The 103,264-nt window shown below is 41.2% G+C and overlaps 1 protein-coding gene across 4 annotated transcripts; it reads left to right on the forward strand.

Moving 5' to 3' along the window:
- Window positions 1-29,417: 29,417 nt before the first annotated feature.
- phldb1b (pleckstrin homology-like domain, family B, member 1b) lies at window positions 29,418-101,911 on the forward strand. 4 transcript variants are annotated; one of them, XM_062418995.1, is made up of 22 exons: window positions 29,418-29,682; window positions 49,848-49,973; window positions 56,412-57,904; window positions 74,008-74,325; window positions 75,533-75,670; window positions 75,776-75,913; window positions 77,705-77,833; window positions 80,354-80,509; window positions 80,764-80,874; window positions 81,314-81,403; window positions 81,770-81,907; window positions 82,578-82,700; window positions 84,401-84,595; window positions 86,082-86,222; window positions 87,071-87,187; window positions 87,333-87,435; window positions 92,573-92,897; window positions 94,966-95,056; window positions 95,579-95,725; window positions 96,037-96,256; window positions 98,277-98,362; window positions 100,653-101,911. In XM_062418995.1, the coding sequence occupies exons 2-22, from the start codon at window positions 49,853-49,855 to the stop codon at window positions 100,791-100,793; spliced, it is 4,521 nt and encodes a 1,506-aa protein (XP_062274979.1). In that variant the 5' UTR covers window positions 29,418-29,682; window positions 49,848-49,852; the 3' UTR covers window positions 100,794-101,911. The 4 variants fall into 4 exon arrangements, with proteins under 4 accessions (XP_062274979.1, XP_062274976.1, XP_062274977.1 ...); XM_062418992.1 differs by lacking the exons at window positions 81,770-81,907; window positions 82,578-82,700; window positions 84,401-84,595; window positions 86,082-86,222 and having other exon boundaries at window positions 87,330-87,435; XM_062418993.1 differs by lacking the exons at window positions 77,705-77,833; window positions 81,770-81,907; window positions 82,578-82,700; window positions 84,401-84,595; window positions 86,082-86,222 and having other exon boundaries at window positions 87,330-87,435.
- The last annotated feature ends 1,353 nt before the right edge of the window (window positions 101,912-103,264 follow it).

A 103,264-nucleotide genomic window follows, 5' to 3' on the forward strand; every position in this document is an offset into this window, starting at 1 on the left:
AGCAGGTAAACATGTGCTAACTAGCGCTAAACACAACTGATGCTAATATGAGAGTTTTAATATAAACTTCAGGTTAGTTAAAAATTATTTGGAAGAAAAAACAAAAGGGAACAGTAGAATGACTTCCCAAACTTTCAATTGAATGCATCTACAGTTTATAGATAGACTTCCTGCTTCAACTTTGACCAACCATAGTCGTGCTAGCACACACACAGTTCACTGAAGCACTTTGTAAATGGATCAAATGACTGAAAGGTGATGTCCATAATGCTAACCCACGTAATTATCTCCTACATTTAAGTTCCTTTCCCTTCCATTTGACAGAGTTTTAGCAGCAAAGCATTTTGGTTTTACAGCTAGCAACTTTACTGTTTCAAAAATCCTAATAAATCCACTGTTTGCGTGCCTAGCTTGAAATAGCATACAGCTACAGTTAGCAACTAGCTGGTGAACATAGAGTAGCAGTTAGCAGGAGAACAAAACAGAGCTAAAGGGAAAGATTCACTCTGAACCAATGTTGGCAGATTGCAGGTTGAATGTTTTACTGAATTTACAGTTTATGTATCATGAAAATCATCCTGTAAATGATTGATATATGACTTTATAAGTTTAACGAGACATAAAGACAGAAATGAAGACAGAATAGTAAGCAACTTTAAAAGGCAAAACTATGTTAGTGTTGCGTTTATATCTTAAAGTGTGTTATCTTGAGGGCAATGTTATTATTGTCATACAGTTATTAATGTTATTATAATGTGGACATGATGACAAACTACAGAAATAACACCCAAGTTTGTATAAATCACAATATTGTAGCTGATTTGGATTAAATTTAGAAGGATGATGGACTGAGTAGTGGGATGAGCTCCTGGTCAGGACAGCAGAGGTTACTGGAGGTCAGATTAGGATTGCAACCTGTCGTGACATACTGCTCAGTCCACTTTGTTATTCAAACAAACAGCTGTACAATCCACTGTCGGCCGTCTCTCCAACAGCTGCAGCATGTGCAGCGCAAGTCACGCACGCACACACAGACACACACACACACAGTCAGAATGCATGTCATCTGCAGCCTGGGATGTGACCTCTGTAGATTTAATTTCTCAGTCTTTCTTTTTACTCCCCCCATCATTTCCTGCCTTCATTGTCTTTGTCTTCTAGCTCCAGCGTGCCTTGTGGCCAGCAATTCATCCCGAAACAAAGACATAATCATTCTCAGACTGCTCTCCCCCACTTCACTTCACCTTCTCCTCTCTCACTCTCGCTCTCACACTCACACACACTCACACACACACACACACACACACACACACACACACACACACACACACACACACACACACACACACACACACACACAGTCACACACAGTCACACTCACACATTAAGACTCTCACACCTTGTTGACTTATAGTATGACAATTTACAACATCTAACCAAGGAATATGCTGCAGTCGCGCACACACACACACACACACACACACACACACACACACACACACACACACACACACACACACACACACACACACACACACACACACACTTGCTCACTTGCACACACACATACATGCATCACGGTGTTTTCCCAGAGGGGTTGCCATGGTAACAAAGGATTTGGCAGGGGCTGCAGTCTGGTAAAAAGATGATCTCATGGTGTTTGGCTGCAGCTCCCTATCTTCACCTGGCCTATTTGGAATCACACACACACACACACACACACACACACACACACACACACACACACACACACACACACACACACACACACACACACACACACACACGCACGCATACTCTATCTCTTTGTCTGGCTGTTGGGATGGAAAATCTGTGAGCACACTGATGTACTATGATGTTGGCGGGTGTGTCATAAAGTAGGGGAAATTTCAATGATATTGTGAAATATAGTGAGAATAAATAGCAATATATCATTTTTTTGGTAAAATGGAATAAAAAGGCACAATTCTGTTATTACTATTTGAGAAAAATGTTTTTAAAAACCTTCCCGTCACATTTTCTTTTCCTTTATTTGTGCGATTAAAAGATGACACGAGACAAAAAGACACTGAAACAAGACAAAGCAAGATAGTTACGTGATGTTAAGACATTAAAACAAAAGGAATATACAAAACCAGTCAAAAGTTTGGACACACTTTCTCATTGATGTGAATGGGAAAGTGTGTCCAAACGTTTGACTGGTACTGTATATATATATATAAATGGTACATGAATAATCAAATATGCCATAGAATCAAATATGCAAAACAGAACGTTACTAATTAATAGGGGAAATGTCCATCAGAAGTAAAAGAATGTCTTGTTAACATGGCAGAAAGTGGTCAGAATACAGAATGTGTGTATGTGTGTGTGCGTATGTTTTCCACTGACCATCCTATAAGGAAGTATACAGTAAGTGTTTCCAGTGGCAGCTGAATGTCCTCTCAGTGTTAATGACAGGACAATACACACAGGGCTGTTTGGCTGTTTGGTCGCCTATGAGCAAGTCTGCTCCTTGGATCAGTTTCCATGACTCAAAGGGATATCCCACGCTGCCTCCAGCCCCCCCCCCATTCACCCCTCCCCTCCACCAGTCACTCCCTTCTCTCATACTTCCACTAACAATGTTCAGTCCTACACCCATCTAAGCCGGGTGGACTTTGGGCGTATTAAGTATGAACACCAGATGGATATTTTGAAAACTAACTTCTTGAATGAGCTGAAAGTTGTGAAGAAGAGCATCGAACTGAAGAGGGTGAGTGAGGCTGTATGTGACTGTAATTTATAATGTAATGTAAGTGTGTGTAAAATGTTTTGAATGTGTATCATGATAAAGTTAAAGCTCCACCTTCAGTCTGGAAGCATGCTGTTGTGTTTGTTTTGGTAACAAACCGGACACTGTTGGCTCATTAATGACCCTGTTCTACCTAGATTTAGAGAGGAGTGTCTGTGCTGAACTGATGTGGACACTCAAATCAACTTTATTTACTACATATACATGGACAAGGACTAAAGAGTGCGGGTCAAACGTATATGTTGGTTAGCTGATGTGAGGATATATTAGCCTTTTAGTAATGCTGTTAAAGTCAGTACAGGCATGTTGTTTAAAACTGTCCAATTTAAAGATACTGAACATTATATGACATTACCATCAGCACTATATTCCCTCAGACATGCAGTTGTGTTGAATTCACACAATCATATCAATAGAACCGGAGCAGCATCACATCTAAACTCTGCACTCTTACATGCCAGGCTTCCCTGTTTCTGTCTCTTTCTGTCAGTGTAAGTGAGAGTCAGGTAGTCAACCAGCAGAGTGCATCAAATAGTCAAGTTGATTTAATTGACAATCAACAGTGAAACTTACTAAAAACGTAGATATATGGACAGCAGGCTACACAGTGAGACAGCCAGCTCTCAACCTTTTTGGCTCATGACCAATTAATGAAACAATGTACACTTTGTTGCGAGCGTGCGGACGCTCTTCACATGCACGACATGATGTGTGAGCGGTTCGGTGGAAGACACGCCGTCTCATCTGAAGAACATTTAAAGGCTTTACATGCACACATGGAATATTTTTCACCTATGTCCTCATGTACCACATTAAATTAAATTAAATTAAATTAAAAAAATAATGAAATTAAATAAATTAAATTCCATTTTTATGGCTTATGAGACTTTAATACTTTACTTTAATACCAAATTTTAAATTTGTTCTTTGATATTAAGAAAATAAAAAATCAGCTATCTAACCATAGCAACCATAACTGAACAGATGAAGAAAGGAGCATCATGCACCTTCAGAAACTCTCAAAACTTTTGAACGTTTTATTATTATTATTATTTTTTATGCAAGAAATATTAATATATATATTCTAAAATATGACTCTACGCAAATGGAAAAAACAGCTGGATGTAAATGTCACATTAGAATCAGTTCATCTCATCAACAATGAATGACTGTAAAATAAACATATTCAAACTGTGTCTTGCACAGTGCTACCATCTCAGATATGACACTCTGATATCCACTGTTTAATATTACACACACACACACACACACACACACACACACACACACACACACACACACACAGGGTCCTACTGTCCCCATGTGTTGTGGTCGCGCAGTGTGTGAACTTCAGTGTGGGTCATGTAGTCCAGTATGCAGCAGCAGGCCAGCAGCGTTCCCACTCCTCCTCCAGAGGATTACTGCTGTTGAAAGAGACTCTTTGTCCCCACAAGGCTGGAATGCCAGTCCAGCTCCACGTCTTTGGGCAACACTGAGCCAAAAGTCAACGGAACCCCTGAGCAATGGAATAGCACTGGAATACCACATTCCCAGTCGTTCACTCCCACTGGTCTCACTGTATAGTCCTTCAGCTCAAGATGTGAAAGCGACACGTGACATTTACTGTGACTACAGTCGTCCAGCTGTTTTTGTCTTTATTACTTTATGATGGCTGAATGAAAGAACTGTAGAGGTTCTGGATGACAGACATAACTTCTGTAATATCAAACATGTCTAACAAGATGCTTGGAAGCCTTGTTAGAGCTGAGAAACCAGCAAGCAAACTAACTACAACAGCTGAGCGGGAAAGGCTGAGACACCTGTCAATCAAGCATGCAGACCCCAAAACATGCTTATGTTCATGCTGTAATATCTGTCTAAAACAATGTTAATCCTTGAAACTGGATCCAGGAAACACCAGAAAGTATTTAATGAACTAATGAGTAATGAATGCATTTATCTCATTTGATCGCTTGGGGGTAGAACAAATGTGAAAAGTTAACAAGCTAACATGTTAGCAAACAGTTGCCTGGTTACACATCCATCAGACACAGAGAAACATAAGCATTTGTTTGAAGGTGTGTTTCAGGTCACAGTCACTCTTCTCGTAGTTCTGTTGTGGTGTCCTCGAACTCCTGAGAACATTACACGGCCCTTTCTCTCATTAATAATTCCATTACTCTAGTTGCTCTACAGTCTCAGGTGTAGGATGTTTGGCGCTGGGTAGGTAGTGAATAGCCGGTCCATCACAGCTGTTCCAACTGAGCTGAGAATGATGAGAGCGGTGAGACTGAACCAAAAGAGTTAAGGCCTGTCTATAATGATAATGATAACTATAAATACATAGTTTTAAAAAATGGTTCTAACTCCAGTGGATGGTGGAGTCCACACCACAATTATAAAGACAATGACAGTGATGATTGATTTCGTTGGATCACTTTCAGAACAATAAAAACACTGACAGCCAATCAAAATCCTTCCACTAAATCATACAGCACTAAAATCTGCATCCAGCATGACATTTACAGTGCAACTTCAAAACCTGCAAATATCATCTTAATTTTGGAATGTCTTGGCTGTCTTCGTACAGCATACAGCAGTAACAGCTCATCAATAATACATTTTCATCAGCTGCAGACACAGCTGGAACGTCCAGCCCGTACTTGACCACTGTTTACAGGACGTTATAGTTCATACGCGTGGATGCACACATTGTTATTTTTATAGTTACTGTTATAGTTATCGTTCTTAGTGTGGACAGCCCTCTAAGTTATAAGCTACACCAAAACAAGCTGAGAGGAAAACACTGAGATGGGTGATGATTCTTTGTGGGCTGATCAAAAGTTATGACATAGCAATGCATCCAACAGTGCAGAGATATTTCAGTCTGGACCAAAGTGGTAGACCAACCAACTGACAGATCACCATTACCATCCATAGACCTGTAAACGTGGCTACAATACTACAGTAAATTGTATTTCAAGAGAGACCTTCATCCTCTCCGTAGGGACTTGTGTATCATCAGTTTTCTTGGATGCAACATCTTGTAGCTATTAAAGGAACATCTGAACATTGGCTTTACACTTCAGTTTTTTTGATTTAGGAGTCCTGGACCTAAATAGCAGGAGTGCAATCAATCAATCTTCAATCTCTTGTTTCTTAGTAAAGGCAAACGGCCTGAATTCAGATCTGTCTTTTAGTGTAACATTTTGGCAGATTAAGGAAAGTGTTCATGCAGATGAAATAATAATACATACACACTGTGTCACGGATCCTGTTTTAAAGCTGGTCTTCATCACCTTCATCCTTATCGGAGTGTCTAAGGTATTCATCTTTGGCTCTGAGCTTTGTCATGCCTACACACTCACAATGATTGTTAGTGTTGGACTGGATTCAGGGCTTGTTTCAGTACATTCAGCGCAGTGGAATTTAAGGAACACGGCACCCGATCGTCAGATAGGTGATAAATGAAGGGAACACAGGTCACACTGCAAGCCCACAGGGACCCTCCAAAAAGACATAATTACAATGGAATATTCCTTTAACAGCAATGCAGCAACCAAAGGTCAGAGTAGGGTTACAATAAATCAAAAAATTAAAAAAATAAAACAGAGGCGTCTATTTCAATATGTCAAAAAATGGTATTTTACAACTGTTTCCACTCCTTCTCTTGAGTCCAGAGGCAGCCAGAGAAAAACTGAGTCATCTCTGCCTGTGGCTCCAGCTCTGTGTCTTAGTCAAACTTACCATTTTACTGCGCTGGATAAACAGCGGTTTGGACAACAACAACAAGTAAAGTCTCTCATGGAGGCTTTGAGGTGTAATTTCAACTGTCACTGGAGACAATAATCTAATAATAACAGGTCCTCTGATCCACCGAACTGCCGCGCTGCAGATTCACACATCTCTGCTCGCCATAGTCATTTCACAGCTTCAATGAAAAAGCAGGCAAAAAACACACACACACTACAACTCCCAGCCTCTCATGTTGAGCTATTTGCTCTGTTTACCTATGTATTTATACTGGATACATCTGAGGGAAGTCAGAGGAGATATTTTTTCCAGGCCAGTACAACAGAAGTCTACTCATGTCTTGCTCAAGAACCTCTCAACATCAATCATAGAGGACGACTGCGAGGTTATTTATTCACTTTCCTCACCTATATTCTTCAGATTCAGTCTTTGGATTCAAGCAGCATCTCTGTTACCTCTCATGCAATGTGTGTGTGTGTGTGTGTGTGTGTGTGTGTGTGTGTGTGTGTGTGTGTGTGTGTGTGTGTGTGTGTGTGTGTGTGTGTGTGTGTGTGTGTGTGTGTGTGTGTGTGTGTGTGTGTGTGTGTGTGTGTGTGTGTGTGTGTATGCCACAAAAAATAGTGTGTGTGCCACAAAAAATAGCCAGAGTAATGAATCTGTGTTTACTCATGCTATCAGGCTACGAGGGGCTACAGCACTATCTCGCTGAGCATACATGTGCATTTGAATGTGTGCTGGTTAGGCTTAAGTCTTATCTGTGGAGAAATACTATACTGTGCAGAAACAGTCATTCAGAACAAAATGTGATTCATGATTCAAACCGAATGAATAACATATTTAAAGGAATTGTTCTGAACGTGTAACGCGTTTGTTTTCGAGTGTGTTTTATTTGGAACCTCGGAGCATCCGTCTCCCGTTTTGATGTCAGTACATAATTCATTGATTGGAACGGGAGCATGCTGACAGGCTGGTTTGTCAGTGTGCTTCCAAACCAAATCTCATTTATAAACAGAGCATATCCCAAAATAAATCCCTTCCTGCACCCAAATTTGTGACCGATGCATTGACTGCCGCCAAGGAGCTTTTGTTGTCAGATGGGCTTTGCTTAAAAACTCAAACCCTTCATAAATACAGTGAAACAGCAGCTGGTAGCCTAATTTAAATTTTAAAGCTGCATCAGTTTGTTTGGGGACATAAAGTCGTTCTGGGTAACATGTTAGCAAACGTTCACGTATTTACACATTTATCTAGCAGACATGGAGCTACTTTAGTATTCATTTACCACCAAGTCTAACATTTACTTCTAGCTCTAGTTTGGTCTCCACCAGTTCCTGAGAACAATATCTGGCTCTTTAGCTGCTGAATGCTCCAGTGTGCTAGCTAGTAGTAGCTAACCTCGTCTATCTGTAGTTTGATGTTCCACAGGTACAGTAGTGTACAATGACAAGACTGGATTAGCACTGAAGCTCATGCCCCCCGTAATGAACTTATGTTCTTTAATATATTGTTTTTTGGACTTTTTTGCCTTTTATTGGACAGTTGGTGGCAGAGAGGCCAACAGGAAACAAGGGTTGAAAGAGAAATGGGTATGACATGCAACAAAGGTCTCTTGCCAGACTCGAATCAGGGATGTTGTGGGTATATGGCATGTACTGTAACCAATCAGCTACAAGGGTGCTCCTCTTCTTCATTTTTAGCCTTTTTAAAAAAACGACCTATTTGCTGGATATTTTTTATTGCGGCTGCTTCTTTCTCTTCCTTTTCCTTTTCTTTTTTCTTTATTTGGCAGCTCCTCTGGGCTTTTGGTTACCAATACGCTGTCTGTTTTCCGCTAGTTGGTGATTTTTCTGACACATTCATTGATACAACCTAACCACAGTGTACTGTGCCCTACCAACAGACACTTGCCCAGCTGTCAAATCTACAAATAAAACGCAGTCAATCATGAGACTTAACTCTCTTGGAAATGTTCATTTTATAATGCTGCTGATAGGTGGAAACATTGTAACTTGGACATACTTGGTTTTCGTCAGCGACCGTAGTTATTAAGATCGAGAAAATGGGTCAAGCCTTATGTCGTATTTCTGTGCAGCCTGGCAATATTGAAAAAAAGAAAGAAAAAAAGTGCATACATTTTTTTTCATGTTAAATGAATAAATAACAGAATTCAGAAACAGGACATAGTCATTCCCACATCCTAAAACCAGTTAGAACCTTCATGAGAAAATATATGTGTATTACATTAAACTACTAACACTGACTGTACTTTAAAGGTAAGAGGAAAGCTATAATTACCAACTGGAGGTCTTTTTTTTTTTTTGCCTCCACTTCCACCACCTGCTGCAGTCATACCTCAAAGAGAAAAACTGCACTTTAGACATCAGAGCAGATGTGATGATAACAGACATCAGTGGTGTTCAGAGCCGAGGTCAGTCCTCTCTCACAGCAGAGGATGAACCCTGACCTCGTCGCTGTGTCGCTAACAGGAAACGTTCCCTGGCACGGCTCTCCGTACAGGAAGTCTACATATAGTGGCACTCAGACGGCTGGATGAAGCCTCTCTCCGTTTGTCATCTTCTTCCTCTGTCTGTCACACACCTCATCCTGTTGCTCACATACTCTTTTTTTTATTTTTGTCCTTTGCTGTTTGTCTGGACTGACTGACTTTACTAACCCTAACTCTAGCCCTAACCCTAACCCTAACCCTAACCCTAACCCTAACCCTAACTTTACTTTTCATCTCACATTCCTCGAAACATCGATCAAAATGACAACTTTAACTGACTCATTATTTGATGTACTTGCAACACGATAAGCCGTCAAATCTCATAAAAGGGAACGTAGATGTTGTTATGAGAGTCGCTTTAAAAACTTCATAAACCGTGACGCCACAACTGAAGTACTCCACAAACCCAAAGCTATTCGGGATCGTCTCGTAAAGCTGCTAAATGCTATGTTTAAGGCGTGGGTTTTGTAAGCCGCCTCCGGAGCAGTGGCGGTGACGTCTGCGCAGTCTGCTTTAAGTGAAGTTGTAAGTAAATAGTTGAGAAAAATGAGTGTAGACAGATGTGATTATGTGTTTCCTGTGTGTACCGCTGAAATGTTGCAAGTGTAAGAATCCACAAGACTACAGAGACTTTTAAACAGCTAAATGTGTCTAAAAAGTTAATTTTTTCCTTTTGGTTTATTCCTAGATGTCCCTAATCTGGATATATCTTTAAAACATTGCATGAAATTCCAGAAATTCCTTGACCCATGTGAACAGTCAGAGGTCAGGCATGGTCCAGCAAGATGAATCGGAGGTCAGCCAATGACAGACTAGAGACAGATGTAGAGATACAGATGTCACCTGATAGCATTTCTGGGTGAGGTTTTCTTTATTGAGTCCATACATGAAGCTATATGACATCTAAAATGATCTTTTTTTAGGGTTAACTTTGTATGAAGGAGACTTTATGTGTGTTGAAAGATCAGATGAAGCAGATGAATGCTGCCTGCTGGGTGTTGTCAGACTGTGGTTTCATACACAGTGTGTTGTGTATGAGCCGCTCAGCCTCCTCCTCACCACCATAAATTTCACTCTTTAGTTCGAAGCCAAATGCCTGGCTGCCGGCGCGTCCCATAAAGGCAGACTTATATAATTTATGATGTGGTTTTCACTAAGTTTAACTATCTTGTCATTGTTGTTATGATGTTGCATCGAAATCAGTTAGCTCATCTCATCGCATTAGTTTAAAACGCCCACATGAGCCGTGTAAATACATCTGAATAAGCCACTTATCTAGTGGAATTATACAGCTGGAATGCAGCGATATAAAAAAGTAGTATAATTGTGCCATCTATAGCAACATTTCTAACTTATCTCTTATATATGATTTGGGGATGTATATACAGCAGTGTCTGGAACCTATATTGTGGATCCACCCTTCTTCCCACGGCACAAGTTAACTGCATTCCTGTGGTTTGTTTCTAAAAACAGAATGTGTCATTTGGTCACATCCAGCAGAGAAAAACAAAGTGACAGTGCAGCATGCAAGGACTCCTTCAAATGGAAACACTTTATCTTCCTCTGTCAGTTTCCTCAGCACTTTGTGCAATTTTCCACACATGAACCTGAATTGTAGCTGCACAGCTTCACTAAAAAAAATATGTTTACTGAAGAAAAAACTTGTGACATTGTGAAGACGTTTTTGTCAAGGAGCAGTTTAAAGGTTAACACATGGTAGTCATGTTATGGTTGGAATTGTTTTCAGGTTCAGTTTAGGGTAAGGGGTTGGGGTTACGGCCCGACCCATACTGGATTCTTGGGGACGATGATGATACAGATATTAGGGAGTGAAAAAAATATCAATATATAGGTATATAGATATATAGATATATATATCGGCTGATATATTGTTCATATACAGAATATTTACATAAACTGGTAATTTAACAATTATAAGTACATATAAATAAATAACACATACAGTACCAGTCAAATGTTTGGACAAACCTTCCCATTCTTTTGAATGAGAAAGTGTGTCCAAACTTTTGACTGGTACTGTATGTATGTATGTATGTATATATTCAACCTGAATTAATAAAAAGGACCACATATGGTGCATATCAGACAGACAACATTTACAGATATCAATATATCTGTCACAGAGCGATATCAGCTGATAATATCGTGTGACCACTATATCGGCTGACTGATATATCGGTCAAGGGTTATTGAATGCATTACCTCAAATGGGGGTCCTCGCAAGTCTACAAGTACAACTCTGTGTGTGTGTGTGTGTGTGTGTGTTTGTGTGTGTGTGTGTGTGTGTGTGTGTGTGTGTGTGTGTCTGTGTTAATAGAAACTTCAAGGTCAGAAAGAATGCAGTCAGAGATGGATAGAGGGCGTTTTTACATGATAAGAAGGAAGAATTATGAAGAGAGAGACTAACAAAGCGAGATAGACAGACAGAGAGAAATGTAGTGAGATATTCCTGCAGAGGGAGGATTATCCAACAGACGGCACTATCAGCAGAGCAGAGCTGTGTGGCCGCAGCTGGCCGAACAAGATAGAACCAGGAGAGAAAGTATCTGCCTTCTTTTCCTCCTTCATCATCCTGCTCTCAGCTGTCAGGGATGCTACCACACATCAACACTTGTTGTAAAGGCATACTGCATTGAGGCTCCTACTGAGGGTTTAAAGGACAGTTACAAAGTTTTCTAAGTCTCTAATAATATTAATTTCCCAATATGTACACTGAGAGAGTTTTTGCTTGCTGTAATTGTTCTTTTTGTCCAAACTGTGGCTGGAAAGAGATTCTGTGAGGCCTGAACAGTCTGAGTGAGACAAATCAAGTAGTTCTTTTTCAAAATGAAAGTTAAAAAAAATTAACTTTACTTATTTTGTTTCGCCAGACAGTGTTTTCTCACTGAGACTGAGTGGAGGGACAGTTCATTTTAATGTGACATTCCTGTGGATGTTACCTGTACTAGAGGCAATAATGTACGATAAACTATATCAGATGAAGTTGTAGTTTTTTAAAGGGTCACAGGGGGGGGCTGGAGCCAATCTCAGCTGTCATTGGACGAGAGGCGGGGTAACACCCTGCACAGGTCTCCAGTGTATCTCAGGCCTAGCATATAGTAAACAAACAACCATTCACACACACACGGTGCAATTTAGAATCACCAATTAACCTTAATTGCATGTTTTTGGTCTGTGGGAGGAAGCTGAAGAACCCGGAGAGAACACGAGGAAAACATGCAAACTCCACCTAGAAGGGGCCTCAGCAGTCGGTGGTTCAAACCTCAGAACTCTCTTACTGTGAATGGGGACAGTGTTAACCGTTATGCTCTAATTTAAACATTATCATCACTCATTTTACACCAAACAGCACTTAACAAAGTAAGTAAAAGGTATGACATAAACATGCACAAAACAATGAAAACTTGAGATGTTTTTATGGAAACAACAAAACCAACTAACAGTCTTTTATTAGCACCTTAGAATCACTGTTGTGCCTTTATTGACATTTTTCCAGCACTTTTGGTCAACTCTGGTTGTTTCTAAATGTGCTATATAAATAATCCTGACACGACTTTGCAGACAAAAACAGTTGAATTTTGAGGTTAGATTATAAAAAAGGCTGCCTCTAACAAACAGACAGCTCAGTGTTTGCCTCATCGAGCTAAAGAGAAGACTTTACTTTGCTTTTATTTGCACACAAACCATTGTCGGTGGACTTGTGTAAAGCAGCCAGGTGTGTTTGCTCAGAATTTTGTAATACTCCTAAGAGGACTTAATGCTTCCTTCCTCTCCATTCATTTCCATCCTTATCGCTGTTTCCATCACTTCAGTGTCTCCTTCAGCAGCATCTTGCCTGTGGCTGTAGACTGTATATAAGGCAGAGTTTATTTGAGCACATGATCAAACTCGCAAAGTCTGTAACAGGATGGTTATAGTGTTTGTGAAATGACATCAAATTTAGAATTAAGTTTTTGCACCTTGAATTTGACTGACAGCTCAATCAGTCAGGTAGAAACGTGTCCATTTCAATCTTAGGTAAACTTCACTTTAATTATAAAGCGAGAGAGAGAGAGAGAGAGAGAGAGAGAGAGAGAGAGAGAGAGAGAGAGAGAGAGAGAGAGAGGAGAGAGAGAGAGAGAGAGAGAAGAGAGAGGAGAGAGAGAGAGAGAGAGAGAGAGAGAGAGAGAGAGAGAGAGAGAGAGAGAGAGAGAGAGAGAGAGAGAGAGAGAGAGAGAGAGAGAGAGAGAGAGAGAGAGAGAGAGAGAGAGAGAGAGAGAGAGAGAGGAGGGGAAAGGATGAAACTTTGAAGATCTCTGTAAGGAAACTCAGTAAATTATGATAGAATATAACATAAATAGATAAGAAAAAAGAAAGCAGGTTATAGATAGGAACGGATAAAGTTATTTTAAAGAATATCATAGCAAATACTGTAATAAGAGTGAGCCATTGTATATAATGTGCTGTACATTGTGTTTTTTCAGGATGTGTGAACTGTGAAAAAACAGTTCCTTTACATAGCCAGAAGTGCAGGGTATCAGGCTGACTACAAAGAAGTGGTAGACAGAGTCTTTCCTCAGGCACAACTGCTTCTTCTATAACTATAAAATGATGCATCCTTTCTTTTCCTGTCTTCACATTCCTGATTCTCCCCACATTCACTGAGATGGGTTCCATCCTGTTTAAAATGACCAGTTTGTTTGTCCCAGAGGACGGACTGCTGCTGGACTACAGTACATAACTAAACTCCTCTAGACACTGTAGACAGACCCACACATACACTTTACACCCTAGATTTTCCCTTTTCTTGTTCTTTCCTGTTCTATGCTGTCATCAAATCAGACTAATGTGTTTAATAAGGTCACTCTGTGTTCTTATTAGACACAGTAACAGTGATTGAGCATCGTCATGAACATGGAATAACCTCCTATTGGAGGTTATACACAGTGAGCACCAAATCAAGATTTCACACACTAACTAACTGTCATAATGATGTGTCATCACCATCAGCTGTAGACTCACATGCATTGCATTGTGGGATTGTTAGCAGAACATAGTGTACATGTCATGGACACTACTTTTTTTGTTCTATGGTGGAATATTTGAGGGCATATTTACACACTGAGCATTCAGACTCTTGGTGCAGGGTAAATGTAGAGCACTGTATAGTAAATACAATTGTTTTAACCTTCTGTACGTCCTTGATCCAGGCTTTAGCCCAGATCTCAAGAACTAGGCTAGATTTCCATAAATAGCTGCTGTGGATATTCATGATCCCCAGAGGATGAACACTTTTCATTTTGATTCTTCCTCTAGTACAGCCATCAAGACAAAATGTCTAGTCTGCTTATAAGATATGAGATCATTTAGAAACATTACCATAAAGAATGCTGAGTAAATTCATGTTCCCAAGAAGATAAACCAGTTTAATCGTTATCACTTCATGGTCTTTAAATGTAACTGTAATCTGTTACAGTTACTGAGAATTTGTTTTCATTTTTTAATATTTAACATGTTACTGAATACATATATTGCTGTTTTTAATTCTCTGAAATCAATATTTTTTATATTTTGTAAATAAATTATGACGTGGGCTTATTTGGAGCACAAATGGGCTTAAATGATGTCACAGTACCAATTAAGCTTCATGCCAGACTTTTGACTTTTTTCATCAAATATCTTTATTTTATATTCCAAAATCTACATGAACTAATGAATACATTTTCAAATGAGAGATAAATGTTGTTTTATAAGAAATTATCTCCCTTATAAATCATGTCAGTATCCATGAAAAACACCTGAACTTAGATTTTGGTGCTTAATGGGAACATTTACCCTAAAAGCTGGAAACATTGGTGAGAAAAGTAGAAAAGTCATCAAAAAGTAATCAAGATTATTACATTTTAAATAGAGTAACTAGTAATCTGTTAGTAACCTTCCCAACCCTGGGTAAGGGTGGTCAATATGGATAATGTCAAATCTTACATTTACCCTACTACTTATATTACAAACATTACAATATAATGATATACAGTATGTTGTGATATAACAACTTTTTGGAAATTCAACTTGAGATTTTAGTTCAACTAAATACTAAACTATAACCCAATAATAAATAACAAAGCTGGTGATATTAAAAAACAAACTTTTGTAAACAAGCAGCCTGCAGCACCTTCTTTCACCTCTCTATCATCATCGCTGCCCATCCGAGCTACAGTTTAATCCTCCATCCAGTTGGCAGGCCTCCTCCTTCCCTCCCTGCTTCTACATTTTTGCATTCCAACTAAATGGTGAGCCACCCTCCCTCCCTCCCTCCCTCGCTTTCATAACCCCCGTCAAAAAAAAAAAAAAAAGATTCCCTCATGTGTGAGGAGAGATCCATGCCTGCTCAACAGGAAACAATGCCAGCCTTTCTGCCCTGGCATGAGAGAGGGAAGAGAGGGAGATAGAGGGGAGGGAAAGAAATAGAGAGATTGAGAGTTCTTTGTGTGTCCGGTGAGAGTTTCTGGATCTGAGAGAAAGAAAAGCTGCTGATGCCCCCCACCCACCCCACCCACCCCACATACTGAGAGAAATGGCCTTTGATGTGGTGGGAACAAACACCCATCCTCAGAGAAGTATGACCATTTATATTCTAATATAAATTATATATACTTACTGTGGCTAATTTAAGGTTGAAAGGCTGTTAACTAACACTGATGTTCAGTTTAAATATATTTAATATGGACTAATATGTTTCTTAATCATCTTTATCTGAGAACTGATGATCCTGCTGATAAGTTGTGTGTGTGTGTGTGTGTGTGTGTGTGTGTGTGTGTGTGTGTGTGTGTGTGTGTGTGTGTGTGTGTGTGTGTGTGTGTGTGTGTGTGTGTGTGTGTGTGTGTGTGTGTGTGTGTGTGTGTGTGTGTGTGTGTGTGTGTGTGTGTCCTTGTTGTCCAGAAATATTAAAAAAACATCAATGACACATTACTCCATATGAACCCAGGTTACTGTTTGGTTTACTTGACTGGTTGAGTGGCCTCGGCCTCGGGTCACATAATGAGTCTGAGGGGTGACGAGATGTTTAACAAGATAACAAAGAAGAGGAAAAGTGTCGTTCTGCTCCATAAAACTGAGACAATATATCGTCCAACAAAAGTAGTTATCATGACAGTGTTGTAACTGCAAATGAAGTCACTTTATGACAGCTTCTGGTACACAACCAAACCTCTGATGCACATGCAAAGGGGATATGACATCATTGACAAATGAAACCTTGATTAAAATGACATTTTGGGCGGCTGTGGCTCAGGAGGTAGAGCGGTCGTCCTCCAATTGGAAGATTGGCGGTTCGATTCCCGGCTCCTCCAGTCTACATGTCGATGTGTCCTTGGGCAAGACACTTAACCCCTAATTGCTCCCGTTGCTGTGCCAACAGTGTATGAATGTGAGTGAATGGTTAGCTTCCTCCTGATGTGCAGGTTGGCACCCTGCGTGGTAGCTGCCTGCCATCAGTGTATGAATGTGTGTGAATGAGGTGAATGCGTTGTAGTGTAAAGCGCTTTGAGTGGTCGAAAAGACTAGAAAGGCGCTTTATAAGTACAGTCCATTTACCATTTCTCTGGGTGTGAATGTTGTATTTGGGATGCTGTAGGACTAATAAATACAGAGCTTATAATCATGTACAACAATGCACCTTTCCACATATGCTTTATATCATATTATTTAAAATCTCATGGTTTATTCATGACGGCTTTATCAGTCACGCATTGTTTCACATTTGGATATAATCACACAGCTCCTGCTTTAACATGTCCTCCACTTTACTTCATATTCTTATTGAATCAAATACTTTCACCCATCACTCTCTTTCTCCCTTCTTTTCTCAGCTTTCTACTCTTTTTTTTTTTGTGTCTTTTGATCACTGCTCACACACACACACAGACAGACACACACACACACACACACATGTGCACACACACACATGTCTCTGTGTTATCTAGGTCTTTTGGTGCTGCCAGTCAGGAATGTAGGTCTTAGTTTAGTGGAGCAAGCAGCAACAGGTCCTCCTGAATGAGAGTTTGCAGAGGATAGCGCTGCAACCGGCAGAGCTTGAGACAAAAGATCAAGCAGAACCGAGACAAAGACACAATTTGCGCTTCATGGAAAGGAACAGCGTTGATGATCTTGTACTGAATTCATCCACACACTGTGGGCTCTTTAAAGAAGGGGGTCCTGCTCAATCAAGCTGATATAGGACTGGGTCAGGAGCAGCAGCTTTGCTATGGAGGCTATACATTTGGACAACTGGAGGAAGGTAATGATCACATTCAGAGGGGCTGACGGTGAAAAAGTCGGGTGAAATTCCTCAGAAAGAGAGATTGCGTGAAACCTGAGGGGGGGGGGGGGGACACTTTCTTCTCCTCCTCTGGCTCAGATGAGTGTTACTTATTGCATGAAAGAGTTTTTGAAGATGGAATTTTTAAACATTTATTTTTATTTTCTGGCTGTTTTGTGATTTACTGTTTGAGGCTTGCCCGAGGGCCGATTCCTCTGAATATCATTTTATTGTGGGTTCTGTCAGTAGAGCAAATATGATGATATTGCAGCAGTGTTTTTGTTATCCTGAGGGCACGAGTACATCACAACCATATTTTCCATTGCTTGCCGCACAACATTTTAGACATGCAAACGACTCCGGGTACGCTCTGATTCCCTGTGATTGCTGTAATTACGTGTTTTCCAAAACCTTTCCCCCCCCTCTGTTCCTTCACTCCTGCGAGCTTCTCACATCTCACATAATGACTGTGTGTTTTCACACATAAATTCACCCCTGATACTGAATCTGTATCAGAAACATGTGTACTGTTATAGATACGGGATTTTATTTATAGCCACTTCTTCAGTGCTGACTGGATGGAAATTCCCAAAAATGACTGAATAAGAAGAGAGGAATTTGTGGGATTTGGGCACAGTGTGTGTGTGTGTGTGTGTGTGTGTGTGTGTGTGTGTGTGTGTGTGTGTGTGTGTGTGTGTGTGTGTGTGTGTGTGTGTGTGTGTGTGTGTGTGTGTGTGTTTTTTTATAGAGAGCAGCCAAAGGGGGGCAGGTTTCCAGCAAATGTGTCAAGTATCAAGAGATTTAAATATGTGTGCAAATATGCCTGTGTGCGTGTGTGTGTGTGTTACTTTCTCAGAGGCCAGAAGAGTGTGTTGTTAAATGCTGCTACCATCTGTTGTGCGTGTGTGTTTGTGTGTGCGTTTGTATGCCGACAGTATGAATCACACCTTGACACATTAGCGTCAAAGCAGAGTGAGGAGGGGGGGGGGAATCCCAGAGAATATGAATATAATAAGATATGTTTAAGTTGTAAGGTGGGGAAAGTGTGAGACATATTACAAACTGTTCCTCTTTATTCAGATGCGACAGCGAGAACACCAAAAGCAACATTTCGACACTGTAACTCACCGTCGTCCTGCCGAAGAGATGAAGTCATCCTCGTCACCCTCATTTTCGGATTAGTAACGCCGTTCTCATTTCCTCCCTCAGGATCTTCATGTGTCACAGGGAGCCGTGGACAACTCGGTGGACATGGACCGCTTAAACAGGAACGTGCCTCAGAGTGGACGGCAAACCCACCAGGTGTTACAGGTGTGTGTGTGGCTCAGTGACAAATAAGGGTCGGCAAGATGAGCAGTTCAAAAAATATCTTTAAAACTAGTTTTAAAATGTCAAATGGTGTAACCACAAAAGAATGATACATATTCACTGTTTTATCTACCTACAGTGTATTTAACCCTTAAACAGGTCATGTGCACCAGGAGATAGACTCTTTAATACCCTGTTAGGATGGTTAAGGTGGTTCTTCTATTGTATATGCCTTGAATTGGTACAACTGGATTGGTAGAATTGAAGCTTGTGGTAGGTCTATACTTTGACAGAAATGATCAAAATCAGTGTAGAAACTAGTATGTTTGATATTAATTAATGAATATTAATATTTTCACATTTTAAACCCTTTAAATTTGACTAAACCACATGGACACAAGAAAAAACTCTTTGACCTGTGTATGCGTGTGTGTGTGTTTTGGGGATGTGGGGGATTGGATAAAAATGAAGGCAGCTCAGAGGGAAAGAAAACAGAGTGAAGGAATGAGACGGAGGCGTCAGATCAGAACTTCATTGTTACAAAACTTGGCAACCCTTACAGAAAAACATATGTCATATGTCATCAGGGTGTCAGGGTGTTTCCACTCGTTCACACACTGAGCTCTCTTTTCTCCTCTCATAAGTGCATCCATTGACGTTAAATGTCACAGACAAGAATTTGGGGTTTTTTGAAGCGGGAGACCATAACTCGTGATGTGTTACTGAGGAACGAGGCAGCAGGTCGGGCGGCTCAGCTTCGGACGCGTCCTGACACCATATGTCAGTAAGTTGTAAAAGGAGGAATCTTCAAGCAGAGCCAGTAATTAGACAGACCCGGAAACTGGAAGTCTCGTTTCCCACCTGCTGGGTCACACAATCCTATCAGGCATTAGTGGAGCTGAGAGTGGTGGAGGAGGAGGAGGAGGGATGGGATGTGGGTTTATATTTGTGTGTGTGTGTGTGTGTGTGTGTGTGTGTGTGAGGAGTAGAGGGGTGCAGTTTCTTTTTGTTTTTTTGGTGAATGTGCGTGAGAGAGAGAGAGAGAGAGAGAGAGGGAGAGAGAGAGGGAGGGAGGGAGAAACGCAAGATAAAACAAGATGAGATTAAACTTTAATGACTCCTGCGGGGGGAAAACTGGGAAGACGCTGTAGACGGTGTAATGAAAACATGCATATAAATAAGAATATAACAAATTGAAGGCATTTAGATTTAATTTAACCCACCGTTTCAACAGAGGAGCGCACATTTAAAACGGCAAAGAATGAAAGAAGTAGAAATATGTGGAAAAAAAGACTTAAAATACAAAAATCAAATCAGCATGGTGGTGATTTAACAGGAAATATATGATGAATATTGTAGAATTTTACAATATATTCATGATCATTTAGCACGTGCATACTGTAGATGTATGGAAACACTTGTATTGTAGAAAATAACCTACAGAAATATATCTAATTTACTAATATAGATCCTATAGTAAAGTTACAATGCTTATAATAGTGTATGTGTCCATTACATTACACTGCTCTGTATAAGCAGCCTGTGCATAGACACACTGAGGCTGTTACAGAGTGCACCACATGGGAGCAGCAGCACACTGCAGATGAAGCATTGACTCCTGCAGCGTTGCCCCCGCTGGCACCTCCCTTCTCTTCCCATCACTCCCAGTAACCCCCCCCCCAAGTGTCTTCCAAACCAGCCAGCCAGCCAGCCAGCCAGCCAGCCAGCCTCTATCTCTGCAATCCTCTTAGGTTTGACCCCACTCCACCGCCGGCACCACCACAATCAGATAATCCTATTAGGGCACACACACACGGCCCAGCTAACGGTCCGAGAGGCTGAGTCAATGATCGAGCAGAGGTTGTAAATAAGAAAATGTGAAAGGGACTCACGAGTGGCACAAAGAGAACTGAAATCCATCCCAGCGAGCAGATCCACACCCACCGGAGTTCATTTAGCAGTTGAGCTGGCAGGCTCAGAGTCTTATCTGCACCTGAACAAACAATTCTGTCGTCAGTTCAAAGTGAATGTGGCAGAAAAATGAATATGCTGCGATGTGAGACTAATTTGCTTATTAGTGAAATGATCAGCACACACCTCACTGACTTAAAGACATGCTGGATTCACCGCGATGCTGAATTAGAAAAGCTGCAGCTCCGAGCGTCACGTCATTACAGTCTCTCAACTTGGGGGTCGTGACCCTATATGAGGTCACTTGATGAATAGGCAGAGTCCTGTGAGACGTAATCTGTATACATACATCATTCCGATGCTTTTTTTTTTTTTATCAATTAAGAAGCTTTTGACATTATTGTTAAGTTCTTTTTCACAGAAGACAGTTAAACATGTCACAGTAGGAAAAGTTCAGGTGTAAATAAGAACTAATATGATTAAATTCCATGAACTGCTTCAGTTTCAGGCAGGGGCGGCGTAAATTAGGACGATTCTAAAGGCGCCATGACTTATTCATTGTTCATTCATATTAAGAGGATTTTCCATTTAAGAATGTTACCATTAAGATTACATTTAAAGCATGCACAGGTAGAGGTGTGGTTACAGTAATTGTGCGCGGTTGGCATGACTTGTGCCTGGTGGTGGGGCCCAATGTGATATCGTTTAAGGGGGGCCCAAAATCCCTGGCAGCACCCCCCCGGTATCAGGGTCCTGGTATTATGCATGCTGACTTACTGTCACACTGTCATGGTTTACTGGGACACTTGAATGTCATTAATATTATGAATAGATTGTGGTTTTTCCTCAAGCCAGGGTGACAAAATCCTTGAATTTAATCACTTAGTAATTTTCCATCACTTTGAATAATACATGTAGAAAATGTGCACATACAGCGTCACTACCTAGGTTACAGTGTTTTTTTTTGTACCAGCCGGATAAAGTACTGATAGGGAACAAGATGTGAAGTTAGGGGATAAGTAGGTAACCATCTGGGACTTAAAAAGATAATTGAAGTAATGGGTTTGTTGTTCTAACATTAGGGATGTACAGTATGTTTTACCTACTGAGCAACAATCTGGCATGTAGGAGGAACTTCAAGAGAATTAACAGTGTCAGCATTTTTAACCACCAAGCTTTTATTCTATTATTAGTACAGTTGGGCAATTACTGAGACATAAAGCTGGATGTCTGAGGGAAGATGGAGAAATGAGTAGTGTAGTACTTCCTAAATGTGAGTACAGTAAGTAGAAATGTGATTTTATGATGAGGTTTCTACAGTAAATATAGCTGGACTGAAAATGTTAATTCCCAGATTTTTACCGCCTTATTTCCACATTCTCTTGATCCCATGAAGCTACATGCATATATGGAGGTGTGCATTAATGTTACACTGTTAGTACAAAAAAAAATGACACTGTGAAAATGGGAATATCTGGGAAAATCTAAAGCATTACCCAAACTTCTCATCCTTCCTTCACGGCTCAGCAAGAAAACACATCTGTGGAAGCAAAAAGAGAGAAAATCACACCAAAAATCCTGTAACTGTACAACATATGTATGTGATTTAGCTGAATGAGACAGCTGAAGCCTCATGTTATCTTCACCTGAGCTTTTGAGATACAGTTTTGTCCACAATGAGTATGGTGGATCATTTACCAAAGGAATCAGGCCAGAAAGGGATTTCTTTACAGCCAGTAATAATAGAAGCAACTATAACAACCACTACAACTGTTTCAGTGCATGTAACCGATGTTTTAAGATTGACTTCATTGTTATTATGAAACCAATCAGGACACTTTTCTAGCAGCTGGAAGGGAACTCTGTGCAGTCCTCATGGGAATTTACATCAAAATCATCCCTTCTCAATAGATGTCAATTCATTATGCCAAACCCTGTGAGGTAAAACTATAGAGACAGAGAGAAAAAAAAATCACACCACATCCCAGCCAAACCTCGACTGTGTCTCTGTGTGGGGGGTAATTTAGCAATAAGATGACTAAAAAGCAGAATTGTCTTTTTTTATTCAGGCATCGCTGTGCTGAAAAGTGCTCATCACAAGTTATCTCGTCGAACACCCTCAAGGAGCTTCGTGTTTGGTAATTTGCGCTGTTGCCATGGCGACGTCCCTTCCCCCTTTGCTGAGCCGAGAGCACATGGTGGTGCTTCGGGCAGAGGGGGGCAGAGAGAGAGAGAGAGAGAGAGAGGGAGAGAGAGAGGGAGAGAGAGAGGGAGAGGAGAGGGGGAGGAGAGGGGGACACACATGTACACACACACACACACACATGCACACACACGCACATGCACGCACACTTCCCTCAGTGTGTAGAGGAGTATATAAACAACCAGAGCAGCCAGCGATGGAAATGGCCTCCCACAGTGAAGACATTTATTCAGACACCCCCCCCCCCCCCCCCCCCCCCCCCCCCTAATACTACATATTCACATTTTCTCTGTCACGCAGAACCAATTAGTTCAGCTAATGGACAGGAAATGATGACTGATTAAAGTTCCATTCAGCGAGAGCCATTTATAGTCCAGACATAACTGTGCAGATATGAGACAGAGGATGCTACCTCTTTAGGTTCAGAGGTGGAGATAGTGTGACTGCTATATCAGATGACCACAAGTATGTTGTGATGTCTGCAGAGCTGTAAATGACACTTTGTGTCTCATATTAAAACTGGCATAAATGGAAAAATATCAACACTAAATGGCACGTTAATGGAAATAATAACCCCCCTTTCAGACCAGTCATTTAAAAATCTCATCCTCATATTGCAGGAAAGATTCTTTTCTTTTTTTTTTTGACAAAAGAAAGAAAAAAAAGGCCTGAATCACTCAAGCTGAATGCTGAATTCATCACAAAACCAATGTAAAAAGTCTAATCTTTAATGTTAATCTCTTTCATGTTTGACCTTTGACCCCTTCCTCTACAGAGCACTGCCTTGGATCTAAAAGAAACCGGAAAGGGGCTGAAGTTCCAAGCTGAGAATCCCCATCTGGTCAGCCTGGGTAGTGGACGCCTGAGCACCGCTATCACCCTGCTGCCCCTGCCTGAGGGTGAGACAGCAACAGCTGATGCCAGTGATAGAAAATAACAACATATATTTTACATTTATAGAGATTTACAGACACTTATCTCTGGTGACCTGACCCTGTTATCACCTCCATATCTGCTGTTCTTCCTGTCTGTCTCTTTGAACAGGCGGGTTTCTTCATGTTTGTCTCCTGACTTTTTGACCTCTTGTGTTTGTACGTTGCCTTTCTGTCAGTCTGTCTGTACTTGTGTGTCTGCAGCCCTTCCTGTGAGTGTGTGTCTCTTCAGGCTAGTATGCAGGGTGTGTGTTTGTTTTCTACATGCCTCTGACAGTCTGTCTTTCAAGGCTCAGCGCAGTTCAAGTGTGTGTTTGTGTCTCTTTCCCCCCAAAAAATAGCAGTAAAGTCAGTCAGTCATGTGTGTTTTTGTCTTTGTGTGTGATTGATGTGAAATCTCTCTTTTCTAACCTGAGGGCAGGAGGTCCTAACCTGTACTACTGTTCCTACACACACACATAACACACACTTACGCCAAAAAAGTCAAAGCTCCAGCAACACTTGTACATTTCAGCTTGCAGCCTTCATCAGGGTCATTTTAAAATGCATTACAAACAGTATTTAAATAGTGTAGCTAAAAAGCAGGGGGGAAAAAATAAAAAAAATAAAACCAATTATGTGCATCCAGATATGTAAGGCAAGGCAAGGCAACTTCATGTATATAGCACATTTGATATACAGCGGCAACTCAATGTGCTTTACATAAAAAATAAATATTAAACAGTAAAAATTGGAAACATTAAAACATACAATTAAAAACAAGAAAACTCATATATGATAAAAAGGAAACAGTACTGAAAAATAGAAAGAGAGAAAGAAAAAGAAAAAGCTATCAGCTAATGGTTTATCTACCCAGGAAGGTTGAGTATAGGGTCATGTGACCTCAGACTAATCATTATCCCAGACAGGCATGGAAGCAAGAGGAGTATCCAATAAATAACATTGGTGACATCATATTTGGTCCAAAAATGCAACCAAAGGGTTACCCTGATGAAGGCAAGTGTTACTGCAGCTTTGCCTCTTTTTGGACTTTTTCCCCCTTCTCCATGCACCTTGGGAGTAGGTGAAGTTGTGCCAGAAACCTCCACCCTGCTTCTACTACATACAATTAAGCAAAATATATCTAAAATTGAACTCAACTCTCAGGATTCAGTCTGACCCGTCTGTCTTCCCCCCCCCCAGGTCGGACCACTTTGGGTCATGGCCCCGCTGACATCAGCATCCAGGGCCCTGGGGTGGCGGCCCAGCACTCCTACATAGAGAACAGGTCAGGGGTCATCACGCTGCACCCCTGTGGGAACCTCTGTGCTATAGATGGGCTACAGGTGAAGCAGCCCGTACGCCTGTCGCAAGGTAGGAATCAGCTCAAACACGCGTCCCATAATGCATTCTGCTCCGTCGGACGTTTGCATTTGTGGTAATGCAGTGTACCTGATCATCCGTGCTGCCTGTAGCTTGTATTGATTTCCATGCTCTACACATTACAGAAGAGCAATGAGTAGAGGTTAAAGGATCTATGCTTTCTGTTGAACTCAGCTGTAATATCACCTGTCTCCCTTTAAGTGTATGATCCCAGTTACTGTTGAATCCATCAGCTCTCTGCCTGCTCAATAGAAACGCAGCACAAGAGCCAGCAGGTCTGTTCAATAAAAATGCACAGTCTGCGTTTTTTCAATAGCTAGCATCGATTTTAAAGAACAGCCTGAGGTAACCTGTGCTAATGAGTTAACAGAGAGAGCTCAGGAACGCAGGTACCCGAGAGCTGGATTGATTTTCGACCGGCCACATCAGGGGTAGATCTTAGATTGGACACTGTGGAGAACTTTACTAAAATGATCCCCTGGGATCGGTGTTTTAAATGGTAGAAAGTAAAGGAATTTTCTCCTGAAAGGCAAGGGCTGCTGGGAAAGAGGAGTCAAAGGGTGAGAGATGCAGACTCATTGGTCTAACAGTAACACAATGTCACAAAGAAGAAAGGGTTGAGATGATCTCTGAAGTCAGGTGATATGTGTGTGTATAACTTTATAACCATGCCGAATGGATTCTTTAACATCACCATCACTTTTCTTGCACCAGAATGAGATTAGCGGCTTTCAGTAGCAGCTGGGGAAGAACTTGGAATGTTTAATGCTTCTTCTGACAGGAGCTGAAAGACAAAAGTTAGGCTGGAGTCACTTAACAATAACAAAAAAAAAAAGCCCCTCTTTCTCAAGAAAATGTAACAGAAATAACAATATGCATCTGTCCATGTCTGTTTCCTCCTCACTCACACCCACACCCGGCTGGCCAGGCAAAGATAAACTATGTAAGATGCACGTTTAAAACCAACACATTGCTTAATAGTTGAGTTAGTAGTTTTGGCTACCATTATTATGGGTTATAATAACATTTTACTCCCTAATTTCAATGCTCTGCCAGTGTGGATACAACTTTAAAACAGAATCCACTAGTCTGTAAAAAAAAATGTCAGTTTGGGGTTACCCTGGTAACAGATAGGGATAAAATGTGTCCAGGCCCACCGAGGTGAATTTGTCGTTCAAATCTGAATCACATTGCAAGTCAGTTATCTCAAGTTTGATATTCTTAACTGTTAATGGTGAGTGAAAATAAGTGAGAATAGTATTAAAGGTGCATTTCATTAAAAAAATTGCAAAAAGTAAAGTTATCCAGTGGGCCAGATTGGACCCCTATGTGTGACACCCCTGTATTAGACAGTTTAGTTGTTCCAAGTATCTCCACACTTAACTAAATATAATGTTATCATAAATTGATGGCCTGAACTATGAAAACAGGTTGTAAGAAAACATAAGTGTCCTGTCTTTAGAGGAAATCTTTTATAAATCCATTCAAATTAAACAAGTCACACTCAACTCAGGGATTTCCTGACACCAGCAGTGTACCAGTTATGTGGGTGGGATCAAAGTCTGTTATACAGCGCTTCCTAGTAATTTAATTCATGGGTGTATTTTTGCGTAATAATCTGGCTCAGTGCTGATTAGACAAAACTCGGGAAGGGAGTAAAGCTGTAAAGTGTGTAACTGTTTCACAGACATTCATAGGAGTTTGCATCAGAGGCTCAGAGGGAGCTCGGCGGGTTAGAGGGACGCTGTTCATCATGAGTCACGGCGCTAACAGGATGTGATCTTCCCTTTATGCTTCTATAGATCACACATGAAGAAGAAAATGCATGTCGTCTGTCTTTTGCTATTTCAACCAGGTCTCTCTGGTTGGGTAACCTGAGTGGGGACACGGTGCTATTTATACTGCCCCCTCTGCCCCAGACAGATCCCACTTTAGCTTATGGGGGGGTTTCAGGTTGAAGTGTGTGTGTGTGTGTGGGTAAACCAGAGTTCACCATCGGGGTCCTGGAAGCGTTGGAAGCTAATGAACAGTGGCAAGAGCCGAAATCATGAAAGGAAATATCTAAGGTTGTGGACGAGGCGGTATCACTTCCTTTATGTTTAACAGTGTAAACTGATACTCAGGAAGTAGATTAGACTTTTAGCGGTTATGAACGGTAAATGAGTAATAAATGTTGAAGTGTAGCAGCGTGCAGAGGATGCATCATAGTAAGCTAAGACTAGACGCTGATGTGTGTCACAGGTGATCTAATCCTGCCTCCGTTCTGTATTTTTTTCACTTGGAAAATAAATAGTCCATGTCCTGCGATGGCTTTGACTCGTCAGCAATTCAATTTATAGAAAATCAAGCAGCAACAAGTGTGTATTGTTACAAAAGGAAAATGTGCTCAACAAGCGTTCAGTGGTAATCCTGTCGGATTTACAATATAAATCAGAGGAGCCGGTGGAGGGAAATCCCAGCAATAAAAGGGCGTGTAAAAACAAAGCCAGCTTGTTCAAAGAGCGATGAGTTGATGTTTTAAAGGGATAAAGGACGGTCTGCTTGATTCAGCCTATAAGGATTATTAAGGCAAAAGGTTGCGAAGAAGAGGTTAACTCCTGCTTATTTCTGTCTGCCCAAGCACCCAAACTCATTTACAGTGTAAGCAGGCTGATAATTGACAGGACTGGTCAAAACACTAAAAGATCCAGTACAGTGTTGGTAGAAGTGTCTCAAAGTGAAGAGATTAGAAAAAAGACAATCTGTGAACTCGGCTGTGTCATTTCGGAGGAAATATCTCTGATGATGTCATAGTGATGTCATCAGGGTTATTGCAGCTTGGAGCTTGGGACTGGAGGCTACCATTTTTTAAGCAGAAAAAAAGTTTTAGGCGTGTATGTCTGCCCCCTCCTCCACACACACACACACACACACACACACACACGCACACACACGCACACACACACACGCACATAACCTAAATCTAATGTGTACCAGGCACAAAGGGTGCATTATAGAAAGTTTATCTGGCGATTTTGGAGCTTGACCTATATAAGGCGAATTTGACCTCCTTTTAAATTTTTTTAATTCTAACTCTTCCCAGTTTCCTCCAACTTTATAGAAATATAATTCTAAATGCCTGTAGTGGCAGGTCATACATTTTATTATTTATTGGCTGTGCTATGGTTCTGCCTAACCATATAGTTACTTCTTGTAGTATGTACAGTACAAACAATAATCTTCTGATACTGGGCCCTCAATATCACTTTAAGCACAACTTTGATGTAGCTGTACTTTAAAATGTGACATTTTACACAATATTTTACACTTATTTCTCATTCCATTGATCTAACAGCTGTAGTTACCACCTACTTCTCATATTAATATTTCACATTTAAAACAAAACAATTTTCCTGCATATTTTATGGAGTGTAAAAGATCTGAATACTTCTTCCACTGTCGACCTCATCACCTTATGTCATATCCCTGCAGGTGAGTTTACTGTAGGTAATGTTCTTCAGTTGACTTTTTATGTAATGCATGAGACGGACAGAGTAGAACAGGCAAGCAAATAATCAGATGCCACAGGCGGTATGATACCATTTACTGCAGAGGCTAATACGTCTGCAGGGAGCACTTATCCTGAATGCTCCCTTTAATATGTATTTTTTATGGCTTTCAAATAAATGCCTGGCAATATGCTGGGCTTCACCTTTGTGCTTTTATACTGCGATAAAGGCAGGATATGAGAGAGAGAGAGAGTGGAGAGTGAGAGAGAGCCACACCTTGCCATTCCTCCAAGATATCAGTGCTCTGTCACTCTGACTCCAATTAAAATCTTTTTTATTACCTGACAGGCTGTCAAAACAAGAAATGGTTGGGCTCAGTTCTGTTGTGATCATAATCTATAAATAAAGAAATAATATTGATCCGTTGAATCTATTGTGGAATAAGATGTGTGTGTGCCTCAGTGGTGGCTGATGCTCCACTCCTGTGGTCTATTGAGGACCCCCCCCCCTCCTCCTTCCCCTCTCTTTCTCTCTCCTCTTCATGCCTTTCTCTCTCTCTCTCTCTCTCTCTCTCTCTCTCTCTCTCATTACACAGCTCTGAGTCAGGATCCCCACCTTCTTTTCTTCCTCCTGCTCCTCCTCTCTGGTTACCCTCCCTGCTCTTTGACAGTCTTGGCTCTCTCTGCGGGTTGAGAGATGTGTGAGAGCCAGCTGTTTCTCTCAGGAGTCCCTTGGCACTATGAAATAGCGTCTTCTCCTTCTTCTACGTTCGTGAATAGAGCACAAGGACAAAGAGCATTATTATACCGCAAAATCCCGCACTGGTTTGAATGAAGTGGAATATACCAACACGTCAGTGGATGAACTCGTGTTTTAACAAGTGGGCAAGCAGACAGCTCCCATTGTTAACATTCAAATATCTGCAGAATATATTAAGAGTCTATGGGCTTCTTTTTAGGATTATCATAACAAAAGCGCGTTGGGACAAAACCCTATAAACGCTCCTGTTGTTCCTCACGCACGGAGACAAACACGTGGGTTTTATTTAAAGGAGCAGAGGCGATGAAAACAGCGGAGGGAGAGAGGAGTTTCATTCATTGGAGTTAAAGTAAGTTGGTTTCTCTTAACTATGTGCTTGTTTGAAGGCTTTCTGCGGTTTAAAGTCGGTGTCTGTGGCTTTTGATTAGTCGTAGCCCGGTGGATGATGTCATTGAGTTCAACCTGACGTTGCTTCTTCTTCCAGGCTGCTTACTAATGTGGCAAAACACATACTTATCCTTTTTCGAACTCTTTTCAGTCAATACGCACACTTTCGCCAAACTCCGCTCAAAAATAGGACAAGTGTAACAATGTCGTATTAATACACTGCACATGTAGTGACATGACTTGAGGGGTTTCCAGGCTTTAATGGGATATTTTTAAACAATTCGGCTTCTTTTATTAGCTTTTATTAGCTCATGTTGTCGCCCTTTACTCTCAGTTTGCTCGTCCATCAAAGTTCACGCCGGTTGGCGGAAGCTAGCCGTGTTAGCAGATGATAACAGTTTAGTTATATGGCTTAGTGTAGCACTAGCTGTACATATACATAAAGAGTTTCTAAGCAGGACTTCTGTGATGAATTTACCAGAAGAACACACTGACATTAATAAGATGTTCAAGTCAGAGTCCAGCACCGACATCTCTTTTTTTTCTTCTAGCATAATAGCTGGAAAGTGCCAGATTTCTAATGGAGTTTGGTCTGTCACTACATACAGTAGAGGCAACATGAACACCTGCTCTAATGTTGCTGTCTCCAGACACTCACTTCCCACTGCTCTTAAAGATATGACATGTATTAAGACATATAGAAACCCAGTTTTAACAATAATGAGTGTCCAGAAAGAAGAGTATAATTCAGACTTTAAAATACTTAAAATGACATCTACTTCTTCCTCCTCCATTAAAAAAAAAGAATCAGTTAATATGTAAATATGTTTCATGCGATGAGTTTAACTGCTGGACACAACATGTCTTCTTCACTGTAAAGTTCATTCTCAGTGTTTGTGCACTAGATGCTTTTCTGTTTCTACATCACACTTGTGTAAGTTGAATTTTGAAAATTGGACCACGATTGGCTTCAGAAAATAGTTGTGATGTCACAAATCATGCTTGGAGTCCCCCCAACTTTAAAATCTGAGCAACTTTCCACTTTCAGCAGATGAATGTGAAAACAAACTCTGCACTGTGAAGCTCAAACATCCAACTGTAGGAACAAGAAGAAAAAACACATGTTTGAGTGGAAGGAGACTTTAAGTCTTAGCTTCCCCCCCTTGCATCCATGTGAGTTCTGTTAATAGATTACAAACATACACAGGTCTACCGGATCTGCAGATACCCCCCCACCCAGCCTGGCATGACCAGACCTCACTTTGTCTGTCTACTGTTACACTGCTATTCCTGGCTGCCAATGTGACCTAACCAGAGCTGCTAACTGGAATAGAATAGAGCTTCCCTTTCATGCATTCTGCTTATTCAGAGGCCTCTGGGTTCACAACTTCTGCTCATATTTGACGGATTCGTGGAATATCGTGGAACCTGAGCTTTTTCGATTTTTACTGATAGTTTGCAGTTTAGCTCCTCGCTGAGCTATTGTGTCTCACCGCACTTCCCTACAAGCGTGGTCATTCTCTCTCTCCTCCACCGCACCTCCTCAACATCTGTCATCTTTGACACATTGTCTTGACCCCCTTTTGTGAGGAAAGGATGCGAGTGAGTCGGAGAGAAGCCCCCTCTGCAAACAGTCATCAGGCTGCTGTGAAAGTGATGTTGGCTCCCGACGGGCCCAGAGCACAGGTCAGACATGTGTGAGGGATGACAGAGGGCATCGCAGCAGAGAGAGAGAGAGAGGGAGAGAGAGAGAGAGAGAGGGAAAAGAAGCTGGCAACAGCTGGTGTACATACGCTGGGTCAGTGTGTGTGTGTGTGTTCCTGCGTGTTGTTGTTGACACAGTCTTTGACCGCACATCCTCTGACTACACCGGGGTCGAGGCAGTTTGTCCAAATGAGACGCCGGTGAGATCTTACAATATACCAGAGCCTTCAGTAGACCAGGGTTGTGCTCACGCTTCAAGCCGTGCTGAATTTTAAGCTGTTTTTTCACTTCACATTTTTCTAGATGACTACAATGTGTTCATTAATGAAAAGAAGCTCGTGTGTGTGGAGAACACGGAGCAAAAGGGTCACATCTTGTTTTGTATCAACTTCTCTTTTCATTAGTTTAAAGTATGTGGCCTTGAGTTTTACAGAAATAAGATTCCTCCTGAACTAACCCCCTAACATATAGCATTTCTAATCCGTTATTTCAGAGCATTGTCGGAGGTGAATGGTGTGTGAGTTACTGTCACAGACTTGCTGACAATTTTTTATACAACTCACATGATCGTATGCTTCAAAATCAGATTTGGTTCCACTGATTTATGTTTTTTTTTAAATGGCAAATTAAGATTTGACCAAAGAACACTGGCACATTTACCAGTGATGGTGATTAATGTGATGTTTCCCTCTAAAATGATAGAAATAAAGTCCAAGTGTGTGGTTGCACATTGTTAGTTTTAGAATTTTACGCTCAATTTGACCATTGATGTATCGTTATTATTATTCACCCAACTGCGGAAAATGTAATTGACGGACACCCCCTCATCTATCTATCCTAACCAAAGAAAAGTAGTCCTTTCTAATCATTTATAATCAGGTTTCTTTTTAAATAACAATACAACTATAAGTAAAACATTTGTGAAGTAGTGACATATAACCAGACATTTGATTGGCCAGAGCTGCCGGTCTAAATGCAATGTATTAGTATTGCACCTGATGATAGTTTGATTAACTTTAGAAGCCGTGGTCACTACTTGTTGCTTAGTTACACTTGTTATTTCAAAGTGATTTCTTAAACCTGGACATGTTGTGACAGGTTTTACAGGTAGCATTTTGCTCATTTTGCAACAGGATGTTGAGAAATGAATGCTAATATCGGTGTCATAAATGTGCAAGTATGTGGCAAAGAAACAGAATTTAGTCACAGTGTGCCGCAGTGGTAGCACGGCCCACCTCGGGGGCCACATGTAGCTGGTTTGATCATTTATAATTTATTGATCCTGAGGCTTGCAGCCATCTGCCTCTGGGAGCAGTTTAACAGCAGGGGGGGGACTGGCTTTTAGTTGTTCTGACAAAAGGAGAAGCAGGGAGGTGGAGGTGGTGAGGAGGAGGAGGAGGAGGAGGAGAAGGAGGAGGGGAACGGGGAAGATCTGTTCGGACAAGCGGTAACCAGCCTCCTACAAGTTATTGTGATGAGCGTCCACTAGAGACAGCAGCTGTCAGCCTGCTGGATGCTGCACCTGATCTGCAGGATCATGTGGAGGCGGTGAGCAGTGTGATCAGATTTGGAAAGGAAAAAAAAGTGTTTTTAAAGGGGCAGTCCGCCTATTTTATGCATGAGGTAACTGAAAATGAATATTTTGATTCATTAGCTCTGGAGGAACTTTTAATATTTTCCACAAAAAAAAAGTACTCATGTCCTCAGGGTCTAGTGAAACATACTATCCAGTTGCATTTTGTGAAATGTATGCGGCTCATGCTAGGAGCTAAAAATCAGGATATCTCACTTTTACCCACTGTTTTAAAAATGTGTTTCTTATGAGCCCCCCAGCTACAGCAAAGCAATACTAAACCACTGGAAACATCTGTCTGAAAATCTGATTCTGAACCAGATTTCTTCGACCTCCTCCATCACATTTGTCACATGCATTCATGTTAAGTGCATTCACACCACATGCGTGTTAATGTCTTTGTAGCACTGTTAACAGTTCAGGCTTCATTGTAATGAATGACATCAGACTTTTCAGTAGAAAAGTTCCAGCTCTCTCAGCTCGCTCTGTGGTAAACGTGACCTCAGGCTTTGCCGATAGACTTAATTTAATTTAAATTCAATTTTAAGAAATTCAGAATCGAGGGATTATTTACAAACCACCGCGGCAAATTTGCGATATCTGCATTCCGCGTGTCACGTCATGGTCACAGTGTTGTAACTCGCCACGGTAGGACACAACCTTATTTATTAGATTTTTGTGTGTGACCCACATTCTAATTGAATTTGCTGCACAACATAAACTCAGAAGCATGTGTGCCCGAGCAGCTGCCCAGGAGCAACCGCCGTCTGCAGATATCTTCCATCGTGGCAATCTCGCTGGCGTCAGACTGGTTCGAACATGTGATCACTTCTTCCAAACCGTTTCTTTCCAACCTTTTTTTTTTTTGTTTGGATGGTTATTCCCACATGATGGGAATGCAGGGTTAGACCATCCCTCCTCCTCCTCTTCCTCCTCCTCTGTACTCCTTTCAAAACCAGTCCTGTATCTTCCTCTGGTATTTGAGTGTGTGTGTGTGTGTGTGCGTGTGTGTATGGCCTCTGGCTCGGCAAAAGGCAGTCATTGATTAACTGGTGGGTTTGACTCACTGGCCTTTGCTTAGGCTGTAAACCATCAGCTTTCCATAGCAACCGTCAGCCGTAGTTTTGGGCATCCCTTTGTCTGCAGCTCCTGTGCCACTTTAGTGACGTCCCACACTGGTGGTTTAGTGGCGACACCTTTGTTTGTTGCGCACAACAGTAAAAAAAAATTACAAAAGTTGTTTCTTTTATAGTTCACTAAGAATGAGTAAAAAGTTACAGTTACTAGAGACTGCTTTTTAGCTGACGGAATGAGTGTATAGTATGTGTGTAAGTATAGTGAAGCGAAGCTCCATAAATATAAAGCCTCAGGATGTTTTGGTAATATTCTGCTGTTTGAATCACAGTCAGGAGTTAGAGAGGCAGATTTCTTCAGTTGCTGCTAAAGCCAACTTTTTAAGATTTTCTTCAAGCTTTTGTAAAGAGCAGACTGACATGTTGTAAATAGCTCCTGTTAGCTGTGACAGGATTTGACTTTAAAGCCAGACTAACTTAAAAATGTTTTTAAAAAAAATGTACAGCCTTCCTCTTACATATAAAAAAATTAATTCATAAGCAAGAAACACACCTTCAGTAAAGTAATTCAAAGGTTTTAGTGCTGCAGCCTTTTTGGTCTGGTATGACTCGTAGCTTATTGGGGCTAATGTTGGCTAACGTTGTTTGCTGTGCTAACGACTCTGCTTGTGCTACTGCTACACTATCTTAGTACCTCACAGATAAATGTATTTCAGTAAAGTGAAATAAGAATAACACTGTACACGTACAGGAAGCTGTTTGTTGTTTCCTCATTTGACTAAGACATGTGTAGCATGCTCAATGTGGTATCAAGTTCCAAACTGCACCTTTTTAAGATTTTCTTCAAGCTTTTGAAAGAGCGGACTAATATGTTGTCAGTAGCTCCTGTTAGGCTAACTTAAAAAAAAAAAGAAAAGTTACAATCTTCCTCTTACAAATAAAAAAAAGTTTAATTTATAAGCAAGAAAACACACATTCAGTCAGAAGTTTTGCTGCTCAAGTCTTACTTGGTCTAGTGTGACTGGTAGCTTATTGAGGCTATTGTTAGCTAATGTTGAGCTGAGCAAATGACTCTGCTTGTGCTACTGTTACACTATCTTAGCATGTCACAGAAAAACCTCTCAGTAAAGTAAAATAAGAACACTGAACACCTCCAGGAGGCTGTTTGTCATCACATTTCACTTAGAAGTAGTAAGATTTTAAAGACATTAAAGATTTCGTTGTCACATTCAGCAATTTAAACAGGCCTGTTGTTCAACCCATTGATGACTTTTTCTGTCAACTAGAAATAATTGATTAGTCTAAGGGTTGAGGCGAGAACAGGGACGGCATCGTCTCAAAGAGCAACTAATACAGCTGTCTCTGTCTACTGAAAATGACATCGGTAGAACAGATTTATGACTCGGTAGAGGGTCGTTGTCAGGTTGAAGAAACAAAATATAATGGAAATACAGTCAGATCAGATTTGCTAGCTATACACTAACAATAATGTATGACAGATCACTGCGCTGTAATGAAACAATGATTCTGTCCTTAACCACTTGGCTCCTCAGAGCTCTCAGAAGCTGATTGGTCTTCAATGGAAAAAATCTCTGTATTACACAGAAATTCTGATGCATTTCATGACTATGGTTTGTTAAACAGATGGACTGAGTACTTGATACAAGAGGTGACATCATAGTTGAACAAACATCATTTACTGAAACCTCATAAATGAAAAAAACAGCAACAAAAAAGCTACTGCATATCAGCCCCAAATACCAGTAGTTTTCCCTTTTTCTTTCCCATCTGTACTTTGTCCCTCTGGTGTTTGGATGTCAGGAATCCTGTGAACATGCTTGCATCAGGCGGAGAGCGAATCACGCGACAGCAGGGATCAGCTGGATTTGAAAGCCACATCCATGATGTGCTGAGCCATACTAGCCTTCAGTCATTAGCATGTATTTATGTACCAGCATTTCTCTGTAATATCATGATAAGAGTTAGTAAGACGTTCTCATAAACTCTCCTGACTCTACATGAACTCATTCTAGTAGAATGTGAAGCGTTTTCACTCTGACCACCTCTGGATCCTCTGATCTAATCTTCTGGGAAAATGTACTTGAGGCTAAGCCGACGCACTGGAAAGATTTAATGTGGTCATACCAGAGAGAAGAAAAAAAAACACTGGGAGATGTTATTAGAGAAATGATGGAATATTTGGTGCACAGACACATTGCAGATAGGTTCAACAGACCAGCGCTGCTAACCATCTCTTAATCTTTTAATGCCACAATACCCTTGAGGCACAATGTGACATTAACACTGATTGGCCCAAGTGGTCCCAAAGGAATATCCCAACGGTTTTCTACTGATTACTCTAGTCAGCGCTGGTATTAACTACGTACTTTTTTAAATGGATGTTCTCTGAGTTCATATGAAAGGTTGCACCTTTGTCAGCCTTCATTCATTTTCTGCTTTATAGAGGGTTAAAAAATGTCTTTATGTGTTTAAAAGAAAATGAATTCATTTATTGAGTTCATTTAACATGTTAGATCCTCCACAGCTAGAGCTGTCACAATACTGGACCCTGATTGGCTGACAACAGCATCCTCTTTAATTGAAATGATTTAAACCTGCTGAGTGGAGGATTTCCACTTCAAATACCTCACATTGCACTGATTGGATAGATTTCAGTCATTCTGTGTCTATATGTTCATTCTATCAGTTATTTCTATTTCTACACAGATATGGATACAATCCCTAGTGTTTTTTTAATGGCATCTTACTGTGTATAAAGTATGAAATTAACAAAATCATACTTAAAATTGGAGATTATCTAATCAAAAAAAAAGTTTCCCACACAAACTGTTCAGTAATTGATAGTAAAACAGAGTTCATCATGAGCTCATTAGTCTTCAGTGCTGAATAGTAATTAAGCAGAAATACCAAACATTTTGTGTTCATAGCTTCTCATATGAGAATTTGTTGTTAAATTATTGTAATCTGAATATGTTTGAGTTTTGGATTGTTGGCTGGAAAATAAATTAACCAACAAATACACAAGCAACTTGTGAAGCAAAAGTTGTGACGTTTACTATTTTCTGACATTTTATTAACAAAATTGAAAAATAATAAACTTTACAGCCTGTTAAAATGCTTGATACTAAAAATGAAGCGAACTTTCATACCTAGTCATAGTTGCAAAGAGTTTGAATACCCAAAATTTCCAGGTTCAAGCTTCTCTTATGTCAAGATTTATAGTTATATCATTTAGAATTAAATATGATTGGATTTTGGACTATTGGTCAGACAAAACAAACTATTTTTGATAGGTATTTTATATAAAATATTTAAAAATAATCGCTCCTCTGGCTGTTAAAAAGCTGACTCTTCACTAAAACAAAAGCTTTAAAAAAAACATTTTTTGCACTACAGATCCTCCATACTGTAGAAGAGATTTGGCTCACCTTAAAGAATAAGATGTTGCTTTATTTATCACAGAAATGGGCCCTTGTTTGTTTTTTTTTTTTAATTTTGCTGACTGGCATGTTCTAAATATAGACGTTCACCTTGACTCAATCTGTATCACTCCTTGTTTGCATTATGGTCTGTATAATCCACTTAAGTGTTGCTGCAGTTTTATTAGAGTGGGGTTATGTTGTCCTTGTGGGAAGGTAGTGATGGTGTTTATGCATCCTCCTCGGTGCTGAAAGCCTTACAGAAAGCTCCGTGAAGTACTGTAACACACGACAAACCCCTCAAATTCTTTAATGATGGAGCACTTTTCAGAATGGATTTATGTTTATGCGCGTGTGGCTGAGTCTGGGTTCTTGGTTGGAAAGATGCTGTTCTCGCAGTAATACTCCGAGTGCACTCAAGCTGATGAAGGTGATTAGACGAATCCTTCCTGCAGTGCTGAGGGAGAAACTGCTCTCTCACACACACACACACACATACACACACACACACACACACACACACACACCGGTCAGGGAATCAATCTAACTGATTAACTTCACACACACATATACCAATACCTCCAATCATCCTCCCCTCCACGAACCCAATCCCAACATCGCCCGTCCTTTTTTTCCCCCCGATACGACTCTGCGCTTTGTAATTATGAAAATGGCAATGTTTCATATTTCCCCGTTTGGAAAGTGTTGGAAGAGCGGCGGCTGATTAAAACACATCTCAGTTTCTACCGCAGTTTGTTTCGCTGAGCTCAGCGCTGGAGAAAAAAAAACCCGGTAATCCTGAGATGTTTGCGAACCGCTGCTTCTTGGAAGAATCCTCACATGTTTATGAAGAGCAGGGGGAAAAGAAAGAGGAGAACAGATATTTTACTGCTGCCCATGAAGCCAAATGACTGCTCATGAGCTGTTGCTGATTGGTTGATAGAGGTGAATGAAGTTTGTTATTTTAAGCTGGAAATGGTTTAGTGATTTACATCCTTTGCTCTTTAGGGCCCAATTCAGTAGTGTAGAGCTGATTTTTACAGGCCAGCCCCTATCAAAATAATAGGACTTCAAATCATCTGCATCCTTCCTTTCTTACACAGTGGAAATTGTGTGTGAAATATGTGCGGAACAGCAATTGTTTCCCGATTAGGAACATTAAGTTGCAAGTCACCTAAATTAGGTTGAGACATGCTGCCTAAGTAGCATAAAATCACCAGTTAAATGGTATTTTTAGAGTATTTGCCTCCTTATGTGAAGTATTTAGTATAACAGGGTAGGCGTTATCGTGTGGGGGCCATTTAGAGGTGAAAATTAGGTCTCACGTGCCTGGAGAAACACTGTTTGAATTGGTTGCAAGTGAAGAATTTCTTAAAAGTCTGTGACGCTTTTATCGGTTGAGTTTTTATAAATGCCTCCGAGCACGCCATGTGGGACCCATCAGACTAAAAAACACATTTTCGGCTCTTCGAACAGTAAAAGTAATGAGACGGTGACGTACAGCTCATTTTTGTACATTCTTTTGTGTTTATTGAGTCGCACGCATTCACATACCACCAGAAAAAGCAGCTAATAAAGTGACAAGGAGGAATGTGTCATTTCATTGGGACTTTAAACCTCAATGAATGTGTAAATAGTGCAGTCAAGTGTGTGTGTGTGTACTGTTGTGTAAGAGCTGGAGTTTCTATGAGGCTGCCAGCAGTCATATAGTAATCAGGTTTTGAAGCAATTAGCTATATAGTAGAAGATTAGCATTGACTTGTTTTTTTTAAAGCTGCACCAATTGACAAAAATAATATTTAAAAAAAAAACAATAAATGGGTCAAATTACTACTTATAATAAACAGGTTTGCTTATAGTGATGAATACAGAGAATAATCACTTGAATCTGCAGTTCTACTGAGCACTTTAGCATTTAGAGCTAATAGTTGCTAGCTGTTTAGGTTCTATGTTCTGCTCCTGTTTTAATTCAGTCTCACCGCTCCATTCAATCTTATTTCCAGTTGTAGTACAGCAGGCAGTCGTTTTCAACCACAAAACTCAGATACACCCACTATATGCTACTAGCAAACAGCAGCCAATTTACATTAGCAGCAAGCTGGTGAACATGGCGAGCGTTTAGCCGCTAATGAACCACATAGTTCTCTCTGGAGTTCGCGGACACTAAAAGAGAGCTAAGGGAAATAAATGTTGGACTTAGATTCACCAGTTGGACATAAACTCGACTCCAAATGAATGATAATGTTGCTCTGTGTCTGCTGGTAGTGTAATTAAGGAGCTGTTCAACTTTATGAAGTGATAATATGTCAGTGTTTTGTTTACTTCTTGTTCTGCTGGCCAAAAAGTATGTAACAGCAAGCCTCAGCAGGAAACACACAAAAAACTACATCCATGTTTTTTTAAATTTTCCATTACACAGATGGGGAAGGAGAAAGAATACTTTCAGTGAGTATGTGTGACTCAAACAGTCACTTTCAGCATGAGACAGTTGAATAGAAAGAGTTTGAACATGCAGATCTTAATCTGAAGAAAACCCATTCAGTGGTTTTTTATCTCAGTTAGTCCTAGACCACACGTTTCAAAATTTCTCCTTCATTTACCCCCAAAAGTTCATCAGTGAAACCAGCATTTACAGTAAGTTTTGATACTTAATTTCTAAATGTGACAGGGACCACCCTCCTTGCTGTGGGGAAAGTTGAGAGCTCGACCGCTGTCACCCCAGGGTTCCCCTTTCCTGTCTCCCCAGCTGATTGGCTCCTACAATGACTGATCACTGTAGAGAGCGTGACCCCTGAAGAAGAGGCCTCTCAAGATTTAAACTCGGGCTACCTTGGGTGACATGTGGTTGACAGGGTATCTCAAGTTAGTTCGTGAAGTGAGCTGAAGGCATTTTTTTCAGAAAGAAATACCACTAATGTACCATGACTCACTGCTAGGGGTTGTCTGGACAACTGGACCTGGACGTGGAGGAATTTAACTGTAGCTGTCAGGAAGATTAAGTCATAAAAGTGTTGAGTGACATTGAGACATGACAGAAAAATGGACTCATCCCAAACATCTTTCACTTCATTCTCTTCCAGTCTAAATAAAGGACTTTGTGGTTTGAGGCAAATTTTTCTCTGCGCGGTAAGAGTCTGTTTGGCATCTCTCTGGTCTCATTAACCGCCACGCCCAGTAGCCTGTTTAATATGGCAACGGCACGTCTGCAGCAGATTTGCTCTGTGCTTGAGATAAGGGGGTATAAAAAAATAACAAACCCCCCCCCCCCCGTTGTTTGGGTGGAGGCTGGTGTGTTAGAGCAGAAACAGACACTCTCTCTAAAAAGTTCAGATAAACTATTGACAAGCACATGTCCTCTCTGCTCCTTCTAGAACATGTCATTTAGTGATCTTAAAAGTGCAATATGTAAGATTTGCTGAATTCATGATCCACACTCCAAACCAACAGGGGGCAGCGCATCACCAGAAAGCTGGGGGGACTGTTACATTTAGCTATGCTATGTTAGCACTGAATAAATAGTTTAGTTTATTTTGCACAAGTTACAATTTACAGTCAAAATAACAAAGAATGGATAATATAGAGTGCAGGGAGAGGCAGAAAACCTGATTGTTATAAACCAAATAGTGCATTATCAGTGCTGTGGCTGTTAGCTAGCATCTAACTAGGACTCTGACGAAGTATGATAGCGACATCAATTCAATTTTCTTGTCTTCCTATGCTCTGTGAAGCACTTTCTAACAACTGTTTTGGAAGGTGCTATATAAAGTTATCATCATTATTATTATTTATTATGCTAATATTGAGCTTAGTTTGCTTGATTAAAGCTAATCTAGAAGTGGAAGTGCTCCTCTCAATGTTGAACTGAGGAAAGACTGGACACTACAGTGACTCACTGTCGCCTCTTAAGGTACAAAGTGGTATGCGAGACAGGAAGGGCCTGGGCTAGCTGGTTAGCATGCTAACTTCTGTAGATATCTCTGCAACACAATACATAACGTCAAAACTGTTATATCCTCTTATTGAGTTGATAACTTTTGGTACATTTTTGATGTTTTAAACCGAAATTTGTACCCAAGTGTTACATATTGCACCGTTAAATGTTGTCTGAGTTGGACATGTGTCAGCAGACCTCCCAGTTCATTGACTTCACACCCGACGCTTCTATTAAATGACCTTTCATTCTTGTAATTGCAAAATGAAGCGCCGCAGTTTCTCTGTGTCAACACTGCACGCATGCTCTCTAATGAATAACTGTATGATTTATGATTCCGACCTCCTGCTTTGAATATGATACATGGCCCATTTAGAGCATCTCCATATCCACAACCGTTTCCACCGACCTGGATAAATCTCTGCGTCTCACGGGACCATAAATCTCCAGTTATTTTGTAGAGATGTGTTGTCTGTCGCTCACTGAAGTGTGTCTCCTGGCTGCGGCTGAATCTATCATGATAAGTAGCTGCGCTGCGTTGTAATGGCTGGATTGATTGAGTGCTAATTGGCATCAGGAGACTGCCAGTAATGGACTTCATCGGCAGCGTCTCGCTGAAAGCTTAAAGCAGATGGATTGATAAGGAAGTTATCACGTGTTGGGCTGCAGTCCATGTATTGATGATAATGACTTCCGCTTTGCTTTGCAATCACAAATCAGCATTTTATTGAAACCTTCAAAGGTCTGTTTTCCTGTTTTATTGACTTTTCATCTCGAAAATGTCAAACATCCTTAATTAAAAGTGTGCAGTGATGTTATAAAGTGTCAGTTAATGAGACACTATATGAGAGAATGTTGAATGCTGAGATATATTTAGGATAGAAAAGAAAAGAATAGGAGATATATACAGGAAATAGAGTGGAACTGTCCTGCAAAGCTAATGAATGTCTAAAATAGTAAATGGAACGCTACTGTGTTACACTAATGTTTTTTTGGGCTAATTCCTTACAGAATCCATTTTACAATTTCATCTTTAATCTCCTGACCTTTAGTGTGTACAATGTTAGTGTGCATTGGTGCATCTAGAATGCCTTGTTTATCATAAACATCCTATTTCAGACAGAGGTGTCCTTTTGAGTTATAAATGTGCTGGTATACTGTTTTTGCTGTATACATTGCTAGCAGTACTGCCAATCATTTCCATTACCACGATTATCTCTGTTTTCAGAGGATACCCTGAACACAACACAGCTCTACTGTCTTTATGAGCAGTTTTATTTGGATAAACCACAAGAAAACATATTACCAGACCAGACTCCGTCCAACTCTAAAGCTATTCTGGTCATGACTTGTTACTCTACTTGGCTGGTCGACATGCTGACAGAACAAGTGACTGACTGAATTTTTTGGTTCTTTCACAACTATTAACACCCAGTACAAATCAGAACATGAAAGAACATGAAATGAATCTATGAGGAAGAGACACTGAGCTGCATTTAAAGTCCTAAACCCTAAACTACCAACCTCCTTTTGTTTGTGGTTTTTGTTCATTTGCAGTTTTCAGTTGTTCAGTTTGATTTGTGTTAAGTAGTTTTACAATATAGTTGTTTTTCAGAAAAGCTTGATAATCGTAGCAAGAAAATGTAATACCAGCACATCTCAACTTTAGATGGCATTTGAAAATGTGCGTCTTGTTGGCTGTGTCAGACTGTTTGCTCATTTGTCACTTTAGTATGCCTACTTAATATAATTAAATGCAGTCTAAGTAATAAACCCGACCTTCATAAAGGTTACAATGTACAGATTGTTTGTTGAACCATTAAAGAGGTGTTGATTCAACTTTATGGTCATCCAAGAGGCTGTAGTTGGTGGTGCCGTTGAAATATAATGTAAAAGGCATTTGTAATATGTAGTCTGCTATAGGGTTGGGTACCTTTCACATTTGAACCGATACCAGTACCAGTACAGGTATCCAGTCACATCATTTCAGTACTTTACTCTAAATCTGTAACTCCTGAAGTATCAACCCAAAAAAATCCCCAAATTCTTACTTTAAAGTTTTTTTTCCTATTTATATTAACATATTAACAACATATATAACAAGCGCAAAAATATAGATAAAAATATATCCACATGGGTTATTTAGCCTATATTAACCATATTTCTTCTAAACAGATTTATTCATATGTGTTTCTGTTGTTAGCACTGTTTTCCCACAATGCATCTGTGTAGCTGTAGCGCTATTATAGAGTTACACATGGTAACACTATGACTGAGTTTAGTAGGTGTAATGATGTTTATGAGATTTCTCGACAAATGGTCTCCGCTGGCTACCGGCGGTATTGCACCCATGAGCATGTCACAAATAACTGTCAAACAGAGACATAATATTCCGCTCTGATATATGTATCTCGCTCAAGGACGATTAACCCTGATGTACCGAAATTTGGCACAGTTTGATTTGACGTGAATCTATACTTGGTAGTACCGACTTAGTTCGGTCGGACTATTAAAAGTACCGACCTCGCTACCCAACCTTAGCTATTATTGATATAAATAGAAATAAAAACAGATATTTATTGAGGTGAGTGACAGAAAGATTTAGAGGATTAGACTCCATCGATGTGAAGCATCTTTATGAAGACAGGATTCCCCCTGAGTCAAAACACTGCTGGTGGTGGTGTATAGTGCACTCTCTGATTTGCAGACTCATCATTGTGCTAAGCCCTGGTGGCCTCTCTCCTGACAGCGACCACACACACACACACACACACACACACACACACACACACACACACACACACGAAGAGGTTGTTATACTCACACACACACTTAGAGCATGTGTGCAGTTTGTCCTGTCTTTTACCTTTAACTGAGGCAATAACACAATACACAGTATATAAGGGTCAATGACGTGATGCAACCCAGTGTTAGTGGGTGTAAGCAGTATTTTTTCATAAAAATGAGTTTATATACAGGAAAATAAATGTGAACTAAAATGTGGAAAAAAATATTATCCACTTTTAGTGACGCAACACTGTTTTTAAACAAAATTTACATCATTTGTTACAAATTATCTCGAAAAAATGGTTGTTTTTAGGATACGTCCTGCTCAATATTGACAAAATGCTTTAAAATTTAAATGACACATTTTTCCTTTTCATTTGATGTTTAAAATGAAGTCATTATTTGTATAAGCACACTTAAATACACTGTAGCTGGATGAAATATTGAATATTTATCATTCTTTTGTGGTTACACCATTTGACATTTTCAGGAGCATTCAGTCTTTTGGTAAAAAATGGTGCAAATGTCATTTCAAATGACATAAAATCAACAAAAATACAAATATACATTTTAATAAGCCTGATGCTGCTTATAAAACTATTTTTTGACATATTTTTGAATTGCTCATCTTGCCGACCCTTATTTGTCACTGACCCTTTTACAGTATAGTAGATGAAGCCATCACTCACTGGCTGAAATATAATCAATATTCGGTCAGAACAAAAGTGATTAACTCGTCGTCATGGTTCTTCTTCAACCTCTAACATCACTGTGTGAAAGAACCGCTGAGTAAAAATGAGGCAGGGTGCAACAGAGCTGTCACTAACCCTCCCGCCCCCGCGCCAGCTCCCAGAGAGAGAGAGGAGTTTGTGATGACAGTGTCAGATACACGCTGCTCCAAGTTCTTTTAAGCATCATTTTAGTTGGAAGTGACTAAATTGAGAGGGGGAGATCATGTTAGAGCAAGTCAGAAGAAGCAGTGTGTTCTGTGAGTCAGAGAGGCTGGGGTGGGGGGGGGCTGCAGGATTCAGAGGAAACAGGAGCTATAGGTGAAGCGTTAGCATGAAGACACGGTGGCTGAGCTGACGTGGCTCCTCAGACCACGGCCCTATTCAGCATCTTTCTTTCTTTTTTTTTGTTTTTCCTCTCGTAACCCCTAACTGATAGTCTGCGCTCATTTTCCCCCCCGCCGATGAGACTTCCAAATATCGACAGGAACATTCAACAATATTGGATTGTGGAAAAATACCCGACCAAAATTATGTCTAGCGAACGTGTGTCGTGACCACTGCTGACGGAAATTTAAAAGACAGGGCTCTGCCACCGCCTCACATACTAGATACAGAGGGAGAAAAAAAGCAACGCTAATGCAAATAAGCACAAATCTAATTTGAACTATCAATTTAAATGGTATTTAGCACCACCGCTTTTGACGTGTCAGCAGTTCTTCACAACGCTTAAAGGCCCAGAATACACAGTGAGTGCACAGGATATGTGAGTTCAGGTTGCATATAGAAGAATGTAAATGGCTGCAAAATCTTATGAAGACTTTGGCTCAGCTTCTTGTTATATTATATTTGTATTTTCTAAAGCCATTACTGTTACTGACACTGCTGAGTTTAAGTACTATAATGATATTTTTTGCTGATAGTCATTAAAAAAAAAACCTCATAAAGACATAACCTTCATAAATATTCCTTAGATTAGATTTTTTTTTTATTCTTTAATTGTATATAATAAGCAGCATATTTTAGTATCAAAATAAACAACACACATCACTAAATATGTAAAGTGATGTTTTCTAAATGAAGTAATGATTGATAATGATACAGGTTTATCCGTTTAGCTCTACTTAGGTGTCTCTTTTAAGCAATGACATCTCATTTTCAAACTTTTTGGCAAAATCTCAAAATAGCAACTACAGCATGGTTAAGTTTAGAAGATGAAAACTGAATGAATGAAAAAGGAAAGCTGGATATTCTAGATCTGTGACCGGAGATTAAAATCCAGTCTCTTCTTTTGAAAGTCAGATGTGCTGCACGCTCATCCACAACACCAGTGAGGTTTAGAACTGTCTGATATGTCCAGAGTACCCAGCCTCTGAGATAGGCTCCAGCTTCCTGCCATGCCGTGGTACACAGATACCGGATGAATAGATTGGTGGACATGCTAAATAAGCCGAGCACACTCTTAAATAAATGATATATGTGATAAAATAAATGACGGTAAAAGAACGTTCTTGTTAGACTGCTCATTTGTTCGTAAGCAGCAGTGACGTCTTATTTTCTTCCAGCTGCCACCTCCAGGTTACACATAACAGCACCTGTGAAAACTGAGCAAACACACATTTTCCGTCGTCGTCCCTCGGTCCTTGTCCTCGCCCACAGCTTTGTGATGTAATCAGCTGTTTTTTTTTTCTCTAGCTGTCGGTGTGTGTGTCTGTTCAGAATAAAAAGGGCATCTGGCTTTGTCGCACATCACTGCAGCCTCCCACGTATGTGATGGAGAACTTTCCATCTTCACCTCGGGCCTCGTGTCCTCCGCTGACGACAGGCAGGGGGATCTTATCTCTGCTCCGTCCGGAAAAGACCTTTACCTCGTCATCGCGGCGAGACAATGGGGCCATATTGAGAAAGCAATAAAAACATGTGATTGCTTATCCGTTATCGAGCTCGTGGCACATGAAGGGGCTGAATTAGTTATGTGCGTTGTGTGTTTTGACATTTCAGACTGGGATGGTGAGTAGAGGCGACTGCTATTACCATAGAGACTGAGCCTGCCCTGTGGATGCAGGTCTGATCTCTATGAGGATCAGTCCTGTCTGTCTGTGACTAATGGCTGTTGGGATTTATTCACCTGCTGCTTCACATTGAGGACACCTATAATCAAAAACAGCATATTTTAGCATATTTTATCCTTTTGTTTTTGACATTGAGTACACAGGGGAGGACATATACTCAGTGGTGAATCATGGGAAGATTTGTGAGTGTTTTTAAAGTACAAAAGTTCAAAGCAGCGCTGGGCAACTTAAACTTATAAAAACTGATTTTTGGTGATTTGGAGGCAGCAGAAACAAGCTATTTACAAATCACTGGGATACTATTGGGTGAAGTTAAGTTTATATGGCTAATGATGCGTTCCATTTGTACTCAGAAGTCGGAATTTCAACTGAAATGTCCCTTGAATTTGGATTTCCGTCTTGGAAGGTCGGACAAACCTCACCTCACCTCACCTCAGCCCCGAGCTCTAAATCCAAGATGGTAGCCCTGTGCATCAACAGTGTGAAAGTTGTAGTAATATCCTGTTTATTAGCAGTTTTGTCTTATTTGTGTCTCATTAAATCAGTTGTACACACAGCACTGTCCAACTTCTATATGTGGACATTTTGCTATGGCGTTTGTATGCGCAAAAAACAGCGAGATGCGTTTTATAACTACCAATGACTAACCTGGCTAGAACTGGTTTTCTGACCTCTTGAACTGGAACGATTCAAACTCAGGTGTTACATCATTCCCACCTCCGATTTCCAAATTCTGAGGTAAATGGAACGCAGCATGTTAGCCAACGGCTGCTAATTTACACACTCAGCATATACGAAGCAACGTTAGCATTCACATGGAGTCAAGTCCAATATTCGCTCTCTTTTAGCTCTCCTTTGTTCTATACTAACTCAACGGAGAAATATCTGGCTCTTTATCTGCTAAATGCTCCACTGTGTTCACCAGCTGGTCGCTAACTGTCTGCTGTTTGGTGCTACCTAAGAAGGGTTTTTAGAGCGTTTTCTGGCTGTGGCTGGAAATGAAGTTGATGAGAGCCTTGAGAGTGAATCAAATAATTAAAGGTACAAGCCAGAAAACTAAAACAATAAGCTGAAAGACACTAGAATGCTCATTTGAACTGAAGGAAACCGCTCTGTCATGTAATCATTTTCTGAGGGATAAATGATTAATTGACTATCTACAAATGACATTACAGTCATTTGATATATTATTATTATTATACAAATATAGATTATGGCCTCTCTAAAGAGTTCAAAACAATAGCATTACAAGCACTAGTAGCTGTATTGGAATACTGTAGCACTTTTTGAAAGACTGAAAATACAATTTCTAACCTTAATGTATGTGACAGTGTTGTGATGATGCTCTGAAATGAGCCATAGGCTGTATGAATCGATATATTTGCTACAGCTACTGAACATCTGACATATTAAATATATTATTTCTCCACCTGACCTTAAATGAAAGCATCAGCCTGTCACCACTTAGATTTACTGTGAGTTTACATATCTGCTGAGGCAGCGTTTCTCGACCATCTTATCTGCTTAATTGGATGCATTTCCTGTAGGGGCAGGATGTTGGGGCAAGGCAGGCACACCAGATAGCTCCACTGTGTAAACCGATGGGATTTCATCCAGGGAGAGATGACAGATTAATGTGATAGCCTGGAGGATGTTTGGGGTGTTTCATTAATTACAGATTTCATTAGCGCTTTTGATGTAGCGTCCTTGTTTTCCAAGAATGATTAAAAATGATTTTGACAAACAGACACAAGCCCAAACTTCTATTCTACTTTTCTCTCTCTTTGCTCTTCGTGTCCCACTCTGTCTTGTACAATGGCTTTATTTGTTTCTTTTATACGTTTATCTGCTCAAAGTGTCTTCAGTCATTACATAGTGATACGGGACTATGTGCCCTCATGCTTTGTGTTTTTTTGGTGTGTTTGTGTTGATGGTGGTGAACACAGTGTCGTGTGAGTCAGCACAGCCTGAGACAGCACTGCTATTGGTGTCTGTTTTAGCACTCTACCCTACTTTCCCCCCCGTTGCTGTCAGAATAATAGACATTAGTCTGTTAATCACCTCATTTAGCTGTCTGTTTGCTGAAATGACTGTAATTTGTGTCTATTTTAAGCCTGAATGCTGTTATAACTCAAACACAGCTTTTTGTTCCTTTGGTAAACTTGTAGAAAAAAATTGGGAAATGCTTTTATTTGCTTTCTGTCCAATAGTTAGAAGACACCAATGTCATGTCTGTATGTTAAATATGAAGCTACATCCAGCAGGAAATTAGCTTAACGTAGCCTCTTCGCTCTCTCCAATGGTAAAAAGAAAAGTGCTTACCGATACCCGTAAACGTTTTTAATCATTCAAAACAGAAATATAAAAACACAAGTTCTTGTTTTATGAGGAGTCATGTTCTATAAATCTTTTAATCAGCAAAATGTTGGTGATTTTTTTTACCTTCAGACAGAGCAGGCTAGCAGTTTTCCCCTGCTAACAGCCTGTATGCTAGGCTAAGCTCATGGCCTGCTAGCTCTAGCTTTCATATTGAGTGTACAAACTTGAGAGTGGTATCAATTGTCTTGTTTTACTGGAAGCATGTTTAACAGTTTAACAACATGTCCAACTCTTTCATTATTTAATGGTGACAGTATACTGTAGACACCAAATCATCCCTTCGCACAGGAGAATGCTAGTGTGCCTTGCTAACGCTTTAGCATATGTCACTTTTTACTTGAAATAAAAAGACCAAAACCAAAACCTCATGGGTTCTTTTAAACTGCTCTTTTTTGCTTCTGTGAAACTAAATGAATCCCAATGTATGTGCTTTTTTCCAGGCTGTATGCTGTGTTTTGGCCAGTCGGCCTTCTTCCGCTTCAACCACCCTGAAGAAGCCTTTAGGATGAAGAGCATGATGCCACAGGGAGGCAGCGTCTCCACCGGGGACTACAGATTATGTGCAGGTACTGTGTAGCACTCACAGCAAAAAACATAACAACAACATAATGATTTCTTTGGGCATTATCTAGCAAACAGGCTATGGCTTCCCTAAATGTACTGCTGTTTATTGAGCACCCTACACTACACCATACTGGCAAAGTTAAAATAATGAATGAAAACGCAACAGGTCAGTGGTCAGCAACATGTTACGTAGCCTGGAAATCAACGACAACCTGACCAGGCTCACTTAAGGTGGACGGACCTTTTTAAGGTGGAGCAGCTCCCTCAGCATGACATTCTAGCCCCGCTCACGCATGCTCATATTACACCCATTCACTAAGATGTTTCACTGTATTTTCAGCCTGTTTTCACTCAGAGGTGCCACCCTGAACATCATGTCACGTCAGGGTTTCCTTCTACAAACACGGGCCCAGTGTGAATAAAACACACTGACCTTTTGTCACATGAATAATAAAAACCTAAAAAAAGAGCATTTCCCCTCCTGAAGTTCTAGTTTCAATTTGACCCATATTAATGAATAGGCCTGCTTGTTTCAGAGCCCAGCGGCCTGGTGGTGAGGTGGAGCAGCAGCGTCACATATTTTACAGGTGGCCGTTTGCACAGCAGTAAAACGTCTGGCATTTTTCCTTTTTATAGACTGGTGAGGATGGAGGAAATGAGCTATACAATACTGGGCTTATATAAGGCTGCCTGTTATAGCAATGTCATTTTATTTATTTCTTGCAGATTCTTTTTTTTTCATTGTAATTATTTGTAAATGATTTTGTGAATGAGTTTTTGCTTTAAAGACAACAAAAGAAGTATTTCTGTGATAAATTAGCCCTGTAGTTAAATGAAACTGGTCTGTTATGGGTGTTTGTGGCTCTGTTACAAGAATGTTGTTGACAGTATCAGCTTTTAAAAATGCAGTTCCCGTTGAACCCTGCAGCCTGAATGGTGCCCAGCTGGGACCCGGTGCCTGGAGTTCACACCATACATGTTTTATGAGCATCTCATTCCTCTGCGTCTCCAGGCAAAGTTTTCAGCCCTGTGTGTGTGTATGCGTATGAGTGTGTGTGTGTGTTTCGAACGCTCCTCCTGGCATCTGAGTAAGTCGTACCTTTTCTTGGCCAGCTCTACTACCTCGGATCTATCACAGCATCTTGTTATTTCTCTGCTTTTACTCCTTGACGCCACCTGCCACTAGGAAGGGGGGGGTTGAGTATAGCACACATTCATACTGGCTTGTGTGGACTTCCGCATCCAGTTAATGAAAGGCTTCCGTTGTTTAGAAACATACCATTTACCTCAATTACATTCCTGAGTTGCATTGGGATGAATCCTGCTTACACCACTCCCATGATAATCTGGATATATCTATCTGCAAAGACTTCCAAATTACACTTGTTATCTATGTGTGTGAATTCAAAGGCCAGAGCTATTATGGAGGGCAAACCCAGCAAACCCCTTATTTTATCAGCGGATTCAGAATATAAATGACCCGGGTTTCCTGGTTGAAATAAAACAGTAGTTTACTAACCGCTGCAGGTATATTACGGTCAGTTTGTGTAGTGGGTAACCCTAACCCTAACCCTTTTTCTCCCATTTTTGTATTGCCATTCTCTTCCTGCACTGCAGTCATTGTTGATGGCTGGCCTAGGGACAGTGTAGACACAAGGAGATGGTGGAGACAAGTCAAGCAGCAAGAGTCACTAGTGCAGCAACAATGACCTGATCCCTCACCAGCTTCCCACCGACACTGACAGCTGTGCTCTACAGCATGTCAGAATTTAGACTCAGGACTCTGCCTTTGATGTCGTGGTTCATCATTTTTCACGTCTGTCCTAAAAGATCAGTCAGGAGCCCAAATAAACACTGAAACCTATTTTTCTTGCTGTAATATAAATTAAAGTAAATTAATATACTAAAGATGAGGTACCCTGGTGGAAAATCACTGTCCAAAACAATGAAGAAGTGCTTTGTACTGCATCTTTTTAATGGATCAAAAGGGACACATATCCTCTCATGAGGGCCCACTGTGCACCTGCTCTAGTACATTTTAGCAGAAAGTCTCTTTGTATGCATTCCACCTGTGTTCAGGCCTGTCTGTCCAGCTGTAGCTTTGTGATACCAGTCACATACACCTGTCCGTTGTTTAGTTTCGGAGAGCTTCGTCAGGTCAGTGACGGTCCACTGACCTGCTGTCTTCATATTTCAGCCAGCCACCTCTCCACTGATTGGACATTTCCTGTGCCTCTCTGCCAGGCCAGCAGGCGGCTTTGTGGCACCGAGCTGCTTACTTAAAGTGGCCGGCGGGCTGGGGTTACAGTATCTTTTTCACAGACTATTTATAAACCTCCAGCTCCATTCTACTGTCTGTCATCCTTCCACTCTCCAACCTCCCTCCCCGGGTTCCCCCCCTCTCAGTCCCTTCCTGCGCCCACCCACCCACCCTCCTTCTGTGTGTTAGCCTGGCTTTTCAATAAAAGGCCTTTATCTCGCTGTGATTTGGCTGCTGTATCTCTCACTGACTGCTTGACAGTCTGCGCTGAAGGTTTGTGGCTCAGTCCTGGTTGCAGTATGGCACCACCACATGTTGAATCTCTCATATTCAAATGTTTGTCTAATTATGCAGGGAAAACAAGTTGCCGTAGGAGCGGCAACTTGTTAGAATAATAGGAGCGGACAATTTTGGACAACAAATTAAAATCTATTTACCGTTTAGCGCTTCATTCCAGCCTCCCTTATTTTCCAGTTCCAAACCAGTCCAAATACACATTTCCATCCCTGAAGAAATCCTTCTTTTTCCTTCATATTCACCATATTGGATCAATGAGGTCTGTAGTTAGTATTTTGTGTGAGTTCGGCCAAAAGGCATAATAATTACAATTTCTCTTTAACTCCAACCATCTAAACCAGATCTGTGTTTTGAAATGAGTGGTGATGATACATTTTGATACAGCAAAGGCTTTCTTCGTGGTCAGAATGAATTTTTGTGAGAGTTATGGTCAAATAAAATGTGTTTGAAGCTTCAGCTGTAACTGTATACATGCATACTGGCCATCGAAAACTCTGCTCTCTAGACAGTTTTATCTCAGAACATTGGAGGATGTGCATAATGTGTTGTTTCTGGAGATCATATCTAACTTTACAAAGCTACGGCGCGGCCTGTCATTGCCATTTGATGTGAACAAGCACAACTGGTCTGTATCTATTTTATGACCCTCTCCAGTATCAACCCAGTTAATCCAGAAAGTCATTTTTTTCTGCACCAGTGAAACGTCATTATTAGTAATAGCAGCTGTATTGTAGCAGAAAGCATACATTGCTTGTGCTTTCCCGCCTGTCTCATCTTAAATTAACAAAAGCTATGTGACAGACACAATAACAGTGACAGGCCATAAAATCCACTGCTGTGACTCCATAAAACCGCGCTATAAATCTCGCAGTGGTTCACATCACCCTGGACAGGAAGAGATCGGTTAAGTTAGCCGCGCTTTGTTATAAGGATAACGGAAACAAGGCGTTTGCCTTCAAAGTAAAAATGCAATATCGAATTTGAGAATAACATTTAGGAGGGCTGTCCATCAGAGTTGTTTGGTCTGATCGTTTCATCGTTTATTATATAAGCTACTGCATGCTGCATTAAGGTGGACATGTTGCAGTGTGGCTGTATTACCTCAGTGTGAAATTACATCAACATGTGGGTTACATTGAGGAAAACATCATAATGCATCTTGTGAGATACATTATCTGTCTGTTACATATACATACACACACACATATGTACATCTGAGTGTCTGAAACTGAGGTGACGGCACATGTAGTGTTTTTAATGTGGAAATACAGTAAAACGGGGTTTACTTTGAAGGTTGTGACCGGAAAAGCTATGTTACGTATGACGTAACTTGACGGCAGTGGTACCGTACGTAGCGCCGGTGCCGAGCAGCCCTACCCCGATGGAAATCTCACCCCGGTGATCTCCCTCGGTGTGTGTGGAGCCAGGCAGGCTCCGTCACAGCCGGTCTGGTACCGGTGTCCGGAGGATGTCAGCCTCAGTGTGTGTGTGTCCTATAGCAGGTGAACCGTACTGAACCTGACCGGGTCGCAGTATTATTCCTTCATGTGAGTAACCTACTGCTTCATGCCTGCGCTTTGGGCGAGGAAAGTGATAGGAGCCGGTCATACGCCAAACTCCATTAAAAATCCATCGGTTTAATGTTCAGTTGCTTTTCTGTAAAGATGCACACAAAGTATGTTGTCAATGGATACTTTTGACGATTGTGTGAAATGATCTTCTCTGTTCAGCACACATGTGATTCATGAATATGTCCATTATTTGGGATAACAAATCGGATTTTATGTCGGGGTCACAATATAACAACAGTGTATTCTGATGAGATACATTTAGGGATTGTAAGAATTACACAGCGTATGTTTATTGCAACTAGCGCTAATTGATAGATACATTGATGCCGAATTGTAGAGGGCTTCATATGTCATAAAATGTCATAAGTCACAAGTGTATTAAACACGCAGTTTCACCGGTAATTAAGCTAAAGTTAAATTGCCTGATTTTCAAATGAAGTTTGGCACGGTGTTCTCAAGGCGATAGTCTGTATCCCATGACATCATTGCACGGGCTTTCCCTCAGCAAACGGTTACATTTATTTTTGTCATCCCCCCCCTCCCCATTTTTGGACTGTGTACATAGGAAACTATCCGGTTTGTTGTCTTTGAGACACGACGTGACATTGACATAAACACGCAGCTCAACCAATGAAACGCATTGAAGAGGCAGCCTGCAGACCGTAATGCTGTATCATTTCCATCTCAATGTATTCATAGTGGTCAGGCTGTCAAAAAGGCAGAGCTTCATTGTATCTCAGAGTCATTACAGGGGAGCAGGCAGGAAGCTACTCTCATCCCTGTTGGACAAAAACAGCTAATGCATTATTTGTGAAGCTTCTATATTTTAGAGCAGTTTTGCTATTGGGACATAGCGCTCTGACATCATGGCAAGAGACAGATTGACTATTGACTGTTTTATTCTACCGTGGTCTGCTCTGCACTCATCATTTGCTCAATTCCACAGGCCTTTTTATGATTTCCAATGTTATTACATCACCATGTGACATGACATTACCTCTCAGTGTTTCTACTGATGACCTCATGCTGCAGTTATCCTTATGTTTCCATTCAGGCAACAAGTCCATTTAAACAGATTTCATTTAGCATTGATAAAAACCTGATCTGCGCTCTGATCCCTTCCTCAGGGCCATGCTGGTGGGACTCCCACGTGGCCGTGCGTTTCTGTTGTAATAATCTACTATGCTGACATTAGAGGGAGACAGTTAAGATTAGATTTACCCAGCCTGTGTCCTACGCTGCTTTCGGGCCGTACAGTAATTGGGTTATGTAGGCACATTTTCTCCTGATCCCTATCCAACGTACAGGCCTGTCTGTCTGTTCATCTCCTCGTCTGTGTCCTTCCCTTCCTCTAATCCCTCCTCCGCCCTTCATCCTTACCTGTCTTGCAGAGCTTCTACGTTGGGTTGGAAAACATGGATTTTGAATATCTCTCAAATATTAAGATCAAGGTTAAGACTGGGCATGTGGGTTTGAAATAAATGGAAGTTTAGGGTATTTGTATGACATTTATTTCACAAACTAATTAAACCAAGAAGGAAATAACATTTAGTTGTCATGAAATCATCCCGAATTAGTAATGGAAAGTTATAAATAAAGTAATCAAGGCTACAGTGTCCACTCTATTGTTGCTCAGAGAAAGACAGGTAAGGTAAGGTCATCCAGCAGATTTGCATTAGACCTCATTATACATACATAATGGGTAATCCATAGATATTGCAGTGCTACATTCTTATGTTTAGAGTAGGAGTCATCGAAGGTACTTGTGTTAAGAGCTCAGGTCAGTCATAAATGAAGAATATGCAGAAATAGCTCTTAATTCTGATGAAAGATGTTAAGGTTGCATGTTGGTATGGCATCAGTTCTACAGGTACAGGTGAGACAATGAAATGTGGTCTAGGAGGACCAGTGAGTAATAATTAGTTTGAATTCTTATTATGAGAATGAAGTTCAAGTCAATCATATTCTTGGAAGTGGAATAATCAACTTTTTTTTTTTTGTCCTCAGTGCAGTGCCTCCTCCACTGGTCATGTGCCCTGTTGAAATGAATGATCAAGGCTGTGGGCTTTGTTTTTTGACACCCCACTATTATCAGCCCTTTATTTATTCAAGACAAGACTATTCCAACATATTGCTGTACACATTCCCACTGCATGACATTTAATGACGTTGTAACACTGAGTAAAAAGCTATGTGATGTTTTCAGGGTGGTAAATAATTTAGATTCCAAGAGTTTAAACATAACTTTTGTATTTCTTGTTTCATAACACAAAGGCAGTGTAACAGTTCTTCTTTGTCTTGTCCCCCTTTAGATACGGAGAGCTTCGTCAATGGGAATCATCAGGCCAGTCCAGTCCAGTCTCCCCCAGCTCCTGGAGAAAGAGTCCAGTCTGAGCACAGTGCAATTGTCAGCTCTATTGAGAAGGACCTCCAGGACATCATGGACTCTCTAGTCATGGATGACCCTCAGCCTTCCTCCTCAGACGCCAAAAAGCCTCCTGGAGGCCAACCCATTCCCCACTCACCCCTGTCGCCCATGGTCAATGGAGGGGGCCGGTATCTGCTGTCCCCTCCTACTAGCCCAGGGGCCATGTCCGTGGGGTCCAGCTATGAGAACACATCCCCGCCTTTCTCCCCTCTCTCCTCCCCCTCAGCGGCCAGCAGTGGGAGCTTTACCAGCCCGTCTCCTAGTGGAGGACCCCAGGACCAGAGTTCTTCTCTGCCGCCAGTGCCTGTACGCTCCTCTAGCTACAACTTCACCACCCAGCCTCCGCCTGTACCACAGCCACGGACCATACTGCCTAACTTCAGCAGCGGTGGGGCGGGACAGAAGGTACAAGAAAGCCCCAGGTTGCAAAGGAAGGTCTTAGCAGACGCTCCTCCGAGTCCCAAGCCGGGTCGCAGAGGACTAGGCCAAGATGGTTCAGAGAGCCCCAGACTTCTGTCCTCTAATGAATCTCTCAGTAGTAGAAACATTGTGCCAAGTAGCCCCAGACTCACTCCCAAATTCCCAACTTGTCCATCCCCGTCGCCCTCCAGCCCCAGGACCAAGACCACCACGGTGCTTCAGGAAAGGCCTGCCAGCCCCTTCCGAGAGCAGACCAGCCTAGCTGATCGCTCCCTCACCTCAAGCCCCTCCAGGCAGCTTTCCCAAACCACCAGAGCCTTCCAGCCTCCTCTGGACCCCATCGTCCACATTATCCAAGGATCCCCGGTCCAGCAGCATCCGCGTTCGCTGCAGCCCCCTGAAAGCCCTCGCAATTCCAGGAGGAACCTGGAGCTGAATGGGGGCAGCAGCGGGAGTGGCAGTATGAGAGAGCTTCCGCCTCTTAGTCCCTCCATGGCTCGGAGAGGGGTCCCGGTACTCCCAGGGGCGCTCCCAGGGACAATCCCCACCTTAAGGACTCCAGATAGCCCCTCAGGTCTGGGCAAACTAGTTCCAGAGAGTCCCAGGCTCAGACGTAAGACCGGATCTACGTCTGAAGAGCCGATGTGCAGCAGAGGGATGCGAGCCCGCAGTCCCTCGCCTACATCTCTGATGATGGAGGGTGGTAGCAGCGGGGGGGTACGGAAAGCGAGCTTCGGGAATTCCCTGTCGCCCGCTTACAGTCTGGGCTCTCTGCCCGGCTCGTCTCCCGTGTCAAGCCCCAGGAGCCACAGGAAGATGTCCACTGGGAGACCACACCCAGGGATGAGGGAGAGGAAGAACAGCATCACCGAGATCAGCGACAACGAGGACGAGCTGCTGGAGTACCACCGGAGACAGAGGGAGGAGAGGCTCCGAGAGCAGGAAATGGAGAGACTGGTGAGTGAAGAACACACCTCATTTCATTCATGTCTTTCTACTCATGTCTTTGGGTCAGTTTTAAATAAACTACTTTCTACCTTATAGCTTATTTTACATACATTAAGGGCTTTTTAGAGTTAGACATATAGAGATTTTGCGATGCTGATATTATCATTCCACAAAAAATTAAGAAAGGTTATCCCTGACCACAGTTTCCAAATCCCTCTTGGTAGTCAGTCTGCCACCAATGATGACTTCATTTTTCTCAGAATCTGTTGAGTATATCTTGATATTATATTTAGCCTATAAAATATCAGAAATCAGTGAAAAATGCCCCTCACAAGGCCATAGAAGAACCTTTTAATTGTTTGGTTTTGTCTCACCAACAGTATTGAAAACTCCAGGATATTCAATTTACAATGATATAAAACAAAGAAAACCAGCAAATCCTCACATTTGACAAGCTGTTCTGTATTTTTATTTGAACACTTAAATGATATTTGACAAAACAATTTGTTGTCAAGTCACATTTCTGTCAATCCGCCAATCAATAAATAAAATAACAAATATTAGGGCTACTTGGGAAGGTGACCTGAACTGAATCCTCCTCTGTGTCCTGAAAGTCTAGAAGAACAAATAAAGCGGAGTCAGATTTATTTATACAGACCAAACTCACAGATTAGTTTCAGACTGCTTTACAAGTCAGGACAATGAAAGACAATCCACTCTGTACCTGCTGGTATGTAGGATGGAGGTAGACAGGCTGACCGGTAATGACGGTGTTGGTGGGTCAATACTGGTACCAGCATGTGGCCCTGTTGGGGTCTAGCAACTGGAATGTAGCTGGTATTTACTTCTACAGCGTCAATGGTCTCTGCCGGGTGGCTCGAGCGAGACAACGAACCCCTGCATCTGATCCAGGGTTACCTTGGCTGACCTTGTATATGTGCAGCAGCTACTATGCTAATGTGTAACTATGGAAGGATCAATCAATCAATCAATCAATCAATCTTTATTTATATAGCGCCAATAATTCAAATGATTTCAAATACCATGTTGTATAGGGGTATTGCAGGGGGCAGAGTGATTCATGCTGTGGTTATTTGATAGTAAAGTGAATATCTTATCACCCTGGGCTTTAGGAAATGATGTCAGACCTTTTTTATTTATTATTTCCTGACATTTCGTTGACCAAACAAATCATTGATTATTTAAATAAGAACATTTATATGGATCAATAATGAAAATGAAAGTTAGTTGCAGCACTAACACACTGACAGTAACATTCTCTTTGACCTTTATGGAGAACAAAGCTTTTTAAAGTGATTTCTGTCATTCAAGTTCATTAAAAAACAGTTTTTACATCAGGTAAGGGAAAAACATCTGTAATTCACCTTTTGAAACACATCTGTATGTTATAGGCTCTAAGAGTGCAGCTCAGGACTCCAGGCAGGAGTGAGAGAAATTTTAAGGAAGTAATTAATGAAGAAACACATCTTGGTGAGGATATGACTTTTAGGCATACTGAGCCTGCTGATTCTAATCAACTTTAGATTCATGCTGCACAAGTAGTCTGACATGTGTGCAGACTTTCTCTTGGTTTCATTTTGATGTTAAAATGTGTCTGGACTAATGAGCCCGATGCAGAACTTTGATGAGCTTGAAAAAGTTAGAACAGATATGATTTTTTTTTTTTTACGGTATGTTGTTTGACAGATAAAATCTCAACAGTCTGATGTGGGATGATTTTTTACTGAGAAACCTCAGACGTGTCAAGTTGAAAAATCTACAATGAAAGCTGCCTCGAGCTGCTTCCAACGTATCACAAATAATTTCATCAGTATGATGATCGCTGGAAGTTTTCTCATGAAATGTTGTAAATGTTGACTGGCTGTACGGCCTCCGTGTGGTAGGGAGTGTAACGATTGCAGCATCTCCCTGTTTGTTTGGATAAGGAGGAGTAACCAGGCCAGTAAAGCATCTCATTGAGCCGTCTGTAACTTGGCTGTCGGCTGTCTAAACCGACGCTGACATGCGGTCTCGGGGAGCCCAGATGAGCCCATGGCAACCGCATTGTTTGTTGTTTCCTAAACTGAGCAGAGAGGGGTTGTGGGAGGTGGGGTGAGGGGGAACGGTGGTCGACATCTTGAACATGTCTGCCAGTCTGAATGAAACTGCTGAGACAAAAAAAAAAAAGCCTTTTTATGTGTTTGTGGCTGCGTGAGAGGGCGTTTGTCCCGAAGCCTTGTAATTACAAAGTGGGTGTTTTTGAAAGTGTGAGACTGAGTGAAGGCAGCTCAGTTGGATAGACTGAGCCGACATGCCCCGTCTGTCTGTGTACCAGGTCTCTGTACATGGCAGTACAACAGTGTGTCGACAGATCCACATCCATACACTGAGACCAGTTTAACCCTTTACAGAGAGAGAAACCCACTCCAGTTTAATGAAACTAGTATTATCTTAAAGGGGTTAAAATGTGAAAATAAATGTATGAATAACTTAGACACATTCTTTTTTTCTGGACCCAACATAACATTTCTGCTTTTAATCCGTTTTGAGAGAATATATTATGGCTAAATGTCTAAGTGGTGTAACCACTAGTTCATTGTTTAAAATATTTGCCCAGTACATATCTTGGTCACAATTCATTAAAAAAAGAAAATCTTGTTTATAGTTTTGTGAATTTATTTAAAAATGACATTTTTTAAGCAGATGTTTTTTGGTCATTGTTTGACAGTCAAAAGTGCAGAGAGACAGCAAACATGCAACATGACCACATCTGGAATTAAACAGTAGACTATGCATTCATCTTAATTACTAGACTCTCCTATTTCAGTGTCAAGCATCCAGTAGTGCTCAGGTTCTAGTCAGGAGGTTTGGCCCTCGCCACAATTATGGAGGGATGGAGGGAAACCAGAACCAGAACTTTCGGTTCTGTTTTGAAAAGTAAGAAAACAGAGGTCAAAATTGCAGACTTTAAAATCCAGAACCACATCCTCACTAACATAAATTATGTTTTGCTCCATTTATTGCCACAGAGATGCCATATTTAAAAAAAAAAAAAAAAAAAAGATGTAATATTTCTGTTTTTAGAAACACTTAATAAGCATCATTTCCCACAAGGGTGTTAAACATTAACAGCTGGTCAGACTTAACCAGTCAAGAGTCCAGCTGTAATGGACGGAGACGGCTGAGCGATGATGTATGATAACAACATGCACCTGCTGGAAGAATTTAATGTGAGTTGTAGTTGTTTTGTTTTCTCAAGTCTAATAAAAGTGATGAAAAGTTGAAATTGTAATGACAAGCGCTGTAATGGAGACTGATTTATCTTTTTAAATGTGGATTGTAAACACACCAAACTTAATGGAACAGCTGCTGGTCACATCTGGACTCTGACTCTTATCTATAAGCATGCGTGCAACTTGCTTTCACTTTTATTTTCTTTGCAGATTAGATTCATTTAATAATTAGCTGCTGTTCATTTAAAGGCAGTATCCCAACCAAGGTTAAACTGCCTCACAGAAACCTTAAAGATCCTCATTAGTTCAGTGAATAGTTTTAATCTCTTATTATCTACAAGCTTTTTTACTTTTACAACAACATTCCTAACTTGTAATTTCTCAGCATGATATAAAATACAGGCTACTTTGCTCCTCAAGTACACATCTTAGCCTTCACATAGCCATATCAGTCAACCCCTAAATCTTTTGTTCTAGCTGAAGGTTATTAGCCACAACAACCTTTGGACTAGTCCAACGACAGGAAACACAGGGAACTATTGACATTAGGTACGCGCAAATACCTCACGGCATACAGGGTCAAGAACACGTTGATGTCAAGTAAATAAACGAGGCGTACAGGGAGCAGCAGGGGCAACAGGAGGCACACAGGCAGAGATTCCTCAGCAGCCTGTTATGTTATTGTATTTTTCCAAGCACGGAGACTCGCAGCTCTTCGAGGAGGCAGGCCGGGCGTGGAGCTGCAGGGCTGTAATTAGTCACAGTTGACTCACTGTCATGACAGATTTTTTTCTTTTTTTTTTCTTGCCCCAGAGCGTCGGCATTTAAATCATTTCACACACAGCCTGCTACTCATTCACACAACTGATTACCAACAAACAAAGTTATGCGAACAGAGAGTCTCGCAGAAGTTCGTCGAGGAAAGAGTGATCGTGAAATGAAGAGAAGTACACAGCTCAGAGGCAGCGGTACACGTACACTGAGTACGTTTCATGAAATACAGTTTAAACAATATTTTCATTTTAAAAACAGCCTCTGTCCTGTCAGATATTAAAACTTGAACAGCCTGTCCATTTAAAGCAGTTATTTATAAGTACTACTTATTCAAATGTTCAACTTGAAAGCTCATTCTTCTCTGTAATAGTAGTTAAACACAAAAATCTTGACTTAGGGTCCATTTTTAACCGCTCTTCATTATGTGATAACATTACCTTGGTTGTCATGGGGATGCTTAGGTTTCATCACAAGACCCAAGCAAAGCTGCATTAGTAGCCACAGGGGCCCCAGGGCACTTAAGCTCATGTCCCCCAAACAGCCTTTATTTTATTCTGATTGGATAATGCTGCTGTCTGGTGGAAACCTTGTAACTCCATATTTTGTTTTGAACAAACAAAGTTTCCGAAAGTGACCATAAATATTAACATCAAGAGAATGGGTCAAGCTTTGTCGTATTTCTGTAGAGCCCCCCTCCCCAAAAAAAAAAAAGAAAAAAAAAAAAAAGAAGAGCACACATTCTTTTCTCCCTTCACTGAGGGCCCTTTTCTGCTCAAGGGCCCATATGTTAGATCCGGCCACAGTAAGTATGGTACTTTGGTCACTTGATAGCAGGTGGTCATACATTGGGTAGAGCTCTTGGTCTTTAGCATCAGATGTGATGAAGAAAATGACACTTGGTTGAAAGTAGTTATTGGAACTTGGGTTGAGATTAAAAAAATTAAAACAATTTAAATGCTGTTTGAATGTAGTAAATGTATTTATATTTTGGGCTTTAAATTCAGCTATTTTCTGCGAAAATTTTAAGCCTAAAACCCGAGCAGAGATAATCCTGATCAGGATTATTTTTTTCAAACTTTGGTGCTTTCCCTCCAGGCTGTGTAGTTCTCCATGTGACCAGAAACTGAACTTCTACAGCTAAATCTGTGAAGTACTCACAGCCTTTATCTGCCTTTAAACGTCCTCATCAGTGTAATGGTACTGCTGCCAGGCGACAGAGAAAACCAGCTAACCAACATTTAATTAGCGCTAAATCATGTTTTCCTTTGGAGCCTGGAGGTAAACACTCTGCTGGTCTTAACCGTCTGCAGGGAAGACCGTTTCCACCGTGTCCATCCCATCCAAGCTGTCCAGCCTGGCACTGCTCGCTCCACATGGCCGTCTGACCGACACGCTGTCTTGGCAAACACACTTGGCGTTTGAACAGGAGTCTCAGCGTGCTTAGTCTGTGGCAGACACATATGCACATATGACTACACCGTTCCTCTGTGCACCGCAGACGACCTCATCTTTTTTCTATGACGTTAGTTAAGATTACAGCATTGTTTTTAATGAGGGGACCTCCTCACTTCTTTTCTACCATATTGGATTAGACCAAAATGTGTTTTTTTCCCTGTCTTATAGCAAGATCGACTGCTAAAAACGTTTCAGCTACTAAAAGCCACAGAGCCTCTCTCCCAAAACCCAGAATAGCAAATGACAAAGATGCTCTAATACTTTGTCATGTGATACTTTTGCAGAGTAACACAGCATCTCTCTGCAAGTAGCATCTGTTGGATCTCCACTCTAATTAGCTGGCTATACATGATTGTTTGGTCCTGGCTGGGGGGTGGTGGGGGAGGAGGTGGGGCAAAGTCCTGTGGAGGAGGAGGTCTGTTGTTGCAGTCCCTCATGGTTACTGCTGCTGGAGGTCGGTAAAAGTCGCAGATTGCTTAATGCATCTTTAATAAAGGCCTGCGTACGTCAGATACAGAGTGAGTTTTTTTCTTTTTTGTGGAATTGCCCTTGAAATATCAGGGCTGGGCCTCCAGTTCTGGATAGTTTGCCTCAGGCAGACACTGGATGTAGCGGCCATTTAGAAGGAGGTTAAACTATGGTCTTAATCATCGTCACACACCACCGACCACCTGAACTGGCCTAGCCCTGTCCCCTCTGTCTTCCCTTCTGTCTTTCTTATTCCTTGTGTCTGTCTGCTCTGTCTTCCCTTCTGTCTTTCTTATTCCTTGCGTCCGCTCTGCCCCTGTCATTTTCCAGCCCAGCGAGACGTCACATATGTTGGCTGTGCGCGTGACAGTGACAGGGGGAGAAAGGAGTCTCTCCTGCATGGTTGGCATCTTTGCTACTGTCCACGAGGATTAGCAGACCAAATATACCCCTCGCACTCACTGTCGAACGGAACACCACATGTGTATACCAGCATCTTGCAGAACACGACCAAATATATCCAGCTATTGCGGGACATGAAACCTGCCCACCTAGAAGGCCAAATATATCCAGTACCTACACTGCATAAACCCTCTGACTTCACCATGCTGAAGAGGGCGTTTTGCCAGAATTGCAGTCAAGTTTTCTTTAGATTAAGGTAGACAAAGAGATAGAGTGAGAAAAAAAGAGATCAAATAAACGGTACATAACTAGGCGGCAGAATCAACCTGACCATCTGCATTTTTGTACCAGCTGTTTAGGCAGATTATTATGATTTTGAACACTTTGGTAGAAAACTAAGCAAGACATAGAAACAGGAAAAGAGGGACAAGCTGGGACAGATAAGACAGTGGTGTAAAGTCTATGGCTCTTTATCTGGGACAGCGATAAATCTGTTTCTCCACCCGTCTAAAGGAAAGCTGCAGTAATCCAGTCTTGAGACAGCACCAACATATATGCCATGTGTGGATTTTCCCTACTGAAAACAAACGGCAGATTAGGACGCATCATGTCAATTTAAACCGTAGTTCTTTTATACAGTGATGTTTATCCACAACTCTTCTCTCACATGTTTAGGGCTTTGGCCGGGTAGTGATTTGGTTTTACTGATTTGTCAGATTTTTTTTTAACACTGTCACGACTACAGAGGTGCAGTCTGCTGTTTTATGACCTCTCCAGTAGAGGGGGTCATGTAACTGTTCAGTAAAACAGTGGAAATTCACCCCCTTCACTGATAATGGCAATGTCTGGAATTGAATTGCCAAGTTTATCAAAGAATAAATGAGCCAAAATATTAGAAACACCTGTGAAGCATATCCAATTTGTTATATGTGTTATTCCTCATACACCTACCTGTTTCAGTTCATTTTCTCTAACCAGTTTATAAATGATTATATATTTGGTAATGTATTGCTCAGAAATGCTGGAGCCCTAAAGTATTCACTATTGAATGAAAGAATAAATGAACATATAAATAAATAAATAAATAAATAAATAAATAAGGTAATTAAAAAATCAATTATTTGAATGAACACAGACAAAATATATTATATAACAATGACAGTAACACACAAAATCTTGGCTGTTAACGGAAAGAAATCATTTTTCACATTCACTCATTTTATGTATATGTTTTATGTTTATGTAGAAATCTTTATTTATGTAATTACTTATTTTATGAGGTATTATTTCTTTAAAAACTGAACACTTTGGGTCTCCATAGAAAACAAAGTTAATAAGGCATCATAAGCACCATTAGCATATTAAGACTGAGCAGACCTTAATGTAAAAACATAAAAATTTAAGGGTATGAAAAATGCCTGCAAAGTAATAGTTTGACATTTTGTGAATTCCAATTATTTAGTTTTATTTCTGAGAAGATAGTAAGTTTTTTTAGTTTTTTTTTTAAAGATTTTGTTGGCATAGACGCCTTTATTTTAGCAGTAGACCGACAGGAAACATGGGAGAGAGAGCGGGGTGTGACATGCAGCAAAGGACCTCCGATTGGGATTCGAACCGGGGGCGGCTGCATATATGGCATGCGCTCTAACCACTCAACCACCCGCGTGCCGAGAAGTTAGTAAGTTTGATACAACTCTAAATATCTTAGTGGTAAATATGAAGCTGGAGCCAGGAGAACGTTAGCTTAACTTGCAAACAGTGGAACACAGCCATGGTGGCTCTTTTAAACTAATAACTCACATTTTTATCAATGTGAACACTGCAGCATTTAACCTTGCTGTGGACGTGTATGTGATACAACTCTCATATCTTTGTGGTAAATATGAAGCTGGAGCCAGGAGAACGTTAGCTTAACTTGCAAACAGTGCAAAACAGCCATACATACAGTGCATATATTTATGCACCCCCTCAGCTTATACTAACTGTTGGAAAACTTTAATACCACTAAATTGAATATAATTGTGTGCAGGTTTATGTTAACTTGCTTTTCCTTGATGTTTAACTCATTACAAAGCACTTCAAAGGGTTATGTGTATTTACTGAAGTTAGACAGTGGGCCAATATGCAGTAAACTTTAAGCTTAATAATACTTCAAAGCTGGTTTCATCCCTGTTATCTACATCTAGGTTTTTTCACAAGTAATCATACCTTTTGGCTGATTTAACACAACACTATGTCGAGTAAAGTGAAGGCAGTGCATACAGTATAAAGTTGTACTTTGTGTATAAAGTTAGCTCTGTTCTTTTTCTAAGAACCAGCCAGCAAGACACCTCCCACTCCAGGAAGTCCTCACACATAATATAATCACTAACTCTGCCCCCTCTGCTCACACAGATTCCTCACCACCTCTCACAAGACCTGGTTCGAGGGGGGGCTGAGAGGGAGGGGGGTGTGGTAGGAGGTGTAGGCTGCTCTCCATCCGTCCCAAAGTAGCACAGCCAGTTGTGAAAACACTTTACAGTAGGAGCCTGTGTGGAAGTGTAGCTCTGTGGACCGAGACATCTTCCAGTTCTGTCACACAGTTGTAGCAGGGTGCATTGTGTACCGTGTGTGTGTGTGTGCGTTATGGACCGGTATCATCATGTGCTGAGCAGCAGCAGGACTGTACCGGCGCTGAGGCGAAGTCAGAGCAGGGAGCAGGCCTTAGTGTATCTGCTCACTTTGGGAAAAGAGAAGCCAGGCTTTCTTGACGACATGGCTACGCTCATGAAGGTAACTGATGCCACTGCTAATATTAACAAACTTCTGCCCTTCATTGCTCTCTGACTGGATTTAAATAGACTGTGGATGTTCATGTCGTGGGGTCTTTGATTGTGATCTGTGTTACCTTGGCTTCATGTGATGTGGTTAACATTAACAAGGGGATCTTTCAGGCCTTTAGACTGCTCTTTTACTTGGAAGATTTTATGACTTGAGCTTGAGAAATGTGTCACATGTACTGCAGGTGAAATGATATAACCTGAAGTGTGGAATTATCAGTTCTGTAGTAATCCTGACAGGCAGGTAGAAACTTGTACATTAACATGACTGTGGTCAATACTACCTGCTAAACAATGTCAGGATTGTTACTGTAAGCATATTAGCATGCTTATGTTAGTATTTTCCACAGGTAACTGCTAAGTTCAGCCTCATAGAGCATGGCTGTAGACTCTTAGTTGTGTTTCATGATAAATGAATTAAGGATTAATGGATTCACAGGCTTGTTGTTGAGGAAACATTCTCTAGATACATCATTTGATAGAGTACTCCACCGATTTAGCATTGCACTCCTTTAAAGGACCATTGTGTAGAATTTAGTGGCATCTAGTGGTGAGCTTCCAGATTGCAACCAACTGAATACCCCCTGCCTTTCCCTTCTAAGCATGTAGGAGAACCTATAATGGCTGTGAAACTCGCAAAGAATGCCAAAAAGTTCCTCTCTAGAGCCAGTATTTAGTTTGTCCATTCTGGGCTACTGTAGAAACATGGCGGTGCAACACGGCGACCTTTGTGGAAGAGGAGCCGCTCTCTCTGTAGATATAAAAGGCTCCTTCTAAGGTAGCAAAAACACAACAGTTCTTATTTTCAGGTGATTACACACTAATTAAAACATACTTATAAATATTATGTTCCATTTCTGCCAAGTCTGTTCTTCTAGATGCCACTAAGTTCTACACACAACACCTGTAACATTGTCGGATCATGATGTGTCACAATGTCGGATATTGTCTTTTTTATTCTATGCATTCTTCTTCCTCGTTTAAAATCTGGACCATAGATCAACCACAATGCATCTCATCCATTGAAAGATTGGATCAGATATTCGGGTTTGTTATGCTAGTAGCGGCTAATTTAGCCTCGGGTCACTGATCTCCAGCAGAGATGAGTAGTGGGCTACAGAGGTCTGGTAACCTCACTTGTTAGTCCCAACCGATGCTGACTGAAATTAAATCACTTCAAGCAACTAATCAGACTTTGCACAGCTCCCTCTGGATACACGAAACACACCTGGAAACAAAAAGGTGGGTAGAGTTATCCGTCAATCAACCAAAGCTGTGAAAGCTTGAAGTGAAGCTGTTATTTTGTTCCATAAATCAACTCTTTCAAGCAAAACAGAATTCAACATTAACATTCTGATTAATAATGTCTAAAACATTTTTTACAGACAGTCTTACAATAAGGGTACATCATCATCAACATAGAAGTCCCTGTAAGGAAAACCTGGCTGTTGAGCTCCAGGCAGCTGTGTGCATCTTGCAGGCTGACAGCTGGGCAACTGTTTGCTTGGTACTATTGTTTACTTTGGCTGGCATGCTCACTAAATCTCCTCTGGCTAAACAGCATCTCCTGGATATACTGTACAGTACAGTGGTGAACTGCTGTACCAACCAGCTGCTATTGACTTATAGTTTTTGGGAGGGTATTGATATTTAATCACATAATTTCGTGTGCACAGCAATTTGTTTAACTTAACAGAGCTGATGTAACTGACTGCACATCTTGCAGCTTCGCTCTTATCTGTATCCTATAATAACAGTCAAGCCAAAAGCCTGCTTATTATCCCCAGCAGTGTTTAGAAAATATGAAAATCCGACTCTCATCTAGCCTTTAATCATGTATCTTCGTCTTTGATGTTCTCATTTCTATGCTGGAAGTGTTTGACATGATAACTGGAACCCGGTCTTCACTTTGAGAATTGACCCCCAGGGCTTGGATCCCAGTTGAGGAGGCTTCAGCTATTTAAATGCCAGCCAACCCCCACCAGGAGTAACAAACTCCATAGTTTCATCTTGAGATCAGTGCCAGCGACATCAACACAGAGGACCACCGACTTATTATCCAGAGAGGCTGGCTGCCACCGGAGAGCCCACTTGTCCTATCCCCTGCCTGGCTTTGATGCATCTGTGTTCCACAGGCGGTAGAAAGAGAGAGCAGCATGAAATAAACTCAAAATGTCTCTTGTTAGGATCATCTGTTTGTTCCTCCTCTGGGACCTGAACACCATGAACCCTCCAAGGATCCAAGTCTGATAATGAATGGGGTTTGTTTTGCAGACTCTTAAGGAGACGGCGAGTGTGAATTTTCCCCCCGCCTGCAGATATATGTAGAGAATAAGGCTCTGTTGAACTTCCCCAGTTTACTCTGGGTATACTATTTGTGTGTGTGAGATTTGTTTACGCCTGTGACGTACAGTAGGGCGAGGAAGAGTACGGCTGTGCACCGAAAAAGTAACCGGTCTGATCAAAGGTACGCAGACGGGGAATTGCCCCGGGTGTTCGGGGAGGAGGAGGGGAAGAGGAGGGGGGGGGGAAACATTAAAGGGCATGAGAGAAAACAGGAGACACCGACTCTCAGGGGAGAGAAGGAGACATGAGGAAGAGATGCTGACTGCTGGGAGGATGAAAATAAGAAAAGTAAAGAGTAAAGTGAGTACCAAGGCAAGGGAAGAGACTGACAGAGTGAGATGTAGGATGTCACATTAGTAACGTGTCTATAGCACATATGACTATAAATGAATGAATTATTCCTAATAGAAAATGTTAACAAATGTTGTTGCATCAAATACTATGAAGAGGAGACAGAAGTTAACTTAATAATGAGTTTAAATCAATACTGTGCCTTTTGAAGGAACACTCCACCTTGTAAAATTTGCATGTTTTGAACATAAAATTGACTTTTTATTTCACACGTTAACTTTAACAAACTGTACTTAACTCTGCTGCTTTTCAACAACACAAACAATTTAAGAACTCTCATTAACTGTGGTGCACCTGCTACCAAAATGTCTTGTTTCTACACCTAGAGGATGCAGGATCATCATTAGCTTCAAACTCAAGATTGTTGGCATTATAAGGTGCTGTCAAACCCAGTTGTCATGGGAGCCACCCACTGTGGGTGAGACGTGGACGGCTGTGGAATGCCGGTGTCTGGGGGAGGAAGCAGGCGGTGAGTTTGGAGAACTCTGGGAACTAGGCATTCCTCCGTAAACCCCATGGTTGTCTGGACCTGTCACCCCCCACCCCTCCCATGTTCATAAAAACTCACATGTAGGGGAGTTTCACAAACTCACATGCTGCAGCTAAAATAACCTACTGTAAGGTTTTATTACTTTGTTTTTTGAAGTTGTCTGTTGAGGGAAACCTCATGACAGATAGCTCACATTAGGAGATGGTTGTTAAACATCACTACAGTGTATGACTACAGCGCTTCTCAGGAGGTGTTTAGCAAACATGGCTGAACTAAGCTGTTTGTGTGTGTGTGTGTATGTATCACACTATTGGTGGTTTCAGACTTGTGACTTGGCTTTTTCTTAATGGTCCGATGACGCAGCCAGACCCACAGAGGCTATTTCAGCTGTGAACGGATACAGATCATGTAAACTGGAGGAGCCTGGAATCAAACCACCGGTCTTCCGATTGGTGGACGACGGTTCTACCTCCTGAGCCACAGCCTCCCAGGAGTTCTATTGGTTTAGTGTACAGTTAGTTCTGATAGCAGTCACTGCCATGTACTGTATGCACATTCTCTCTAGCCCTTTGGTTTGGATTGAGGAAACTTCTCTAAACAGCTGATGAGTGTTGCCGTGGAGCTGTGTTAATGTTACCCACAATCCTCCCAGAGGAGGGGTGGGGCTGGGGGTTTATTGTTATGGTGGTGTCATGGATGGGGGGGGGGGGGGGGGGGGGGGTGTTACCAGCTTCTCAAGACCAGTATTTGTTCATCTGTTCATTGGCCAAGCTGGTTTGGTTTGCATGTATGCCTCATTTCAAGGTCTGAGCTTCTTCTCAAAGCATTCATCATGAGAGTGAGTAAAACCACAGTTTCTTCCTTTTTCCGGGTTCATTTCGCGTGACATGTTTTAGGCCATGGGAGCTCGGCGTCTAATCAAAGGTTTGGATTAACATACTGACTTGTAGTACGACCTTCCTTCCCAAGCTTTCAGAGCCTGAAGGTTCTTGATAATGATGTCAACGGAGAGAGACCTAGAGACTTAGAAACTGGAGGATTTTTTTTTTAGTGCCTGTGGCAGCAATAACCTTTTGAGCATAATAATTCCTTTGGCATTTCAAAGTGCCTTCTTAGGAAAAACACTGAAAATATGAGATTCCTACCAATCTGCCAACATGCAGTTAATTTGGAGCATAATTTGAGCACTGGCGTCAAATTTGATGCCGTGTCAAGTTGATTTACGTTGAGGCCAAACACATTTGATGGTATGAAATCTGTCTGTGATCCTGCGACTCAACCACCATACACATTTGGTAGCCTAAAGGCTGTCTGGCAATCAAATGAGACAATGATAGCGCCGCCTTTCAGTCAGTTTTCTTGACGAAAACAAGACAGACGTCAGAATGTCGAGTGGTCTGATCTGTATTCATGTTGAGTGGGAGGACTCATGAGTAGTTGTAGACTTGCCAGTAAATGTTTGAAGTTTGACTCTTTTCTAGTGAATATACAGCACTGTTCTGCAGCCCAAAGGGGGTCTTTTACTCCCACCCACTCAGTTAAAAGCTAACTGGTCCCAGATTACAGGTTGAAGCTAATGGTGGGGCTGGAGCTCCTAATCACGCAGCTGCTCCCTCAGTGGGAAAGCCGTGATGGCTGCAGTTTATGGGAGATGATCCAACAGGGTATTTGTTTGTGGGTGAGAACAATCTGGCCTGCTGGGGGTTCCTACGCAACAAGAAACTGATAGAAACTCGAACACAAGAGCATAAAATAACACAATGCTTCTTTGTTTCTAAAAACGTGTCTATTGTTAACAACAAGAGAAAAGATGCTCTGTGGAGGCGTGTGAATGATGAGTTCATGGTTTGACTGATTGACTGAAAGCTGATTGTGGTATTTTTGGTTTGAATGGCCAGATGTTTTACTATTCAGTTTCTTTAAATTTGACACTTTTATATTAAACTAGTCACTACTCATCGCATGATAAATCCATTACACATGAATTGTCTTCTTTTATAAAATCTTAAAGTTAGGCTGTGTATATTTCTCATTGTCTTAAAATGCCCCGTTTGAACTCACAAACAATAAAATGCCTTGTTGCTGAGTTCATTACATTCAGTGTTTTGTGACTACAGACTACTTGGTCTGGTACAGTATGACCAGTAGCTTGTGGTGGCTTATCGTATCTTAAATTAACAAACTTTTGACAAATATGGTTGCCTAACTGACATTAGGGTTAGGGTTAGGGTTAGTATGGTTCCTGACTTTATGACTCTCTACTTATGCCACTGTTTAACAGTGACTGTTGTACAACTTTTTATCATTTAGCATGATTTATAGTTACTGTAGCCACTGTTCAGAAAATGTTATATAAGCACACTTTCAGTAAAAAACATGCAAACTGTAACTTTGTAGGCTGGAAACCTAGCCTAGTGAAATTCTATGCAGCCTACGTTTAAGGATGATTAGCTTACTGCTCATATTGGCAATAACTAAAAGACCAACTGTATGAAAGTAAGTGTATGTCAACCCATAACAGAACATATTCACGTATAAACTTCATCGAAATATGGAATGATGTATTTCCCAGCTAGTTTTGCACTACACACCAAATAATGGGGAGAAACAAAATCCATTTCCTAGCTTCTTCCAGAACTTTCAACCACATCGCATGGCTTTTGTGAAAGGATGGGAAAGTGGGTGGAAATAAAAAAATAAAAAATAAAAACAATGTCAAGAGAGCACTTTGATGCCCAACAAATAATGGATGTTTTACTAAATGACATATAAGCCATACAATCCAACACTAAATGACAACTTCTACTCTACTTTCAGGTTGATACAAACTTGCTTTATAACAACAACTTTGAGTGCCAGCATGGAGCACCACAGCCATTGATTTTATGAATTTGATTTCTGGTTTCTCATCACTACACAGCAAAGCTGGCCAATGAGACTCTTTACCAAACACTCGGCGTGTATCTTTAAGGCTCACGGTGCTGCGTTGCTGCTGTCTGTGAGTCTCTGCAGACCTCAGAGACGCTGTGTCTGCAGCATAGGAGGTTCAGCAGCTGACATTCAAGAGTTCAGAGGTTACATATTGGCCCGGTGCTGCTGGGGGCCCCCCATAGGTGGGCTTGACCCCCTCATAGTGACAGCTGGACAACCAGTCACGCAGTCTGACTCAGGGCAATGTGGGCTGCTGTGTTGTTTCAGGGGTTACAGAAGTCACGACAGGCTGCTCATACGTGGCAAATACATCCTGCTCATCTTACTTCATTTATTCTAGTGTTAGAGCACCTGATTGGGTTTTACATTGGTGTTAATTCATTAGTTACTGTAGTCTGTCAGTGTTCAAGCAGTATTTACAGGCTTCTTGATGTACAGAACTTCTCTTTCCATTCTGGGTTGCTTAGCTCAGGCACATACTGCAGGATATTAGGGACAGGAAAGTTATACTATACTATACTATTACTCTCTCTGCTCCTTCTGTCTGAGCTGGCCTATCGTCAGATTATCATTCTGTGGCTGGCTTTAACCCAGCAGCCAGCTCACCAACAGGAAATGAGCTAGCAGGGACATACTTGCTAGCACGGCTGGATTTAATCTGATGTCGGCTTACATGGATCTATCAATGTTGAAAAGTAAAGCTAATATTGGCCTTTTATTAAAAATTGGATCGAGCTAGTCACCATTTGAATGCTGTGCTTAAATATAGACTATAGGTTTTAATCCATTACAGAGGGCACTTTTAATCTGATGTACTTTGTTGGCGTGTGTGTTTTATTACAGGAGAGGCAGCGTCTGGAGACCATCCTCAACCTCTGCGCCGAATACAACAAAGGAGATAGCCCCGGCCTGGACCCCATGGGCTCAGGGAGGGCGGGTTTCCCCGGAGCGCTGGGAGACGGTTCGGGACGGAGGCCGTCCATGGAGAACGTCCTGGGAGGGACCCTGTCGTCAGCCACGCTACGCATGGCGCAGAGGCAGAGGGAGAGCGACGAGGAGAACCTGAAGGAGGAGTGTAGTAGTACAGAGAGCACTCATCAGGAGGTGAGGACATCTCCTGCTCTCAGCACAGCATCAGCATTGCACAATGGAGACAGACAGGTTAGAGAGAATGCTGTTTTTTTTTCTCCTCCTCCACCTACCAAAGACGCTCTGCATGCCGCTGTGGAGCCCCAGCATGCGCTTGGCTTCGCTGAGTCAGTGGTTCTCATGTGAGGTTGAGGGACCACCGGGGATCTTAAAGGGGATTCAAAGGAGAGGAAGAGTGACTCATATAAGCCAGTGCATAATCACATCATATCAGGTTTAACGTCTCCTTATACAGAGCAGTTAGGGTTCTCTATCATGGGTTACTGAGGCTAGGAAAAATGCATGCTAAAACTCTCTCAAACATACACAACACAAGTTTGAGATTTGATTGATTCACACATCTCATCAGATCACACAGCTGCTCAGTTGCCTGGTGGTTGATCACAGTGAATCACAGGGTCAAATAACCCTCTGATGGATTCTTAGCTTGTAAGTTACCTGCCTGGATCTTAAACTACCCTTTTGCTCTCTCTCTCTCTCATTGCTCTTCAAGTCATGAAACAAGCAGCTTGTTACATCATCTGATTTCACTCAGTGATACATGTTCAAACACAGTGCAGCGTTTGATTGGAATGAAAACCTGCACACGACTGCCTCAGATTAAAGCAACAGTCACACAGCACATTTAAATACTGAAGAAGAGTTCAATTCAGTTTGTTTTATGACACATCCATTTAGGAGTTTTTCAAAGTAATGGCATCGTCCTTTTTTACCTTAAGGTATTTTGCTCTTTAGTTCAGGGCGAGCAGGGTCACTGTTATTATCTAGATCGTGTTTCACACATTAGGTGCATGTTATGTGAACATCATGCCTGCTATGTAAGGGTGAACTCCTACATGTTAATTACCAGTTAAAAGGAAACAAGCGTCAGGGGGATGAAGAGGTGTGTAAATAGAGAATGTACAGAGCTGCAGTCAGCTACTTTCTGCCCCCCCCTCTGTTTTGGATTCTTATTTACTAGCTTCTGGGGCTGTTTGTGAGGCTTACAGTATGCTGTGGGAATGCTGAATCTTACACCAGCTCCTTCATAAACCTCATTTTCCATCACAACACCCTTCTCAATCTTATCTCTATTTCTCTTCTGTCTCTCTCTTTTCTATTTTGTTGTGACCAGAAAAGGGTTTCTAAAAACTAGTACCCGTCTTTCCTTCTTCTCCCCTCTCCGGCTTCGCTTCCTGCTTTTGAAAAGCCTAACCTGACTTTGTCTCCTCTCTCGCAGCACGAGGACTCGGGCAGCGCCGGCCGACTGGAGCTGGGTTACCTGGAGGACGAGCGGGTCCGCGTCCTGGCTCGGATCGACGAGCTCAAAAGCCGGCTGACGGAGCTGGAGCAGCAACTCCAAGAGTCCAAACAAGAGGTGATGAAGCACATAGAAATGAGTTTATTTGCACTCAAACCACGCAACCTGTTAAGTTTCATATTTCACGGTGGTGTAAACGCTGTGGCTCGTCCACCCTTCCAGGCGGAGATGGAGCGCGCCTTGCTGCAGGGAGAGAGGCAGGCAGAGATGGACCAGATCGAGGCCGAAATGGACATCATCGCCCAGCTGCAGCAGAAGCTGGACGAGCTGGAGAACGCAATCCAGAGGGAGAAAGACAAGGTAGAGAGAGAGCAGAGGGTATTTGAATCCACCGAGTGTACCGGATTCAAATGTTTGCAGAGGTTCTACACATTCTTTGACACTTAAGCACACACACAGACACTCACACACACTGCCTGAGCTTTTGTAGTCTCCTAAACACTCCCTACTGGTTCGTCACAGTCGGTGTCTCTACAAAAGTCAGCATTCTCGTCTATTATACAAGCTTCCCCGACTTGTAGAATTGGGTTTATTGTACAGATAATTTCCATATAAAGGTTTTTAATAAAGGACTGGATTTTACCTTCTTGGGTGTTCTCTGGTGCATGACTCGAGCTGAGCGGTTTGCTCTCAGGTCAGCTCTCTTTTTCCCATTTTCCTCCTCAGCTCAACTCGGCTGACTAACTGACATCCGTTAACCCCTAATCCCTCCTCTGCTTCTTCAGCGCTCCAAAATTTCTATATTTCTGACCTGTTTCGCCCTCCTTGTTCCTTCACTGTCTGCATGACAGACCCTGCAAGGCCAGGAAACCTCTGTAGCCTCTGTAGTCGTTGGTTCTGTAGTGCACGGGTTCTTATCGGGGTGTTTTAGTAGTTGACATAAGAAGCACTAGCATGTTCTTTGTAGTGGTTTTAGGGGGGATTCTCTTTTCTTTTTACCTGCATCCACCACATTTTAACAGTGGAAAGAAAAAAAAAACACATTTAGCAGCTTTGTTTCTCGCCTATCGTTGGTAATAATGTTACTTAAATCCATCTCCAGTAAAACATGTAGAGACCTGCAGACACTATGATATATTATTGAGTCCAAGTCTAAAGTCTGCGTCTCGTAAGGGTTCAACGAGGTTCCCAACCAAATGTAGAAGTGTTCTTCATGATTGTTTTATTGGAAGATAAGCGAACAAGGAATGACTGCTTTGACACTTTAAACCTGTCCTTGGATTTTTCGCTTAATTTTGTCCAAGAATAAAAGTCATCTTCTGTGGGAACTCTTCTTAAAAAAAATAGCATCAACATTTGAACATGTTTTGGAAACTCTGTTGGATCAAACAGTCAGATTTATGGGCATTATGGTATAAAAATGATCTCAGTGGTATCTCAAAGCTTCGGCAGAGCTTCCCAGTGAGACTCCACTGTCAGTGGTTTTCACATCAAAACGTTAATACTCACAGGGTAAAGCCACCTTTGCTCCAACCCGGCTCATAAAAGCGAGGTTAGCCATTACCGATGGAATCCTGAGCTCCAAACTGGAGCAGCACCCAGGAGACGTGCGTGGAGAGCATCTCAGACACTATCAGATTAACATCACAAGTCACTTCATAAATGTTCCCGGGCCAAAAAATGTCAAATACATTATGGGAGGGAAGACTTTCTCACCGCTTTATTGAAGCTGTACTCGTTGGAAGAAATGAGTCGCTCATTTTGGAAAGTTCTTTGTAGGAACTTGAGTTAAAAACTAATTTTAAAAAAAAGTGTCTTGTTGCCAAAATTAGAGCACAGTATTGTATTACGAAATGTTTGAGAGATGTAATTGTGTCTTCTGGCTAGTTTTGTTTTGTTTTGAGCGCGTATATGTTATTAATGAATCCCAGGTTGCTGGTTCAGTGTCTTCTTCCTGTTCTCTGCCAGGCCCTAAAAACCTGTCACCATGTGTCTGTTTGCTAACACCTTACAGCTTTTTATTCGCATGGCGTGGATTTTGAGCAGTGTGTTTCTCTCTCTCTCTCTCTCTCTCTCTCTCTCTCCCCTTCTCTCTCTCTCTCTCCCTTCGTCCATCCATCCTATGTGTGGGTGTGTGTTGTGTCTTTCTAGGAGAGGGCTAATGTTGAGGCTGAGCGCCGGGCCCTGCAGAGCCTCCAGGAGGGTTACGCTGAGCTGAAGAACCAGCTTCATAACTGTCCCGAGTCCCTGCGGGAACAGTTGCAGGAACAGCTCAAAAGGGTGGGTCGTCAAGTCCAGCAGAAGCACCAAGCCCCCAAAACCTCCACCCACCACCCCCCGACACCTACAGACTCCAGTCTGCATTCGCCTGTCCCCTGCCTGACTCATTCTATCACCCCACCCACCTCCATCCCACACACACAGCCTCTTAGAAAGTAGCACCAGCCTAGCTTCCTCTACACTGTTGTCTTCCTCTAAATTGAAGGTTAAAGCATCGGCCTGACTCACAGTGGCAACATTTGGTATTTATGACCCATTTTAAATGTTTAAATGTAGAATTTGTAATATTAAGTATTTTGAAAAAGTGGAGCATGTTTTTACCACATTATGTCAAGTCCTTAGTATAGACCATGTACTTTATAGTGTCCTACAAATGCAAAGAGCAACTAGACAAAAGTAGCAGTAGCTTCAAAATGGAGCTAGAAATCTGGAGTCTAGAAGCTTCCATTGCTCTCTCAGAGAAGCAGCAGCTATTTTTAGTCATTTGTTTTTGATAAACTGACATTTTATTTTTTGCTAGGTAGGTTTTTTTATTCTTTGTTATAACTAAATGAGACAGTGGTTTAATCCAGCACTGGTGAAGAATAAAACCTGGCTACGCTCCTTGCTAACCGTAACTAGCTTAGCGATTCTTAGCAGCTACCAAGTTAGCTCATGACGCTAGTGGAATTCATGTTATTTGGTGTGGTTAAAAAATACATATTAAAATGTATTAGACTGTAAATTGAAATATTCTATTGATGTCAATATAAATAGTAGAAGTACAGTGAGATAAATAGTAAGTTTATTTTCTAAAATGTTAACCAGTTAAAATGGACAAGAAAGCTAAAGGAACACATTTTATTGATTTGCATTCTGTGAAGAGTAATTATGACCAAACAGTAAAGTATATGCATTAATTAAGGTTTTATGCTCATTCTATGGATTTTTGGGTCAAATAATTAGCCTAAAAATACATAAAATGGATGTGTCATATGTTTGTCCAGCAGCTTGAACATGTTCAACTTTCTGTAGTTGTAGTTGTAGTTAGCTAGTTAGTTAGTTAGCTAGTAGCTCTCTGCCTGTATAAGGCCAGTATACTGTATGTGCCAGCTCTCAGCACATACCATCACACATAGTGCTACTAGGACCTTTAACCCTTTAGCAGAGGCCCACTACACAGGGTTTAAAGACACACGCATTTGCACGTATGCACCCAGTGCATCTCAGAGCCTCACAGACGTGCCGTTGCCCGCAAATCTGCAGGAATGTTCCCTCCTCTGCACCACACCTACATGCTACTGAAACCCCCCCCTCAGGTCAACACAGGAGCACACAACAACAAATGGCTCCAGGTCACTTCGACTCCTGGTGATGCATTTTGGTTAAAAACGCGGCTCGTGTGACGTGTTTGGCATCGCACTGCATGTGTGAATCTGATGTGCATCTCTTCTGTGATTTTTGTCATGGCTGGCTTTTTTTTTCAAACTGCTGACTAATCAATTAACATAGGCCCTGACTAGACCCATTCTGTGCCTTCCCCTTCCCTCTCTTCCTGTGACTTCTCTTATGTCAATGAATGCTGTTGTTTGAATTACTGCCCAGAGAGAAAAGTAGAGGGATCATTTTTTATTAGGTGGAATGATTATTATTTATTTATATCTCATCTGTGTGAAGAACCAGACAAAGAGTCAGTAGCCAGCAGAAATAAAGTTTGAGATTTGATACAGCAGATTTTTTTTTTGTGATGGACAGGTGGGTGTTTCAGGCTCAGTGTGCTGAGTCATAGCTGCTGAGTAGAATAACGTCCAGTTCTTTGTTCCTTTTTTTTTGACCACTTGCAAAAATGAGTCATTTTGGTCTCAGATTGCATGTCAGCGAATTGACATTGCACACTGTTGGGGCCTTCAAAGGCTGTTAAGAGCGTTCACTCAAACACTCACTGTTGCTGACAGAAGCACTGAAAAACTTCAACTTGTCATCAGCTACATAGTGGCATAGCAACAAGATAGATGGACTTATACTCGACATAAATATATATTTCAGGTTTTTATTTCAGTGTTTTAAATAAAGATATGTAGTTTTTTTCCCCATATAGTGTTTGTACTATAACTTTATTAGTCTATATTCTCTCTGTGTAGGTCTAGAGTCAAACTGAAGGAGGGAAGAATGAAATGAATGCAAATTTTATATGTAAAAAGTCTATATTTTGATGTAAATAACCGTCCCTTACCTCCTGTGTATTACCCCTCATTCACCACACACATACCAGTAGTTGTGTTGCAGTAGAAGCATGTTCTTCATGGCTGTCTGCTTGACTGAGCGCAGTGAGCTTTTAGTTGCCCCTCCCCCTTCCCCCCAAAAAAGCACTTTGGCCACGCTGGGAAAATGTTCCAAAGAATTAAAGACTCAAAGTGTCATGGCTTTGCTCTTGAAAGAAGTTAATGACTTTAATATGTAACTTTTTTTTCTCTGCTCGTGATGTAACCTCCGATGTGGTGTGTGTGTGTGTGTGTGTGTGTGGCGGGGGGCCTCTGTTAGGATGGAGAGGCGCTGGAAGCAGGAACCAAAAAGTTTGAGGACCTGGAGTTTCAGCAGCTGGAGAGAGAGAGCAGCCTGGAGGAGGAGAGAGAAACCATCAGCCAGCAGCTGCTCCAGGAGAGAGCGGAGTACCATAGCAACGTGGCCAAGAGGAAGGTGAGAGAACAGGAACACAAGAATGTCTCTGTTACAGATTGAACAGTGCAGCTTTTTGTGTAAGAGGTGAAGCTGGTAGCTGATAGTAATAAAAAAATTAAAAAAAAAGTTTGATTTGCATTTTGGTAACATCAGGGTATGAACTCAATATTGTGCTTTTATTCTCAGCAACGTGATGTCCACACAGGTATTTAGAGAGTTGTAGGACGTATGCAATGCTAAGCCTGCATGTCATTCTGTGTTTTATCATTCAGGAGAAGGTGTCTGCTCTGGAGAACCAGGCCCACCAGCTGGGCCTGCAGGCATCTCAGGAGTGTGAGCGGCTCGCCAAAGACAGAACCATCACAGTGCAAATGCTCCAGAAGGTACACAACATCAAACACTCCCTATCTGACTCATTAAATAAAAAAACAGGTAGACTGAATCAGTGATCTCTTTTAAGTCCTTTGTTTTATTGGAGAGCCTTTCCTGATTTGATTTGAGTTTTACTTTTCCTTGAATTACTTTTATCTTCTTTTAAATATGGTTTGTCTCTTCTTGCCTTTTTCCTACATAAAAATGTTTTTTACTCATCAAATGTGTTCTCTTTTAAAACATCATTATTTTATGATTTGTGTATTTAGCTGCCTCGTGAAGCACTTTGTAACTCGGATTTTGAAAAGTGCTCTATAAATAAAGTGTACAGCTACGGTTAAATGCTGAGTCTGTATTTTTTTATTGGCATCTTCAAACTCTGCAACAGATTTTTGGCGCACTCTTCCTCATAAGCCTTTCATAATAAAACTGTACGTCTTCATGTTCCAGGAGAAAGAGAGGCTGTCGGCTCTGGAGAAGAGATACCACAGCCTGACCGGAGGGAAGAGCTTCCCGAAGTCGTCCACGGCGATGAGAGAGGTGAGAGAACTACTGAAACCTCTTTTTGTTATATGCAGTGAAAACACACACTCACACACTCACACTCAGTGTTCCTGCTCTGTAAACAGAAGGCCGCTTTGATATCTCATGACTCCTCACCACCTCTTTAATTAGTAAAGCTTTCATGTTCTAACTCTTCATCTTACCGTGTAGAGCTAACTCATCTTTTCTTACACCACTACATCACCGGACACATCTGTTTTGAACTCAGGCATATATTTGAACAGCCCCATCTGAAGCTGTAACAACAGGAGGGGGCACACTCTCCCCTCTCTTTAAGCTTCCTTCATATGGAGACGAGCACTTGTTATGAAAAGCATTTATTCCCCCGAACTGTTAAAACAGGAAGCGCTCCACATCAGCGAGGTCGACCTGTTGTTGGAGGACGTCCACTCCTCCCAGCATTCCATCTGCCGAGCTTCTCCCTCCTCCTACTTACATCCCTCCCCTCACTGTCAGTTGTACCCCAGCAGCCCTACAGAGGTAACCGGACTAACCAATCGCTGCATGAAGCCCCGCCCCCCCCCCCCGCGCCCGCTGCTTCCTGTCTGCTGATCCCACCCATCACGCTGTTATACGTCCCGGTCGCACCCGCAGCTCTGACCTGTCTGTACCTGTCGTCTGTACTCCGTCATCTGTGCCGTGCTGGCCCAGGTAGCTCTTCACATAGAACATAGTTAACTGACAGCTATGTTTAAAGAAGAGCCAGCACGGTCGCTTTATCTGTTCAGAAGCCAATAGGTGTAGTGGATCAAGCCACGTCAAAATCTCACTTTGCTCACCTTGTATAAGCAGAGGAAGGTTTATTCAAAGCGGAAAAAGCATGAATTTATGCATATGAAATTTTCATATGATGAGCACAGTTTGAACAGCTTTTATTTACCATTACATCACTGGTTGAGTTATGTGAAAACCAACAAAAGCACCCGTGTGTGTGTGTGTGTGTGTGTGTGACGTCCCGATAGTGCTGCTCGGTGTGTTCCTGTCTGTTTGTCGCACCTTAACGCATCTTAAAAAAACAACATATGCTTGAAAGGAGAACAAAAAAAACAATCTCAGGAATAAGAAAAGTGCAAAGCTGTGTGTGTGTGTGTGTGTGTCCTCATGGCTTCTCATCCTGTGTGACCCTCGTTGCTTTCCGGCCGGTGCTCAGGAGTATATGAAGCTGTCTGACGTCTATAAGATGTACGGCAGCGGCGGCCTCCGTGAAAGCAACAAGCCCACCTGGCACGGCCGCTCGGTTGCCATAGACGCCGCATTAGCTGGCACCTGCGAGGTACCATCACTTCCTGTCTGTCTTCTTGCTGTGTGCTCTGCTTCTTTCTCTCTCTCTCTCTCTCTCTCTCTCTCCATCTTTTCCATTTTCATGTCATGTTGCTCCCTCTGCTGGTTTGCTGTTAATCAAGCTGACTGCGCTGCTGCCTCCTGCTGTGTGCTCTGAGCAGCTTTGTACTCAGCAGCCTGTGTAGCTGTTAGGCTGTTAGGATATTAGACTGGATCATATCAGTAAAGGGTTTAATTAGTATCAGACTTATAAATGTAGGTTTGGACTGAGGAAAGCAAAAAGCTGTTATTCTGTATCAACAACTTCAGTAAGTAACTTTAATATACCAAAATTCTAATCACATTTTTCTATAAAATTCCCCCTTTTTTTGGACTATTTTCTGCATCAGTATTTCCTTGTAATTCTAAACAAAGGGAAGCCATTAAAGAACGTATACTATATATAACATACAACAGATAATATCTACTTTATATAGACTGACTCCTGTCAATGTGATGCACTGTTAAACAGAAAAACAACAATAAGTGTTTGGTTTTTTTTCATTTCAAAATTGACCCGGTCTGGTTTGACTGTTTATGAAGCATAAGGTATAAATTATCACCCAATTCTGTGTTAGACCTTTTTAGCCAACTTCATTCCGATTTATTACCACAGGTTTTACACATATCTTTGGAAATTATAGCCTCATTTAAATGAAAATATACCTAATTTCTGAGTTAACACCTGTTGTCCTCCTGGGTCAATATTGACCCGAGGACAATAAGATGGTCAAAATGTTGCAAAATGGTTATTTTTTCAGACTGAATAGATTTATCTATCTACTACTACATGTTACAAATTACACATGCAAGCAATTCTTCTCTCACACTGTCACAGGTTGATCCCAAACTGGAATCAAAAACACATAAAGAATTTGATAAGAAACCTGATTATTACCCCTGCTGTCATATATCACTCAGACATATACATAGACATAAATAGAACATAGAGTTGTGTCTCATGACCCCGCGTGGAGCGGTGGCACCTCCTCCTTTAAACCACTTAGTAAAACTCATGGACAACACCTCCAGGAAAACGGGGACAATGGACAATCAACCAGCAGCAACACAGAACACCATTCAAACATCTCTATATATACTCATGAATGATGTAAGCTTTAAATAGATTAACTGTAACTTTATTGCGTGTTTAAGGTCATCAGGACAAAGTGTGATGCATTTTTTTCCTCCTGTATTTATTACAGCTTTTTGCACTTTCCGTTATATATACATAAATAAATAAACAATATATTATGTAGTCTCAAATGACTAAAATTCTGATTCAAATGAGGAAATATTGTACTAGTTTTCGATTGGTTCTCAGTGATACCCAGCTCTTATAACATGGGTGAAAAACGCAGGATAATAATCAATATAAGAAAAGAGAAACTGATCAAAAAGAAGAGTGTGTTAATCTGTTATGTCATATACTATAAGCAGTAGTCATGGTGGGTGCTTTCTATGGTGTGTTTTGTGCTACTATCAGCTGTGTCTCAGTGTTTCCTCTCCTCCTCCCCTCCCTCCTTCATGACTGATGCACTATTTGAAATGTTTCCCTCCTGCTGCCTGTCTCGCTGACCTGTCCTGTTTCTCCTCTTCCTCTTCCTCCTCTCCATCTTCTCCTCCTGGTGTGTGTGTGTTGCGTCTTGAAAGGAGTATGTGACAGTGGGCCAGTTAAATCAGATGTATGGGATGCCAAAGGTGGAGTCGTCCCCCACCTCCCCGCTTCGCCAGCCCCTGCAGTCCGGAGCGGTAGACCACCACCACCACCAACACCACCACCACCACCACCCCGCCTTCTCCTGCCTCCCCTCTCCTCACGGCTCCTCCCTGTCTCTCTCTGTGGAGGTGTGTGCTGTCTTTCATCCTTCCTCTTCCTGCCACATAACCCCCCCCCCCCGCGCCTTTTCCCAGTCGTACTCTGTGTTCGGGACGATACGCTGTCACCACACATCTCATCCTCCAACCTTTATTTGACCCGCTCTTCTTCAGACTGTAGATGGAGATCTGTCACTGTCACTTCCACATCAACAGTCAGTATAGATATATAAAGTGTTCCAGGTCTACACAGGGTAATACTACACTTTTTCCTGTCACTATTTGAAGCCACGGAGACTCTAAACCCCTTATGATGTTATCTTTTTCGTCGAGTCGGCAGCTCTTATTGTCTACTGTAGTGCAGGTTTGCCTCAAGTCACAGACTCCCATAGTTTTCAAAGATGTGCTGTCAGACACACACAGCTGCTTTTACTAGCGGAATCCATCAGTTTCCACAACGCATAGTAGCATGTGTTGCCAGTTATAGTGTTAAAAAGAGACCGTTTTGGCTAAATTAAACTTAAATAGACCACTTTGCCTCTTTGATTGCCACCAGGAGAGCATAGAGTATGTGTAATATTTAGGCCTGTCACAATAATTATCGACTCATCGTACAATAACATAATTATCAGCATCATCATGTCTATATATGGACTTATCATTTGACACATGGACATGACAAACAATATATCGTCCAATAAAAGTAGTTATCATGACAGGCCGAATAATATTGTGAAAATATGTGCAGTCGTATTGACATGCATGACAGTCACATCAGGAACATCTGTATTATGTAAGTGGCAGTCAGCTGATTTTTTAATGGGCTTTGAGAAGGAGCTTCTGAACAAACCCTGTGTCATTCTTTCACATTTCTGTAGTTCTATTCAAGGACTTATCAGGAATTATTCACTATTTTTATTATGGTTTATTTAATAGGAACAGATATAATATACATAGACAGGCTATAAAACAACTGTCTGATGCAAGTATCACAGTGTTTATAGTGGATGCTTTGCAACATCTGGCCACAGAAGGGCTTTTGTGAAAGTAAGAGATTAAAATATATTTTTTTTAAGTAAAAAAGGAAACTAAACTAAATACATCTGTATAATAAATACAATACAATAAACTGTCAGTCAGTGTACAAAGTGATTAGAGATGTGTGTAAGTGTCCAAAGACAGATTCATTTAAGTAAGACATGAACAAGATGAAAACTTGAGTATTCTTGTAGGAAACTGGGTCATTGCAGCGGAAACATAGAATTAAAATACAGATATGTAAAATATGGATATAGCAGCTCGAGGGTGTGAAGCATAATGCAGCTGCAGCAACAATGTGTGATATTTAAGAACCACATTTTCAAAGTCTAAAAACAAATGTTTCTATCCTCCTCTGTTCTGCTGTCTTTGAATGCTTTCTAATCTCCTCCTTTTCTTTTCTTCTTTGTTTCCCTTCTCTTCTGTCCCTCTTCTATCTGCTGCCGCTGCTGCTCTTCCTCTTCTGCGATGTCTTCAGTACCAGCCTGAGGGCAGCAGGCCTCACCTCCCCAAGCTAGATTTAGAGCATTGGTACCAGGAGCTGATGGCAGAATCCAGTCAGCTCTGTCCTCCCCCTCTGCCAACTAAGGCTCTGTCAGGCCGCAGGCTGGCGCTGCAGGTAGAGGGTCTTCTTCTTTCTCCTCTTTTTTTCCCCCCACCACCCCTCCACTCATCCTTCTGCTGTTCTGTGTGCTGTGATGCCTTCATGCAAAAAAACTTCCACCTGCTGCTGTCGACTCGCATGAGGAGAAGGAGCCGGATCCGTGTATGTGTGTGTGTGTGTGTGTGTGTGTGTGTGTGTTTCTTAGAAAATACAGCTCACATCTGCTTTTAGATGGTCAACAACAACAGTGGCTTTAAACAGCTCTAAAAAAGATGCAGGTCACATCTGCACACTGGAGTTTATTGTGGCTGTAATTTCAGGGTTTGCTTTGGTGTAAATCATAAACTCATAAACTATTATACATAAAGTTGTATGTATTACATGTATGTCTCAATAAAGCTCCACTAAAAATGTAAATCACCACTTTAAATGTGTTTGAATGAGCGAAAACATTCAAGTCATTACTTTGATCCACAAAGAGACTCTCATAGTACATGAATGCAGCATTAACTTAAAATAGACACGATCAAAGAGCTGTTCCAGGTATGTGTGTGTGTGTGTGTTAAACTGTAGTCTAACTCATGTATTGTCTGCAGGCTCTTTGATATTTTTCAGTGAGTCTTTGATACTGAAATAAAGTGCAGATTGATACTGGATGTATTTTTATTTTAACAGCGTCAGTGAGCCGCAGCACTCACTGCTAATCATGCTCATTGCCTTCTAACAGGTGCTTGCAACTTATCCACGGTGGAGCTGTTGTACTCCTAACATCGTTCTAAAACACTACATCTGCTCCTCACACGGGTTTTATTAAAGCTTCCTGAGTTCGAGCTCATCATCCCGCATTTGTGCTCCTTCCTCAGGTGTTCCGCTCCAAGCTGGACAGTGATCCAGGACAGTCCTCTTATCAGCCCAGATCAGGATCTGGATCCCCTCTGCAGCATGGAGCAGCAACCCTGGGACGCAACTCAAGCTCCAAGGTAAACCAGATGTTCATTTCCATATTAAATGTGCTGTGTGCATCGATAACGTCGACCTCACTCCTCCCTTAACACCAGATAAATAATTGAACTCTGCTTTCGACATTTCATTCGGCCGTTCTCTCTGTTCTCTGTGACCTAGCAGAGCCCTCTGCTGGCGGCCAACAGTACTGGCAGTCTGCCCCGGAACCTGGCTGCCACCCTGCAGGACATCGAGATCAAGAGACAGCTGGCTCTGCAGCAGAAAGGTAACAGCCTGCACTGTCTGCTGCTCTGCCTGGAGCTTCACTGTACAATATCCAACACATATTATTGTTAAATGATGCAGTAAATACATACTTAACATTATATGGATGGTCCTGTATTGGATGCTCATTAATGGTAAATAATGAATCCCATTAAAAATGTCATTTATTCAGTCACATACATTTTTCTGAATTATTTTTTAATACATGACTAAATTATTAATTAATTAACATGGTATGTATCATTAGTAGATGTTGCTCAGCATACATAATCAAGTTACTATTACTTTGTGTGATTATTTAATATATCATCAATGAATAATTGTTAATTCACAATGACTTCATATATTATTAATACACACCACCGAATGAATGGGATTCCACTTACATGCATTTGTTCAGCCTCTTTGAAAGCAGAGCACCACTGATTCTCATACAAACAGCTCTCTGTTAAATGACCTAATCATCAGCATGAGTTCAATTAATATGATTTAATTATGGTGTTGTTATAATACTGTTGTTATGAAAGTGGAAGTTGAGAGTTAAACATTCAAACTAAAAACATGTAACAGATGCCGGGATGCAGATCAGGTGAGAACAGATAGACGGAAGTGTTCCAGGCCTGACGAATGAACTGAATGTAAATAACACATGCTGTTCATCATCACTTCATCATCACTTCACACATGAAACCATTATTTATCTCAGCCATGTTCCCTTAAGTCATGTCATGTAGTGTAGTTCTATCCTTTAGCTGCAGGGGATGTCTGACCCTGATGCACATCTGGGTAAAACAGCAACATGTTAGATGTTTTGAAATGTACTTTCTGCACATGTTTGTCCTATCTGGGGGTAACCAACTTCATGTGTCCTGATGATAACAGTGAAGAAGGTTAGTCCTGAAGCTAGCAACAGTGGGTTAGTAGTAGTGATAATCTCAGCTGCTCCTCTCAGACCGATGCCAGAGGGAACATTTTGACATATCTTCCCGACGTATTCATCACTTTTACACATGTCACACAGCTGCTCCAATTAAAGTGTTGGTGCATGTACACACCAGAATGTATTAGATCACATCCTGTGTAAACAGCTGATTGGAAATCTTCAATCAGAATGAAAAACAGTATTAGTGTATGTAACCACATTTATTCATTCATTGATGATCTATTAACTAATTACATAAAGTCAGTTATTAATGGTGAGGATCATGAATTCATGATACATCCTGTATTCAATTATGCATTAAATAATCAGGAATCCTAAAAGCCTTACTTATAGTATTTGCTTTGTATCCTTATTAGAAAGTGTTACCAGCTGAAGAAAAAAAAAAAAAAAAAAAAAGATCCTATTACAGCAACAGTAGATTCACAAGACTTGATATCAGATAGAGCTGGTTGGTGTTGGTTATTGTAAAGTGTTAGTGTGCTCTTCTTCACAGAGCTGTATCTGTATGTTTGCCTTCAGTGTGTTTTAAAGAACAATGTTCCCCCTGCTTCTGTGCAGTTTGACTAAAAGGATCAGAGGAAAGAGGCCTGTGTGCTGGTGTTTGTAGCACCCACAGGTGCTGGGTGTGAAACCCTGATTGGTCACATTTGTCAGCGTGTGTGTGGCTCAGTCTCACGTCCGTGTGTCTTTGTGTGTGGACTTGTCTTTTTCCCCGTCTACCGCACCACAGAGCCCCAGACCTCCAGACAGGCCACCATAGAGGAAGGATCAGCAGGTAGAAGGAGCAGGAGTCCATGTTTTCTTATGTTTTATTCAGTGGGATTCTATTCTTTTTTCTTTTTTATCTACTGCCTCTCTCTATACAGTGTCTGAAATGAGCTGCTCATCTCTCCTGCCAAGGGTCAACCAAATAAATACCAATAATAATCACCTAACCTGTTTTTATTGTGTTAAGCACTAAAGAAAATGGTCAATTCCTCATTCAGGAATAAACAAACCAGACAAAAGAAGCAGAGATTTAGATGCCAGCACTAACAAACAATGAGTAAGGAGGCTGTCTGAAGGCTTCAACACAAGTAAAGACCAAACAAAGACTGTATGTATCTTCAAAAAAAAAAAAAAAAATCAAATCTTATCCAAGACTTAAGCCAGTCTGTCAGGTTACTTCTATTGATTTACCCATCAAAAGTAACGTTTACCACAACTTGACACCTGGCAGGTGTTAATTTCAGACTCTTCAGACTTCACCTAACCCTCCTCTCTCCGTCTCCTCCATCTCTGATGTGTCATTAACTCCTCTCCCCCCCCCCCACCCCCAAAGATTTCTTTTCATCTTTTCTTTTGTCTGTAACATCGAACACTCTTTCTTCTTCCATCAATCTTCCATGAGCACTCCTCCTGGTGAAGAATAAATCTTGCATGTTTGGAGCTCGGCGCGCCTCCTCCTTTGAGTTATCGACCCGGGCACCTTTTTCCAGATGTATCTGCCCATTATGGGCTGTGCAGCAGCATGGATTTGAAATGTTGGAAAGTTAGAGAGATATTTTAACTTTTTGCTCCAGCTTTGTGCTTATGGGACTTTTTTGCATTCACTCACTGGCTCGTGGTACTCGGAGGGTGAGCACATACTTGTATGTGCGATGCATGGTTTATGGTCTGGTGGTTCTGGTGATGGTTGTACATTTAGAAGTTTGAGACTTGTGATGATGAACAGCTAGCATGTGGGTTTACACCTGGGGATCTGCTAGCTCTGTAGGAATTGAATACACCTGTGCTGATTTTCTGGTTGCGTTGTTTGCAAAGTGAGAGTTCAATCATTGTTCGATCCTCCACCATCAAATAATGATAACTATATTTGTATGGCACCTGCTTTACAGGGTAAAACTAACAGACAAAGAGAATCATGAAATCATTAGCTATAAAAACAAGAACAATAGCAGCATTAATAAAACAGTAAATAAAATACAGCAATAAAACATAAAACACAGTCTTAAAACATAATGGAAAATTAAAAGCAAAACAAACGATGTGGGAATAGTAAGGTAGAAGGATTTTAAAATGAGACTTGCATGATGAAATACATTTAAAGCCCTCCTGATCTCCTTTGGAAAGTTGTTCCACAGTCTGGAGGCCTTGATGGCAAACCTTTGTTTTTCAGTCTGGATCTAGGAACCACTAGGAGAGCAGCGTATGAGGATCTCAGGCCCCATGAGATTCTCAAGTGCTCAAATATATAGCTTGGAGCCAAACCATTCACCTTTAAAAGTGATAATGACATTTTTTAAATCAACTCTAAACTCTAAACAGGCAGCCAGTGCAAAGATGAAAAGATAGGTGTAATGTGTAAGTAAGTAAAAAGTAAATAAATGTATTTATATAGTGCTTTTCATAGGTATTAGTCACAAAGTGGGCAAGACAAAAATAATAATCCACACAATACAATGTGCTCTCATTTTCCCACTGGCTGCATTTTTAGATGAATTGTAGACAGGAGAGAGGCTTCTGCAATAATCTTAATCTAGCTACAGTGACATAAAAGTATGAATAACTGTTTCAAGGTTCTCGGTTGACAGAAATGTCATCATTTTAGAGATTTTCCCAATTTGAAAAAAGCATGGCTGTATGACAGATTTCACGGCTGTCAAATAAAACACCAAGAATTCTACACTTCAGCATAATAAGATGAACCTAGTATGTTTGTAATTGGAGTTAGCGCCAACAAGAAGTATCTCAAGAACTTTTTTTTTGAGTTGAGTTGAGGGAAATTTTCCATTTCTGAATATCCTTGAGACAGTTTATCAGCGAAAAAAGCGGAAAACAATTATTGAAGTAATTTGGGTCACAGCTGAAGTAAATCTGGGTATCGTCTGCATACAAATAGAAACTGATGTTGATTAGGTATTAATGGTACAGCTTATAATGTTAAAAAAACACATTGGGATACTAGATTCAATGAGATGGGAAAAGTGTATTTAACCTCAGCATTAAAGAGCTTCATCAGAACCTTCAGGTCCTCATGGTGGCCTGAGAGCTTTGATGTCTTCCTCTACACTCATCCTCATCCTCATCACATCACACACTATTTAAACCTGGAAACTGCTGTAAAAGCCCTCACTTTAGACTTACATTGCTCCAAAAGTACAAAAAGTATCACGATAACTGTCAAATTCAAGGTTTTGTGAATGTTTTAACATTTGAATGGGGTCTGTAGGATAAGCAACAAGCAAGCAGTTAAGTGACAAAGATTCCAACTCAGTTTGACAACTCCTCCCACAGACAACCATTATACATTATTAAATTAATACACTTGAAAAAATAATGTAAAATCACTTAGAATTAAAAACTCTAAACTGTATCTGTGGACGTGAGCAGCTAAAACCAAGTTGAAACTTATATAATAGTGATCAGAAGATGTCTAGTCAGATTATGTAAGACCATAAGATGAAGATCAAGAGTATGGCCCTGACGACCAGTGGGCCCAGTCAGAAAGGGAGATAAATTAAAAGAATCAGTCAGGGATAAAAATGCAGCACTTTAGAGAGGCTGTTAGAGGATTAAAATGACCTATCCAGTATTGAAAAGCTGTCATATTTTGGTAATATTATTGAAAGAAACTCTTGAGACATGGTTTGATTTGAGGAGGCGCAGACATTGGGTAATATCCTTAAATACAAATGGAAGTGCCTCCAAGGAGAAAAACAGTCTGAGGTCGATACAAGAAAGATCGAAATGACTACTCCTCCCACGCAAGAATCTAGGATGGTGAAGGAATGTGTAACCAGGAGGAGAGGCTTCAATTAGAGGAGTAAAATCCTTCAGGTTTCACCCACGGTTCTGTTATCATAAAGATGTTCAGATTCTATGATAAAATGAAATCATTACACACATGATTTATTCAACAGAGATCTTACATTGAGTAACCTGAACCTTGAATATATTAGGTGGTGGAGATGTAGGCTGATAGGGAATGTGAATGAGATTAGATGGTGTGATCATACAGGGAGAGAGGTGGTCTGAACATCTGGTTCTTCCTCTCAAGCCAGCTGGACCCTCACCATTGTAAACAGGCTTTGATTGAGAAGCTATAGAACGGATAAAATGCTTGGTTCCCTTCTTATTTGTGTGGAGGCCGAACAAATCCACTGATCAGACCTCGCCCTCCTCCCTCTCTCTCTCTCTCTCTCTCTCTCTCCAGGTCAGCAGGTAATCGACGAGCAGCGCCGTCGTCTGGCCGAGCTCAAGCAGCGAGCGGCGGCAGAGGCTCAGTGCCAGTGGGAGGCGCTCCACGGCTCGCAGACCCACCTCCTCACCTCCTCCACCCCGTCGCCCTCCTACTCCCCCGCGCTGTCCCACAGCTCCATAGGGGGCCCTCCTTTAGTGCATCACTCCATCCTGCACCACCAGCCCCCCTCGGCCGGAGAGCAGCCCTACGACACGCTGAGCCTGGAGAGCTCCGACAGCATGGACACCAGCGTGTCGACGGGGAACAACTCCGCCTGCTCACCTGATAACATGTCCAGGTACCACACATGCACGCACACACACACACACACACACACACACACACACACACACACACACACACACACACACACAAACACACACACACAGACCAGGCTCATATTGACTGTTCATGCAGTCAGGTCAATTGGATTTAATGACTGATTACATATGTATGATAGAATCTAGATTGTCTGTGAGGAGATTAGAAAGCAGAAAAACATGTATATCCATCATTTTATCATAACACATTTTTCACCTATTCAAATCACCACTCTCACTCACTCTCTCTCTCTCTCTCTCTCTCTCTCTCTCTCTCTCTCTCTCTCTCTCTCTCTCTCTCTCTCTCTCTCTCTCTCTCTCTCTCTAAAAATGATTATTGAGAGGCATCTTGCATATAAGGGATCATGTTATACGAATCAGGATTTAGCCACTGTCTATTGGTCAGCGCCCCCAATTTGGTGCAGACTATGATCAATCAATCAATCTTTTGTTTGTGTAGCACTTTTCATACATAGTGATGTAACACAAAGTCCATTATGTAGTAAAAAACAAACAAAACAATAATAAACACTGTCATAACTCTCATGAATCTGCAGTGAGGAAGGATAACAGTGTAAAAAAGAATACCCACATCAAATAAAAGATGAATAAAATATAGTAAATAAACAATAAAATAAAGTTACTTTAAAATAAAGTAGGTTAAAACAGAAATGTGAGGTGGGAGTATTAAAAGGAAAAGACAAGATGTCAAATATGTCAAATGACTGGATAGATTGTGATGTAATAACACATACATTCATATTCAAACTTTCAGTTTTCATCTATCATCATCATCATCATCATCAGGTGAAAACAGTAAAAATCTGACACTCCCATCAGTCTCAGGTGTACTTTGTTTAGCAAATATTATGTATTATGTTAGCATTTAAACTCACACTCACTGTGTCCTGCAGCATCACTCAACACTTTGTTTAAACAAAAGAAACACACACAGCCAGCTAATGTTCCCACACTGCTCCCCACTGCCTAAAGTCTTTATCCACAGGTCGGATGATTCAGGGAGCATCTGTTAATGTGACAAAGCTGTGAGTTGTATTACAACGGTGTTACCACAGCATGCTCTCAGCAGCAGCAGCCATTCTTCATGACTCCTTCAAAAATAAACCCACTCCCAGGGATATATCCTGAGACGGCTTTAATAAGATTTTCTCTGTAATTAAAGGTGCACAGCGGAGCCAGCTAACACAGGAGAGAGGGAGGAAACCACAAAGCAGCAAAGTTTAAGAGACTAGATACTGAGCGTACCGTCCATTATCAGGATGAGGCAATCTGACTTTTTCTCTCCATATACTGATTTATTAGTCCTAAATGTATTAAGTTTATATAGTTTATGAGTATATCAAATATACCTTACTGGTGTAGTTTCCACTTCATTTCACCACAGCAGATATTAATATTTACCCTCTTTGATCGTTCAAATACGTCCCCTGGTGGTTTATCTGTGCACTACATGTATCTCATCGTATACATCTGATCTTATACGTCTATGTGGCTAGATTTATATTGTAAAAAAGATAAACCTCATTTTTAACATTAAGAACAAGATGTATGAATCCACAAACAATGTAAGGAAGAACCATGTCATACATAAGAAAGATGAAGTGTTTTATGAGAGCTGCCATTAAAATGCTACTACGTTATAATGAGAGTGTGTCAGTGGGCAGATGTGTGTATATTACTACAGATCCCTGCAGCACAGTGACATTCATTTTAAAACCATTTACCTGCTGGAAGCTCTTTATCCACTGCAGGATATTAATGAAAAGCCTGTAATGTAATGCTCTTAGTCAGTGTCGGTGTCATATTAGATGGTTTACCTTGGATTTAAAGGGCAGTTTTCATGTTTTTAATGCTGTTTTAGAGGTTTTCTACCCTGATAAGAACAACTTGCCAGTGTAGATACTGAAGAACTTGAGTTTCCTGATGATGAAAGCTGTCCTTATATGTAGAGCAGAGACTAGACTCATGTTGCTTTAAACACTGTAAAACATTTCATTGTGTCTTGTGTCCTGTGTTTGACTGCAGCTACGGAGGAGTGGACACGCTGAAGATAGAGGAGATGGAGAAAATGCTGAAGGAGGCACAGCTAGAGAAAGCCAGACTTATTGAATCTCGGGTAAGAGCACAACTTCAAAAAGAGAGTTCATAGAGCGCAAGAGCTTGATTATCCTTAATCCATACCTGGAGACTGATGAGATTCCCGGCAGAGCTGCTGTCAATAGCCGAGGGCCAACGTGAAGAAAAGGCGGCAACTTCATCTTTTCATTCATTTTTATTGACCTCCATATCAAATATCTTCATCTCTTTGTGCTTTGATGTGGGCGCTTTGACTGAACTAACAGGCTCATAATGTCTTAGTTTATAGTGTGTGTGTGTGTGTGTGTGTGTGTGTGTGTCTCTACATAACCAAGAATCAAGCTTCTGTGGCTGAGCTGCACATCAGCCAGCAGTGTGAGTGCGTTAGCGTCTCACAGCTGGAAAAATAAAAAATGTAAATAAATGTATGAACGTGAAGCCGGACCCGAGCTGAAGAAGAGCGCGTGTGTCCTGCCACCCCCCCCCCCCCCCCCCCCCCCTCCAATTCCATACCGTAGATCAAAAAAATATTTAATGAAGGCGCTCATCTACTCTCATCCAGGAACGGGAGAGCCACGCTCGCCGTCAGATGCTGGAGGAGGAGAGGAGGAGGAGGGAGGAGGCGGAGAAGAGACTGCAGGACGAAACTTTCCACCGGCAGCAGCTGGTGGAGAAGGAGGTCAAGATGAGGTCCAAGAACTTCTCTCAGGTCAGTAAGATGAGATGTAATTGGTGTAAAAATGACCTGCCTGCTAAAAAGATGGCAGGGGCAGGGATGGCAGTCTGGTAAATTCATTATCAATATAGATAAGAATGTTTGTCATTCAGATTGTACACTATACAGTGCACATCCAAACCAAACTTTGTAGCTATGGCTCAAAAATAGTGCAGTATATTAAAAAAAGTGCTGATATTAAACATAATATAATATAATATTCATTATATGGCCCAGGCCTGGTAATATCCATCATACCATCTCTGTATGTCAGACAGTAATCCTCATCCTTTGTCTCCCTCCAGGCCCGTCCTATGACTCGCTACCTGCCCATCAGAAAGGAGGAGTTTGACCTGCGCACCCACGTGGAGACGTCGGGTCACAACGTGGAAACCTGTTACCACGTCATCCTCACCGAGAAGATGTGTAAGGGCTACCTGGTGAAGATGGGAGGCAAGATCAAGTCCTGGAAGAAACGCTGGTTTGTCTTCGACCGCCTCAAAAGGACCTTCTCCTACTATGTTGGTAAGAAATGTTTCTGTTAGACACAAGATGCTCTATGTGTCAGAGTGGTTGGTCATTTTTAAAGTTGTGTGATGTGTCAAACTTAAAACCATACTGGCCTGAACATAAAACAACTGATAATAAGACAACCACAACTCCTGGATTTGGAAAAATACTTCTTGAAGATAAGGAACATGGATTTTCTTTCAGGTTCATGTTGAGAAAGTTTCTCAGAAACAGTGTCATTCCCAGGAGAAGATACTCATCATCCCTGCTGCTTTTCCTCTCCAAAAAGTGAAACATGAAATACAGTCTCACACACTTCATCATGAAACTCTGTGACGCCTGTAACTGAGCTATTAGACAGAGGATTCACAACAAAGACACTTCTGACTCATTCTCACTGGTCAAGTAAACCACCCATAATGCAACTGCCACTCTCTCCATTCAGAAAGGAACATCTGATGTCGTGAACTCGTTAAAGACAGAGAGTGGAATTATTAAATTACGGCAATACCTCCCAATTCAATCCGATTGATCCAATAAAACAGTATAAAATACGGCTTAAACATTTTATTTACTGTTATATTTCCACCCTGATGCGTTCAAGTTCAACTGAAATGAATCAGACTTTTTAGTTTTGTCTATTACTACTTCTTCTTCTCTAGCTTACACATATGAACATATATATTTTGCAGCTTAGCTTGTTGAACGAAGGACCAAATAAATCTTCACCAGGGAAAAATGCTCCATTAATGTCAGATATAATTGATATTTCCCCAAAGACAAAGTTTTCATTTATTCTAATGAAAACTATTAAGATGACATTTAAAAACAAAGAGAGATGATTGGATGTGATTCCAGTGGTGGCTTCTCTCAGGTTGTTTTGGTATCACATCATTCAGCTTCAGCTAGCAGCACATTACAGTAAATATATGGAAATATGAGCCGTTCTGGCTGTAAAACGGTGAAGTAGTCGGAATAAGCTTAAAAGAAAATTCTACATATAAAGTGGCAGAACGTCGAGCGCGGCGGTTGAGTGACAGACGCAAACAGACGCGTCCTCCAGACCTCCAGCGGGCGGCGGCAGCAGAAGCGGTGCATGTGGAGCGGCGGCGTGCACGGAGGAGTAATTTGATCTTGCAGCGGGGGAGCTGTGGGACACTCGCTCACCGTCGGGTCTTTGAAGTGCTCGCAAGGTTCCACTTAAAGCTGCTTAGAGCGTACCTTGTTGAAAGCCAGCCAGGGTGAGGAGGTGTGCTGAGATTACACTGCCTCCAGTTCTCTCTGAGGAGGCCGATTGAGATGCATCGCTCAACCTTGTCTCATGACCTTGAACAATAAGTAAAGGCGAGGTGGCGAGGAGTAAGTCACGAGCGCACCGCTGATATTCCTTTTAATCCACCTCCACCGCAGCAGTTCATTGGCTTATTTAGATGCAAGTGAAATGAGATGCAAATGCAGGGCTATTTGAATGCTAAAGAGGTCATTAGCAGATAATAGCGACGTATTAAAAGGAAAACTATTATTCCTCGAAATGAAGCGCTGCGTCTTCTATCTACTACTCTTAAGTTGGCTCGTGGAGTGTTTGTGCCTGGAGGTAAGAGAGGGGTGTCGAGTTCCCCACCGGTTCCTTACTGCAGTTCTGCAGTGGCTGATGAAACAAACTGCAATGATGAACCAGAGTAGCGTAAGAATGCAGTCAAGTCTGAAAAATGCAATGAGAGCACCAGTGTTTTAAAAAACACAGAGAAAAGTGCTGCGCTTGTCTTTTTCCATCCATCATCACAAACCATAAATTGGTCATGATGATCAAAGTTTGATTTCTTCTTCTTCTTTTTTAAAATTTTTTTCTGTCTTTCTTTTTTCCTTTTTAACGGTCTCACGGTGTCGTGCGTTCCCCTCGTCGTTATTCTAGTTGACAGGGCCGCCGATCACGCCTCGCTGTTTACAGCAAGATAAACTCTGTCGTTGTCAATATATTGAAATCCATAAACCCTCAACGTCGGTTTTTTTTCCCCTCTGTTTTTCTCCTCCGCAGATAAACATGAGACCAAGCTGAAGGGTGTGATCTACTTCCAGGCCATAGAAGAAGTTTATTACGATCACCTGCGCAGCGCCACCAAGGTAAACGCAGCGTCTCCACTCTAAAAAAAAAACTAAAAAAAAACAACCACGCATAATTTCCTCTCATTTATTTTTCACGCTTCTGTTTTACTTTTCTTCTGCACATTCCAACATTTCTTTTGCTTTTGCTTTGGCCGGCCGCTGTCACACAGAAGGGATTTTTCAACTTGAATTTGAGCAGTGTATGTATCCACGCTTTTCTGTTGGTTTGTCTAACCTCACTCAACCCCCCCCCCTGCCCCCCTGTGTGTGTGTGTCAAAACCAATAAAGGGTCAAAGCTCTGACTCTGCATGGTTAACACCTGAAATCCTTCCCTCTGTTCCTCCCAGTGTAAACCAGCTGAGTGGCTATAAAATAATATCTGCTTATAAAGCAGAGAGAGGACAGTTAGATTGACTGTGAAATAGATTTAATAGATCATTTAATAGACTTATCAAGTCATTTTCAGTCATTTTGAGGTTTGACAGAACTACATTTGGTCTAACTTGATCTCCGTTTACCTTTTACTCATTTTCAAAGACTCTTGCATGTTCAGGAAGTGTTTCTCCTCTGCTGATAGAGCCGTAGGTGTACTTTTTGTCCGTATCTCCCGTCTTCATGATCAGGGCTGCTTGCTGCTTGACTCGAGCCTCACATGTCTCGTCTTTTTTTTTAATCTCCAACATGAAGCTGAGCTGTTGCCTCCTCATCTTCAGTGTGGTGTGTGTGCGTTTCTGTGTGTGTGTGTGTTTGATGGCCCGTCGCGATGCACCCGCACTCCGACAAACCGCGCGGCTCTGATCAACTGTAACTTTGATTTTTTTCGTGTCACTTTACAACGTCACATTACAGAGGAAGAAACATAAACTTTAAAGTCACTTCCAACAGAAATAGAGATGACACTTTAGTGAAGGGAAAGTGATTTAGAGAAGTGGAACGTCTGTGTGTGTAGAAAAGATTTTTAAAGTAGTGTGCTTGGTCGCTTTTCAAAAAGCATCACAATAATTTAGTTTTTTTTTTAAACATCTGTAAAAGGTTTTTTTTAATGTCATTCTTTAAGGAGTTTTGTCTCTGTTCATATTATCATTAAATCTGTGCAAATGTTGTATTTGAGAGTAGTTTAAGATCAATGCTCCAGATATTATGTGTTGAATATTTTACTAAAACTTAGCAGAATATAGGAGATGTAGATCCAGAAATCCAAAACTCTTCTAAACATCTGGATGGATTATTTCTAATCCATGCAGTCAAAAATGAAACATCTCTGTATTTCTTCTGCATGTCACAAGAAATATAGAAGAGTTTTTGTTTTCATTTTGAATGATAGAAAGTAACATCAATATAGACATAAAGTATACATATAGTATATTATACAATATAGCAGAGATTGAAAGTTCATACTCAACCTTTTCAGACAAACATTTAAATGTAATTAAAACTTTCACATTTTGGTTCATGTTGTTCAAATTGAGTAAAGACACATCATCACTGGCTCCCATTTTTTATGGTGTAATATACAGAATATCTATCATCCAGATGTTTTAAATCAGGGGTGTCAAACATACGGCCCACGAGCCAGAACCGGCCTGCCAAGAGGTCCAATCCGGCCCACTGGATAACTTTACAGAGTATGATTTCAGGTTTCAGGAGCAAGTTAAACTGTAAGGAGCCGACTTCAGAGGGTTCTCAGGCTGTTCATCTGTTTTGTAAATAAATGGTTTATTACAGTAAAGTTATAATATATATATTATATATCATATGTTATTTGCAGGTTATTATGCAATGGATTTATTGGTCTGGACCACATGAGAGCAAATTGGGTTGTATGTGGCCCTTGAACTAAAATGAGTTTGACACCCCTGTTTTAAATAGTCTTTAAAGCTGTATTATTTATTTTGGCCACTTGGGGAGATTTTTTTTTCCTGAAAACACATTTAATGAGAGCCGTGAGACTGAACCAACATGTTACATCTGCAAGCTTTCAAACCAAAACAATGAGCTGAAAGATGCTAAAACGCTGCAGATCTGAAGGGAAGTGCTGAGTCAGTTACTTCTGAAGCATTGTAAATACAATACATCAAATATTAATGAGTGCAGCTTTAAGAACTCTGGATATTAAAAACAGTCTACAGAATGTGCTGACCTGAGCGTTTCAAACATTGGCTGATTTTTGTTTGGAAAAAAAAAAGGGAGAAAAAAGCAGTTACAATGTGACTCCCTATCTGACTAATAAGAGTAGTAAACAGTAGGAAAGTTGTTCTCCATGTGTTGGATGTGAGGGTTGTAAAAGTGTATTTGTTGGTCCTCCAGAGCCCCAACCCCTCCCTGACCTTCTGCGTAAAGACCCACGACCGGCTCTACTACATGGTGGCCCCGTCAGCAGAGGCCATGAGGATTTGGATGGATGTGATCGTCACAGGAGCAGAGGGATACACACAGTTCATGAACTAACAAGACACACACACACACACACAATACTGAGAACGCAGGTGACGAGCGGATCGTTTCGGCAGGGACTCTCCCATCACAGACTCTACAGGCCTCTTCCTGTTTCCAGTCCTAAGTGGACACAGCGCCTTCTTTGTTACTTTTTCATTTTTTAATCTCACACTTTTCGTTTTGACTATGTAGATGTTTTCATTTTCTACGTGATTCTGTCTGGATTGAAAAAGGGAGCCCTTGGACACACACACACACACACACACACACACACACACACACACACACACACACACACACACACACACACACACCTGTATATAAACCAAAATGTATACCTGTCAAAGACTTTTAAAAAGCCTTTCTATATTTGCCAAATGGAGATATTGTAGTTACTGTTTGTTGAACCTTTTGTATTATTTGTTTCCTTTCTCTTTTTTTTTTTACTCATTATAGAAAAACAATTTGCCAAATGACATAATGCCAATGTTTTGTTGGAGTGTTCCATCATGACTGTGCTCAGTTTAGACAAAGAGTTAAAAAAAAAAAAAAAGAAAGATTTTCAGTCAAATCGTTTTTAGAAGTACCTGGAAAAAAAATTTCAATTCATATTCCAAATGTATAAACCTGTGAGAAATAACAGAAATCAGACAGTCAACAGTCACTTCACCTCACAGCTGCTGTCAGACTAACACTAAATCAAGTGCAGTATACGGTATACAGTATACAGAACATGATGGTATCCACAGCAGCATCCTACTACATATGACTTCACATGTAGGCTTACCAAAGTAAACTGGAAGTGTTTTATTAGACTCACCTCAGCTCAGGAGTTCACTCAGCAGTTCTCACCGTGGTTCCACCAATATAATGTTTGAAAGTCACACTGATAAAAGCCAAGAAGCTGCAGTTTTTTTGCTATATTTAGATGAATAAAACATTTCACTATGCCCATGATAAAATACCTAAAGTATGTGTGCATTTGTAAGAAATAGTTTTTATTGTGGAAGGTACGTTTATTTTCTTTCTAGCTACGTGAAAAGAACAATCCCACTCTCGAATTAGTACGCTAAATATGGTGCTACAGCTAGCCTAGCTTAGCCTAATGACCGGAAACGAGGTGGGAAAACTAAATGCTGCGTTCCATTTACCTCGGAACCTGGAAGTAGGAGCTGGGAATGATGTCACACCCCAGTTTGAATCCAGTTTAGAAGTCAGAAACCAATTCTAGCCCAGTTAGCCATTGATAGCAATACCAGGTGATAAACATGTATTTTAGGCATACAAACACCATAGCAACATGTCCACAGAGAGAAGTTGGACAGTGCTGTGTGTACGACTGTTTTAATGAGACACAAATAAGACAAAACTGCTAATAAACAGGATATTACTAAATTTACAATTGGGAACTCCAAATATCTTGGGAAATTCCTACTTCCAAATGCTTGAACTGGAACATACCAATAGCTTACTAGCTTACTTTTGGACAGAGTCAAGCTAGCTTTTCTCTTCTGTTTTCAGTTTCTATGCTAGCCTAAGCTAATTGTTTTGTAGCTTCATATTTAGCACGCAGACATGACAGTTGTTCCTACCAAACTATTGGGAATGAGTGTGGAAATTCACTTGATTTATGACTTCAAGTACTTTTATCTGTATTTTTTTCTTCCTTTTTATGAGGTATTTTCTATCAGCCTGACCCACCCCAAACCTCCCAAATCTCTGTGCTAGATACATATTAAATGATGATGAATCTTTTCATATAAGTCGGGGGTAAGACGCTAAAAAAAAATACATTTCCCACAATTAACAAATAATAAATGAACAAATTTAATTTTTTTTAAAACTTGATCAATTGGTTTTTTTAAGCAGCTAGTCAGCGAGGTCAGTGATGTGATGATATAAATCTGTATATTGGTTGAACCATAGCTGCCATATCTTCAGTGTACTTGTGAAAATGTGAACGTGAATATCTCACTGTCTGAATATTGCCGTCATGTTGCCAACAATAGACACAAACTCATCTATTTGCCAAGTAAGGCTTTAGCTAACATGATGATGTGAATACACAGCGGGGGAAGCAGCCATCGTCACTGCCAGCCTAAAGCCACAGCCACAAGGGGGCGCTGCAGAGAGAGAGAGAGAGAGATAGAGAGACCACATGGACACAGGACCACGCAGGATCAACAAATACGGACTAATGCAATTCAGAACTGTGCCTTGACTGTGTGTTACTGATGAGTCCAAACACAGCCTCGCTGGAAGGCTACGATCGTATGAATGCATTTTGGTTTGTGTCTGAACTGTAATGCAGTGTGTGGACAGATCTGCATGTTTTCTACTTCACAATGAGGACGCCCGCCTAAAGGCTCGGAGCACACTGGGGATCAGCTGGTTTACTGTCGTCACTTAAATCTGAATTTGCATTTCTTTTACATGTCAGTCATTCTAGTAATCGTGGGGGGAAATCATAGCTTGTTTTTAAA

The sequence above is a fragment of the Scomber scombrus genome, chromosome 5, assembly GCF_963691925.1.
Source record: "Scomber scombrus chromosome 5, fScoSco1.1, whole genome shotgun sequence".
NCBI classification, from domain to species: Eukaryota; Metazoa; Chordata; class Actinopteri; order Scombriformes; family Scombridae; genus Scomber; species Scomber scombrus.

What these genes read in the sequence shown, in the direction of transcription:
- phldb1b (XM_062418995.1), top strand. Translation starts at nt 49,853, where the DNA reads ATGCTGTGTTTTGGCCAGTCGGCCTTCTTCCGCTTCAACCACCCTGAA. An exon ending in CCCTGTCTCTCTCTGTGGAG is followed by an intron (nt 84,596 to 86,081) that starts GTGTGTGCTGTC and finishes CGATGTCTTCAG; the next exon opens with TACCAGCCTGAGGGCAGCAG. An exon ending in GGTCCAAGAACTTCTCTCAG is followed by an intron (nt 95,726 to 96,036) that starts GTCAGTAAGATG and finishes GTCTCCCTCCAG; the next exon opens with GCCCGTCCTATGACTCGCTA.